General features: G+C 42.6%; 1 protein-coding gene and 1 long non-coding RNA gene across 2 annotated transcripts; one reads left to right on the top strand and one right to left on the bottom strand.

The window, feature by feature from the left end:
- The first annotated feature begins 3900 nt into the window (after window positions 1-3900).
- On the top strand, window positions 3901-62726 carry LOC149982775 (uncharacterized). The gene is made up of 2 exons (XR_016496515.1): window positions 3901-3983; window positions 61947-62726. It is a non-coding gene; the product is annotated as an uncharacterized LOC149982775 (long non-coding RNA).
- An 18758-nt stretch (window positions 62727-81484) lies between these two features.
- LOC110525314 (transmembrane protein 161B) lies at window positions 81485-117552 on the bottom strand. The gene is made up of 12 exons (XM_036979453.2): window positions 116487-117552; window positions 105349-105452; window positions 102444-102527; window positions 97616-97713; window positions 96886-97042; window positions 94835-94986; window positions 94444-94504; window positions 94172-94312; window positions 93797-93910; window positions 93288-93462; window positions 87602-87698; window positions 81485-87488 (listed from the first exon to the last, which is right to left on the bottom strand). The coding sequence occupies exons 1-12, from the start codon at window positions 116487-116489 to the stop codon at window positions 87226-87228; spliced, it is 1449 nt and encodes a 482-aa protein (XP_036835348.1). The 5' UTR covers window positions 116490-117552; the 3' UTR covers window positions 81485-87225.
- Between the last annotated feature and the right edge of the window lie 26627 nt (window positions 117553-144179).

Here is a 144179-nt window from a genome sequence, read left to right on the forward strand (position 1 = left end):
AGTTGTCCACATATTCTAAGTCAGAGCCATCCACAGTAGTGATGTTGGACAGGCGGGCAGGTGCAGGCAGCGATCGGTTGAAGAGCATGCATTTAGTTTTACCATCTTGGGAATGAAGTTTCCCATATAAAGCTATTTTTTTAGGAATAATTCAGACATAAGTAATTGTTCTACCCTAGCTGGCATGAGAGGAATATTGACTTTGCTCTTGATGTTTTCGACAGCAGGGGTAATATTCTTGCTTGTGGGTCAATATCACTAAAAGTGTTATTTTTTTGTCCTCAAGATAAATCATATATAAAATATATACACTTGATAACATTTCAAAAGGATCCTAATGTGTGTATGCCTTCATGACAATAGACGCATGATGACATAGACTTCAAACTACATTTTATACATTTTATTTCAGTGGAAGGAAGCAATGTCCCAAGTGCTGCTCAATCAACATCGACGAGAATAATTTGGAAAAAAATATTTACATTTAAAAAAGCATTTCCTAATTTTCAAATTTTCTTCATTAAATGTTATCTTATGTATAGACTTTTGTGTTAAATGCTGCACTTTTTATAAGAATACTGACTATATTCTGTACATCCTCAGTCATTGTCCACCCTGTTACATTGTGGTTACTGGCACTTATATATATTTTATATATTTTGACATTAAAATACAATAGTGGGGCAAAAAAGTATTTAGTCAGCCACCAATTGTGCAAGTTCTCCCACTTAAAAAGATGAGAGAGGCCTGTAATTTTCATCATAGGTACACTTCAACTATGACAGACAACTATGTATACAATTACACTAGATTTATACTAGAATATTTTTTTATTTTAGATATTTTTTGTTATTTTTATTAAAAAAATATTTTTTGTATGCATTTAGTATTGTCACGTTCTGACCTTAGTTCTTTTGTTATGTCTTTGTTTTAGTATGGTCAGGGTGCGAGTTGGGTGGGTTGTCTATGTTAGTTTTTCTATGATTTGCTATTTCTGTGTTTGGCCTGGTATGGTTCTCAATCAGAGGCAGCTGTCAATCGTTGTCCCTGATTGAGAACCATATTTAGGTAGCCTGTTTTCTATTGTGTTTCGTGGGTGATTGTTTTGTGTTTTCTGTTGTGTGTCTGCACCAGCCAGAACTGTTCAGCCGTTCTCTTTCCTAGTTTTGTTATTTCCGTGTTCATTGAATAAACATGGACATATACCACGCTGCACCTCGGTCCTCACCTTCTTCCACCAACAACGACCGTTACAGAATCACCCACCACCAAAGGACCAAGCAGCGTGGTAACAGGCAGCAGCAGCAGAAGCAGCACTGTAAGGAGGAATGGGCATGGGAGGACATTCTGGACGGCAAGGGTTGCTACACATGGGAGGAGATCCTGGCTGGAAGGGATAGCCTCCCATGGGAACAGGTAGAGGCAGCCAGGAGAGCGGAGGCAGTAGGTAAAGGGAGCCAGCGCTTTGAGGGAACACGACTGGCAAGGAAGCCCGAGAGGCAGCCCCAAAAATGTCTTGGGGGGGCACACGGGGAGTGTGGCTAAGTCAGGTAGGAGACCTGAGCCAACTCCCCGTGCTTACCGTGGAGAGAGAGGGACTGGGCAGGCACCGTGTTATGCCGTGAGGCGCACGGTGTCCCCAGTGCGCAGGCATAGCCCGGTGCGATACATAGCAGCGCCTCGTATCGGCCGGGCTAGAGTGGGCATCGAGCCAGGTGCCATGAAACCGGCTCAGCGCATCTGGTCTCCAGTGCGTCGGGGTACATGGCACCAGCCTTACGCATGGTGTCCCCGGTTCGCCAGCACAGCCCAGTGCGGGCTATTCCACCTCGCGGCACTGGCCTGGCTACGGGGAGCATTCAGCCAGGTAGGGTTGGGCAGGCTCAGTGCTCGAGAGTTCCAGTGCGCCTTCACGGTCCGGTCTATCCGGTGCCACCTCCGTCTGCCAGGAGCTGCCGGAGTCTGCCAGGAGCTGCCGGAGTCTCCCAGTCTGCCAGGAGCTGCCGGAGTCTCCCAGTCTGCCAGGAGCTGCCGGAGTCTGCCAGGAGAATGACGCACAGAATGACAGAAGCTGGAAGAAAGGACATCCCTCCCACTGAGCAACCACATTGGAAGATGTGTTCGAATCTCATCACGGACAATTTTCGCAACTTAGCCAATTAGCAACTTAGCAACTACTTAGCATGTTAGCTAACCCTTCCCCTGACCCGTAGCCCTAACACATAGCCTAGCTAATGTTAGCTGCCTAGGTAACATTAGCCACCTTGCTAACGCAAGTGTTAGCCACCTACAGTGGTGTAAAGTACTTAAGTAAAACTACTTTAAAGTACTACTTAAGTAGTTTTTGGGGGTATCTGTACTTTACTATTTATATTTCTTGTCAACTTTTACTTTTACTTCACAACATTCCTAAAGAAAATAATATACTTTTTACTCCATACATTTTCCCTGACACCCAAAAGTACTTGTTATGTTTAGCAGGACAAGAAAATGGTCAAATTCACACACTTATCAAGAGAACATCCCTGGTAATTCCTACTGCCTCTGATCTGGCGTACTCACTAAACACATGCTTCGTTTGTAAATTATGTCTGAGTGTTGCAGTGTGCCCCTGGCTCCCGTATACCTTTGATATTTTAGTGCATTTTTTCAATTACATTTACTTTTGATACTTAAGTATATTTAAAACCAAATACTTGTAGACTTTTACTCAAGTAGTATTTTACTGGGTGTTTTTTACTTGAGTCATTTTCTATTAAGGTATCTTTACTTTCACTCAAGTATGACAGTTGGGCACTTTTTCCACCACTGGCCACCTTGCCCCAGCTAACGTTAGCCACAAAATTTTTCAAATTCTAAACATATCATATGAATTGTAATTCGTAACATATCAAACAAATTGTAATTTGCAACATATCGTACAAAATGGATGATGGACGTCCACAAATGAATACATTCCATACCAAACTTAACATACAGTACCATACTAATTGATGTGTGCCTGATTTACTATGTTACATCTAGAGCAGTCCTCTTAAACCTTACCCTGTCTCTCTCTCTCTCACACACACACACACACACACACACACACACACACACACACACACACACACACACACACACACACACACACAGTATAATTTTACTGCAGTAATGTAGCTGTGTACCTGCAGTATAACTGCAGTTATTCTGCAATAACTGCGTCCAAAATACCACAGTCGACTACAGTTACTGCACTTTTACTGTAGTTTCAAAACGGCAATCTTTTTTTGTAAAGGACACACACAGAGAGAGAGAGAGAGAGAGAGCGAGAGAAGCCAAGAAGAATGGTAAAAATGTAAAGATTGGTAGGTGTGGATACATACAAAAACTATCTTCTTGGCTAAAGTAGAACTTAACATACCCAGAGGTAGGCTATTCAATTGGGCAAAAACTGAGCATCAGCTAAGAGGATTGGTTAGTTGTTGTTAGGCACTGTCTGTCAGCACATAGTAATTCGTTTTTATTATTCCAATAAATGTTCCATGTTACTTTATTTTCTTTTGAGTATGCCTAGTCTTGCTCTTTTGGAGAACAATTTTATTTGCTTATTTGTCAGATACTTCCCAACTGAAATTATAGGCTATAGACTAAACATAAAAGGGAAATCAATTAGCCTATAGTCAGTCAAAGCAATATATGCAAAATTGGTTCATTTGATTGTATCTGAGAAAGGTATGCATTGAAAGAGGAAAACCAGCAATTTAAATAAAATGTTTACTATAATAGAATGAAAGGTTAACCCAACCCCCACTCTACTCAGTCATTCCGTACACCATCATTTGCATAAACATTAGTAATTTATGAATAATAAATATACTTGCCTTCAGCGAGAGCCAATCATTTGCATATCACCATGGCACTACAGTTGTATATCCTGTGTGCGGTGTTATCATGAAGCCTTAAAGCCTGCATAAACCAAATCAAAGGAAATGCTTTAACAGGTAGGCCGATGTGAAACTCACTTTTCTATCTTTATCACTCTTGCACGCGCTCTCAATCGGCGGTAAATATTCAAACTTTAACGTTTGAGCGTTTTATTTACAGATATGGTTTTAGTATGGCGTGATATGTAGGGAGCTTGTATCTACTACACCCACTGCTCGTTTCCCCCCCTGTGTATTGCATAAACATGAAGTGCAATGCATTATTGATGAGCCCGTAGCAGCGTTTTATAGTCTATTGTGTGTTTGCGCGTATGTCCGTGCATGTGTGTGCGCCCGCGCAAGCGTGTGTCCGTGTTCACTTCTAGGTGGTTGTTCTGTTTTTGATAACATGCAGCTAGCTATGCGTTTAGGTTGCTTTTCCCCTATTCAAGCACGATTCAGCAGTGAGAAATTAGAGGAACATTTGAATTTAATTCTGAGACATTTTAGCAGACTAAACAACAATGATGAGGTTACTCTCTGTTTTGTGTCAAGTCACATAGCATACAGCTATACAATTTCCTATTGCTAACATTGTGATGTAGCCTAGTTTCCCTATTTGTATTATAATTGTGTGTAACTTATTTTTGTGCAACAAAATCATTAATACACACATTGACTGACAGGAGGGTGTGTGTGTGTGTGTGTGTGTGTGTGTGAGCTATCACAGGGATTAATTGACATATTTTTACTAGCATTATACCATAAAACTGTGTGTGTGTCTGTGTGTGAGAGAGACAGAGAGCTAGCGAGAGTCTTCTACATATTACTGTCTGTGTGACTAAAGGCAGTATCTATGTGTTCTGACAGACTGTGTGGTGGGAAATCACGCAGGGTTGCTTTGGCATCATCACATCAGCCAAATGATCTGAGCAATACCCTGATTGAGTTACTCTCATTTAGTCGGAAATGAACTGCGTTTGCTCTAGCCTGTGCTGCATGATGTAAACATATTTCTCCATATAAAAAGCTTGAGGCAGTGACAGTGCTGGTTCCACAGTCTTACATAGAGAATGAGATAGTATTTTAGCACAAATTTGAGTATCAACTGACGACATAGCAATGATAGTGGGGAATGGGTAGTGCCTTGTTGGCTGTACTTTAGTGTGATGCTGCTTTTTGTGATCTTGTCATCGTGATTTGATTGTAGTGTATATTGCTATCCGAATGATTGATTCACACATATTTTACTAGCATTATATATACCACAAAACTGAATACCAAAGCCTAAAGGATATCTATTTAAAGTGAATATATGTTTTATATGATTGAAATGAGCACGTCAACTACTAGCCTACTGTTTTTTATTCTTTATGCATGGAGAAGCTCTAAGTGTTCTCTAAACAAGCTGCATGTCCTCTGTAAGGTGGTTACCATGTTCAAAGGGTCGACTAGCTATCTATACTCGACCAATCAGCCTCATGTTGAGCCCTAGAGCCCTAGGACCATGCCCCAGGAATACCTGACATGATGACTCCTTGCTGTCCCCAGTCCACCTGACTGTGCTGCTGCTCCAGTTTCAACTGTTCTGCCTTATTATTATTCGACCATGCTGGTCATTTATGAACATTTGAACATCTTGGCCATGTTCTGTTATAATCTCCACCCGGCACAGCCAGAAGAGGACTGGCCACCCCACATAGCCTGGTTCCTCTCTAGGTTTCTTCCTAGGTTTTGGCCTTTCTAGGGAGTTTTTCCTAGCCACCGTGCTTCTACACCTGCATTGCTTGCTGTTTGGGGTTTTAGGCTGGGTTTCTGTACAGCACTGAGATATCAGCTGATGTACGAAGGGCTATATAAATAAATTTGATTTGATTTGTTGTGGACCCAGTCAGTATTAGGGTTATTATGAGGAACATTTTTACAGGAATGATGGTGGTGGTGATGATGATGATGGTGGTGGTAATGATGGTTATGGTGATGGTAACGGTGGTGAGGATGATGATGGTGGTGGTGGAGGTGGTGATGATGGTTGTGGTGAAGATGGTGGTGGTGATGATTGTGGTGGTGGCAGTGATGAATTCTGCATTTATTATGAGGATGAAGACCAGGATTTGAGCAGGTTGATGATGATGATAATGATGATGAGAGTGCAGACGGAAAGGATGAGTTCCTATCTTTGGGTTTGTTGTTGTAGTTTACATGGTTGTCCTTCATTTTCCTCAGAATTATTGGATGCCATTCAATTATTTGCAGTGGTCATTGAGGCAGAATATGATATACCATTTTGTTTGAGATTGGAATGAAATTATGCTTTGTGTATAGTAGGTATCAATTCCTAATCCTTAGACACACTCAGTTAATTCCTTATTTTCCTTATTTAAATTCCCTTCATGTGAATATTAATTATTGCTCCCCATGATACCCACCCCTTTTTAATTTCCACACCCACCATTGATGCAGTAGTCGCCATGGTGACCATGAGTGGCTGTGGTGATGTCAGAAGCTCCCCTAAGGACAGGCGTTGTGTCAGGTGACTATTGGCATACAGCACCCCCAAGAGCAGAACTGACCACCACTAGAGTGTTTGTATGGAATTACACTGGTACAGTGTCAACATTGTGAGTATGCCTGTGTGTGTCTGTGTGTGTGTTTGTGTGTGTATCTGTGTGTTTGTGCGTAATGCATATGTGTATCTCTGTGTCTGAGTGTGTATGTTTCTCCAGCCAGCCAGTTTGGCATTAAACACCCTCTCTCCCCTCCCCCTCAGACAGCCACCGCTCCCCCTCCACCCCTCTCCCTAATTGAGCTTTGTGTCTACCTCCTCTCCATTCAAATCCAGAGACATTTGCATACGCTCTGTGCCAGCTCCCCAGCTGTACAGTAACTAAATGAGGAACACAGGCCGACTTTGTGTGAGGTGCATAGTAAACAGGCAGGAGACCAGCCCTACTCCTCTCCCCTGGAAACACATGCATCCATCCATCCATTCATCCATACCTCCATCCAAAATAGCAGAATTAATAGCTGGCTTTTAATTTCTTCAAATTTATTGCGATACAGAACACGCACACAGGCTGTACACACACACACACACACACACACACACACACACACACACACACACACACACACACACACACACACACACACACACACACACACACAGAGAGTGAAGTCAGAGTCAGGAATTCTGGCTGCAGTAAGTGTTTATACAAGTAAATTGTTACTTTATTACCTAACTGGTCCTAAATTAAATTACAACCTCAATGCACCCCCTAACTATACATGAAATATGCATGCACATCCTTAAAGGGAATGTTAAGAACCCCAAGGCCAGTCTTTTATTTCCACATCCTAAGGGAATGTTAAGAACCCCAAGGCCAGTCTTTTATTTTCACATCCTAAAGGGAATGTTAAGAACCCCAAGGCCAGTCTTTTATTTCCACATCCTTAAAGGGAATGTTAAGAACCCCAAGGCCAGTCTTTTATTTTCACATCGTAAAGGGAATGTTAAGAACCCCAAGGCCAGTCTTTTATTTTCACATCCAAACGGGAATGCTAAGAACCCCAAGGCCAGTCTTTTATTTTCACATCCTAAAGGGAATGTTAAGAACCCCAAGGCCAGTCTTTTATTTTCACATCCTTAAAGGGAATGTTAAGAACCCCAAGGCCAGTCTTTTATTTCCACATCCTTAAAGGGAATGCTAAGAACCCCAAGGCCAGTCTTTTATTTTCACATCCTAAAGGGAATGTTAAGAACCCCAAGGCCAGTCTTTTATTTTCACATCCAAACGGGAATGCTAAGAACCCCAAGGCCAGTCTTTTATTTTCACATCCTAAAGGGAATGTTAAGAACCCCAAGGCCAGTCTTTTATTTTCACATCCTAAAGGGAATGTTAAGAACCTCAAGGCCAGCCTTTTATTTTCATATCCTAAAGGGAATATTAAGAACCCCAAGGCCAGTCTTTTATTTTCACATCCTAAAGGGAATGTTAAGAAGCCCTAAGCCAGCCTTTTCTTGTCAACCTATTGGCAGGATATTTCACACATTTCAACTCATTTCAGGATTCAATCAAAATACTGACTTGAGGGTTTGCTGAAATCACATGGGCCACAGTCTAATAGAAGTCTAATAGAGTCGTCCTTGGTTGACAATGGTTTGGTGTGCACTCAAGAATCCCCTATCAGATATACAAATGGAGAATTTATTGGATGGAATTTTTCAACACATTCACCCTGAAGACTAATTCGCTATGGCAATGTTTCTGCTTTTGTTCTTGAATGGAGCCATAAGTGTGTGAATGTTAGCTGTAGACCTACTAGAAATGTTTGCGTTAGAGACCGTGATTCAAGGTTGTGTGTGTGTGTGTGTGGTGTGTATGTGTGTGTGTGTGTGTGTGTGTGTGTGTGTGTGTGTGTGTGTGTGTGTGTGTGTGTGTGTGTGTGTGTGTGTGTGTGTGTGTGTGTGTGTGTGTGTGAACACAAGCTGAAGACCCATATTGTGTTCTGTCACTCAGACTGTCTCCATCCCGAGTGAAAAGCGGAGAAAGATGTAATCCAATCCTTCACAGTACACAGCCCCTGCAGTCCAATCCTTCACAGTACACAGCCCCTGCAGTCCAATCCTTCACAGTACACAGCCCCTACAGTCCAATCCTTCACAGTACACAGCCCCTGCAGTCCAATCCTGCACAGTACACAGCCCCTGCAGTCCAATCCTTCACAGTACATAGCCCCTACAGTCCAATCCTTCACAGTGCACAGCCCCTACAGTCCAATCCTTCACAGTACACAGCCCCTACAGTCCAATCCTTCACAGTACACAGCCCCTACAGTCCAATCCTTCACAGTACACAGCCCCTACAGTCCAATCCTTCACAGTACACAGCCCCTACAGTCCAATCCTTCACAGTACACAGCCCCTACAGTCCAATCCTTCACAGTACACAGCCCCTACAGTCCAATCCTTCACAGTAGACAGTCCCTACAGTCCAATCCTTCACAGTGCACAGCCCCTACAGTCCAATCCTTCACAGTACACAGCCCCTACAGTCTCCCAAATGACCCTTTATATCAAAGTGCCATGTCCGCACCTTTCCAAATAGCCAGCCCATTTCACAACATGGATGCATGTAGGCTGTTGCTTGATAGGATTGGGCGGTATCTGCAAGTTAGCAAACCAAATGCATAGCTGAGGCCCTGAGCTGGAGCAAACTTATAGTTTAAAGATATTTAGCTGGCACACATTAGTCGCGAATTTCAAGAGTAACTTAATCATCTCTCCTGTGCTGCTCAACAGTGGATCACCACCATGTTTGCACCATGTGGTCTTTGTAAACATACTCAAAATAATGTTTGTGAACAAATGTAAAGGTGGTATACCGCCCAAGCCTACTGCTTGAGTAATGTACGACCTGCTTGTGCAGTGTTCTTTGTGTGTGTGTGTGTGTGTGTGCGTGTGTGAGATATGGAGAGATGGAGAGGATCCATTGGGAAGAGCCACAAGGTTGACTGAATGAAGATAGAGTATAGGTAGGCTATGCAACCCATGTCATTTTCATTGTGGTTTTGTTTGGAGGTTTTCTTCACTATTTTGATTCAAAATAAATATAGGCATCTTGATTAGGATCCTCTTGTAGATGAGTAGCTAGTACTGGAATGGAGATTGAGTCGGGATATAGGCTACTTGGCGTGAAGACAATAGGAATAGCCAAACCGTGAAGGGCATATCCAAGTGCAGAGAAGTGCAGAGAAAATCTATTCAGAAATATATTATTTGAAAACCTCGGTATGCAAGTGTTCGAATAGAGCAGTTTCTGTGTTAAGAGATTGTTTGGTTGATTAATTACAGTACCTGATTAGCCTATTAATAACGCATAGCGATGATTGATCCCCCACCTATGCCAGGTAGAGTAGGCCTGCTGCAGGCTTATCCTGACATCCTTATCTGCATATCTACACGCATATTAATATAAAGCAAAACCTTTTGTTAGAGCTACATTTTGTTATCCTTATTTGAATTGTCATGAGAATCATTTGTATAGCCTTATTGCTATGACATATCAATACTTCCAATTCCCGGCAATTAACAAGCCATATGTGTTCCATGTGTCTGTAGCAGTGGAGGCTGGTGGGAGGAGCTATAGGAGGATGGCCTCATTGTAATGACTGGAATGTAATTAATGGAACGGAGTCAAACATGTGGTTTCCATGTGTTTGATCTGTTTGATAGCGTTCCATTAATTCCATTCCAGCCATTACAAAGAGCCCGTCCTTCTATGGCTCCTCCCACCAGCCTCCACTGGTCTGTAGTGTAAGGTACTTCTGTCTGATATTGTAATTGCTGTATTCCATGTGGTGAAGCTTAGATTTATTTTTGCAAAAAATAAAAGACTAGTGTTAGGCGTGTCCTAACACTATCAGTTTTAAATAGTTAGGCTAATCTAAGACATGACATACATGCATTTGTTTTCAATATTTAGGTTACAGTATTTTCTAATATTGCATATGGAGGGTATAGACTACCCTGAGTCTCTAGTCACATTTTTTATTCTAGGTTTAGAAGCTGGGTGTTGATTGGCTAAAGTGCTGCACTATAATCACATAATTGTTTTTCACTCACATCTGAAAATAACCTCTCCCTCACATGCGAAAATAACCTCTCCCTCACATCTGAAAATAACTTCTCCCTCACATCTGAAAGCATTAAATGGTCAGTGACGATTCCCCACTGAACACGTATGAAGGCTTCCAGGGACTTCAACAAAAAGAATCAGCCATCAAAGTCACCAGTACCCTGTTTCCCCTGACAAATGCTATGTTTATAGAACACTTGAATTGTTTTAAAAACACTAGAAGTTTGGCAATTTTATTTGATAAATGTTGCAAATGCAAGTCCTAAACTTTTAGTGAACACCTAAAAGATCGGAGTTTGACGTGACTGAGACAAGTTAAACAACAGCATATGATATCCTGGGACCAAGTTAAGCATATGGTCTATTAAACTGGCATATAATACACTGCATATTTTATTAGATCCGTTTTTAATTGAATGCTTCTATCTGAGGTCTGTTGCTCATGCAAGGATTTAGAATTATATTAATTTCCAAAAAGAGCACACTGAAGCATAATTGTCATCATTTTTGTTCCGATCATCTGGGAATGAGGGAATAAATTAATGAATTAATTATTTTAATAAAATAAGGTATGTGCATATGCCATATTATTGTAGGCTTTGCAAGTAGGCCTATCCCTTTCACTAACAACAAAGACAATTTGATTTAACCTATGACACTAATGGGTCCACCAATTCTATAATGTCCTCTTAAAGTCCAATTCAACAATGCTCTGCTTAATTGCTTGATTTGGTTCAAACAATTCCAAGGTATCACAGATTGATTTGACCATATTCAGTTGTTATTGGCCTACTACTACATTTAGAAAAATGTATGTTACACATTATTTCTGCATTTTGTAGGCTACATTGATACATGAAGTTAGGCAGTACTCATTCTCACACCACGTGCACGCTCAATAGCGAAGGCTTTGTGTTTCTGCGTATTGAGGAGAGTTTTTCCCTTAAATGGTATGCTATTTGATTCTGTAAGTAGTGCCCGCCCATTGGGGCATTGCCACACTTGTGATTGGTGAATTGTTTTAAGGCGGTCATACCAAAGACATTTAGCTATTTGATTTAGAATCTTACGACAGACACCATTACGGGATAAAAAATACAAAATAAATGATTTGATGAAATATTGAATTTGGCCTTACTGCTATTAGCCTATAGGAAGTTTGTTTTGAAGTGTGTACTATATCGGAGATATATATAAGAAATATCAGGTAATTATAATTAATTCCAATTAATTCATAATTTTTCCAAATATTGAACACATTATTTTCACACTAAACTATTTCCATATATACCTACATCTTTTTTTAAACTGGTACCAGCTGGTCTTGTGAAGCTTGAGCGAGCGTCCTAGATCAAAACAACCGGCATGTACGTTTTCGCGAGAGTCTCATCTTTCAATATAGTGGTCATACATAGTTTGTAGGCCAAACCGTTCGGACACAACATACTTTCTCGTGAGAACACCGAATTTCGGGAAGTCTCATGGTCTGACATTGGCGGATGCGGTGGATTGAGCAGCCAGAGATTGAGCCCTTACGGATACAGTATTTCTATTTTAAACAGACGATTTCAATGTGGATTTTTTTATTATGCTAATTTGATTTTCTCTGAGGTGGACATCGACACTAGGGGGTTAAAATATATATATATATACAGTACCAATCAAAAGTTTGGACACACCTACTCATTCAAGGGGTTTTCTTTATTTTTACTATTTTCTACATTTTAGAATAACAGTGAAGACATCAAAACTATGAATAACACATGGAATCATGTAGTAACCAAAGAAGTGTTAAACAAATCAAAATGTATGTTATATTTGAGATTCTTCCAAATAGCCACCCTCTCTATCTTGATGACAGCTTTGCACACTCTTGGCATTCTCTCAACCAGCTTCATGAGGTACACACCTGGAATGCATTTCAATTGACAGGTATGTCTTGTTAATTTGTGGAATTTCTTTCCTTCTTAATGTGTTTCAGCCAATCAGTTGTGTTGTGACAAGGGGTGGTATACAGAAGATTGCCCTATTTGGTAAAAGACCAAGTCCATATTATGGCAAGAACAGTGACAGTCAGCAGCAGCAACTCTGCCTCTGTGGGTGCATAGCATATTTTGCGAACATTACTTGGATTGTTTTGCCAGCTATTTGCTATGAGGAGGAACTGCCCCAATGAAATCGCAGGATTTCATAGTATAAATTATAACAGCACAAAGTAAAAGGATCATCCTTGGGTGCTCATTTGTGCGTCCATTCAGTCAGAACTTCTGGGTCTGCTCTAGTCTCCCTCCCAATGAGTGTCTTGCGCCAGACGCCACTTCCGCATGTCAGACTAGATCTGCTCTATTAGGTACAGATGGTGTGAAAGCAAAAACATAATTGTAATTAACTTGTAAATAAATAATCATAACAGTCATGGGAGCCTGGGACCTGATAAACCAGACACAGAACAAAAATATAAATGCAACATGCAACAATTTCAGATTTTACTGAGTTACAGTTCATAAGGAAATCAGTCAATTTAAATAAATTCATTAGGCCCTAATCTATGGATTTCACGACTGGGAATAGCGACATGCATCTGTTGGTCACAGATATGCAGTGTCACTTTAACTATACATTCATGTACATACTACCTCAATTGGGCCTACCAAACAGTGCTCCCGCACATTGGCTAACCGGGCTATCTGCATTGTGTCCCGCCACCCACCACCTGCCAAACCCTCTTTTACGCTACTGCTACTCTCTGTTCATCATATATGCATGGTCACTTTAACCATATCTACATGTAAATACTTCCTCAATCAGCCTGACTAACCGGTGTCTGTATGTAGCCTCGCTACTTTTATAGCCTCGCTACTGTATATAGCCTGTCCTTTTACTCTTGTTTTATTTCTTTACTTACCTATTGTTAACCTAACACCTTTTTTGCACTATTGGTTAGAGCCTGTAAGTAAGCAGTTCACTGTAAAGTCTACACCTGTTGTATTCGGCGCACTTGACAAATAAACTTTGATTTGATTTGGGATACCTTAAAAAAGGTATGGGCATGGATCAGAAAACTGTGACCACCATTTGCCCCATATAGTGCGACACATCTCCTTCGCATAGAGATGATCAGGCTGTTGATTGTGGCCTGTGGAAGGTTGTCCCACTCCTCTTCAATGGCCGTGCGAAGTTGCTGGATATTAGCGGGTACTGGAACACGCTGTCACACACGTTCATCCAGAGCATCCCACACATGCTCAATGGGTGACATGTCTGGTGAGTATGCAGGCCAAGCAAGACCTGGAAAATGTTCAGCTTCTAGGTATTGTTTACAGATCCTTGCAACATTGGGCCGTGCATTATCATGCTGACACATGAGGTGATGATGGCGGATGAATGGATCTCGTCACGGTATCACTGTGCATTCAAATTGCCATCGATAAAATGCAACTGTGTTCGTTTTCTGTAGCTCATGCCTGCCCTTGTCATAACCCTACAACCACCAAGGGGCACTCTGATCACAATGGTGACATCAGCAAACCGCTCGCCCACGCGATGCCATGAACATTGTCTGCCATCTGCCTGGCACAATTGAAATCGGGATTCATCCGTGAAGAGCACACTTCTCCAGCGTGCCATTGGCCATCAAGATGAGCATTTGCCAACTGAAGTCGGTTTTGAAGCCGAACTGCAGTCAGGTCAAGACCCTGGTGAGGACGATGAGCACGTAGATGAGCTTCCCTGAGACGGTTATAACTGTTTGTGGAACAATTCTTCCATTGTGCAAACTCACAGTTTGATTAGCTGTCCAGATGGCTGGTCTCAGATGATCCCGCAGGTGAGGAAGCCAGATGTGGAAGTCCTGGGTTGTCGTGGTTCACGTGGTCTGCGGTTGTGAGGCCGGACGGACATATTGCCAAATTCTCTAAAACAACGTTGAGAAATGGTAGAGAAATTAACATGACATTTTCTGGCAACAGCTCTAATGGACTTTCCTGGAGTCAGCATGCCAATTTTACGCTCCTTCAAGACGTGAGACATCTGTGGCATTGTGTTGTGTGACAAAACTGCACATGTTGGAGTGGCCTTTTATTGTCCCCAGCACAAGGTGCACATGTGTAATGATAATGCTGTTTAATCAGCTTCATGATATGCCACACCTGTCAGGTGGATGGATTATCTTGGCAAATGAGAAATGCTCACTAACTGGAATGTAAACAAATGTGTGTGTAAATGTGAGAGACATAAGCTTTTTGTGCTTATGGAACATTTCTGGAATCTTTTATTTCAGCTCATGAAACATGGGACCAACACTTTACATGTTGCGTTTATATTTTTGTTCAGTATACACCCAACAAGACTCGAAGGACAGAGGGTTACACTAGCTAAAAACTTCTCGGGGAACTGGTAGGACAAAAAAGCATGGCCAATTTTATCATGATCAAATTTACTAGCCAGCTACAGTAATTTTGAGAAACATTGAGAAATAGTTTGGTAGATTTTTTGGTCAAGTGAATCATTTATCCACATTTGATAAGAAACTAGGTATAGCTAGCTGGTAGCTTGCTAGCTAGTTAGCTCCCATGCCAATTTCAAGTCTTTCTAAACTAGTGTCTGACTCAGAAATATGAAGTTATTACAGAATGAAAGTTAACTGGCTTGTGCATCATGCTTTGTGACACTATGTTAGCTAGCTATATACAGTGCTGTGAGAAAGTATTTCCCCCCCTTCCTGATTTATTTTTATTTTTGCACATTTGTCACACTTAAATGTTTCAAATCATCAAACAAATTTTAAAATTACACAAAGATAACCCAAGTAAACACAAAATGCAGTTGTTAAGTGATCATTTTATTTATTAAGGGGAAAAAAGCTATCCGAACCTTCATGGCCCTATGTGACGAAGTAATTGCCCCCCTTGTTAAATGATGAATTTACTGTGGTTAATCACATTTTTTGGAAAGTTGAGTTCAATTTCACTAGCCACACCCAGGCCTGATTACTGCCAGATCTGTTGAATCAAGAAATCACTTAAATAGAACTTGTCTGACAAAGTGAAGTAGGCCAAAAGATCTCAAAAAGCAAGACATCATGCCGCGATCCAAAGAAATTCAGGAACAGATGAGAAACAAAGTAATTGACATCTATCAGTCTGGAAAGGGTTACGAAGCCATTTCTAAAGCTTTGGGACTCCAGCAAACCACGGTGAGAGCCAGTATCCACAAATGAGAAAATTTGGAACAGTGGTGAACCTTCCCAGGAGTGGCCGGCCTACCAACATTACCCCAAGAGCGCAGCAACGACTCATCCAAGAGGTCACAAAAGAACCCACAACAACATCTAAAGAACTGCAGGCCTCACTCGCCTCAGTTAAGGTCAGTGTTCATGACTCAACCTTAAGAAAGAGACTGGGTAAAAATGGCATCCATGGCAGAGTTCCAAGGCAAAAACCACTGCTGACCAAAAAGAACATAAAGGCTTGTCTCACTTTTGGCAAAAAAAACTTCTTCATGATCCCCAAGACTTTTGAGAAAATATTCTGTGGACTGACAAGACAAAAGTTGAACTTTTTGGAAGGTGTGCGCCCCGTTACATCTGGCGTAAAAGTAATACAGCATTTCAGAAAAAGAACATACCAACAGTCAAATATGGTGGTGGTAGTGGGATGGTCTGTGGCTTGTTTGCTGCTTCAGGACCTGGACGACTTGCTGTGATTGATGGAACCATGAATTCTGCTCTCTACCAAAAAATCCTGAAGGAGAATGTCCGGCCATCAGCTCGAAAACCCTCCAATGTGGCTTAATTAAAACAATTCTGCAAAGAATAGTGGGCCAAAATTCTTCCACAGCAATGTGAAAGACTCATTGCCAGTTATCGCAAATGCTTGATTGCAGTTGTTGCTGCTGAGGGTGGCACAACCAGTTATTGGTTTAGGGGGCAATTACTTTTTCACATAGGGCCATGAAGGTTTGGATAGCTTTTTCCCTTAATAAATAAAATGATCACTTAACAACTGCATTTTGTGTTTACTTGGGTTATCTTTGTGTAATATAACATTTTGTTTGATGATCTGAAACATTTAAGTGTGACAAATGTGCAAAAATAATAAGAAATCAGGAAGGGGGCAAATACTTTTTCACAGCACTGAATATAAATTAGATCATGTGTTTTCAAATCTTGCATCTACATACTTGTTGCGTCTCTCAGGTGCACTAGTTCATTCATGACGAATCTGTTCAAAACTGAAATAGGTGTATATATGGTGTTGTTCAAATGCACAGATCGCTTTATATATCTTCTCAAAGAAACTGCCGGTAGTTTGAAAACTTGGCATCATATTTCTGTCATGCTGCTTTGCTGACAACTCCAACCACCTCGTGCCACGGGTATTCAGCCAGTCAGTAATTCATTAAAAGTGTGTGTGTGTTTGTGTCAGTGGAGGATGCTGAGGGGAGGACAGCTCATAATAATGGCTGGAATGGAGCAAACGGAATGACATCAAACAGATGGAAACCATGTGTTTGATGTATTTGATACCATTCCACCACATTCCACTGCGGCCATTACCACAAGCCTGTCCTCCCCAATTAAGGTGCCACCAACCTCCTGTTGTTTGTGTGTGCATGTGTGATAATGCACCTTCACAAAGGCAAATGTCACCCAGCGTTAGTGATAACTACATTACATTTCATAACCACTAGATGGTGTCACAGTACTATTGTGTGGGTGCCTGATGCTTTGGACAATACTCTTTGTAAAGGAATGCAAGGACGCATTTGTCAACTTTTACTGGAACATTTCTCCAGTGTGGGGTGTATATGGTTATGGATAACATAGAAGTTAATAATGACCATGCCGAAATTAGGAAGCTTATAGCTTACATCAATCCATATGTCTGCTATGAATGTCATGAAAACCTACAAATATGTATGTTAAAGAATCACATTATGATAAGAATAGGTTTGACACTTTTGATCAGAAATATGTCTTTCTATTTGTCAATTCACCATTGATCTCGCTCTCACTCCCCCTAGACCCCCCCCCCCCCCCTCTCTCTCTCTCTCTCTCTCTCTTCCACACATTAGAGTAGCATATCATTAGCTCATAGTTATGTTATGGGCAGCCCTGTTGGTCTTGTCTCAGGTCCTCTGTGGGTCTGAATAGCCATGGGAAAGAGAGAGGGAAGCTTTTATAGATGTACAAACAGCCAGCACTGTGAGCCACTATGGAGATTACAAGGAGCCCTTCATTAAACCACAGTCCCGTCTAACGGACCCTTTTGCCTGTGTCCCTTTCTCTCCGAATAGGGCCCAGCAGGTGAATGTAAAGAAACGCCAGAGGACGGCCCTCCGGCCAGCCTTTCACATGTGGACAATACTCCGGCCCACCTCTTGTACCGCCACATGAAAAACCTGATTAATGCTCTTCCTGTTAGGTATTGATTGAGGGTGAAAACTAAAACCAACAAAAACCCTGTGCCAGAACCACCCAAACAAGAATTACCCCCACCCCCCGCTCAGGAAAATAGGAATTAAAGATCTTTCTTTTTGATATATATATCTTTTTATTTTTTCATTATTATGTAGATCATTTCTCACAATCCAATGTCACACACAATGTTTCTAAAGACAACGGGGTGTATATAGCCTGAAAAATTAAATAACAAATTCACAGGAAGACTTTAATTTGTCGGTAAATCCATTTAAAAAATGAAAAACTGAATCCGTCGGCTCAGTTAGTATTTTTGTAATCCTGTGTTTTTATGCAACACTCAAATGCACACGTTCATTGTTTGCTGGATACCAAGAGAAAGTGCAAGTTTAGGAAATAGCGATGAATAAGTGAAGCCAAGGGTAAAAGATTGCTGAGCTTTAATTTGATAAGATTTACCATAGGGGTTGTCATTTTTTGCCATATTTACAGGCAAAAATCTAAAAAGTGATTTCACATTTAATTTATACATTTTAATCAGCTTCTGTAATGAATGATTTCTGAAAGTGAGCAGCTCTCCAGTTGGGCTGATACTGTAAAATTAGCAACATTTGCAAATTGTCATTCATCTAACTCAACTGAAGAATGTTCAGGTTCTGGTGTGTTTTTCTCTCTTTGCCACTAAAGGGAATAGAGAAGGATCTGAATCTGAATACATACTGGAGATGATATTCAGTGGCTGCATCCTTTCAATTTAATTTCAGGGAAATGTGTGATTTTTGTATTTGCCTCCATTAGGATCAGAATTAGGATGATCTTAGACACCATATGGTGTTGCTTTGATGAAACTCACGTTATGAGGAGATGACTTTAGAGGATACTTGTCACTGTTATGTAAACAAGCATTTTTACACGTTAATACATTTATGCAGAAAATTTGCATTTAGCATATTTGTGAATATCTGAATCAATATCAAATAACATTTGACTTGTCACATGCAGCGAATACAATAGTAAAACAGTCAAATGCTTATGTAGAAGCTCTTAACCAACCAATAAACATTTGCTAAATAAACTAAAGGAAAAACAAATAGACAATAAAATAACAATAATGTGGCTATTAAGGATGTGTGTGTGTGTGTGTGTGTGTGTGTGTGTGTGTGTTTGTGTGTGTGTGTGTGTGTGTGTGTGTGTGTGTGTGTGTGTTTATTTATGTCTGTCTAGAGAGAGATTCCTCAAAAATCCATAAATATTACATTTCTTTGTTTGACGGAGGTTTGACAGATATTCATGTTTCCCCAACAAATACCAGTGTCAAATTGTTCCTTTTGTCAGTCATCTTCCAAACAGTGAATCCTGACAATTATCCCAGGGAAATTCCTGATCAAAACCACCTTATTCTGTCTGCTGATCACATCCATCACATTCTGTGCTATAGCAGACCTCTCCCTTTATTGCACACAATCTTTGTTTTTGAATTTTACGTTGCATCACTCATCAATCTAAATGCTAAAATAGCTTTTACAAAATGATTAAATCATACCAGTTATTTCATGCATTACTACAATGTGTATCTGGATTGATAATATGCAGAGTTAAAATGCTATTATGAAAACCTGGTAATTTGTGCTGTAGCCTACGAGTGAACATTTTCAACAATTAAATAGCTCCTTCCCTATTCCAACAACAGAAGCCGATGTGCATTGACCTAACATTGGCCTACATCTCAATTGCTGGATCAATATGAATAATGTGAATTATAATCAATACATGTAATGGGACTATGATTTGTCTGTGTGTGCTTTTGTAATAGTTTGATCACATTACTAATTATTAACCAACATCTTAATTATGCTGTTAGGAAATACATTGAAGTTAGTTTCATTTCACTAGACATTATTTGGATGGACATCTTATAAATAATTGGATATTAACTAGCTTTACCTTTGGCGTGATAATATTGTAAATAATAGACAATCCCACTAGAGGATGTTTCCTCCATTTAGTGGATTCATGTATTTTTCACAATGGCACTAGGCTGCAAAGGAATGCAACATACTGTATTGCAAAATAAAGTGAGGAAAGGAAATATGTACTATTGAAAGGGGTTAGGCATCCTCCTTCAGAGGAAATGTACGTGTTTGAAAATGAGGTGAAGGAGGGAGAGAGATGGGGGGAGAGTCAGAGAAAGAGGCCCCTCAGGCTAAATCTTGTATGGTAAAGTGGCTGTGGGATGTGGCTGAAGTGTATTTAACACAACCTACGCAGTTATCTGAGAAGAGTTAGGGTACCACACCTACACTCAGACCCTGCAGCTCGCTTAATTCAACACACACAAACACACACACACACACACACACACACACACACACACACACACACACACACACACACACACACAGACACACACGCTCAGAGACTTACACCTACACCAAGGCCTTGGAGCCTCCCGGACACTGTAACTATCTACCCTCTGCTCCTCTTCCTCCCACTCATGTTGTTGAGACTCACAGGCCACCTGACGCTGTCTCTCTGCATGCATGACTCACACCTGCAGCTTCAGTAGCCTCCAGTTATTTTAAAGACTATAATTGATTGTGGTATTTGCATTGATTCAGGTTGGAGCTACTTCTGTTAACTCAATGAACAGGATGTAAGACAATGTGTGTTAGCATTAAGGTTGCAAAATTCCGGGAACTTTGAATAAATTCCCAATTTTTTCAATAAATTCTGCTAATCCTTCAACCGGGATTTCGGGAAGACCAGGGAATTTATTGAATGTTCCCCGAATTCTACAACCCTAGTTACCATTATTTGTGGTGGTATGCTTGAATTAATCACCATTGATCACATACGTGCTTGTACACATTCACACATCTTTACACATAGGTGTTATACAAATATCCACCCACCCACAATGTATTTATAAAGAGGAGTAGAACAATACAGCATTAAGAGACAGATACACATCAAACTAGCTCTCACACTCATGTCAAAATTGGACGTTCATCCGTGCTTCTTAAACTTTCAATTTCAAAGTTCTTACAAATGTCAAATTTCTAAGTGTTTCAGGTTAATACGTTTAGGCAATAACTCAGAATTTTTAAGGTTAGGGTTAAGTTTAGGCATTAACTGTACCCTGTACCAAATCTTAAGGTTAGGGTTAAGTTTAGGCTTAAAAGAAAAATCTCTAAAACAACATTCTGTCACTGGATTCAAACATGCAACCTTTCGCACAAGAGACAGATATACATTCAACTAGCTCACACAGTCTCACATCAGAATTAGACGTTCATCCATGTTTCTCAAACTTCACATTTAGAAGTTCTTCCAAACATCAGATTTTGAAATGTTTAAGGCTAAGTTTAAGCATTAACCAGAGGCAGATTACACCCATCCACCATGACTGTTGCCCCTAGTGACCCGTTTCCACGTCATCTCCCACCGTCCTCAGACATGGAAGGATGTCGAATACTGACTTGTATCGTGGGTGACCTGGCTGACACCGTTGTGCCTGTGTCTTTATCACAGTAATTAGCAAAATATGAAACAAGAAAATCTAAATTAATCAGAAATACATTAATTTCCCTCACTAATTAAGTGTAAATAAAGCTCCAATGTGTACATCCTATATGCCCATGCTTTAACAATTATCAGCCAAATCAGCTCAGGTTTAGTGTTGTGAGTGACTTTTGCATTGGTCATGTCTCAAATGAATTTACAGAATGCTGAGGCAAGATATTCTTCTTCATTCTAAAGCCATTGTGGTGGATGTGAAGTGAATTTGTATACATATACATACTGTATGGAAGCCATGGCTGTATCAAAAGAATGTTGTATGAGTTGTAGGCTGAAGGTTTGACAGTTGTCATGCTTGTGGTGTGTCACGGTGAGTTAAACCAGTGCTTATTGCATAGCCTTAAAGCCTTATATGAGCCCCTTTATGCTTTGATTTGCTATTAGTCCCTGCTGAGGTGAAGGTGCCCTAAGGCAACAGTAGAGAGAGTATCAACATCAGAGAGAATAAGTATCTCTCCTTCATGTGCTCCCTGAATGTATCTCACTACGACATTTTTGTCCAATGGAAATGGACTGGTGCGGTAGCCAACAGGCTTTCGGTGAGATAACGGTGTGCGTGCGTGCGTGCGCTCACTCGTGCACTTGTGTATGTCCGTCCTTGTTGTCTTTGGGCACGTGTCTGGTCATGCACATATTTGGTCACCAGCTGAGGTGGACTTTGAGTAATGGGAGAGCCTGAGAGTAGACCTATCACAGAGTGACTTTGGGCAGGAGGCGAGGTGGTGAAGAGAGGATGATATGGTGGAGGTGGGGGAGTGTGTGTGTTTCCATCAGGCCCAACCCTGTATGGAGTGACTGGCAGCCAGGACATGGCCCCTGCCACCCCCTCCACCCCACTCCATGGGAGCACAAACAGGGATACACTGTCACACACTCCACCCCCAGTGACAGCCGAAGTGACACAGAGGGGGACGACAGGGTGTGGGGACCTCTGAACACACATGTCACAGTGAAGGAGTGTCAGGAGTGTCAGTGACTCCTCTCCTCATCACATACCCACATCCTATGGCCCAAAAACTGGGCGGTTATCCTGATCCGGGCTGACCCTGCCAGATACGGATCAGTGCCGCGGTCAGGAACGTCAGTGTTGGCATGTCGACACGTCCGGGCATGGTGCTGATGAAATGAGGCTCTGAATTAAAAGTGTGGTCGACGCTAAAGAGAGGTTAACCAGATTTGACTAGCTAACTCGATTTGACTGGGCTCTGATAGTTAGCAAGAGAGAGAGCGAGAGAGCTATGACGAGAGAGATGGATTCTTGCCAGGTTTAAGCCGTTGATGGCAGCAAATGCAGCCAAATTAACCAAAGGTTTAGCATTAAGCTAATCTGTTATGTTAACGTGTGTTAACACGTTATCATTATGATCATCCACTCCCATTAAGCTAAATGCACTACAGTGTGCAGAAGGTTTAGCATTGCAATCATTGTAAGCATATCCAAGGCCATTTTCAGCTATGTCTTATTAGGCATGCTGCTGACCATCAGTTCCAATGAGGAATAAAATATCTAGCCTACATTTGACATTTTAAAGATAATAACTTTTAAGATATGATTTGAATGCATCTGCCATGCCATGTTTATTTATTTTTTATTAATTCTTGAAATAGCTAGCATAACCCATATCGTGGCAAATTTTGTCATGAGAAATGTTTTTAACGATACTGAATTCCCAAAGTGTTTGGAATGGTTAGGTAGTGTCAAGAAAGACGGTGGTGATATGCAAAACACACAAGCAACTGATTGAGCCCAGGTGGTTGGCGGTGGATTGTGAGAGAAAAGACTTGACCATTAGGGGGCCATTTACGTCCATTAATATGAACTGCCACCAAGGCAATTTTCTTCCATGGCATTACTGTTTGTGTAGAAAACAGGGTTTCTTTGCTTTGTATGTAAAGTGTTGTTGCCTCTCTCCTGTCCTCAAAGAGCATTTATCAATGGTGCTCAAAGACACCAGCCTCTCTAAGGAGCCAATGCTCACTTTGCAATGACGAGACACATAAAGATAAGATAAAGAGAGAGCACCTGTTGAGAAAAAGGGGGTGGGGGAAGAGAAATTCCCCTCTCATTATAAATCAACCGCTCAGTGCTCGACTAACGAGCCCTTTTTCTTGGAAGTGAACAAACACCCGGAGGTAACCAACCATAAGACACAGGCACAGGATTCTAGACATTAGCAGAGATGGCCCCAAAATGGACGCTTTGAAAAAGGTGTGACTGGCCGTCAGTCTTGTGGGGCTGTGGTGGGTAGTGTATTAGAGGTCAGAGGTCACAGGTGGTCTCAGGAGATGGGTGAGATGGCTGATCATCTTAGGTATGATCTATCTGTGGTCTCCGACGTTAGTCCTGGCTCCTGAAGACCCACCCCTGCTGGGCCTGTAATCCTGTTTTAAGAACCAGGAGGATGGCATTCTCTGCTCTGCCTTGACCTCTGGGTCTGCACAGTGTGTGAGGGGATTAGCAGAGTAGGTCCCAAGAATCCCCACCGTCACAGTGTGTAGCTGACCCAGTGACTCTGTACCCTGTGAGACCGGGTGTAGCTCCACTATGGGTGGGCACCGAAGGCTGTATTAGCCCCTCTGTTCCCCCTTAATGAGGTGTGCTGACAGGCACCAGGTAAGGGAGGTCGCCAGGGTCAAGGACCCCCGTGGTGCCACACAAAAAGAGCCGGAGGATCACCTGCCACTCTCCAGATCAAATGAGGTCTTAGAGAGGAGGCTCCCCTCTCACCAAATCTCCCCATGAATACTCAGACAGGCCAGGCAGGGGCTACTGGGTGACCTCCCTCAGCTAAAGCTCCTGTCAGAGATGCTACACTGCTACACAGACCCACACTCCCTCCAGCACCAAGCACCTCCCAGCTCCCATCAAGCGCTTAATTCCTTACTCAGCTAGTCACTAAATACAATGGTGCATAATGGCCCTATAATCAACCCCATGGCCACTAGGCCTTTTCTCTACTTGCAGTCCCCATGTTGAGCAGGCCTGGTGAGCAGCAATGAGATGTTAATTAGCCCTCATATCCAGAGGGATAATCAGTGGGCACATTCAGGTGCACTTAGTCCTCTCAGCATAAAATCTCTAGGTACAACATGTTTTTAAGAAAAAGGTTGAAATACAGTACAAACTCTAGGTTTTGTATGAATAAATGAGACATTTAAAACACAAAACAAAGTCCTCAGACATGATGGATGTAGCTTTGTGTTCCTGTTCTTTTATTATTCGTCTCACGCTGTTGGCGGTAGGTAGGTGCACCCGATTCAGCTGCCCTGTGTGACTGGTAGGAGAAGTGTTCCCGTTTTGAACCGTTTCATGTGTCTGGAGGTACAAACTTTGCCTTCTCGACGGGGCAGGAGAGCAAATCAAGTGCACTATAAGCCTACCGCTGGCCAATCAGATGTCTTAGATTACCGTGTCTGCAGTAACATAGCAGGCGTACAAGAAAGCAGAGTTCATACTGTGAGATTTCAAAACTTTTATTAAAACCATGACTAGAGAGAATGTCAACGAAAACAGCAAAGAGCTGCTGATTTTATGACTGAGTTTAAGTTTTTACTCAGAACTGTCAACACTTTGTATTCCCCACTTTTATAAGCCATAAAATGTGCGTTCTTCCTATTTCCACTCAGCACAACAACAAGCACTGCAGCAGCAATGAATGAGGAGGAAAGTGTATCTATAGGCTTGTATTGTTGTTATTAGCGGCTTGTTTCGTTTTTAATATCAAGGAATATTTCACTTTCTCTGTTCATATGAGTAACAACATGAATTTGTGCATGAGGCAGAAATAATGCCATCAGCTGATGGTCAATGTCAGTGGAGGAAAGAGAGAGTGGAGGGATTCTGAGAGGCAGACCCTCAGTCTGCTGCTCTCTCCCTCCACTGAGACTGACCATCAGTTGCAGGCACCATCAGCCCAGTAAAATTAAAATAAAAAGCTAATTATTTAAATGTATGCTCACATCTGATCATATAGCCTACCTCAAATTTGGAAATATGTATATTTTTTTAAATGGTTTGAACAACAATGCATTGGCAAGGCAATTCAAGCAAAGCCAATATGCAGTGATAATGTGTTGGGCCACACTGTTACTGTTTTTAATAGGTTAATGTTGCATAGGCTTACGTTTTTTAAGTAACATTAAAAGTACATCTGAGCGGTAGCTCTCGACTTGCATTTTGGCTCAGAAAGTAATCTTGACTCAGAAAAGGTTGGTGACCACTGATGTAGATGGTTGGTCAGAACCAGGTTTCTCCTCCAAATAACCTCATCAAACAGGAGCATGTGACAGGGTAAGTAAGGGTTGGGACAAGCTGGGTACCTCACACAATGTCCCCTGTCAGTCAACCCTACTCCTGGGGGTGACGAGGGTTTATGGGGGGACGGGGGGCCCTTAGGGCTCTGGGATTGCCTTTAATCCGCCAGCTAATAAATGCCATATGCTCCTATGCCGTGTGGGAGAGGGGAGTGTGCCCCATGCTACTTACACCAGGCCAGTGCTTTCTCAGGTACCGCCCCCCCACGGCCAGACCCTTTGTACTGCAGGATCAGCCCTCTCCACACTGTGAATGGGCCCAATTGATTAAACCCCACCGTATAATTGTCAACTAATCCCACCAAATCATTTACCATCCGTTTGAAAAGCACAATGCACGCTTCTCCTTTTCTCTCTTTTCTCTCTCCTTCTCCACCCCTGATTCTCCTCCTCCTCCTCCTTTTTCACGGCGCCAGGTTTGTCCCCGCGCGCCTCAGCTCTCTATCCTCTCTGTGTGAGCAGAGGTAGAGGGAGGAGGAGGATGGGGTGAGGAAAAATCTAGAAAGCTGATCTGTCTCATGTCTGTGCTCTGCTGGAGAGCTGGCCGTAGATGAAAGCGGGCTGCGGGGGGACGTGTTCTAATCTGCCTGCTGAGAGAGCGGTGCGCTGCGCTAACCTGGCCTGGCCTGAGCCCCTACCTGCTTGGACACAGACAGGGCCTTGACATAGCACCAGCACCATGCAGCACCAACACAAGTCTGGGCTGACAACACTTAGGTAGGGGAGTGGCTACAAGACAGGGATTATTCCGTTTTTAATATTGCTTGCTTATATTACCACATCTAAATGATATTGTATTACATTCTGAAACAAACATATTGTTGGGGTGTCCTGTATTTATCAAAATAACCACTCAATAATTAGGACTTCCAACATATTCAGGTTTGATTAACACAGTAATTGTCCACGTTCACAGCTCACCCGATGGCCAAACTCCTCCCGAAAAAACCCTACACTTGTCTCTATCCCAATTCATCTCCCATTCTGAGTACACATGTTCAACACCCTTTCAGTGATCTAAGGGATCCCCAGACAGGGGGTCATGACCCTCTGACCTCAGCCATTTAAGCCTTGACCTCTGGATCCCCCCTGGCGCTCCTCTCCCTCATAGGTTGCTTACTGTAATGTATTTCGTTCTTCTCATTCTCCTCTTTCATATGGGATAGATGTTACCTGAAGTCCATTTTATAGTTGTGTGCTAGTTCAAGTTCAAGTTTTATGGTCACATGCACAAGTACAGTGAAATGCTTAACTTGCGTGAGAAATAAGAAATAAAAGAGGAAGCTGTATACAGGGTCAGTGTTCAGTACCACATTTGAATGTGGAGGGATACTGGAGTAATTTGAGGTAGATATGAACATGTAGGCGAGGGATTAGGATAGAGTGACTGGTAGCAGGATAAATAATTATATATTATGGCAGAAGCACAAGTGGTGAGTGTGTGTGTGTGTGTGTGTGTGTGTGTGTGTGTGTGTGTGTGTGTGTGTGTGTGTGTGTGTGTGTGTGTGTGTGTGTGTGTGTGTGTGTGTGATAGAGAGAGAGAGTGGCAGCAGCACAAGTGGTGGGTGGGTGTGTGCGAGGTTGTGTGTGTGTGTGTGTGTGTGTGTGTGTGTGTGTGTGTGTGTGTGTGTGATAGAGAGAGAGAGAGTGGCAGTTTTGGAGTGGTAGGTGGATATTATGTACCACATATTATGTACCACATATTATGTGGTAATATATAGCAAGATAAATAGATACTAATGGTAATGGCAATCAATAATCAATGAACAGCAGCATAGTGGTAATAGTACATCTAATCAATAATCATTTTAGCAGCAGCGTTGGTTTGAGGGGAAGAACTAGTTGTTAGCCATTTAACACTCTTATGGCAAGGGGATACAAGCTGTTTAGGAGTCTGTTGGTCTGAGCCTTGATGTACCAGTACCGTCTGCCGGATGGGAGCATGGAGAGTAGGCCATGTCTCGGGTGGAGTCTTTGGTCATTTTTCTGTCCTTTCTCAGACACTGCATGGGATGTACGTCTGAGATGACTGGCCCGTCCGCATCACCCTCTGCAGGGCCTTCTGGTCGATGGCGGTGCAGTTGCCATACCAGGCGGTGATACAACCAGTCAGGATGCTCTCCATGGAGCAGCTGTAAAAGTTCTTAAGGATCTGAGGGGCCATGCCAAATCGTTTGTGGGATCTTGTCTATGTGTAGTTGCCTGTCAGCACTCGTTTATATAGCTTCACGTTTCGTTTTGTTATGTTGTTAGTTTGTTCAGTGTTCATTCTTTAAATAAATAAGAATGTACGCATACCACGCTGCGCCTTGGTCTGATCCTTATAACGAACGTGACAGAAGATCCCACCACAAAAGGACCAAGCAGCGTGTTCAAGAGGAGCGGACATCCTGGGCTCGGTAGAAAGATGAGTGGACGACATCCTGAACACCTGGGAGGAGGTTATGGCAGGAGACAAGACCCTGCCATGGAAGCAGGTGGCGATAGCGCAGGAGGAACGGTGACGACACGAGGGGACACGGCTAGCACGGAAGCCCGAGAGGCAGCTCCAGGAAATGTTTTTCTGGGGGGGGGCACACGGGGAGATGGGCAGAGTCAGGGGTTAGACCTGAGCCAACTCCCTTTGCTTACCGTGGGGAGCGTGTGACTGGTCAGACACCGTGTTACGCAGTGATGCGCACGGTGTCTCCAGTTCGCATTCATAGCCCGGTGAGCTCTATTCCAGCTCCTCGCATTTGCCGGGCTAGAATGGGCATCCAGCCAGGACGGATGGCGCCGGCTCAGCGCTCCTGGTCTCCAGTACACCTCCTTGGACCAGGATATCCTGCGCCGGCTCTGCGCACTGTGTCTCCGGTGCGTCTGCACAGCCCAGTGCGTCCTGTGCCAGCGCCCCGCACTTGCCGGGCTCAAGTGAGCACCCAACCAGGACGTATTGTGCCAGCTCTACACTCCAGATCTCCAGTGCGCCTCCACAGTCCAGTACGTCCTGTGCCTCCTCCCCACACTCGCCCTGAGGTGCGTGTCATCAGCCCGGTACCACCAGTATCGGTCCCACGCATCAGGCCTCCATTGCACCTCCACAGTCCAGAGCTTCCGGCGACAGTTCCCAGTCCAGAGCTTCCGGCGACAGTTCCCAGTCCAGAGCTTCCGGCGATGTTTCACAGTCCAGAACCTCCAACGACGGGCCACAGTCCGGAACCTCCAACTGCGGTCCACAGTCCGGGGTCTCTGGCGACGGTCCCCAGTCCTTGGTCTCCGGCGACGGTCCCCAGTCCGGGGCCTCCGGCGATGATCCACGGTCCGGTTCTACAAAGGCGGAGGGATCAGCGTAAAGAGGGGGGGCTGCATCCAGAACCGGAGCCGCCACCGAGGGTAGATGCCCACCCGGACACTCCCCTATAGGTTCAGCTTTGCGGTCAGGAGTCCGCACCTTTGGTGGAGGTGGGGGGGGGGGTGGCTAGGGTGGGTACGCTAGTTTTTGTATGTCGACGGGTTTTTGTAGGTCTAGCTGATTTGTATGTCTATGGTAGCCTGATATGGTTCCCAATCAGAGGCAGCTGTTTATCGTTGTCTCTGATTGGGGATCATATTTAGGTAGCCATTTTCCCTTTGGTGTTTGTGGGATCTTGTCTATGTGTAGTTGCCTGTCAGCACTCGTTTATATAGCTTCACGGTTTGGTTTGTTATTTTGTTAGTTTGTTCAGTGTTCATTCTTTAAATAAATAAGAATGTACGCATACCACGCTGCGATCCTTATAACGAATGTGACAACTGCATCTCAGTGCAAGAGGCAGTCCCTGGTTTGAATCCAGGCTGTATCACATCTGGCTGTGATTGAGAGTCCCATAGGGTGGTGCAAAATTGACCCAGCCTCATCTGGGTTTGGCCAGGGTAGGCTGTCATTGTATATAAGAATTTGTTCTTAACTGGCTTGCCTAGTTAAATAAAGGTTACATTTAAATATAATAAAATACAGTCCTGGAACATTTTCCAGTCAGTGCTAGCAAAGCAGTCCTGCAGCATAGCCTTTGCTTTGTCCAATCATTTATCTGAACATCTACTTCTATAAACCGAACTCTGACATCACACATCTCATAATCTGACATTGGTCTTTAACCTGAACACTTAGGTTGGGTGACTGGATGAAGGGCATTGTTTGCAAGATGGATCTTCATGTGACATTCTTGTAAAGTCCCATAAATATAGATTTATGTCCATGGAGGTTCTAACTGGGTACATCATAGGGTGGTTTGGGGCATGTGATGATGATGATGATGGGGATGATGATCTCCACAATTGGGTTATTATATAGATATTTGATATAGATTATATATAGATTTTGTTCAACATGATGATGTGAGAGGGTGTTCCTCTTAATATAAAATATTCCCATATCCAATCCTGTACAATAGGGTTCCTAACACATAACATGGTCTGAAATGTAGTGTCTTCAGCCCCTATTTACACCTGGCATCTTTAACCTTAACCTTCTTTGAGATGAAAGTGTATTAACATTCCCAAATAATACACTGTATTGTTAATGACTGTCCATCCATACCCTCTTCATTCCCCTCTACACAATGTTTTTAATATTAATGTTATGGTGAAATCATACAACCAGCCATCAGCAATGCCTTGGGGGGATTTCTCCTCTTCCTTGTCCGGGCTGAATGGTTTAATGATGTCCACTAACTGACCATGGAGTCCATAGCCGTGACCCCCTGGGAACCAGGTCATGGTGGAAAGGTCACGACCTCTGACCCTCAGCCACCATAGTGTCCTGACCCAGACATGTGCTGATGTCCAGATGAGGTTACCAATGGAATGTTGTCTGGGGCCGTGAGCAAACAGGCAAGGCCATTGTGTATAAATGGGACAGCCAACCGTCACGCTGTCCAACACCATAATGGGCTGACCTCTGAACCTGGGTAGCTGACACGTGGCCTGCTTTATTGGGGTCTCAAGCCACGCTACTGGTGATAATACCACCATTAAGGGTCAATGGTTAAGATGCCTGTCTGTCAAATGCTCAACAAGAGGTGGGATACACCTCAGCGGGTAGCCTAGTGGTTAGAGCGTTGGGCCAGTAACCAAAAGGTTGCTAGATAAAATCCCAGAGCTAACGAGATAAAAATCTGTCGTTCTTCCCCTGAACAGGCAGTTAACCCACTGTTCCTAGGCTGTCATTGTAAATAAGAATGTGTTCTTACAGTTTTTTTAGATTGCTAAACGATAGTGGGCACAAGTGGAGTCACATGTGCAAAACTCTAACTACAGTCTGCACTACCAACAGTCACCTGAGCTAAACAGTTCACATCACCTGCAAAACTCATTCCAAGCAACACAACTCTTAACACATGGCTCAAAACACGCTCAGTGCAGCCAAACACTATGCACAACCCTCACTGAGATAACACACACTGTCACTCAGAACACACTGAGAGTAAAAACACTAGCATCAAACACCAATACAGAAAATACAAACTTTTCATCTTTACAGTTTGAACAATTTCAGTGACTTCATACAAAGTAATATTTTATTCAAAGAAAAGAGTGACATTCTTTCACATGATTTATAATTTTTTTTAGAACATAACAATTCTTTAAGGTAAATGAAAATTAGCAGTTTGGTTCAATAGTCTGTAGTAATTTACGGAATTACAGTAATGAGAAAAAAAAGGTAGAAACTAAAAGTACATACTGTAATTCGAACAAATAATTGAGGGGCTAATCCTGCCTCTCTCTAGCATCAGGCCACAGGTTTTCTTCAACATCACATCTAATGTTTTCTCTTGCCATGCACCTGGGGAAGAACCTTCTGGAGTGCCTTATCCATCCCTGGCAGTCCTCTGGACTCGTGTCCTCACATCCGGCACGCATGGCTTCCAAAAGAGACATTTGGTCATGTGGGTGGTGACCAAACACTTTCCACCTCCAGGCAGAGAAAAACTCCTCTATTGGGTTGAGGAAGGGTGAATATGCAGGCAGGTACAAAACCATAAATCTGTGATGTGCTGCAAACCAATCTGTGACAGCTGCAGAGTGGTGAAAAGCAACGTTATCGCAAACTATGACAAAAACTTGGGGGTTTCTTACTGGCTCCCCCTGTTCTGCTGGCACTAGCTGAGCATAGAGCTGTTCTAGGAAAGCTATAAGCCTTTCTGTGTTGTATGGGCCAATGAGTGGTGTGTTGAGAAGCAAACCATCATTGGCCATTGCAGCACACATGGTGATATTTCCCCCCCTTTGGCCTGGAACCTCCACAGTGGCCCTTTGACCTAAAACATTCCTTCCTCTGCGCCGTGTTTTGGCAAGGTTAAATCCAGCTTCATCGATAAATACAAATGAATGTGGTCTTTCCAGTGCTTCCACCTCCATTACTCTCTGAAAAACAGTAAGTGCACAGTTTTACTGTAGAAATGCTAGTGTTTTTTTTTACTGTAAATATTTTGTATAGCTGTGTACGTAACCTCAGACATCTTACCTGGACATATTGGTATCTTTGCTCTTTTACCCGTTCACTGTTTCTCTCGAACGGTACAGTGTATAACTGTTTCATTGTAACTTGGTGTTTCTTTAGGACTCGAGCAATAGTTGTTGTGCTGACAGAATTAACATTTTCAAATATATCATTATCAGCCAGCACTCTATCTTGAATCTCCCGCAGTTTTATTGCATTGTTGACAACAACCATGTCAACAATAGCATTTTCCTGCGCATCTGAAAATATTTTTCCTCTTCCCCCTGTTGGGGGCAGCCTTTGGGTCCTGTTGTAAAAATATATTTTACAGTCAAACTTACTGATATATATATCTGTGTAAATATTCTATAATTGCAATACAAAATAGATTCCTGTAATGTTTTCATTTACTGTAAGGATGTAACTCTCACCTGTTTGCATGATGGAAAATTCGCATTACAGATGCCACTGTGGATCTTTGCAGATTGGGTTGCACCCTCAACCCTGCCTCTCTCAATGAGAGACCATGGTTCACGACATGGTCTATAAGTGTAGCCCTTATTTCATCTGAAATAACAGCTCTTTGTCTTGTTTGTCTTCCTCCACGCATCCGCCCTCTCCCTGCCACCCTTCTCCCTCCATGAACCCATCTTCCTTGTTCCATTTCCAAAATGAGTATTTCTGAGCTCTACCTATATATACTGTAATATGTGTGTGTGTTCACTAACAAGTCTAAAACAAGACACCTGCTTAGCCTTTCAGCTGAAATTGCAATCAGCAGTGTTCGAAAGGCACAAGGCTGAAATCTATTCCGTTTTGAATGTGTGGTTCACAGTTTTGACAGCAGTGTGTTAGCATTTGAACAAAGTGCTGTAAATCCACAGTGTTGTGCAGGTTGTGGTTAAAGTCATGGGATAAGTGTGTAGAGTTTTGAAAACTGTGTTCAAGCAATGAAAAACGAACTAGAGTTTGGTCCACATGAACTGCTGCTGTGCAGACTGTAGTTAGAGTTTTGCACATGTGACTCCAGTTGTGTCCACTGTCGTTTAGCAATCGAAAAAAACTGTAACTGACTTGCCTAGTTAAATAAAATACAGTTAACCATAAACACAATTTTCTTCATCAAGTCTTTTCATAAATTTCAGTACACAAAAAATGTGTATTGAAAGATTACAACTAAAATCACCAACAGTACAAGTAATCAGTTAAACATTGCTAGATTTATTTTTAATTAAGTTAATATGAACAGTAGGACATATCTAGCCAAGCAGCACAGTAGGCTCCAACGACACGGCAGTAAAACTACTATGACATCATACAAATGACCCGATATGAAGCTCTCACTTGAGCTTACCCCATCAACAAGACACAAGGTCAGAGGTCAATGAGGGAAGTGACCACCGCGCTTTCCGCTGACTGGTCAACCGTCCCACACCACGGAGGCATGTCTATCGGTGTTACATCTTTCTCCTCCTCCTCCCCAACCCAACTGACTGTCTGGCCATCCCCATTTGACCTGCATCTCTATCTCCCATATGGAAAGGGCAGCGGTCTGAATTAGTGAGGACATCCCCAAAGGTTAAAGGTTAAATGACCAGGACTGTTTAGAAGGAAATTAGATTGTAAACACCACACTGCTTTTGAGCTGTTGTCCCTCTATTAAATAGTACTTTCTTCAATTTTGTAATTTGAATCCCTGCTGTTGACTAAAGCCTTGTTTTACCCAAATGAAGACTTCTCAGTTTTGATTACTTTTGACAGCAAATTAGTGTGTATAACTTTTATGTGTCAATAGGAAACATATTTGTCTCAGGGTTGCCAAGATCACTCTCTTATCGATAAATGGTCTGCAATTAGTGGAGTCTTCCACAGACTGGTATAAGGACATTCTGTGGTACATTCAGAACAGCTCTCTATCATGAGCTAGTAGGTGGTCCATACACAGCCTCACTCACCTCCTCAGCTCTACAGCTCCTCACAAGGGTTATGAATCTAATTAACACAGAGGCATGCTTTTGTTTGGCCAACCTCTGTTTACATAAAGGACCCACATGGGACCAGGCCTGGGGGTCAGGGGGTCGCACCGTCGCTGTCAGAGAGGCCTATGACATTTCTTTCCCACGTTCCCCAGCCCCCATTGTCCTGGGCGGGGAGCCCGCTGTAGCATTTGGCCCTGGGAGGTGGTGTGGCTTGAGAGGAGGGCCTGGGGGGTGCTGGCCCCTTTGCGGATCCCTGGGAAACAGGCGTAACCAGGCGCGGCCCAGCAGGGACAGCATGGGGTCATTTTACGGCTTGCTGCCTCTCTAAAGGGGTCTGGAGCATGGGATAGGCCCCAAGAGGAGAGCTGATGTTGAAGAGAGCACAAAGGGCTTTGTGTGTGTGTGTGTGTGTGTGTGTGTGTGTGTGTGTGTGTGTGTGTGTGCGTGCGTGCGTGCGTGCGTGCGTGCGTGTGTGTGCGTGCGTGTGGGTGCGTGTGTGTGTGGACGTGTGTTAGTGGAGTGGGGGGACTGAGTTTGTATGAGTAAGAGTATTTGTGTGTGGTCAGATGGTTATTTTATGTATGTGGGTGTTTGTGTGTCTACAGACATATGACTGAAAATAAATAAGTTGTGTGTAGGCGATAGAGAGAGAGAGAGAAACGGGGAGAAACCAGTGAAGAAACGTGGAATAACTGCCAAGGCCCTAGAGATGTATGCTGATGACACTGCTGTGGTGATGTCATTGCTATTGTGAGGAATGGATCCGGATTAGTCTGGCACATCTCCAAGTAACCAATGGAAAACTGAGGGTCATGTTCATAGGAAAATCCATTTTGAAGAGGAGTCATGGATTCAAGAATCTTGCCAATAGTATTACAACAAAAACCAAGTGAGGGTTTCACGATCTTTGTATTATTTTATATTTGGATAATAATGAATCACTTGTGACTTACTGCTGTTGATTAAAATACAACTTTCGGTAACACTTTACTTGACACCCAGCGTCATAGCACATTATGACACGGTCATAACCATGTCATAATATGTCATTACAGCTGACATAACCTGTTATAATATGGTCATAACACTATCATAACACATATATTTACACCTGTTGTGACATATATTGCATTATTCTATGGCTGGTTATGATACCTACATAAGAGTGTCAAAACCTACCACACAAGGCAAAACATTCCATTACACCATAGCCTACATGTCAACAGTATGTTTATGCTGTATATTTTTGTGTGAAATTGACCATATTAAATTATCATTGTAGTTATGCTTACATTGATGTCATACATGCACCTACCCCAGTGCTCTGTTGCTGATGACTGGGATGAACACAGGAGCAGGACTAGACACCCTCTTTTTGATTGATGACTGACATAAGGGCATGTACGTGACAGGCCTATCTGGCTTATATGATTATGGTGGTCATAATGCTTCTTGACAGAGTCATAAAGTGTATTTCCTTAGTCCGAGTAAAGGTGTATTTTCTACAAGTTATTTAAAATATGATGGAAAAAAAAACATGACTGTAAAGAATTCATTACAACAACAACAAAGGATTTAAGAAACAGACTTTCAAACATAAGGAAACTTCTTGGCAAGAAAAAAAACTCATTTGAATAAATGTGTAAAGTGTTACACGTCTTTCATTTTGGTGAAAGTAATACAGTGTGTGGTTGAGATTTGACAAGAGGAACATGACTGAGACACGTTGCCTTTTTCAAGCTTATACTGTTTAGTTGTTTTGTCTGACATTTTGATTACAAGCTGCCGGGCATAGCTCTATGACTCTGGTGAAACCACAAACTAAATGAGGACATTGTTAGATTATTCTCACAATGTTTTATGCTATTATTTTTGCTGTGGAGTTATATTTATGTAAATGTGTCGATTGCTACTATACAGAAGATCATGATCTTGAAATATTAACACCGTGAGTTGCTTCTTTGTTATATTCAACCCTGATAAGTAGATGGGTATTTGCATTATGCCGCGTGTAGTCCTGAAGGACGTCATTTGAAGCTAACACAGTGAGATATTGAATTATGAATAGACATCAACAAATGAATAAAGAAAACATTTTATCCTGCCATTATCACCTTTCATCTGTCTACATACCAGAAAAATATAACCGTTTTTTTTCCTTCTACCTCATGATATGGTCATCCTTTTTTAATTTACTCGCATCTTTAGGGTCTCTGACAGGTTTGCGGAGCCACGTAGAGCCGACACATAATACAGTATGTGACTGGGGCTTTGTTGATCTGAGAGCAGAGCGCACTCGCTAGCATTGAGAGATGACGGCAGAAAACCTTCCTGCCTGCCTTCCACATTCTCTCGCATTCCCATGGAGAGGAAAAAGGATTACAGTACTTGAGGGTGAGACACATTCCCATGTGTGTAAGGAGAGGTTCCTTGCCACTCCATCAGCCATTTCCCTTTAGAGCAGTAGTGCTTATTTCAACTGAAGAATGGAAGCCATTTTGTTTTTATGCATTAAAGATACTAGGATCTCACTACTCCCTCCAGTAAAAAGAGGTGTGAAAAGTATTTCACTGGAATATTACAAGTAAGCATCGCTCTGTATCCCAGGACGATCATGTTTTATCACTTTTTGCTGTCCTATTTCATTGGTAACATGTTGTAAAATGTATCCGGCTACTGTATTAGTGAATCATAGGAAGTTGGAGGGTTGTGGAAATTGTGAATCTTCATTTGAAGGACTGGACTATGATGTATCAGACTGAAGTTTGATGAAACTTTCGATGTAGGCTACAGTTTGTTTATCTCTGAGGCCATGCTGACTTCTGAGTGTCATTTTACAAACCCCTAAAATGTGTTTTACATTTCCAATGTATCAGGCAATAAAGAACTGACGATAGAATTTTCCCACTCATCCAAATCGCAGACCAAACATTCAATCTGCTGATCTATTGCAGCTATTTACTTGGCTCTCTATTCAGCTGAATTGTGTTCTTGCTAAAGTCTAAAGTAAAACGAGTCGACTTAACAGGTCACAACTTTTACAAAAGTCAAAACAAAACTTTGTTTCAATTTTAAGTTCAGAAGATTGCTCAAAACCATGGCTTCCTGTTCAAACTCCCCATCCCCCCCGGCCATTGCCCTTATCTCCCTTACGCGTGGGAGCGAGAGTATGAAAATAAAATGATGCTGACACCTTCTAGAATATAATTTCCACCTCCAGAAATCGGCCCAATAACATATTCTTAAAAATTATGTCCAAATCATTTTAAGATATTAGACCATGCATGGTCTATATGACCAGATATGCTATTAGCAATAAGCATTATCACCTATAGTCAAACTGATGAAGCATAGTGGCTATCAAATGTACATAGGCTGTGGCATGGGGTTATGATATTGGACACAACATCCTGATTGTTATTATTATTATTATTATTATTAGAAACATGTATATAAATCATTGTATATAAATGTATAAATGTATATAAAATGTACATATATACAAAGTATATTAAGAGCTCTGCTGCGTTTGTAAAAGCATGGCACAACTGAAGGAGTAGATAAACAAACGTGGTAGTAATGTAAAACTGGGATCGCCGTCCAAAACTGCTTTCAAAAGTATTTTCCCGTGGTTGCATTAAGAATAGCTGTGCATTGACTGCTTGTCAGAATATGTTTCCTCCTATGGCTCTCGCAAGAGAGGAATATTTATCTCGCATGGAACACACATGGTACGTCTGTCGTTCGAATGAGACCAAGGTACAGCGTGGTATGCATACCGGCCTGTGAATGCTCACTGGAGACACCGTGCGCATCACCGCATAACACGGTGCCTGACCAGTCACACGCTCCCCACGGTAAGCACGGGGAGTTGGCTCAGGTCTAAACCCTAACACCACCATTACTCCTCGTAATGTCGCCGTTCCGCTTTCACTGCCTCCATCTCCTCCTTCGGATGGCGATACTCCCCGGCCCTTGTCCAGGGTCCTGCTCCCTCCAAGATTTCCTCCCAGGTCCAGTCCTCCTGACCACGCTGCTTGGTCCGTTATTGGTGGGATCTTCTGTCACGTTCGTCATTAGAATGAGACCAAGGTGCAGCGTGGGAGGTGTACATTTTCCTTTCATTTTAAATGTTCCACCAAAAAACAAGAAACAACTCAACAAACGTAAAGCTAGTAGTGCAAACACATGCAACACAAAAAGACAAGATCCCAACACAGAAAGTGGGAAAAAGGGCTGCCTAAGTATGATCCCCAATCAGAGACAACGATAGACAGCTGCCTCTGATCGGGAACCATACTCGGCCAAAAACAAAGAAATAGACAACATAGAATGCCCACCCCAAATCACACCCTGACCTAACCAAATAGAGGAATAAAATGGCTCTCTAAGGTCAGGGCGTGACAACACAACAACAAGCCGACTAGGTAAATAGGTAAACTATTCTACTATGGGGTTGTCTGATTTTATTTTAATAATAACATTACTTGGCAAAAATAGTAGCACTGGGAAGTTCCATCCTGAGTGATACAATAGAGGTTTTGAATGACTTTACCAGCAGCTACATTTGGCTACACAGCTCTGTCTGAGTTGAGTGCTGCTGGCTGTGGTGCGCATTACTGACTATTAAATTCCCTTCATCTGAACATTGAGTGTCATCAACAGTCGTGCATGTCAGTTCAGTGCACACAGTGTAACAGAGAAATTAAATTACATTTATTTGGGAATATACTGTACTGTAATATACTGTACTGTATTTCATAGAACGGACATGTCATCTCCAAACCAGGGTCCTGTTGGTTCTAGACTTGGTGCATCGGTACCGCTTGCCTTGCGGTAGCAGAGAGAACATATGACTTGGCTGGAGTCTTTTAGGGGGCTGGAGTCTTTCTACAATTTTTAGGGCCTTCCTCTGACACCACCTGGTATAGAGGTCCTGGATGGCAGGGAGCTCGGCCCCAGTGATGAACTGGGTCGTACGCACTACCCTCTGGTAGAAATGAGGTAAAATGGATTTCAGTTTTCTTGCATTAAAGTCACCTCTGAGTGAGCATTTTCTTGTTTGCATATAGCCATATACAGCTCATTAAGTGCGTTCTTAGTGCCAAAATCCGTTTCTGGTGGTAAATAGACAGCACAAATCTATCAGCACAATCCTATCATTGTGTTTCCCCATTATAAGATGAAAAGATAAGACAGTTTCTAGCTTTAAGCCAAATTTGCTCTATATTGTTGTTATATTATCTCTTACAATAATTTTGCTTCACCTGCGATAATATCTGCAAATCTGTGTACGTGACCAATACATTATGATTTGATTTGATTAGTGTTTCCTCCTACACCCATCTAGCTGGCTGTGCTTCTCTGAGTAATCTCTCCTCCATAGACAGCCATTGCCAGTTCATCCTTTCCCCCATCCTCCCTCCTCTCCTCTCCCTTCCCTAAAGCCTGATCCTGAGCCTCCAAACCCGGGTGGAGATTTATATGTATGCTCCTTCTTTGATGACAGGTCAATATTCACACAGACAGCCAAGGTTCCCCTGCCATTACTGAAGCGCTTGATGTTTTCCCACCAGTTAAATTCTTAGGGGATTGTTTGGTGAAATGAATGGGGTCTGAGTGCTGAAGGACATCTCCAAGTTTGGCAAACAAAACTTATCGTGATTGGCTCAGCAACAGCTCGGTCCAATGAACATGTTGGGGGGGAATAGTCATCCTGGAGTTTTGCCTGTCAATTAAGGCAGTTGTGAAAGCCAGACAGGTGGAGAGTGTCAGGCTGTACTTACCGCCTCTCTGCCCACTTTGGATCTGCCGAGATAGCTGAGCTACCGCTCACCTCGAATAGGAGAGATCCTGTCAATATTCATATATTTAATAACCCTGAATGTGCTTCTTAGTGTACCTTTTGAAGACTGTGGGGTCTGCATCCCCCTTTGATGTACATTCATTGTCTGCCTCCATCTGAGATCTTCAGGTATGAAATTGGTGACATTTTCATTTTTCATTCATTCAATCCAATCGCAGCTGTATTTCTCTGGCCCAAGATGCTTTGTTGTAAGCTAGAAGGGGCCGTTGAAGTTGGATGTAGTTACCCAGTAGGATATATATCACACAGTAATGGAACACCAGTAGAATTGAGTAAGGATCTAACCCTAAACAGCATATACTTTTTACCCCCATCTTTGCACAGTATAACCATATATCTACAGTGTGTACACACACACACACACACACACACACACACACACACACCCATGTCACACGCAGACACACACACATGCACACACACAAGCACGCACACTCAAGCACACAGACACACGCACGCACGCTCAAGCACACAAACACACACACACGCGCGCGCACACACACACACACACACACACACACATGCACACCACACACGCGCACACACACACATTAATCTCCTTTGTGGAAAAAGTATTGGAAGTCCTAGGCTTTATTTACGAGGGCACATAAAGTTGTTCAGGTGGCTGTTTAATTTCCACTCTGAATATAGACGAATGACTGAGGGCATTAAAAGCCCCACAAAGGACGCAGTGGTGTGCCTGACTTCCTCCAAAGGTCACCACAAGGTTGTTCACTCAAACCCTTTTTTCATAACGTTATCATGCGAATTAAGAAGGAATGTCAACATAATTTGCAGATAAAACTACCTGTTCCGAGCTAATGTATCTATTGTGCTCTACTGCACCTAAAGTCTGTTTGAACCGTTTTCCAGCGCACTTGTCACCATTATTTTTTGATGCGCATAAAACCATGATGTTGCCAAAAATGCCATCTTATCAATCAATCAATCAAATGTATTTCTAAAGCTCTTTTTACATCGGCAGATGTCACAAAGTGCTTATTCAGAAACCCAGCCTAAAACCCCAAAGAGCAAGCAATGCAGATGTAGAAGCATGGTTTGCTAGGGAAAACTCCTTGGAAAGGCAGGAACTTAGGAAGACACCTAGAGAGGAACTAGGCTGTTCTGGCTGTGCCGGTGGAGATTATAAGAGTACATGGCCAATAAAGGTAGATAGTTCTTCAAGATGTTCAAACGTTCATAGATGACCAGCAGGGTCAAATAATAATCACAGTGGTTGTAGAGGGTGGAACAGGTCAGCACCTCAGGAGTAAATGTCAAAGAGAGAGTGGAAACAGCCGGTCCGGGATAAGGTAACAGGTCCGATAAACAGGTCAGGGTTCCGAAGTCACAGGCAGAACAGCAGAAACTGGATCAGCTAAAGACACTAAGCATCTAACGAAATCTAACATCGAACTGGTACTGTACAGGCTCCAACTGAAATGACCTGGTTCCACTACGGTACAATAACATTATAAAGTCTCTCTCCGGGTCTGTCTGAAGAAGGAAGAACATGGACAGAGAGAGGTAGAACTGAACGTTCCAACTCGCCAAGCACAGAGCTGTGATGTCGGTTCTCTAACAACTCACTGGAACTCTCCTTCCTAATATTCAGCTAATTTGGCTCTTCCGCTGTGTTCTCGGGTAGGTGCAATACATCCTCCCCCATCATTCATTTCCACCTTCCCTGTGCTCCCTCTCACCCTGGAGGATCTATACAGTGGGAGATAAGAGGAGATGGAGTCTCGTTGGCTTGATTTGAAGCCTTGCTTTGAAGCTGGATGTGGAATAGAAGCGGCACTGCTCTGACTGCTGGAATAGGGGCCCCTCATAAAAAGCACTTTACCTGTGCTCTCTCTGTGGATCATTGCAATCATTAAAAGAGATTCTGGGTTACTTTCAATCACAGCTACTCTGAGCCCCTCACTGTAAATGGCCAGAACTGTTGAAAGAGAGTGAGAGAAATGTTTCTGTCGTTTATTTGATATCTCTCTTTGAATAAGAGTGACGACACATCAGAAGGAGTAAAGCAAGGCATACACAATATTAAAGTTAAGTACAATTAAGACTTGAAATGTATTCACAGATTTGAAAAAAAACATGCCCTATACTGTAATCTTACAGTAAGGTCAATCAGTTTAGGTCCCTCTTTGAGTCGTAACTCCTACCCTACCATAACGATGTTATAACCGGTTATATTGCCCAGTGAGGGAATTTCATAGTTATTACAGGCCTACCTGAAAACTGCAGATGTTTTTGAGCCAGTCTCCTACAGCAGGGAAATAATCCTGCAGCAGCAGGAAATGTGAATCATTATGTGGATTATAATGAATTTACATTTTTGTAGGTGTTGATTTCTTTTTTTGTAAGGGAAAATAAAGTCTGAAATTTAAAAGTGGAAATTAAAAACTTTAGAAGCCTTTTTAAACCTCAAATATACGGCAATTTTTAAATTCCCTTTGTTGCAGTAAAGTTCTCCTGCAACAGGGTGATCAAATGAAGATTGTACATCTGTTGTGCACTGACTGTTGTGCACCTACTTTGTAGGTTCATTGTAAGGCAGACTGTACTGTGTCTGTTTCTGTTTCCTGCTGGGAGACCCCCTGAGTCTTACTGTATAACGCCAGGGACACTGCAGCTGGGCTGCTTTCACGTCCTCAGACATGCCGCGGGGAGCATGCAGAGTGTGTGTGTGTATACTGTGTGTGTATATGGTTGGATAGGAGGAGCTCACTAAGTTGTTTTTCTTAAACCATATAAACAACTACAGTACATACATATACAGTATATATATACAGTATATACCTTTAAATCATCAGGTAAAGTAGGCCTATATCATAATATATCTAAATCATTAGTACCTCTAGTAAAGCTTATTCTAACTATTATTACCCCACACAGCTTCAACATATCCTCCCGGAATCACCATCGGCAATATGCTTTCAAATTCAGTCCAAACCTGACAGAGGAAAGACTCAGTGAGTTCTGTGTGGGTTTTCCCTGCTAATTTGCGTGTGTGTGTATTTGTGTGTGTGTATGTGTGTGTGAGCAGCTGTGTGCCTCTGGTAGCAACTGCCTACGGCGAGAGCACGGGATGCTAATCCTGTATCTGCCTCCCGGTGTCTTGGCAGATGTGGGGGAACCTTTCAACCCTTGTAGTGTGCCGTGGGGCACAAACACTTGCCCGCCCGCACTGCTACCGTGGTCATGTTCTACAGTTCCTCCATACTATAACCTATTAGCTTTCATCTGTGTCAGTCTTACTATAGAGGGTGTCCATGAGGTAGCTTTCAATTGGCAGCAACGAGAGGTGGCGTAAGGGGAGAAAATAGCCTTTGACTACCATTAGGGTTGAGCATGCATACGTCTACAAATGTACATCAATGTCTAGGGTGAAGAGAATTCTTTCTCTGTTATCTGCTTCATGTATTTGTTCATCATGACAGGCACTTGGTTATAGAATGGATTAAGCAAAACAAAACAGACACTACATTTCCAAAAGTATGTGGACACCCCTTCAAATGAGTGGATTCGGCTATTTCAGCATAAAATCGATCACACCGCCATGCAATCTCCATAGACAAACATGATCGGTACTTGGTTACAGAATGGATTAAGTATATAGTTACATATACTGACATTGGAAATAGCCCAAATATTGAAAAGAAAAGTAGAGTTTATACGTACCGAAATCAATCTCCATGACTGCCAATCAAAATGAAGTCAATTAATGAATTTAATAACTGGCAATACTTGCGTACATCTATTCAGTGAGAGGATATACATCAAATCACATCGAAGCATGTCAGGACCATTTTCCAGGCTGTTACCTGTTAAAATGACTGATTCATCACAGGTAAAGTGAGATAGCTACCCCTCTCCAACAAACTGCTACACAATGTATGGGAAGACTGAAAATTCTAAATGGATTTGTCTAAATGGATAATGAAAAAAATACAAACACATGTCAGATAGAAAAGTAAAATCTACAACCAAGACTGTCCACCACCATAAACATTTCATTTCAATAGTCTGGTCCCATTCATCTGAGGTCGGTGTCTGGCAAAGACAAGGTCTTAATCCTTTGGTTTCATGACCACCAGCCCTGGGCCTCTGAAGTGTTTATTAAGGGGTCTGCTGAGGGGGAGTGGTGGGGTGACAGGTGGTCAATAAATACTCCTATCCACCTCAACAACAGAGGGGTGGCCATAGAGCAAACAGCCGGCCAGTCACTACCACAATCCATCTGTGAGTACAGGAGGTCTTTACACTGTATGGTCTGTAACAATTGACTGGTATACCATTTGGACTTGTCAATTATTCTGGCTACGCCTCTTTCCTTTGACTGCATCACAGCTGTGGCAATAATCCTATTAACACACCCCCTCTTCTGCTTTATTAGATGTAGGACATTCACCATGAAACCAGCGGGCCACCAAGACTCCCTCTCCTCAGTGGTTTCTGTAGCATCAGCTAATCACAGTTATTAGCTCATTTGGAGGGCTAGAATGAGGAACGTCTCTCTTGCTGTGGTGTTGTTTGACCTCCCTGGCCCTCCCACCTCTGACCACCCTCTCTCTGAGAATGTCCTCGTTAGGAGAGACCCAGTTCCCGCCTGCTGTATTCCAGCACAGTCGTCCGCATCATTAGAGACAGGTAGAGACAGAGGTAAAGGACTGCCATGGCTACAATGCCACTCCTCATGGCTAGGAGATGTGCTGGAGAGTTTCAGACCACCAGTCTTGAAGACAATTATGAACCGGAACAGGTCCTAACCTACCCACCCGCCCATAGACTGGAGGTTGTTCCTAAGCAAACCCCAATCAGCTCAGAGCTATGGTGCCACTATGGCACTGAGCTAGTATCAAGTATGTCTGGGCACAGTAATCTGTGGGGGCTGGGGGAAGGTTGAGTGGGTAAAGGCGATTCCACTTTCCTGCTTGTGAAAACAGGGCAGAGAGGTGTATGGCTGTGATGGTGTTTTGACCAGCTAGAGAGCGGGGTAGTACCATGGGTCCCAGACACAGCCCTCGTACATTGATCAATGAATCATTGATCTGCTGCTTCTCTGCTACAGGAAGGGTGAATAGAACAAGGAGGGATTATTATACTGTCAGACCAATAACTGTTTGTTCATAGTCTTCTGCTTTGCTCTTTGAGCGTAGCGATGATAGAAAGTTTAGCTGAAAATGTCACCCTTCCAATTCACACACAATTAAAGCCATTACAGACAATTGCTTAAAATTATAGTGGATTCAATTCACTCAGTCCATAACATTCACCACATATTACAATTTCTCACTATGCTTAGACCTTTCAATTTCAAGTAGAAATACTATGTGGCATGGGAAGCCTACCACATTTTCATCTCTCAAAAGCTTTATTGTCCAGGAGCTCCTCACAGAAACCCCATTAGAATGTCTCCTGCCCAAGGTAACTATGATGGCATGAAATTACTGTAGTCTCAGAAGACTCTCTCTCTCTTTCTCTGCGTCGAGTCCATCTCTCTCTTCCCCCTCTCTTTCTCTCCGCCGTTCTCCTTTACCCCCCATTCAAACAGAATGTGGAACTGAATTTGAAATGCAGTGCTACGTCTTTCAAGGGCACCAGCTAATGAGAAGTTTTGCTCTGAATGGGGAGACCCTGTTGGGAAGAGCCTAAAGATGGAATCTGGAACAGGTACACCTGTCCAAATCCCCAAGACAGATGCATCCTGAGAGAAAAAGAGAACGAGAGAGAATGAGAGAGAGAAAGAGTGTCAGCCAGCCAGCAAGCCAGCCGATCCTTGGCATGATAATCTTAAAGCAATTCCATTTAGCTTCGTAGAACCCCTCCCGCCCATCCCCTCCCTAGCAGAGACAGGTCTTAGACAGTTTAGTGCCCACAAAAAAGGGGGTTAAATACACTTGAAGTCGGAAGCATACATGTACTTAGGTTGGAGTCATTAAAACTCGTTTTTCCACCACTCCACAAATTTATTGTTAACAAACTATAGTTTTGGCAAGTCAGTTAGGACATCTACTTTGTGCATGACACAAGTAATTTTTCCAAGAATTGTTACAGACAGATTATTTCACTTATAATTCACTATATCACAATTTCAGTGGGTCAGAAGTTTACATACACTAAGTTGACTGTGCCTTTAAACGGCTTGGAAAATTCCAGAAAATGATGTCATGGCTTTAGAAGCTTCTGATAGGCTAATTGACATAATGTGAGTCATTTGGAGGTGTACCTGTGGATGTATTTCAAGGCCTACCTTCAAACTCAGTGCCTCTTTGCTTGACACCATGGGAAAATAAAAAAATAAAAAAATTGTAGACCTCCACAAGTCTGGTTCATCCTTGGGAGCAATTTCCAAACACCTGAAGGTAACACGTTCATCTGTACAAACAATAGTACGCAAGTATGAACACCATGGGACCACGCAGTCGTCATACCGCTCAGAAAAGAGACTCATTCTGTTTCCTAGAGATGAACGTACTTTGGTGCGAAAAGTGCAAATCAATCCCAGAACAACAGCAAAGGACCTTGTGAAGATGTTGGAGGAAACAGGTACAAAAGTATCTATATCCACAGTAAAGCGAGTCCTATATCGACATATCCTGAAAGGCCGCTCAGCAAGGAAGAAGCCACTGCTCCACAACCTCCATAAAAAAGCCAGACTACGGTTTGCAACTGCACATGGGGACAAAGATCGTACTTTTTGTCCTCTGGTCTGATGAAAGAAAAATAGAACTGTTTGGCCATAATGACCATCTTTGGAGGAAAAAGGGGGAGGCTTGCAAGCCGAGGAACACTATCCCAAACGTGAAGCACGGGGGTGGAAGCATCATGTTGTGAGGGTGCTTTGCTGCAGGAGGGACTGGTGCACTTCACAAAATAGATGGCATCATGAGGGACAAAAATTATGTGGATACATTGAAGCAACATCTCAAGACATGAGAAGTTAAAGCTTGGTCGCAAATGGGTCTTCCAAATGGACAATGACCCAAAGCAGACTTCCAAAGTTGTGGCAAAATGGCTTAAGGATGACTAAGTCAAGGTATTGGAGTGGCCGTCACAAAGCCCTGACCTCAATCCTTTAGAAGAATTTGTGGGCAGAACTGAAAAGTATGTTTGAGCAAGGAGGCCTACATACCTGACTCAGTTACACCAGCTCTGTCAGGAGGAATGGGCCAAAATTCACCCAACTTATTGTGGGAAGCTCGTGGAAGGCTACCCGAAACGTTTGACCCAAGTTAAACAATTTAAAGGCAATGCTTCCGAATACTAATTGAGTGTATGCAAACTTCTGACCCACTGGGACTGTAATGAAATAAATAAAAGTTGATATAAATCCTTCTCTCTACTATTACTCTGACATTTCACATTCTTAAAATGAAGTGGTGTTCCTAACTGGCCTTAAACAGGGAATTTTTACTAAGATTAAATGTCAGAAATTGTGAAAAACTGAGTTTAAATGTATTTGGCTAAAGTGTATGTAAACTTCCGACTTCAATTGTACATTGTCCCGGCTTCTAAGGAGTAGTGTGTGGAAGAGTCAGGCGCAGAGAGCAGAGGTAGTTCAATCGTGGTCGTTTATTCCAGGACAACAAGTAACGGTGACGCCAAACACTAAGGCGCATCACTTAACTAGCCCAAAAGTAGGACCAAACAGTCCGGAGGAAAGAGTCCACGAGAATCCACACACACATGAACAGAAAAACAAGTCCGCACAAAAGCAGGCGGGCATACCTGGTTTAAATAGCCCAAATCAAAACCCAAACAAGAAACAGGTGAGACTAATCAGACAAAACAAACTGAAACAGAAAAGGGGATCGGTGGCAGCTAGTAGGCCGGCGACGACGACCGCCGAGCGCCGCCCGAACAGGAAGAGGAACCACCTTCGGCGGGATTCGTGACATACTGTACATGTAAAAAAAAACATCCTGTAAATATATATTTATATATTTATATACAGTGCCTTGCGAAAGTATTCGGCCCCCTTGAACTTTGCGACCTTTTGCCACATTTCAGGCTTCAAACATAAAGATATAAAACTGTATTTTTTTTGTGAAGAATCAACAACAAGTGGGACACAATCATGAAGTGGAACGACATTTATTGGATATTTCAAACTTTTTTAACAAATGTATATAAATATATATAAATATAAACTCAGCAAAAAAAGACCTTCTCTGTCTTTCAAAGATAATTCATAAAAATCCAAATAACTTCACAGATCTTCATTGTAAAGGGTTTAAACACTGTTTCCCATGCTTGTTCAATGAACCATAAACAATTAATGAACATGCACCTGTGGAACGGTTGTTAAGACACCAACAGCTTACAGACGGTAGGCAATTAAGGTCACAGTTACTTAGGACACAAAAGAGGCCTTTCTACTAACTCTGAAAAACACTAAAAGAAAGATGCCCAGGGTCCCTGCTCATCTGCGTGAATGTGCATTAGGCATGCTGCAAGGAGGCATGAGGACTGCGGATGTGGCCAGGGCAATAAATTGCAATATCCGTACTGCGAGATGCTTAAGACAGCTCTACAGGGAGACAGGACGGACAGCTGATCGCCCTCGTAGTGGCAGACCACGTGTAACAACACCTGCACAGGATCGGTACCTCTGAACATCACACCTGCGGGCCAGGTACAGGATGGCAACAACAACTGCCCGAGTTACACCAGGAACGCACAATCCCTCCATCAGTGCTCAGACTGTCTGCAATAGGCTGAGAAAGGCTGGACTGAGGGCTTGTAGTAGGCCTGTTGTAAGGCCTACTACATCACTGGCAACAATGTTGCCTATGGGCACAAACCCACCGTTGCTGGACGAGACAGGACTGGCAAAAAGAGCTCTTCACTGACGAGTCACAGTTTTGTCTCACCAGGGGTGATGGTTGGATTCGCGTTTATCGTCAAAGGAATGAGCATTACACAGAGGCCTGTACTCTGGAGCGGGATCGATTTGGAGGTGGAGGGTCTATCATGATCTGGGGCTGTGTGTCACAGCATCATCGGACTGAGCTTGTTGTCATTGCAGGCAATCTCAACGCTGTGCATTACAGGGAAGACATCCTCCTCCCTCATGTGGTACCCTTCCTGCAGGCTCCTCCTGACATGACCCTCCAGCATGACAATGCCACCAGCCATACTGCTCATTCTGTGCATGATTTCCTGCAAGACAGGAATGTCAGTGTTCTGCCATGGCCAGAGTAGAGCCCGGATCTCAATCCCAGTGAGGGCTAGGGCAATTCCCCCCAGAAATGTCCGAGACCTTGCAGGTGCCTTGGTGGAAGAGTGGGGTAACATCTCACAGCAAGAACTGGCAAATCTGGTGCAGTCCATGAGGAGGAGATGAGGAGGAGATGCACTGCAGCTGATGGCCACACCAGATACTGACGGTTACTTTTGATTTTGACCGCCCCTTTGTTTTCTGAAAATAAATGCCGTTGACAGTGAGAGGACGTCTTAAAGGGGTCTTCAAATTCTAAATCAAATAGCTAAGTGATCCGTATTATGAACTTCTTAAAACAATTCAAACATTTCTTAAAACAATTCTTAGTAGACGTGTAATCACGCCGGCCCAGGACCTCCACATCCAGCTTCTTCACCTGTGGGATTGTCTGACACCCGGACAGCTGATGAAACTTTGGATTTGCACAACCAAAGAATTTCTGCACAAAATGTCAGAAACCGTCTCAGGGAAGCTCACCTGCTTGCTCATCATCCTCAACAGGGTCTTGGCCTGACTGCAGTTCAGCGTTGTGACTGACTGTGATTGACTTCAGTGGGCAAATATTCACCTTCGATGGCCACTGGCACGCTGGAGAAGTGTGCTCTTCATGGATGAATCCCGGTTCAAACTGTACTGGGCAGATGGCAGACAGTATGTAATGGGGTTACGGTATGGGCAGGCATAAGCTACAGACAACGAACACAATTTCATTTTATTGATGGCAATTTCAATGCACAGAGATACAGTGACAAGATACTGAGGCCCATTGTCGTTCCATTCATCTTCTGCCATCACCTCATGTTTCAGCATGATATTGTTGCAAGGATCTGTACACAATTCCTGAAAGCTGAAAATGTCCCAGTTCTTCCATGGACTGCATAATCACCAGACATGTCACCTATAGAGCTTGTTTGGGATGCTCTGGATTGATGTGTACAACAGCGTGTTCCAGTTCTCGCCAATATCCAGCAACTTGCACAGCCATTGAAGAGGATCGGACAACATTCCACAGGCCACAATCAATAGCCTGAGGCTAATAGTGGTCACACCAGATACTGACTGGTTTTCTGATCAATGCCCCTACCTTTAAAAAAACGTATCTCTGACCAACAGATGCATATCTATATTCCCAGTCATGTAAAATCTATAGATTAGGGCCTAATTTATTTATTTCAATTGACTGATTTCCTTATATGAACTGTAACTCAGTAAAATCTTTGAAATTGTTGGATGTTGCATTTATATTTTTGTTTGGTGTACATTAGGGCTTAAGCTGAAAATAAAAACCACAAGGGTCTAGTGGGGAATATAAAGTGACAATTAGATTGAGCAAGGGGTGGTGGGCTGGATTAGACTGGCGTGAGGTGAGAGGCATGGAGACTGGAGAGGACAGAGATGGGATGGGGGTGGAGCCCGTGGAAACAGGTACACTTGACAGTTGGCGGTCCGGTCAAGGGATCATCTGAGGGTCAGAGATGTTGAAAGGAGTCGAAAGGTTTGTGTCCGAGGGGTTCTCCTTTTAATCGGGCACTGAGGAGAGAGCACTGCAGCCTGTGGGCCTTCAGCCGCTGTTAACCACTGTCAGACTAATGGTAAGGGGCTCTGGGTTTGAATAAATGGAGCTAGCTTGTTACCAGAGTGCTAATTAATGTATGCGGCAGGGGTGTGAGGGGTTCTGCATTTTAATGAGGGATATGAGAGTGTGCATGTATGCGTGTATGCAGGTGGTGAAAGGGTTTTGAAGCATGGGGCTGAGGGGGATGAGAGGATTGGGTAGGGAATAGTGGCCCAAGTGCACAGGGTGATAAACCAATATTTCTGTCTGATGTGACAGTTGTTTGTGTAATTGTTAACAAGCCGAGACACAACTTGCCACCAAAAACAGAACTTTTGACCATCTCTCCTTTCTTTTATTCTCCTTTTTTTCTCCTCTCCAGGCTGTTATGTCTGGGTCTCTGAAAGATTCCCCCTGGAGCTCTGAGCTAGGCCTCACCCTAGACGACCTGGTCTGGCTGCTCCCTGTTCCCACTGACCTTTGGGCAGAGGACACATCTCTGGCTGCAAGCACAGCATAGGCCACAACATTGTCTGAGCCAGTCGTGTTAGGTTTGTGGAGTGGAGAGACAGCATTGTTGCATGTGTCATCAAGACTAGACGTGTGTCAAAGTAAAGAGATGGCCAATGGGGTACGGGACCTTCCAAACTGCCCAAGCTCTCTCCCACATACCTCTGTGTCGCCTGTAAATGCCCACTCCACAAATACTTGAGTGTTTTTATCAATAGAATTGACAGGTATTATTATTTCATATATATTTTTACAAAGCTTGATATTGATCTCATTATCATGGTTATCAAGTAAGTGTAAATAGTGTCCATAAACATTGTTCAAATATAGGTAGAATTTCTTGGGCTGAAATGGGCTAAATGCTTTGGTTCTTTGGTCTGTCATGGGACATTTTGTTTGAAATTTCAAATTGCTGACTTTGATCAATGGAAATTATTTTTAAAGGTTGAAGCTCTTCCACATCAAAATGATTATCTCTCAGAGACTTACCCAATGTACTGATGTTCTGTGCTAACAAATTCTGTTCCTCTTCTGCAGTCCATACCTGGAAACTGTTGCAATCTATTTAGAAAAACTGACTTATGCCTATTGTGTCACGAATTTAGACTGAACAACCATACTTACTATTAAAATATACCTGGTAGAGCTCTCTGCAGAATTAACTAAACACTACTTCTAGTTTTGACATCACCTACAGTAACAGTCAAAAGTTTGGACACACCTACTGTACTCTTTCAAGGGTTATTCTTTATTTTTACTATCTTCTACATTGAAATAACACATACGGAATCATGTAGTAATCAAAAAAGTGTTAAACATTTGAGATTCTTCAAAGTAGTCAACCTTTGCCTTGATGACAGCTTTGCAAACTATTGGTATTCTCTCAACCAGCTTCATGAGGTAGTCACCTGGAATGCATTTCAATTAACAGGTGTGTCACGACTTCTGCCGAAGTCGATGCCTCTCCTTGTTCGGGTGGTTCTCGGCGGTCGACGTCACCGGTCTTCTAGCCATCATTGATCCATTTTTCATTTTCCATTGGTTTTGTCTTGTCTTCCTACACACCTGGTTTCAATCCCATTCATTACCTGTTGTGCATTTAACCCTCTGTTTCCCATCATGTCTTTGTCAGAGATTGTTTTATGTTCAGTTTCATGTTGTTTGTATTTGGTGCGCGACGGGTCCTCGCACCCAATTTGTTTCTTTTGTATTTATGGTTTTGGAGTTATGTTTTTTTTCATTTTATTACTCCATTTTACCAAGTTTAATTCTACTGCGCCTGACTTCCCTGCCACATATACACACAATTGTGACAAGGTGTGCCTTATTAAAAGTTACATTTCTGGAATTTCTTTCCTTCTTAATACGTTTGATCCAATCAGTTGTGTTGTGACAAGGTATGGGTGGTATACACAAGATATCCCTATTTGGTAAAAGACCAAGTCCATATTATGTCAAGAACAGCTCAAATAAGAAAAGAGAAACGACAGTCGATCATTACTTTAAGACATGAAGGTCAATCAATCTGGAAAATTTCAAGAACTATGAACATTTATTCAAGTGCAGTCACAAAAACCATCAAGTGCTATGATAAAACTGGCCCTCATGAGGACCACAACAGGAAAGGAAGACCCAGAGTTACCTCTACTACAGAGGATAAGTTCATTAGAGTTACTAGCCTCAGATGTTGACACAACTCAACATCAACTTTTCAGAGGAGTGCATGAATCAGGCTTTCACAGTCAAATTGCTGCAAAGAAACCACTACTAAAGGACACGAATAATACGAAAGGACTTGCTTGGGCCAAGAAACACGAGCAATGGACATGAGACGTGGAAATCTGTCCTTTGGTCTGATGAGTCAAAATTTGAGATTTTTGGTTACAACTGACGCAGAGTAAGTGAACATATGATCTCTGCATGTGTGGTTCCCACTGTGAAGCATGGAGGAGGTGTGATAGTGTGGGGGTCCTTTGCTGGTGACACTGAATGTGATTTATTTAGAATTCCAGGCACACTTAACCAGCATGGATACCACAGCATTCTGCAGCGATACACCATCCCATCTGGTTTGCGCTTATCACCTAAAATGACCTCAAATACACAGAATGTGATTTATTTTGAATTCAAGGCACACTTAACCAGCATGGCTATTACACTTGGTTTGCGCTTAGTGGGACAATCATTTGATTTTCAACAGTACAATGGCGCAACGCACCTCCAGGCTGTGTAAGGGCTATTTGACCAAGAAGGAGAGTGATGGAGTGCTGCATCAGATGACCTGGGCTACACAATCACCTGACCTCAACCATATTGAGGTGGTTTGGGATGAGTTGGACGGCAGAGTGAAGGAAAAGCAGCCAACAAATGCTCAGCATATATTCTTCAAGAATGTTGGATAAGTATTCCAGGTGAAGTTGGTTGAGGGAATGCCTAAAGTCTGCAAAGCTGTCATCAAGGCTATATTTCTCATCATTACTCAATGCCTAGGTTTACCTCCAATGTACTCACATCCTACCATACCCCTGTCTGTACATTATGCCTTGAATCTATTCTCTCATGCCCAAAAACATGCTCCTTTTACTCTCTGCTCTGAACGCACTAAACAACCAGTCCTGATAGCCTTTAGCCGTACCCTCATCCTACTCCTCCTCTGTTCCTCTGGTGATGTAGAGGTTAATCTAGGCCCTGCAGTGCCTAGCTCCACTCCTACTCCCCAGGTGCTCTCATTTGTTGACTTCTTTAACCGTAAAAGCCTTGCTTTCATGCATGTTAACATCAGAAGCCTCCTCCCTAAGTTTGTTTTAGTCACTGCTTTAGCACACTCTGCCAAACCGGATGTCCTAGCCGTGTCTGAATCCTGGCTTAGGAAGTCCACCAAAAACCCTGAAATTTCCATCCCTAACTATAACATTTTCCGACAAGATAGAACTGCCAAACGGGGCGGTGTTGCAATCTACTGCAGAGATAGCCTGCAGAGTTCTGTCTTACTAACCAGGTCTGTACACAAACAATTTGAACTTCTACTTTTAAAAATCCATCTTTCCAGAAACAAGTCTCTCACTGTTACCGCTTGCTATAGACCACCCTCTGCCCCCAGCTGTGCCCTGGACACCATATGTGAATTGATTGCCCCCCATCTATCTTCAGAGGTCGTGCTGCTAGGTGACCTAAACTGTGACATGCTTAACACCCCGGCCGTCCTACAATCTAAGCTTGATGCCCTCAATCTCACACAAATTATCAATGAACCCACCAGGTACAATCCCAAATCCATAAACACGGGCACCCTCATAGATATCATCCTAACCAACTTGCCCTCCAAATACACCTCTGCTGTTTTCAACCAAGATCTCAGCGATCACTGCCACATTGCCTGCATCCGTAATGCGTCTGCGGTCAAATAACCTCAACTCATCACTGTCAAACGCTCCCTAAAACACTTCAGTGAGCAGGCCTTTCTTATCGACCTGGCCCGGGTATCCTGGAAGGACATTGACCTCATCCCGTCAGTAGAGGATGCCTGGTTATTCTTTAAAAGTGCCTTCCTTACCATCTTAAATAAGCATTCCCCATTCAAAAAATGTAGAACCAGGAACAGATATAGCCCTTGGTTCTATCCAGACCTGACTGCCCTTGACCAGCACAAAAACATCCTGTGGCGTTTTGCAATAGCATCGAACAGCCCCCGCGATATGCAACTTTTCAGGGAAGTTAGGAACAAATATACACAGGCAGTTAGGAAAGCTAAGGCTAGCATTTTTCAAACAGAAATTTGAATCCTGTAGCACAAACTCAATAAAGTTCTGGGACACTATAAAGTCCATGGAGAATAACAGCACCTCCTGTTAGCTGCCCACTACACTGAGGCTAGGAAACACTGTCACCACCGATAAATCCACTATAATTGAGAATTTCAATAAAACATTTCTACGGCTGGCAATGCTTTCCACCTGGCTACCCATACCCCGGTCAACAGCCCTGCGCTCCCCACAGCCACACGCCCAAACCTCCCCCACTTTTCCTTCACCCAAATCCAGATAGCTGATGTTCTGAAAGAGCTGCAAAATCTGGATCCCTACAAATCAGCCGGGCTAGAAAATCTGGACTCTCTCTTACTAAAATTATCTGCCGAAATTGTTGCAATATTACTAGCCTGTTCAACCTCTCTTTCGTATCGTCTGAGATTCCCATAGATTGGAAAGCTGCCGCGGTCATCCCCCTCTTCAAAGGGGGAGACACTCTAGAACCAAACTGCTACAGACCTATATCTATTCTACCCTGCCTTTGTAAGGTCTTCGAAAGCCAAGTTAACAAACAGATCTCCGACCATTTCGATCCCCACTGTACCTTCTCCGCTATGCAATCTGGTTTCAGAGCTGGTCATGGGTGCACCTCAGCCACGCTCAAGGTCCTAAACGATATCATAACTTACATATGTAAGAGACATTACAGTGCAGACGTATTCATCGACCTGGCTAAGGCTTTCAACTCTGTCAATCACCGCCTGTTCGCCTTGTGTCACCTGGTTCAAATTGGAGGGCCTGTTGTCCGGACAGTCTCTATGGGTGTGCCACAGGGTTCAATTCTCGGGCCGACTTTCTTCTCTGTATACAGTGCCTTGCGAAAGTATTCAGCCCCCTTGAACTTTGCGACCTTTTGCCACATTTCAGGCTTCAAACATAAAGATATAAAACTGTATTTTTTTGTGAAGAATTCTTTAACAAATCAAAAACTGAAAAATTGGGCGTGCAAAATTATTCAGCCCCCTTAAGTTAATACTTTGTAGTGCCACCTTTTGCTGCGATTACAGCTGTAAGTCGCTTGGGGTATGTCTCTATCAGTTTTACACATCGAGAGACTGACATTTTTTCCCATTCCTCCTTGCAAAACAGCTCAAGCTCAGTGAGGTTGGATGGAGAGCATTTGTGAACAGCAGTTTTCAGTTCTTTCCACAGATTCTCGATTGGATTCAGGTCTGGACTTTGACTTGGCCATTCTAACACCTGGATATGTTTATTTTTGAACCATTCCATTGTAGATTTTGCTTTATGTTTTGGATCATTGTCTTGTTGGAAGACAAATCTCCGTCCCAGTCTCAGGTCTTTTGCAGACTCCATCAGGGTTTCTTCCAGAATGGTCCTGTATTTGGCTCCATCCATCTTCCCATCAATTTTAACCATCTTCCCTGTCCCTGCTGAAGAAAAGCAGGCCCAAACCATGATGCTGCCACCACCATGTTTGACAGTGGGGATGGTGTGTTCAGCTGTGTTGCATTTACGCCAAACATAACATTTTGCATTGTTGCCAAAAAGTTAAATTTTGGTTTCATCTGACCAGAGCACCTTCTTCCACATGTTTGGTGTGTCTCCCAGGTGGCTTGTGGCAAACTTTAAACGACACTTTTTATGGATATCTTTAAGAAATGGCTTTCTTCTTGCCACTCTTCCATAAAGGCCAGATTTGTGCAATATACGACTGACTGATTGTTGTCCTATGGACAGAGTCTCCCACCTCAGCTGTAGATCTCTGCAGTTCATCCAGAGTGATCATGGGTCTCTTGGCTGCATCTCTGATCAGTCTTCTCCTTGTATGAGCTGAAAGTTTAGAGGGACGGCCAGGTCTTGGTAGATTTGCAGTGGTCTGATACTCCTTCCATTTCAATATTATCGCTTGCACAGTGCTCCTTTGGATGTTTAAAGCTTGGGAAATCTTTTTGTATCCAAATCCGGCTTTAAACTTCTTCACAACAGTATATCGGACCTGCCTGGTGTGTTCCTTGTTCTTCATGCTGCTCTCTGTGCTATTAACGGACCTCTGAGACTATCACAGTGCAGGTGCATTTATACGGAGACTTGATTACACACAGGTGGATTGTATTTATCATCATTAGTCATTTAGGTCAACATTGGATCATTCAGAGATCCTCACTGAACTTCTGGAGAGAGTTTGCTGCATTGAAAGTAAAGGGGCTGAATAATTTTGCACGCCCAATCTTTCAGTTTTTGATTTGTTAAAAAAGTTTGAAATATCCAATAAATGTCGTTCCACTTCATGACTGTGTCCCACTTGTTGTTGATTCTTCACAAAAAAATACAGTTTTATATCTTTATGTTTGAAGCCTGAAATGTGGCAAAAGGTCGCAAAGTTCAAGGGGGCCGAATACTTTCGCAAGGCACTGTACATCAATGATGTCGCTCTGGCTGCTGGTGATTCTTTGATCCACCTCTATGCAGATGACACCATTCTTTGGACACTGTGTTAACTAACCTTCAGATGAGCTTCAATGCCATACAACTCTCCTTACATGGCCTCCAACTGCTCTTAAATGCAAATAAAACTAAATGCATACTCTTCAACCGATCGATCACCTGCCCGCTTGTCCAGCATCACTACTCTGGAAGGTTCTGACTTAGAATATGTGGACTACAAATACCTACAAATAACTACAAATACCTAGGTGTCTGGTTAGACTGTAAACTCTCCTTCCAGACTCACATTAAACATCTCCAATTCAAAATTACATCTAGATTATGCTTCCTATTTCGCACAAAGCATCCTTCACTCATGCTGCCAAACATACCTTCGTAAAACTGACCATCCTACCGATCCTCGACTTCGGTGATGTCATCTACAAAATAGCCTCCAACACTCGACTCAACAAATTGGATGCAGTCTATCACAGTGCCATCCGTTTTGTCACCAAAGCCCCATACCTGTATACTACCCACCACTGCAACCTGTACGTTCTCGTTGGCTGGCCCTCACTTTATACTCGTCGCCAAACCCACTGGCTCCAGGTCAACTACAAGTCTCTGCTAGGTAAAGCCCCGCCTTATCTCAGCTCACTTGTCACCATAGCAGCACCCACCCATAGCACGCTCTCCAGCAGGTATATCTCACTGGTCACTCCCAAAGCCAATTCTTCCTTTGGCCGCCTCTCCTTCCAGTTCTCTGCTGCCAATGACTGTAACGAACTGCAAAAATCACTAAAGCTGGAGACTCTTACCTCCCTCACTAGCTTTAAGCATCAGCTGTCAGAGCAGCTCACAGATCACTGCACCTGTACATAGCTCATCTGCAAATAGCCCATCCAATCTACCTCATCCCCTTACTGTATTTATTTATTTATCTTGCTCCTTTGCACCCCAGTATCTCAACTTGCACATTCATCTTCTGCACATCCTACCATTCCAGTGTTTAATTGCTATATTGTAATTACTTTGCCACCATGGCCTATTTATTGCCTTACCTCTCTTATCTTCCCTCATTTGCACATGTTCTACATAGATTTTTCTACTGTATTATTGATTGTATGTTTGTTTATTTCATGTGTAACTCTGTGTTGTTGTATGTGTCGAACTGCTTTGCTTTACCTTGGCCAGGTCACAGTTGTAAATGAGAACTTGTTTTCAACTAGCCTACCTGGTTAAATAAAGGTGAAATAAAATCTAATAAAAACTGTCTCCCGAGTGGTGCAGCAGTCTATGGCTCTGCATCTCAGTGTTTGAGGCATCACTACAAACACCCTGGTTTGAATCCAGGCTGTATCACAACCGGCTGTGATTGGTGGTACTATAGGGCGGCGCACAATTGGCCGAGCGTCGTCCGGGTTTGGCCGGTGTAGGCCGTCATCGTAAAGTGCCATTATAAAATGTTAAGGGCTTTTCCTTCTTTCATGTCAAAACCACATGCCGTTGTGCCAAATGGTTTTGTGAACATAAACTCTGGTGAAGGATTAACATATTTAACCGGTGATGACATGCATTGTGGCCATAGTGATACAATGATACTAACCAGACAGGCGTATAGCAAATACAGGCATCTATACATGTATAAAATACAGTGAGTACTGTGCATTTGCTTTCAAAGCTCAAAACACTCAATTCACATAAAATTTGGTCATCATCAATGTTCAATAAGTATTGTAGTATTTGGGGGAAAATAAAACACACATCCTCAATATATATAAAATCATAATATGTGACGTTACATTATCATGACCTACTATAATTATTTACACTGTGACACAACAAAGGACAAATGCCAAAAAACATTTCACATGACATTTGCCTTGATGTTGCGTATTATAATGCATTTATTTTTTAAATCAATTGAATTGTGTATTTGTATTGTGTGTCAAAATATCCATAGTTTATTGGTGTGTAATTCTAATGACAAAGGTCAACAATAATAATCTATGATGCTATTTTGATATTTTCAAATCAATTAAAAGCCTACATGTATTATGATGCTCTGAGGGAAAGAACTCAAATGTTACCTCAGAACAGATTTTCTACACCTCTGTAATGAGTGTTTTATTGCGTAATTAATGGATGTGTGTGTGTGTGTGTGATTGTGTTTGTCTGCGCTCGCTTATGTGTTTGTGTGTGCGTGATTGTGTGTGTGTACGTGATTGCGTGTGTATGTGTGCAGAATTTTGTGTGTGTGTGTGTGTGTGTGTGTGTGTGTGTGTGTGTGTGTGTGTGTGTGTGTGTGTGTGTGTGTGTGTGTGTGTGTGTGTGTGTGTGTGTGTGTGTGTGTGTATGAATCCGAGAGAGTGAGAATGACAACTGTAATCAGGAGTAAACAAAAATCGCTACACAATTACAAAGCGTGTTCATTGTCCTTACTGTACAATTATACAAGCAACCAGAGACAAGCAGTATATATGCCATACACAAGTCAGAGCCATGTCTCCCCTGTTTTTTGAATATGCTTCACTTTAACAGGATGTTCATCCATTGATACCAGCTCTCAGAAATATCACACTAAATAGACATGTCCTTGCATGGACTTAACCTCTGAATTTGGTTTTTAAAAGATTTTCACAGAGCATACTAGATATAAAAGTATTACGTAGCTTTATCCCTTACAATTCTTAAACTCTCTCCGTTTTCATTGGCCTGAAGTGTCTGTGTTTGAATCAAAATGTCTGAATAGGTTTTGAGGTAAAATTGGAAGCAGGGTGAGTGTGGGAGGAGGTGAGAGTGGGAAACACAGTAAGAGGGAAGATTAGACTGTGGAGAAGGTAGAAGGTAGGCGTGAACCTGGAGAGCAGGTCAACCCCATAATATATCAATTTGGAGGGAGCATCATTAGAGCCATTTACCATGACTTTTCCCTACACCCTAGTAATCACACTGTAGGTTCCTCTCAAGTGCTTCGAAGAAAATGGTGGAAATCCTACAAAAGCACACTTACAATACAGTACTTTCAGAGAGAAAGCCTGGGCTGTTATTACATCACTATGGAATGCATAGGCGTCTCCATTATATCTGTAGGCTCTATGGGCTCTGTAGAGAAGAAGGGAAAGATGGAGATGTTCAGCCCTGAGCCACATTTTGTCCCTTTGTTTTATTTCTCTGAATAGAAGTGGTGGATGCTGTTTGAATGACATCACGGGCAATGAACGGCGATGTGAGGACCTGCTTTACATTTCTACTTTTTGCTCCGCCTTACTCGAGCCTGACACATTTGTAGAAGGTGGTGAATGGCATTTTTTTTAGGGTCAAGTGAGAAGGCACAGCGAGAGAGAGAAAGAGAGATAGAGGTAAAAGAGGATGGGTAGGTGCCTCATTGCTCTTGATATACGCAAGTAAAGGAAAGAGAGGTGAAGGCCTTGTTTGTAGTTCTCTGTGGCTCAAAGTCCTACACACACCTTTAAAGCCTCCTGCACGACTAATATGCTGTTGGTGTAGGTATGACATCATCTGCATTCAATCAGATAGGCCTGTCAATGACGCAAGTATAGAGAGATGGTAGAAGAAGACGAACTGTGGCCATGTTAGAATGGCAATGCTAAAACAAAGTAACAAAGAAGGCAGGGAATATGAACGGTATTATACAGTTGCAGACGTGTCACGGTTTTGATTCACGTTGTGATGAAAAGCCCTGAGATTGGAGGAAATCCTGGGCTTGGAAGAAAAAAAAGCCCTATCCTTGCTGATGCTATTTTAATTAAATAGTTGCTAGGTTACACAGAGCAAGACGGCAGGGGTGTGTGGTGGCAGAGGCACATGGCGAGGGGGGTGGTAGTGGTGGGGGATGGGGAGGGGTTTGTTTGAGGAGGGGACTTGTCCCCAAACAATGAACGCACATCCCTTTTTACAAACCCAATCTATGATAATAATTTCAAATTAGACGTATTGACATGTAATACAGTGCTCTCTTTCTCTCCCTCTTTCTCTCTTTCCCAATCTCCCTCGTTCCCATCTCTCTCTCCCCATCTCTCTCTCTCTCACCCTCTTTCCCATCTCTCTCGTTCCCATCTCTCTCTTTCTCTCTCTCTCTCTCTCTCTCTCTCTCTCTCACCCTCGTTCCCATCTCTCTCTCTCCCCATCTCTCTCTCTCTCTCTCACCCTCTTTCCCATCTCTCTCTTTCTCTCTCACCCTCTCTCCCTCTCTCTCTCTCACCCTCTTTCCCATCTCTCTCTCTCTCTCTCTCTCTCCCTCCATCTCTCTCTCTCTCTTTGATTTCTCTCACAGATCAGAGGGTGGGGAAGTCCCCTTTTATCTTGGTGACACCGCTTTTCACCTCCATTGGTGACTTACTGGGGGCCGGTGCTCCTGTTGCACCCTGGGATACCAGACGATGGAGGATGCCTCTAGCCCAGGTACCCTGGCAACCGTTCATGGAGCCTACAGCTCCACTCTCCAAACCTCCACCCCCTAACCCCTTCACTCCCCCAGCCCTCAACCCTCCATCCCTTCACCCAGCGTCCCCAGTCCAGGACTCTGGCCACACATAAACCCCAGACAGGCCTCTGATGGATGGGGCTGGAGAGAGAAGAGAAGCCCTTGATGTTGGAAATAAATCTGACAGGCCCTACTGGAAGGGGACTAATCTTTCCCAGACTAAGGATTTTTCCTTTTCTTATTTTTTTTTATATCCTTCTCTCTCTCTTTATTTCCACCCCCACTCTCTTCTCTTCATCCATGTCTACAGAGATAATGCTGTAATTTACAGCCAAGCATTATGGAAGATGAATGATAGTTGCTTTTAGACTTAATACACATTAGCCTTTAACAGATAATAGCCTACTGGTAAGAGGAAAACAAAGAAATACCTTCAAAAGGAATTCGTTATTTGGTCATATTCTTCCCCTAATGTTCTAGTTATATAATTCCTGTTCCTTCATAAGATTCAAAGTTGCTACTGATCAAAGTACACTGATCAATCTTCTTTTCAAAGGTACCTTGCTTTTATTTTTCATATTCATGGATAAAGTATGGTTGAGAATAGACAATAAAGCAATGCTTTTCCCATTTTTGTGACTGTTTGTGATTCTCCTGAGTGTATACATGTGTGAAACTGGCTGTAAAGACACACTGTGGATTTAATTTGAAACACACACACACACACACACACACACACACACACACACACACACACACACACACACACACACACACACACACACACACACACACACACACACACACACACACACACACACACACACACACACACAGGTCAACAGCAGATCCACAACAGTGGTTTTAGGGCCACTGACAGTCACTCAATTAGCTAACCATTTTTAGATTGGTAAGTTAGTCTAGCCAGTTATCTAAACTTGTAATAGTCATGGCCGAATAGGGACCGGGCACGCAAGGCACGTGCCCAGGGACCCTGACCTCCAAGGGGCCACCACTGATTTTGTTAGTCACTCTCACTCAGGTATCATTAACATGGTAAAATGTGTAGAATTGTAGGAAATTTGCTTTAAATCTGCTAAGATTTCTCTTCACCCCATGGCAAAATGGGTAGAACTGCAGAAAACTTGCTTTAAAACTGCAACAACAACAAAAACTATTCTCTACCCCATGGCAAAATGTGTGGAATTGGAAATTAACTTTAAAAGTACATTCTTATCTCCCCAGTCAAAAGGTGGGCCACTAAAAATGTTTGCTCGCCTGTTTAGGGCCCCCAAAATGCAAGAGTGGTTTGGTTCTGCATGCATCCGCCAGCTCCGCGCTATAGCAGAGGATCAGCCTTGCGGACAGCGGAGTGTGCAGTGCAGGAATGGCCAGTCTCCACAGTCTCCCCTGGGAACCTCCATTGACTCTTCTGAATGGCCCTAATGACCTGAGCTGCTCCCAGGCCGCCGGCCAACGCTCTAACAGGTGGCATGCAGGGGTGAAAGAGCAAGTCAATGTGTGTGTCAATATGTTACCTAACACAATCAAAGCAGTAAATGGACTCTAAAACACAACCTTATTCATTTTTGTCAAACAGACTAATTTCAAGTTGTATTTTCAATGACATTAATTACCTCTGCAGAAATTACATTCGTATGTGTTTATTTTGGTTTGTTAGGTCAAGTCAACCTTATTGAAAATTAATGGATAAAACCAAACAAATACAGTAATCAGAATAAGAGCTCCACCATGCTGTACACGGAGATGAGATTTGGACCCCACGTGTTTTTTTACACTATGGTGTAGAAATGAAAGCCTAGATTTAATCAGATCAGGCGGTAGCTGAAGATAGCCGACACCCGCATAGCTGATGTTTAGGTGGTGTCGGAGGTGGAAATGCATTGGAGTTGAGCAGCTGCTCTTGGGGTCATTGTCATGCAGCCACACCCGTCTCACTCGCGTTAGAAGTTCAGAACGAGAAAGTGTATCCTATATAGAAATAATGACGCTCAAATTTAAAATCCTTAAACAAAAGAATGATGATTTCGATCAGCCTAATGGAGGTGTAGATTACATATATCAGCCTAATGGAGGTGTAGATTACATCTATCAGCCTAATGGAGGTGTGGATTACATCTATCAGCCTAATGGAAGTGTAGATTACATCTATCAGCCTAATGGAGGTGTAGATTACATCTATCAGCCTAATGGAGGTGTAGATTACATCTATCAGCCTAATGGAAGTGTAGATTACATCTATCAGCCTAATGGAGGTGTAGATTAAATCTATCAGCCTAATGGAGGTGTAGATTACATCTATCAGCCTAATGGAGGTGTAGATTACATCTATCAGCTTAATGGAGGTGTAGATTACATCTATCAGCCTAATGGAGGTGTAGAATGCATCTATCAGCCTGATGGAGGTGTAGATTACAGCTATCAGCCTAATGGAGGTGTAGATTACATCTATCAGCCTAATGGAAGTGTAGATTACATCTATCAGCCTAATGGAGGTGTAGATTAAATCTATCAGCCTAATGGAGGTGTAGATTACATCTATCAGCCTAATGGAGGTGTAGATTAAATCTATCAGCCTAATGGAGGTGTAGATTACATCTATCAGCCTAATGGAGGTGTAGATTACATCTATCAGCCTAATGGAGGTGTAGATTACATCTATCAGCCTAATGGACGTGTAGATTACATCTATCAGCCTAATGGAGGTGTAGATTACATCTATCAGCCTAATGGAGGTGTAGATTACATCCCAGTGTTCCAACTTGTAAACAAGGCTGCATTGGATTTCTCTTTTTGCGAATCCGTGCAACCAATGGCAATACTCGTTTTAGGTATAATGCCAGGAGCCGTTTGTGCATTTGACAGCTCTAACACAGTTCCCCCTCCGACACTGTCAAAACAACCGCTATGTGGATGTCGGCTAAAGCGGATCTGATTGAATAGAGCTATAAATATGGACACATACTGTAAGAATTCTGTGTGTTCAGCATATTTGCCCAGATTAATAACGAAACATGAAAGAGTTGATGTGTGTATACTATCCTCTGTATGATGACATTCTATTGATCTCACTCTAATCAGAATTGAAATGACATTTCCTGAATGTATAGTAGAGTGTTAAATTGCCGTCATGAGGAACATAGGTTGATCTTCAGGAACGGTGTGAAAGGACTGGGCATGTAGCACTCCAGGAATGTATTGTTAATTGTCAGCCTTGATGAAATACAGTGCTGCAAACTAACTCTTATTAGAATTAAGGCATGCAGGAAACATACCCTGTAGCACAATAATGCAGGCATCGGTCAGCTCTGTGTGTGTGTATGTGTATGTGTATGTGTATGTGTGTGTGTGTGTGTGTGTGTGTGTGTGTGTGTGTGTGTGTGTGTGTGTGTGTGTGTGTGTGTGTGTGTGTGTGTGTGTGTGTGTGTGTGTGTGTGTGTGTGTGTGTGTGTGTGTGTGTGTGTGTGTGTGGAGGAGGGAATGCACAGAGTTTTGGATGTTCAAGTATTGGTGTTACACACTATATCAATCGATGACAGTCTAAATCCTATCCTACCAAAATGCAATCCACAGACCGATATTTAATTGAATTAGGACAGATTACTCATTGGGTAGACTTTTTTCCCCCCACTCTCTTCGATGCAATGTAATGATAGCACACAATAGGCTTATGGATGAGGACAACACCACTATTTCCGTGATCACAATAACAATCTGTCAATCATCCTGCTGTTCCATGTGGCACACTAATATCTCATGACAAATACACCCTCATTGCCCATCCTTAAATAGCTGGATTTCAGGGTTTTCCAAACATTCTTGTTATTATCATGATTGGATCTTGAAAGAAATAGAAGTGCCCTACCATTGCCAAGGAGAAACCTTGATCTTATTCTTAGGTTGAAAAAAATATGTACTTGCATTCTTCACCTGGTTCCATTGGATATAAACACTTTAATAAGATGCTTTCTCATTGGACATTCTGAAGGTTGAGGATTCTGGTGCTGATTTTCAGGCTTACAGTGCAGTTCTTCCCAAAGACCACTAGGGGGAAGTCAACCCTGTTTATTCACCTCAGTGAGCCGATCCCTAGAAGTGATCAAATCTAAATGTATATAAAAATAAAAAAAACATCTATTTAAAATGATCAGTTGATTGGCATTTACTTTGATGGTGTTTTCCGACATGTTGTAACAATTCAAATACATTTCCCGATTTGTTCCTTTTCAGTGTAGAAGTCTCATGAAAGCCCTATTTTTGTCCTTCTGTACTTCAATTATTTTTAGAATATGTCCTACAGAAGGGTCAACTACCAAATCTAACAGCTATTGTGTTTTCATTTTAAAATCACATTTACTGTAGTTCTGTTTTATAAACTACTATGAATGATCATTATATTACTTGACTGATTACACACACACACACACGGGCGCACACACACACACACACACACACACACACACACACACACACACACACACACACACACACACACACACACACACACACACACACACACACAGAAAGTTCAGACTATCAGAAAGCTTCTAATTAAAGGCCACGCTAGAATGCACCGTAGAGACCCCAGAGGAGCCATGCTCATCTCAGTGTGAATGAATGTAAGAGTACTGGTGATTATTACGAGGAGGGCAGCAAGACATTTCATGTGGCTATGAGGAGCAAGCACACCCCAATTTGTCCATGAATAGATGTCATGACTTGTATAGATTATCATGACTTGTTGTAAGTACTGATGTTGCCATAGCTGCTGACTGTAGTATTCATATTTCCATATTTAATCATGCAACATTTTTTAGGAATCTTTTCTGAAGCACTGTAAATATTCTGGCCAAAATATTTAGTCTATATTTAGTAAAATGTGATTGACTGAAATATTAAAGGTTGTACATATACAATGTGGGTCCCTTTGCTGTACAGAACTTAGGTAAGATGAGATGGTGCGGTGGGGGTCTTGACTGGAGATGTTCATAAACCAAGTAAAAACTTCTGACATGTTCTGACAGTGATGATGAAGGAACGGCAAATGGTGGCATAGCAAGAACGTTAGAATGCTGTGAACTGTGAGGTTGTGCGTTCAGATCCCAGGTGCAGACATGTTGAATACTATAACTGAACATGCCCAATGTCATCAGGTATGTTAGTGTGTCAAAAGGTTGAAAACATAGTATGATATAGTATGTATATACTGTACTCTATATCATATACTGCATCTTATGTAATACATGTATCACTAGCCACTTTAAACTATGCCACTTTCTTTACATACTCATCTCATATGCATATACTGTACTCGATACCATCTACTGCATCTTGCCTATGCCGTTCTGTACCATCACTCATTCACATATCTTTATGTACATATTCTTTATCCCTTTACACTTGTGTGTATAAGGTAGTAGTTGTGGAATTGTTAGGTTAGATTACTCGTTGGTTATTACTGCATTGTCGGAACTAGAAGCACAAGCATTTCGCTACACTCGCATTAACATCTGCTAACCATGTGTATGTGACAAATAAAATTTGATTTGATTTGAAAAACACTGTGTGTGCGTATAACTAGTTCCGTATACTTGTTTTGCTGTCAAATTGAGCAAACACATCATTTTACGTTGATTTAATTTCTGCCAACGTTTTCTCGTGTTGGAGCTAAGTTGGAGCTAACTTCAGGTAGCACTTTGATCGAAAAGTTGAGTAACACAAAAAAAAGGCTGTGGAACCAGTTACGTAATTATATTTATTTGAAAAAACTATATATATATATTTTTTTTTTTACAGTTTACCCTTGTTCAACTGATAAAGATTTTGAAAATAGATTTAATGTTTGAGGAAAAAAGCTATTACTGGACTACAGCTATTGGAATGGTGCATACGATTTGCTGTTTTTTTCTCTCAAAAGTACACCAGTCAAAAGTTTTAGAGCGTCTACTCATTCAATGTTTTTTCTTTATTTTTAATATTTTCTACATTGTAGAATAATAGTGAAGACATCAACACTATGAAATAACACATGTAGTAAGCAAAAAAGTGTAATAACAAATCAAAATATATTTATATTTGAGATTATTCAAATAGTCACCCTTTGCCTTGATGACAGCTTTGCACACTCTTGGCATTCTCTCAACCAGCTTCACCTGGTATATATTTCAATTAACAGGTATGCCTTCTTAAAAGTTAATATGTGGAATTTCTTTCCTTCTTAATGTGTTTGAGCCAATCAGTTGTGCTGTGACAAGGTAGGGGTGGTATACAGAAGATGGCCCTATTTGGTAAAAGACCAAGACCATATTGTAGCAAGAACAGCTCAAATAAGCAAAGAGAAACGAGAGTCCATCATTACTTTAAGACATGAAGCTCATTCAATACGGAAAAATTCAATAAATGTTTGCATTTCTTTAAGTGCAGTCGCAAAAACCATCAAGTGCTATGATGAAACTGGCTCTCATGAGGACCGCCACAGGAAAAGAAGACCCAGAGTTACCTCTGCTGCAGAGGGTAAGTTCATTAGAGTTAACTGCAACTCAGATTGCAGCCCAAATAAATGCTTCACAGAGTTCAAGTAACAGACACATCTCAACATCAACTTTTCATGGGAGACTGCGTGAATCAGGCCTTCATGGTCGAATTGCTGAAAAGATACCACTACTAAAAGGCACCAATAATAATGACAGACTTGCTTGGGCCAAGAAACACGAGCAATGGACATTAGACCGGTGGAAATCTGTCCTCTGGTCTGATGAGTCCAAATTTGAGATTTTTGGTTCCAACCGCTGTGAGATGCAGAGTAGGTGAACGGATTATCTCCGCATGTATGTTCCCACTGTGAAGCATGGAGAAGATGTGATGGTGTGGGGGTGCTTTTCTGGTGACACTGAATGTGATTTATTTAGAATTCAAGGCACACTTAACCAGCATGGATACCACAGCATTCTGCAGCGATACACCATCCCGTCTGGTTTGCGCTTATGACCTAAAATGACCTCAAATAGCCCTTACACAGCCTGGAGGTGTATTTGACCAAGGAGAGTGATGGAGTACTGCATCAGATGACCTGGCCTCCACAATCACCTGACCTCAATCCAATTGAGATGGTTTGGGATGAGTTGGACCAGAGAGTGACGGGAAGGCAGCCAGCAAGTGCTCCACATACGTGGGAACTCCTTCAAGACTGTTGGAAAAGCATTCCTCATGAAGCTGGTTGAGAGAATGCCAAGAGTGTGCAAAGCTGTCATCAAGACAAAGGGTGGCTACTTTGAAGAATCTAAAATATAAAACGTATAAAAAGTAACCACTTTTTTGGTTACTAGATGATTCCACATGTGTTATTTCATAGTTTTGATGTCTTCACTATTATTGTACAATGTGGAAAATAGTCAAAATAAAGATAAACCCTTGAATGAGTAGGTGTGTCAAAACTTTTGACTGGTACTGTATATATTTGGCATTAATGATTGTAGAGGATGTCTTCATTAATCACAGCTTTCATTACACATTGGATATATATTATGGAAATTATAGATTTTCTGTATATTTTGTTGGGCAATGTCACATTTTTCTGCCTAATGTGAAAACTGAGTATTCTACTGTAATTTACAGTACTGTAGCATATTACTTTTAGCACTTCTAAAGGAACAAGCATCTTGCATTGTTTACTATTGGCTTGACTGGTAGTTAAAATGACTAAATTGAAAACATGTACAGTGGGGAGAACAAGTATTTGATACACTGCCGATTTTGCATGTTTTCCTACTTACAAAGCATGTAGAGGTCTGTAATTTTTATCATAGGTACACTTCAACTGAGACGGAATCTAAAACAAAAATCCAGAAAATCACATTGTATGATTTTTAAGTAATTAATTTGCGTTTTATTGCATGACATAAGTATTTGATCACCTACCAACCAGTAAGAATTCTGGCTCTCACAGACCTGTTAGTTTTTCTTTAAGGTTCCCTCCTGTTCTCCACTCATTACCTGTATTAACTGCACCTGTTTGAACTCATTACCTGTATAAAAGACACCTGTCCACACACTCAATCAAACAGACTTCAACCTCTCCACAATGGCCAAGACCAGAGAGCTCTGTAAGGACATCAGGGATAAAATTGTAGACCTGCACAAGGCTGGGATGGGCTACAGGACATTAGGCAAGCAGCTTGGTGAGAAGGCAACAACTGTTGGCGCAATTATTAGAAAATGGAAGAAGTTCAAGATGACGGTCAATCACTCTCGGGGTGGGTCTCCATGCAAGATCTCACCTCGTGGGGCGTCAATGATCATGGGGAAGGTGAGGGATCAGCCCAGAACTACACGGCAGGACCTGGTCAATGACCTGAAGAGAGTTGGGACCACAGTCTCAAAGAAAACCATTAGTAACACACTACGACGTCATGGATTAAAATCCTGCAGCGCACGCAAGGTCCCCCTGCTCAAGCCAGCGCAGGAGTGGCTCCGTAAGAAGCATCGCAAGGTCCTGGAGTGGCCTAGCCAGTCTCCAGACCTGAACCCAATAGAAAATCTTTGGAGAGAGCTATAAAAGTCCGTATTGCCCAGTGACAGCCCCGAAACCTGAAGGATCTGGAGAAGGTTTGTATGGAGGAGTGGGCCAAAATCCCTGCTGCAGTGTGTGCAAACTTGGTCAAGAACTACAGGAAACGTATGATCTTGCATGTACAGTTACATGACCTACAGTATGGTTAAAGCAAGTTAATGTTTCCGTCATTTTCAGATCACTAAACATTATTGATTTAGAAGTCGCCAAGAAAACAGAAGCTGCCTCCGCTATTCCAGCACCATTTCAACTTCAACATCATCAAATCACCTCTGCTTAGTCTAATACAGTCAAAACTAAAAGATACCAAAAATAATTTAGTCCAATCAACATAAGCTAAATATGATGTGGCTGTCCATGGTTCTGATGTCTCTGTGTGTGCGCATTTGTGCAAGAAAAACGTGTTGGTTCACACTACTTGTAGAGAAATGCCAGTGCCATCCTCCTCTCTTTCATGTTGACGAAACGGTCCAAGACTCTGTCAAACACAACACACTTTAAGTTTTTGTTGTCCTAGGCTACCTGGCTAAAATGCTTGCTCGCTATCCTAACTTCCATTCATGGGCCACGTTAGCTAGTTAACATTAGACTTTTACATATAGCTAGCTACATATTGAACTTCCATCCTCTCAGGCCAGGGGTACAACAATGGATGAATTAATGGTTGGATTAGAATTGCCGTTACAATCATTGGCCAGTACAGAGAATTAAGTAAAACCACAAGTCCATCCATGGCTGATTTAGGAAAGGGACACTTTTAGCTAGCTGGCTAGCTAGCCACCTGAAGACAACAACAATTCCAAGATGCAACACTTCAAGTTTTTCTGTCAATGACGTATGCTCCCAATGGGATTTGATAGGAGTGACTCCAAATCCAAGCTGGCTTCCCTTGACACTGTTTTTTGGTGCACCAGGACCATTCACAGTTGAGCTCGCAAAGTATAGCTCAACACGGATTGGCTAATACATTTTTTTTGTCAAGGAAGACCAAATATTGCTGGCTTCCCTTGCCTTCAATGCTACGGGCGTCAACAATGTCATACTCATTTGGACCAGACAGCATCAGATAGATGGCCTACACTTAGAGAGACAAAGGGGCGCTGTTTCAATCGCTCGGATGCTTTCTCCCGTGAGATACATTTATCCTCTTGTGAATTTAAGGAAAATGATGAAACTCAGAGAGACGAAAGAAAAAATGTGTTTTTCAAATGTTTTATTGGTCCATTTTTGGGGGAAGCCTGGCTTCTCTTGGCATCCATGAATACACGGCACCGCATACTTGAGAAAATAATACCAAAGCAGGCCACGTTTTTCCTTTTTTCAAATCTGAAGTAGAATTGCAAAAATGATCTACATGTATAAAAACAGGTCAGAGGTGTCCAGGAGAACCGAAGTGTCCTCTTTTGAGCCATTCATTCTACAAGGTCAGGTCATTCAGGGAGTAGCTCCTCTTTATTGCTACTTCTCCCAGTTCCAATAACACAATGGTTGAATTCCTATTCTCCCTCAGAGACCTAGTGATTAAAGGGACACCTCTCCAGAAGATTCCATCATTCTTAATGTGAGATGGGGGTCTGGAGGGGTACGCCAACCCCCCAAAGGGGTGCTCTGTGGCCCTCTGTGGTGAACAGACTGATCTGAATGGGCCCCCTTCAAGGGAAAGAAAAGAGCCTCACCAGAGGTTGGTTTTGGGATCTGTCTCATTGATCCAGCTGCCTTTGAAATGAATGTATTGGCCCAGTTTCCCCTGTTCATATGGAGTATGGACAATGACTCAGCCTTTATTATAGCGCTGTACTATTCAAGGAATGCCTCATAATGCCTGAGTTTGAGTATGACTCCCCTGTCGTACAACTCATCACCTCACTCCAACATACAAGGACATCAGAGGACAGGCAAAGCAAATCAATAGAGAATGGGTAAATTGATTTCAGTTGGTACAAGGACTTCCATTTAGTCTAAAGTGTCACTCGAGGCTAAATAAAAAGATATGACGACAAAACAATATTGAACGCTATCTCGAGACTCTGGTTTACAATGAAGCCGAAAATGTGTCCTCAAAAGTGACTAGATGGAGGCCTTGGAAAGCCAAAATGAACACAAGTAATTTACAGGGAGGGGCTTATCAGAGCATTTTCATTATCAGTCTAGTTGACAGGCTGATGCTAAGCCACACCCTGTTAGGAGCACAACCAGGACAGAGCCAAATGTGAGGAAGACATCAGGAATGAAAAGGCCAGTTACTAAAGTTAATTTCTTTATTTGTTTCTGTTTAACTTTGGAACTGTAAAATGCTGTTGCCTGTAGCCAGTTTACACATGCTACTGTAACTCCTGAAATAAATAAAAGCAGTGGTGTAGTGTCATCATGTAAACAAACAGCAATGCTATGTATTACATTCAAGCAGCACTTTTCACTGAGGTCTTAAAACACTCATAATTGCATGGGGTTAATTCATCCCATCCACTGACAATATGTAGCATCCACCTGGGTGATGCACGGCAGCCATTTTGGATTGTAAATAACATGGTGGGCTTTTCAACACATGGGTTGTGTTCCCCTGCTCAGACGTTACATTCATCAACCAATGATTGCGTGCCACATCATCAACTGTGCCGTCGGGGACCAGATTGCTATAACACGATGTGGTTAGCTGATACGTAAAATACCTAGCCAGGTGTTGAAAGATCTGGCATGCATCAGTATGACTGACTGACTGACTGTCATCAGATTCATGCTTACCATATCAGAGAGTGAGTCTAACTTTCCTCCACATTAAACCAAATAAGTTAAACATAGGTCATAATAAGACGTGACAAAGAAAATTACAAAACAAATGCCACTTTATTTAAATTCAAGACTCAAATTCAGACAATTTGAGTCTTGAATTTAAATTTTAATTCAGACAATGTATAAAATCAGTCGGTTTTTCCACTCAGTAAAAATAAGTAATTACTTGCATGTTATAGTCTACAGACAACTGTTAAATCATTGGGAATAATTTCACTATACACACACACAGTGTGCCAAACAGTATAAACTCACTGTTGTCAAAACCACATTCAAACAGGAAAGAATGGTTCTCCTGTTATGATTTTGAGAAGAGAGCATAGAGAGGTGTCGACACAGAGAGAAGGTCAATATAAGGACACATGGTTGTGTTCCCCTGCTCAGGTGTTGTTGATGCATGCCAATCTTACAATTCCTGGATTGGCATTTAACGTATCAGCTAACCACGTTATAGAAATCTGGTGCTAGACTCCACAGTCGATGACATGGCACTTCAAGGAAAAATCTACTTAAAAACTGTCTTCTGTATTTTTTTCCTTAGTCCACTGTTGATACAGTCCCAAAGTGTTTTGCATGTCAGCAGTAAAGTTTTTAAGATATTGGACTTTCAAGAAGCAAAGTTGTCACTTGAAACTTCACGATGAAGTGACACTTGGCTTCTTAAAAGTCCAATATCTTGAAAAGTTTACTGCTGACATGCAAAACACTTTGGGACTGTATCAACAGTAGACTAAGTAAAAAAAGACCAAATGATAGTTTTTGAGTGGAGTTTTCCTTTAACCCAAGCAACATCTGAGCAGGGTAACTCAGCCCTTTACACAGGGAGTCTTTGGCAAGGCATCATTTCTGTCCATTTGTTTTGTACTGAACACACGTATCAGACAATACTGAAACACTAGGAAATAATTCAAATTGAAGCTAATGTTTTTCACTGGTAACATATGGATTAATATGAGTCTGGACACTATTGTCACATGGCCTAACTCTTTCTAATCATCATCCAACAGCTGCCTGAAGGTATGATCAATTTAGTTATAAAGTCAAATACTACAACAGATGCCATAATGGATTGGATTTATATAGAGGCTTTCTACCGAGGTACTGAAAGCACTTTACATAGTAAGTGGGAAACTCACCTCATCCACAACCAATGATGACTCACTATATTAACACTTGTCCATTGGAAAATTGCTGCATTATTGAGTCAGAAACTGGCAACATTTTCAGAGTTTTCAAGAAGAGGTACATACATGTATACCATGCCTCTAGTGGCACTCTTCATTCCGTCCTACAGTGGGTCATTCCTGCAGTGGGTCATTCCTGCAGCGGGTCATTCCTACAGTGGGTCATCCCTGCAGTGGGTCCTTCCTGCAGTGTCCACGACTCTGGCGCATAGAACTCAAGTGATCAGAGGTCTAAAGGTCCTCGATAATATTTCAGAACAAACCGGTTAAAAAATAAAAATGTTTTAGATAATATAGTCTTGAATGTAACCTCTCATGCAGTTTAAGTGTAATGGTTACTCAATCCTGCCACTGCTGGCCTAGCCTGGCCACTGGGATAGGAACCCTCTGAGACCTTGTGCTGTGCTTCAACTTGGCCAATTAGCAACCAGTAAGTCAGTAAATGGAAATTCTTGAGATTGAAAACAAATGTAAAAAAAATATATATATATATATATTTTAATTTAAAGACAAACTAAACCAGAAATAATAAACACATGGAAATGTAGGAATACTGTTGAACCCAAATAAAGAAAAAAACGCAAATGGTGACAGACGAGACAAACAATGCCTTTTTGGCCAACGCATTGTAAACGTATCTCAGCTTCTCCTCGATTGACATGTCAGGGAACAAATTAAAGATACAATTTGCAATTGATTTGTCTTGAACACATTTCTGAACTGAAACATTGTACAGTCCAATAACACATTGTTTGGTGTTAAGATTAGAAATTATTAGATACAGGCCCTCAAATACTGTATATACTGAACATAAATATATACACAACATGCAACAATTTCAGTGAGTTTACAGAGTTACAGTTCATATGAGGAAATCAGTCAATTGAAATAAATGAATTAGGCCCAGCTATTGGTGGGCATAGGGCCACCCACTGGGGAGACAGCTTTTCCCCACAAAAGGGCTTTATTACAGACAGGAATACTCCTCAGTTTCATCAGCTGTCTGGGTGGCTGGCCTCAGACGATCCCACAGGTGAAAATGCCGGATGTGGAGGTCCTGGGCTGGTGTGGTTAAAAGTGGTCTGCGGTTGTGAGGCCGGTTGGACGTACTAAATTCTCTAAAACGTCATTGGAGGCGGTTTATGGTAGAGAAATTGACATTCAATTCTCTGGCAACAGCTCTGGTGGACATTCTTGCAGTCTACATGCCAATTGCATGCTCCCTCAAAACTTGAGACATCTGTGGAATTGTGTTTTGTGAAAAAAACGCACATTTTAGAGTGGCATTTTATTATCCCCAGCACAAGGTGCACCTGTGTAATGATCATGCTGTTTAATCAGCTTATTGTTATGGCAGACCTGTCTGGTGGATGGATTATCTTGGCAAAGGAGAAATGCTCACTAACATGGATGTAAACAAATGTGTGCATATGGAACATTTCTGGGATTTTCTTTATTTCAGCTCATGAAACATGGAATCAACACTTCACATGTTGCATTCATATTTTTGTTCAGTATACAATAAATGGGAAAAAATTATTTAACTTAAAACGTGGTGTTCGTAGAGGTTCAATAAATCTTCTGTTGAACTAGTCACGAGGCATAGGGCTGGTAATAAGAGCCATGTGCAGCCGTTAACCGTTGAAGGTAACAATTTAAATCACGGACGCCAAACACTTTCATCATAAGAACAAGCTGAAATTAGGCAGGATTGATACATTCAGTGTGCACACTCCCCACCTTTCAAGAGAGGAACAAGTTAAGGTAAGAGTGACAGAAAGCCTTCACAGGAAACAAAACAATGATTTTGTCATCCGATATAATGCTGTGTGAACATGTTAAAGGTTGACTCAGTGAAATGACGTTGCCACGAGCAGCACAGGAGATATTGAGACGAGCGAGATGCAAGACTTCACTCTCACACAGTATCTGTGCATGTGCACGGGTTCGCTTCACGCTGTTCACAGCTTGGTAGCCAGGGCACCAAAACAGCGGAGAAGTTGAGCTTCAACGCTCTTAGTTGTTGTGGAAATTGACCAACTATGCGGTTTACTTTCTGCATCTACGCCACATCGCTGAATCTACATATCAATACGGAGTTAGTGTTACGATAACCATTGACCAAAACAAAGCACTCTCTGAACTCTGATGGGTATACTGCAAAGATCAGGGGGGTCCCGAGTGGTGCAGCAGTCTAAGGCACTGCATCTCAGTGCTAGAGACACACTACAGACACCCTGGTTCGAATCCAGGCTGTATCATAACCAGCCGTAATTGGGCGTCGCATTGGCCCAGCGTCGTTTGGCCGTAGTAGGCAGTCATTGTAAATAAGAATTTGTTCTTAACTGACTTGCCTAATTAAAGGTTAAATAAAAAATAAGATCAAATAGTTAGCTAGTTGCCTAAATATTCTGAAATACGTTTTTAGAAAGATATGCTTGAAATGGGCATATGACCAAAAATACATATCTACGTATAGCATTCTTAATGATCCAGAAAATGGATTGTTATTTCTGGTTGTTTATCAGTTAGCAGGCTAACTCATTGATCCTGCTTTGTAGTATACCCCTCTGGACTTCAAGTAGACATAGGCCTACAATCAGAGTAGTGTCCAGACACAACTGTCTTTTATTCCTGAACGGGCTGGACAATCTTCCCTGTGTTCAAGCACATGACTGTGTGTGTGTGCGCATGCATGTCAGTAAGCCTGTGAATGTCTTGCTGCACATAAAAGATATGCACAAGCGTATGAGTACACACTTGTGCTCTATTTATTCCTCATTAGGACTCTGAAGACAGAAGGCCGCAGAGTTGCTGTATGTTCAAAACTAGCAGATGTAACGGATGTGAAACGGCTAGCAGTGTGCGCTAAATAGCGTTTCAATCGGTGACGTCACTTGCTCTGAGACCTTGAAGTAGTAGTTCCCCTTGCTCTGCAAGGCCCGCGCTTTTGTGGAGCGATGGGTAACGACGCTTCGTAGGTGTCAGTTGTTGATGTGTGCAGAAGGTCCCTGGTTCGCGCCCGGGTATGGGCGAGGGGACTGTTACACAGTATACACATTATACTGTTACACAGACATCAAATCCAAAGCCCACTGGAAAAAAAAAAATCTGAAAATCATAAAAAAAATCATTTCTCTACTGGCTCTACAATGGGTGGAGGAGGGGAGAAGAGAGTTGAGGAGGGTGGAGTGGAGAATGGCCGAGGAGAGTGGGGAGTCGAGGGGAGATTGGAGGAGGGGTGCAAGATGGCCGAGGAGGGTCGAGGACGGGAGGGGAGGGTGGAGGAAAAGAGTCTGTGGCTTATAAGTGGCAGTCTTCTCCTCTTGATCAAAATGCCCTTTTAGTTTTTAACCGCTAGGCTAAACTGTCATGTTGGCATAATGTATGCCAACATGACAGCAGGGATCTTACTCACATTCACATAGATACACATAGTTAACACAGAACTAAAGTCTTGTGTAATTGGTAAAATGCTCATTTAAGTTCTGGTTCCACACGTTGAGAGAAGATATCGAAAAAGGATCAGACCCGGAACAAAGACCTCCACCTTCTCTCTCTCTGCAGGTTACGGCATGTCTATGGGTCAAATGTCCCCTCTCCTTCCGAAACACCTGCGAAATCGTGATTTGTCCAAAGTACCGAAACTAATACCGCTCGTTATCTCACGCATCCCATTGCATCATTACAGATCTACAATACAATTTCTGTTTACTTTAGTCTGCACACACGAGTATTCATCTACAGGGCTCACCTGTAAGAGACATTGGTGTGATTTCCCTGTCAAACTAAAAGATTAAATAAAACATCTACAGATGCTATTCCCTTGAACATGCCCTGTGTGCTGCCCTACCTGACTGCTGTCACAGCTTTTCAGAAGGGGCACAAGTTTCTCTCAGCTCTTCCAGTATGGCTCAGTTTGTACCAGGGTCAGGTAATATACACCACAAACCATAAGAACACATTGCACAGTTTCAAGTGATGGGATCTCAGCAAGGAATGTCCCAGTGAGGTTCCCCTCCTCCTCCTCCAGCAGGAATTGCATTGCTTCCAGCTGTCCCTTCTCAAACCGTGACTTGCGAGCAGTGGTTTAGCTCTCATGTCCCATTACACCATCCACAGGTCCCAAGCCCCCACCACAGTATGCAGAGACAAGGTCGTTTCTGCTGCTCTGTTTAAGACTGTACGCACATTGAGTGTACAAAATATTATGAACACCTGCTCTTTCCATGACAGACTGACCAAGAAAATCCAGGTGAAAGCTACTGAATGATCCCTTATTGATGACACTTGTTCAATCCACTTCAAATTCCGTGTAGATGAAGGAGGGACAACAGGTTAAAGGATGTGTAAGCTTTCAGACATGGATGGTGTGTGTGTGCCATTCAGAGGGTGAATGGGCAAGACAAATATTTAAGTGCCTTTGAAAGGGGTATGGTAGTAGGTGCCAGGCGCACTGGTTTGAGTGTCAAGAACTGCAACACTGCTGGGTTTTTCATGCGCAACAGTTTTCCGTCTGTATCAAGAATGGTCCACCCCCCCCAAAGGACATCCAGCCAACGTGATATAACTTTGGGAAGCACTGGATTCAACATGGGCCAGCATCCCTGTGGAACACCTTCGACACCATGCCCTGACGAAGTGAGGCAAATCAATATTAGGAAGGTGTAGGGTTGTGGCGGTCATGAAATTTTGTCAGCCGGTGAAAATAACTGCCGGTCTCACTGTAATTGACCGTCAATTAACATAAACACGTTAAGCATCTCCTGGCTTCCACGCAGCCTACAAGCCACTGATGTAGAACTTTGGAACATCTACATTTTAAAAAGTCGAATAAATCAATGTAATATAGCCTACGCCATCACGATAAATCCATTACAGGTCTAAAGAAACATGATATGAAGAATAGGTAGCCTATTTCAGAAGAGCAGAATCTGGCTATGCCATATGGCTCTGGGCGCAGACAAAATTTGCTTAGAATTCCGTGGTATTATTTTACACTATGAAGAATATATTTTTGAACATACAGTGGGGGAAAAAAGTATTTAGTCAGCCACCAATTGTGCAAGTTTTCCCACTTAAAATGATGAGAGGCCTGTAATTTTCATCATAGGTACACTACAACTATGACAGACAAAATGAGAAAACAAAATCCAGAAAATCACATTGTAGGATTTTTAATGAATCTTTTTGCAAATTATGGTGGAAAATAAGTATTTGATCAATACTTTGTTATATACCCTTTGTTGGCATTGACAGAGGTCAAACGTTTTTGGTCCCAGCTCTCTGCAGGTCATTCACCGTGTGGTTCTGGGATTTTTGCTCACCGTTCTTGTGATCATTTTGACCCCACGGGGTGAGATCTTGCGTGGAGCCCCAGATCGAGGGAGATTATCAGTGGTCTTGTATGTCTTCCATTTCCTAATAATTTCTCCCACAGTTGATTTCTTCAAACCAAGCTGCTTACCTATTGCAGATTCAGTCTTCCCAGCCTGGTGCAAGTCTACAATTTTGTTTCTGGTGTCCTTTGACAGCTCTTTGGTCTTGGCCATAGTGGAGTTTGGAGTGTGACTGTTTGAGGTTGTGGACAGGTGTCTTTTATACTGATAACAAGTTCAAACAGGTGCCATTAATACAGGTAATGAGTGGAGGACAGAGGAGCCTCTTAAAGAAGAAGCTACAGGTCTGTGAGAGCCAGAAATCTTGCTTGTTTGTAGGTGACCGAATACTTATTTTCCACCATAATTTGCAAATTCATTAAAAATCCTACAATGTGATTTTCTGGATTCCCTCCCCCTCATTTTGTCTGTCATAGTTGAAGTGTACCTATGATGAAAATTACAGGCCTCTCTCATCTTTATAAGTGGGAGAACTTGCACAATTGGTGGCTGACTAAATACTTTTTTGCCCCACTGTAGCTGAATAAAACACAAAGGTCAAATGATTTCTGTGGGAGAGCGCACACATGGCTATTCTGTGTTAGGTTAACAAAGAAACAAGTTCTCCTATATGCTTCATTTAGAGTTATTTCTGCAACCTTAGTTGTGATAAACGTTGGGCTATATGTTTCGATTTTTAATACATTCTAAGCCTGCATGATGCGACTGAGGATTTGAAAAAAATTGCATGAAAGGCATGACCTCTGCTTTGGTTCTTGTGCAGGCTGCACACACTTCATCAGTAACGCCCCCTAAAAAAACATGCCTTTTGCAGCCAAAGTGGACATTATGCCCTTGGGCTGAACATAATCATTATAATTCCCTTCTCCCGGCTGCCAATCGCCTTGCTCCAAAGCACCCCTCACTCACATGGCTCTCTCAGATATCTCAATTATTTTTAACCAATGCCCATCATGTGATCGTGTCCTTCTTACAGGCATCTCAGCTAAGTAGGCTACAAGTGAAGACAGACACACGCAACTGTGCTCGTCCCTCTTATCGAATTCCGAGGCGCATATTGAAGATGTTAGAAGAACTGTCCACATTTACATTTCATCAGCCAACAAGATGAGTAGGCTGAACGAAGGGCAAAAACACTAGCCTATGTCAATCTGCTATCCACCGTACCACAAAAGTTGACCTATTCTATTGGTCAACTTGCCCTTCTGTGCAATAAATAAATATTCTAAACATAGTCTGAGACAGTTGTGAGATGCGATAGATCCCAAATGAATACAACCACTCACATCAAAATACATTTTAAAAGCAATGAGGCTGATGCAACAGATCAGCACGTTTAACTTAAAATGTTGATAAATTAGGCTATTTCTTTACATTATAAGCTGAGCAATGTGCACACGGCAGTAGGGAAAACACAAATTTTAAATGGTAGGTTTATTTGAACAGTGAGAGACAGAATAACAACAAAATCCAGAAAAACGCATGTCAAAAATGTTATAAATTGATTTGCATTTTAATGAGGGAAATAAGTATTTGACCCCCTCTCAATCAGAAAGATTTCTGGCTTCCAGGTGTCTTTTATACAGGTAACGAGCTGAGATTAGGAGCACACTCTTAAAGGGAGTGCTCATAATCTCAGTTTGTTACCTGTATAAAAGACACAGAAGCAATCCATCAATCAGATTCCAAAAGAGACCAAAGAGACCAAGAGCTCTCCATGGATGTCAGGGACAAGATTGTAGACCTACACAAGGCTGGAATGGGCTATAAGACCATCGCCAAGCAGCTTGGTGAGAAGGTGACAACAGTTGGTGCGATTATTCGCAAATGGAAGAAACACAAAAGAACTGTCAATCTCCCTCAGCCTGGGGCTCCATGCAATATCTCACCTCGTGGAGTTGCAATGATCATGAGAACGGTGAGGAATCAGCCCAGAACTACACGGGAGGATCTTGTCAATGATCTCAAGGCAGCTGGGACCATAGTCACCAAGAAAACAATTAGTAACACACTGCGCCGTGAAGGACTGCAAGACCCCCGCAAGGTCTCTCTGCTCAAGAAAGCACATATACATACCCGTCTGAAGTTTGCAAATGAACATCTGAATGATTCAGAGGACAACTGGGTGAAAGTGTTGTGGTCAGATGAGACTAAAATGGAGCTCTTTGGCATCAACTCAACTCGCCGTGTTTGGAGGAGGAGGAATGCTGCCTATGGCCCCAAGAACACCATCCCCACCGTCAAACATGGAGGTGGAAACATTATGCTTTGGGGGTGTTTTTCTGTTAAGGGGACAGGACAACTTCACCGCATCAAAGGGAAAGGGCCATGTACCGTCAAACCTTGGGTGAGAACCTCCTTCCCTCAGCCAGGGCATTGAAAATGGGTTGTGGATGGATATTCCAGCATGAATATGACCCAAAACACACGGCCAAGGCAACAAAGGAGTGGCTCAAGAAGAAGCACAATAAGGTCCTGGAGTGGCCTACCCAGTCTCCAGACCTTAATCCCATAGAAAATCTGTGGGGGGAGCTGAAGGTTCGAGTTGTCAAACATCAGCCTCGAAACCTTAATGACTTGGAGAAGATCTGCAAAGAGGAGTGGGACAAAATCCCTTCTGAGATGTGTGCAAACCTGGTGGCCAACTACAAGAAACGTCTGACCTCTGTGATTGCCAACAAGGGTTTTGCCACCAATTACTAAGTCATGTTTTGCAGAGGGGTCAAATACTTCCCTCATTAAAATGCAAATCAATTTAGAACATTTTTGACATGCGTTTTTCTGGATTTTGTTGTTGTTATTCTGTCTCTCACTGTTCAAATAAACCAACCATTAAAATTATAGACGGATCATTTCTTTGTCAGTGGGCAAACGTACAAAATCAGCAGGGGATCAAATACTTTTTTCCCTCACTGTACATAGCTGATGACCCCTGGACTGTTTCAATAACACGGTACCTCATTTTGTTTACCTGTCGGCCCCAGCCTCAAACTCAGGTCCTGTATGTACCTAACTGACCCGCTCTGTCAATTCATCGCCATTTACCCATTGTTGTCTTAGCTCTCCTGATAAACACCTGTGTTTGCTTTATGCCTCTCTCTAATGTCAATATGCCTTGTCTACTGCTGGCTTGGCTAGTTTTTATTGTTTTATATCACTGTAGAGCCCTCAGTCCCGCTCAAAATGCCTTAGATAGCTCTTTTGTTCCACCCCAAACACATGCGGCGACCTCACCTGGCTTAACTGGTGCCTCCGGAGACGAAACCTCTCATCACTCAACGCCTAGGTTTACCTCCACTGTACTCACATCCTACTATAGTCTATACATTATACCCTGAATCTATTCTACCATGCCCAGAAATCTGCTCCTTCTATTCTCTGTCCCCAAAGCACTAGACAACCAGTTCTTATAGCCTTTAGCAATGCCCTTATCCTACTCCTCCTCTGTTCTTCTGGTGATGTTGAGGTTAACCCAGGCCATGTAGCCCTCAGTTCCATTCCTATTCCCCAGGCGCTATCATTTGTTGACTTCTGTAACCGTAAAAGGCATGGTTTCATGCATGTTAACATCAGAAGCCTCCTCCCTAAGTGTGTTTTATTCATTGCTTTAGCACAGTCCTTCAACCCTGATGTCCTAGCCGTGTCTGAATCCTGGCTTAGGAAAGCAACCAAAAAATCTGAAATTTCCATCCCCAACTACAACATTTTCCACCAAGATAGAACTGCCAAAGGGGGTGGAGTTGCAATCTACTGCGGAGATAGCATGCAGAGGTCTGTCATGCTATCCAGGTCTGTGCCCAAACAGTTCGAGCTTCTACTTTTAAAAATCCACCTTTCCAGAAATAAGTCTCTCACTGTTGTTATTGACCCCCTCAGCCCCCAGCTGTGCCCTGGACACCATATGTGAATTAACTGCCTCCCATTTATCTTCAGAGTTTGTACTGTTAGGTGACCTAAACTGGGATATGCTTAACACCCCAGCTGTCCTACAATCTAAGCTAGATGCCCTCGATCTCACACAAATTATCAAGGAACCTATCAGGTACAACCCTAAATCCGTAAACACGGGCACCTTCATAGATATCATCCTGATTAACCTGCCCTCTAAATATGCCTCTGCTGTCTTCAACTAGGATCTCAGCGATCACTGCCTGCATCCATAATGGGTCCGCGGTCAAACGACCACTCCTCATCACTGTCAAACGCTTCCTAAAACACTTCAGCGAGCAGTCCTTTCTAATCGACCTGGCCCGGGTATCCTGGAAGGATATTGACCTCATTCTGTCAGTAGAGGATGCCTGGCTATTCTTTAAAAGTGCCTTCCTCACCATCTTAAATAAGCATGCCCTATTAAAAAAAAAATGTAGAACTAAGAACAGATAAAGCCCCTGCTTCACTCCAGACTTGACTGCCCTTGAGCAGCACAAAAACATCCTGTGGCGTACTGCATTAGCATCGAATAGCCCCCGCGATATGCAACTTTTCAGGGAAGTCAGGAACCAATATACACATGCAGTTAGGAAAGCAAAGGCTAGCTTTTTCAAACAAAAATGTGCACTTACCCCAAAAAGTTAATGGAGATAAATAGCACCTCCTCCCAGCTGCCCACTGCACTGAGTCTCGGAAACACTGTCACCACCGATAAATCTACAATAACCAATAATTTCAATAAGCATTTTTCTACAGCTGGCCATGCTTTCCACCTGGCTACCCCTACCTGGGTCAACAGCTCTGCACCCCCCACAGCAACTTGCCCAAGCCTCGCCATTTCTCCTTCACCCAAATCCAGATAGATGATGTTCTGAAAGAGCTGCAAAATCTAACACCTACAAATCAGCTGGGCTAGACAATCTAGACAGTCTCTTTCTAAAATTATCCACCACAAATAGTTGCAACCCCTATTACTAGCCTGTTCAACCTCTCTTTCATATCGTCTGAGATCCCTAAAGATTGGAAAACTGCCGCGTTCATCCCCCTCTTCAAAGGGGGAGACACTCTAGACCCAAACTGTTAAGGGCCTATTTTTATTCTACCCTGCCTTTCTAAAGTCTTCGAAAGCCAGATCACCAACCATTTTGAATCCCACCGTACCTTCTCCACTCTGCAATCTGGTTTCCGAGCTGGTCATGGGTGCACCTCAGCCCCGCTCAAGGTCCTAAACGATATCATAACCGCCATCAATAAAAGACAGTACTGTGCAGCCGTCTTCATCAACCTGGCCAAGGCTTTCGACTCTGTCAATCACCACATTCTTATCGGGAGAATCCACAGCCTTGGTCTCTCAAATGACTGCTTCACCAACTACTTCTCAGATATACATTACTGTTTCAAATCGGAGGGCCTGTTGTCCGGACCTCTGGCAGTCTCTATGGGGCTGCCACAAGGTTCAATTCTCGGGCCGACTCTTTTCTCTGTATACATCAATGATGTCGCTATTGCTGCCGGTGATTCTCTGATCCACCTCTACGCAGACGACACCATTCTGGATACTTCTGGCCCTTCTTTGGACCCTGTGTTAACAAACATCCAGACGAGCTTCAATGCCATGCAACACTCCTTCTGTGGCCTCCAACTGCTCTTAAATGCAAGTAAAACTAAATGCATGCTCTTCAACCGATTGCTGCCCGCACCCGCCCACCTGTCTAGCATCACGACACTGGACAGTTCTGACTTAGAATATGTGGACAACTACAAATACCTAGGTGTCTGGTTATACTGTAAACTCACCCTCCAGACTCACATTAAGCATCTCCAATCCAAAATTACATCTAGAATCGGCATCCTATTTCACAACAAAGCATCCTTCCCTCATACTATCCTACCGATCCTTGACTTCGGCGATGTCATTTACAAAATAGCCCCCGATACTACTCAGCAAACTGGATGTAGTCTATCACAGTGCCATCCGTCTTGTCACCAAAGCCCCATATACTACCCACCACTGCAACTTGTATGCTCTCATTGGCTGGCCCTTGCTTCATATTTGTCGCCAAACCCACTGGTTCCAGGTCATCTATAAAGTCTTGCTAGGTAAAGCCTCACCTTATCTCAGCTCACCGGTCATCACAGCAGCACCCACCCGTAGCACATGCTCCACCAGGTATATTTCACTGGTCATCCCCAAAGACAACTCCTCCTTTGGCCACCTTTCCTTCCAGGTCTCTGCTGCCAATGACTGGAATTAATTGCAAAAATAACTGAAGCTGGAGTCTTATATCTCCCTCACTAACTTTAAGCATCAGCTGTCAGAGCAGCTTACTGATCATTGCATCTGTACAGAGCCCATCTCTAAATAGCCCACCGAACTACCTCATCCCCATATGGTTATTTATTTTTTTGCACCGCAGTCTCTCTACTTGCCCATTTCATCTTCTGCACATCTATCACTCCAGTGTTAATGCTAAATTGTAATTACTTCACCACTACGGTCTATTTATTGCCTTACCTCCCTAATCTTACTACATTTGCACACACTGTATATTGATTTTTCTGTTGTGCTATTGACTGTATGTTTGTTTAACCCATGTGTAACTCTGTTGTTTGTGTCGCACTGCTTTGCTCCATCTTGGCCTGCTCGCATTTGTAAATGAGAAGTTGTTCTCAACTGGCCTACCTGGTTAAATAAAGGTGAAATAAAACATACAAATAGAGGCCATCAAAACTCTTTTCTCACGCAATTGCATAGCCTATAGAAATGTTGCACATGAGCTCATGGGCTCACATGGAGTGTTTGATTTTCGATTTCTTTGCATTGATGTCAGAGTGACAATAGTGTGCTGAGTACCAGGCAGTAAGCAGGTTTGGTCGTCTACTAATGACCATTAGCAGCAGAGATTGGAGAAGCCAAGTTACCGTGACTAAATGGTCACATGGAATTTGACTGCTGTCATGAACGCCAGTATGGCGGTAATACGGTCACCATAACAGCCCCTAGGGAGGTGTTCTTAATGTTTTGTACACTCAGTGTATATTATCACTACCCTCATTTACATTAGTCTCATGGTAAGGATTTGTGAATCCTGCTCTCAAAAATAAGGTTGTAAAAAAACAAGGTTTAGAGTCATCCATGGAGGAAGCATTAGGGCACCTAATGACAACTCAGTCACTTCTGAACTGGCGTGGAACAGAGCCTTGTGGGACACCACACTGACCCCGGGGCAATGCTGCTATGCCGCCATAAGATACTGATGATAGAAGAGGCCGAATATTGATGTGGAGAAGAGGCAGGCAGCGATCCACCAGGTGAAGAAGGAGAGGAGGCCGCGGAAAAGCAGGGGTGTGAACACTGTCCGCAGGCCCCCGAGAGCCACTGACAGGTGGGCCTCCACCTCCGGCCCTGGAGCTGCAGTTGGTGCTGCCACCATGACAGGGTCAGAGTCCAGCGGACAGGGGAAGTCTTCCTCAGGGTACACACCCCAGGAGTGTCCACCTATAACACAGAGAGTAGGGGGGTACGTTAGCAGAGTGGTGGGCTAAAGACTGCTGTTAAAACGTTTAATATACTGTACAGACAATAATTTCTGATGATGGTACCAAACTCACCTAAGGTTTTTAGCAGCAAGGTTGTATGCAGCAACATCACCAAGGGTGCCACATACTGCAGTGCGATTACACATAGGTAGTAGAAAATACGGGCCACCTGGAAAGCACAAGAAAAGAGTAAAGACAGTCTTCAAACCCAGCGATTTTTGTGCCAATGAAATCTTTGGGCGGTCCTCCTTACCTCTCTAGGGTAGGTGAGACGCTAACGTCCCACCAGGCCAACATCCGGTGAAACTGCAGAGAGCCAACATTCTAAATACACCATTTGTTATATTAAACACTTGTAAATACATGTATCTTACATAATTTAAAATATGAAGGTCTTATTCATCCAGCCGCTGTGTCAGATTTCAAAAAGGTTTACTGCAAAAGCAAACATGCTATTTTCTGAGGACGGCGCCCCGCACACACAAGTATTACTAGCATTTTCCAACCAAGCATTAGCGTCACGAAAGTCAGAAATAACAATAAAATAAATTGCTTACCATTGAAGATCTTCCTCTGGTGGCAATGCCAAGTGTCCTAACTACACAGTGAATGTTCGTTTTGTTTGATAAAATCAATTTTATAGCCTAACATGAAACATTTGTAAACCGCTTGCGTCGTAATTTCCGTCTCATTCAACTTTAGACGAAGCGTTCATACTTGATGGTTCTTTTCCCGGGACGTATTGACTGAAAGAAACCGATTTGAAGACACCAATCAATGACCTCATTGCGCACCAATGGTAGGACCGGTCTATCGTTGATTGACTGTATTTTGGCCCAATGACCACTGATCATCTTGAAATCTAGCTTGGAAGTAAGCCAATGAGCTGAGGTAAACGGCAATATGTAATGGTTTACGTTCGAAGACCAGCCTTTGTCGTAAACTATGACATAAAAGAGGTTCATTCGCCATTGCAAATCCTACTTGACCGAGCCACGAGTGTTACGCATAGCAGTAAATATTCAATAGCATTTTCAACAAGTTTAAATATTTAAATTATGGCGAATAAATCAGGAACAGCTAAAACAAAGTCTAGGTATACAGATTTAACCCAAATTATAGAGGAAAAAGATAGATACAGCGAGACCGAGTTGCTTCAGGAAGATGAATCTTTCGGCAAAGCTAGTTTTGACTCCCAGGCGGAAGACATGTTTCTGCAATCCATGCTGGATTGGTAAATTCTAATGTTAATGTCATTGTTTGAAATTAATAATATCAAATAATATTAATTTTAGATTTTTTTTGTTTATTTTCTTATTTTATTTGCAATATATAAAAATATCATACACATTGCCTATACTGTGTGTGTGATATTATTTTGTATGTTTTTCATAAACATGGAATGGAACAGCTCTTCACCATAGTGATTATGTTCCCTGTACTCTATATATATCTGTTTATTTTACGTGTTGATACAGGGCTCATACATGTATTGTTACTGATTTTTTAAATCTTTCACAGTGGCAGTGATTCTGATTATGAGCCGCCAATGTCTAGGTGTCCATCTCCCTCTGAAGCTGGTTCAAGCTGGTTCATGAAGCTGGACCCCCGCTGTCTCCGGCTCCACACTTACACGGCCATCTAGAGATGTGAAGTCAGTGACAACGAAGAGGAGGTGGGGAAGAGAGAAACCTGCAGACAGAGGGCCAGAGGGTCGTTGGCACTCTGTGTTAGAAGATGATGTGGAACCAAATCCACCAGTTTTTAGACCCAAAAGGCAGCCAGGACCTCAACTAGACATTACTGCAAAGTACAGCCCCCTTCAACTTTTTCAACTGTTTTCACCTCGTCAGTTGTTGATTCCCTGGTGTCGAACACCAATAAGTACAGGGCTAAGAAGCAGGCAGGAAAGAAAATGCGATGGATCCGTGAAGATGGCCTACTCTTTGTGAAGTGGATGGATACCAGAGAGGTGGTCATGTGCTCCAGTAACCACAAGTCCTTCAGTGGAGATCAATGGACATTGCTATGGTGAATTCCTTTATCCTCCAGAAGGAAATGGCCACGAGCTGTCCCCCATCTCACAACTAGCCTTCAGGGAGCTGCTCATCCAGGATCTTGCTAGCAACAGCAAGTCCACTGCAGCACCTTCTGTCCCTTCTGCTCCAACCAGTGGTGTTCACCTGCCCAGATTCATCTCTGCAGGCATGAATGTGCCTCAAGGCAAAAAGGGCACAGTAGGGAGACGTCGTTGTGCCCTTTGTCACAGGAAATGCCCCATCACCAGCACCACCTGTTCAGTAAGCCTCTGCTTTACAGCAGAAAGAGACTGCTATGGGCCATGGCACCAGCAGCACAATATTGTGCAGAGGACTGAGGGTCTTCACAATATTGTAAATAGAAAATGTGTAAATAGTTACCCTTGTTATTTGTTTGTTAGGGGGGTGTTAGAATAGCATATTTATGTATTTTGTATATAGTTCTTTCCTTCAGAATGTATCACTGTACCAAGTTGGCCACTTGGGTACATTTGTGTGTGACACCTGGGTGACTTCATGCTCAATTTTATGTAGCTCGCTCATTTTTGAAGTTCTGTCCAAAACTTTGCTCAGCTATTGTTGCCATCTTATGTTATTCATTCAAATCCTCCCCAGCATCCTATTTGTATGTTTGTCTGTTCTTGGTCATTTGAAAGATGATGCAGCAACAATAAAAAACAGAAAACGTATGTTTATTTCCTTGTATTTTCTTCTACCAGATCTATTGGTGTTATATTCTCCTACATTCAATTCACATTTCCACAAAATTCAGAGTGTTTCCTTTCAAATGATACCAAGAATATGCATATCCTTGCCTCTGGGCCTGAGCTACAGGCAGTTAGATTAGGGTATGTCTTTAGGTGGAAATTGAGAAGGGGGGGGGGGGGGGGGGGGTACCCCAAAGAAGTTAAGTATTTTGTTTCCTAAAATACAAGGCCAAATCTACACTGGAGTTACTTGCAAGAAGGCAGTGAATGTTCCTGAGTGGCGGAGTCACAGGTTTGACTTGATCTACATGAAAATCTATGGCAAGACCTGAAAATGGTTATCAAGCAATGATCAACCACCAATTCGACAAAGCTTGAAGAATTTTGAAAAGAACGAGCAAATGATGCACAATCCAGGTGTGGAAAGCTCTGCCAAAGGTGCTTCTACAAAGAATTGACTTAGGGGTGTGAATACTTACGTAAAATAAATATTTCTGTAATTAATTTTATACAGTTGAAGTCGGAAGTTTAAAACTCGTTTTTCAACCATTCCACAAATTTCTTCTTAAACTATAGTTTTGGCAAGTCAGTTAGAACATCTACTTTGTGCATGACAAGCCATTTTCCCAACAATTGTTTACAGATAGATTGTTTAACTTATATTTCACTGTATCACAATTCGAGTGGGTCAGAAGTTTACATACACTAAGTTGACTGTGCCTTTAAACAGCTTGGAAAATTCCAGAAAATTATATCATGGCTTTAGAAGCTTCTGATAGGCTAATTGACATAATGTGAGTCAATTGGAGGTGTACCTGTATTTCAAGGCCTACCTTCAAACTCAGTGCCTCTTTGCTTGACATCATGGGAAAATCAAAAGAAATCAGCCAAGACCTCAGAAAAATAATTGTAGACCTCCACAAGTCTGGTTCATCCTTGGGAGCAATTTCCAAACGCCTGAAGGTACCACATTCATCTGTACAAACAATAGTACGCAAGTATCAACACCATGGGACCACGCAGCCATCATACCGCTCAGGAAGGAGACGGGTTCTGTCTCCTAGAGATGAACGTACTTTGGTTCAAAAAGTGCAAATCAATTCCAGAACAACAGCAAAGGACCTTGTGAAGATGCTGGAGGAAACAGGTGCAAAAGTATCTATATCCACAGTAAAACGAGTCCTATAAATCAACAAAACCTAAAAGGCCACTCAGCAAGGAAGAAGCCACTGCTCCACAACCGCCATAAAAAAGCCAGACTACGGTTTGCAACTGCACATGGGGACAAAGATCGTACTTTTTGGAGAAATGTCCTCTGGTCCGATGAAACAAAAATAGAACTGTTTGGCCATAATGACCATCGTTATGTTTGGAGGAAAAAGGGGAGGCTTGCAAGCCAAAGAACACCATCCCAACCGTGAAGCACGGGGTTGGCAGCATCATGTTGTGGGGATGCTTTGCTGCAGGAGAGACTGGTGCACTTTATAAAATAGATGGCATCATGAGGACCCCTAGCATACTTCCCACGTTGTGGTTAAAATTGCTTAAGGACAACAAAGTCAAGGTATTGGAGTGGCCATCACAAAGCCCTGACCTCAATCCTATAGAAAATGTGTGGGCAGAACTGAAAAAGCGTGTGCGAGCAAGGAGGCCAACAAACGTGACTCAGTTACACCAGCTCTGTCAGGAGGAATGGGCCAAAATTTACCCAACTTATTGTGGGAAGCTTGTGGAAGGCTACCCGAAACGTTTGTCCCAAATTAAACTATTTAAAGGCAATGCTACCAAATACTAATTGAGTGTATGCAAACTTCTTACCCACTGGGAATGTAAAATAAATAAAAGCTGAAATAAATAATTCTCTCTACTATTATTCGGACATTTCACATTCTTAAAATAAAGTGGTGATCCTAACTGACCTAAAACAGGGAATTTTTACTTGGATTAAATGTCAGGAATTGTGAAAAACTGAGTTTAAATGTAGTTGGCTAAGGTGTATGAAAACCTCCGACTTCAACTGTACATTACCGTTCAAATGTTTGGGGTCAATTAGAAATGTCCTTGTTTATGAAAGCACATTTTTTGTCCATTAAAATAACATCAAATTGATCAGAAAAAAAACTGCCGTTTCCAGCTTACAATAGTCATTTACAACATTAACAATGTATTTCAGATCAATTTGATATTATTTTAATGGACAAAAAAAAAAGTGCTTTTCTTTCAAAAACAAGGACATTTCTAAGTGACCCCAAACCTTTGAATGGTACTGCATATAAAATCGCAGGAAATTGGCTTAAAAATTCTTTTTTTTTTTACAGAAATTCAACTGCGCCCATTACCACACCACTTAAGCCCCTTTTAGATCCAGAAAAACAATGGGGTTTTAGAGTTCTCATACTCTGCCCATCTGTCAAGGTCAAATTATTGTCAGATTCAAGGCGCTAGGCTTGGGACGATAAACCGAAAATTACAGACAGACATTGCCTCCCTTGTTACCGAAGCATTTTTCTTACATCTGTAATTTTGCTACATAACATTCCTGTAGATTGTTCTAAAACCATTATTTGGTCAACATTAATAGCCTATGCACAAAGATGTCGGCATTTCTCTGAAGAGCCAAAAATAAATCTGATCATTCTGGATCCTATTTTGACAAGTTGCACATTGAAATATCAAATCATACATTTCCTGGATATGTTAGATGAAATAGTCTATGAGTCAAAAAGTAAACTACCATCTCAGTTGTCTTACTTGGCACTGGGAAAAAATTGTCTAGATCCCTGCCGCTAATGTAAAGTAACTGTCCATAAAATGTTGTGTGTTATTGGGCCAAATAGTTACATTTACCATGATATAACTTTTTGTCCATATTGCCCAAATGTAACAATTTCCCGCTAAAAACTTTAGTATAATGTATCGCTGATTTATTGTTTCCGAAGAACATTGGCCAATTTATTGCGATATGGATTTTTTTTTTCTCCATATTGCTCAGATCTGCAACGTGTCACTCACCATCTTCTGCAGGTCGACGGTGCTGATGCGTCCCGCCTCCTTCTTCATCTGCTCCACGCCCTTCTGGGCCAGGCTGAGGTAGGCCTGGAGGTGGTGCCTCATCAGAGCCAGGCGCAGCACACACAGCAGCAGGATGGTCCATAAACGCAACGTATCGTACATCTCCTCAGTCATCCTGGTGGGGAGAAGAGAGACAGAGAGAGTCAATGTGTGAGAGAGAAAGAAAGAGTGTGTGAGTCAGTGTGAGGAAAAATGATTGGCCAACCCAAGTCAATAGCGGGAGAGAAGGTGAGGGTAGGAAAGAAGAGAAGTGGGATGACAGGGAGAGGAGGAAAGAGAGGAGATGGGAAGCTGCTTTACATGATGCAACTTATTACAAATATTTCAAACATTGGAAAGGCATGGCTCTTTGACCTTGGGTGTGCCGTGTCATCACCATACATACATGTGGTTGAAAAGCACTGGGAAAACATGAAATGACAAACGAAACAACCCAGAGGTGAACTTACAAAGGCACACTCTCCTTCCCCAGGGTAGGGTTCAGGATGTAGTCCTTGGTTATGGGCTTGACCCACAACAATACCATAATAAGAGGGGCCAGGAAGTTGATATGAAGCAAGGTCCTGGGAGACAGGAATAACATAAATAGGTCACACATTTTTGTCAGCAAAAGCCTTGCCCTATCCAAGAGTCCTTGAGAAAAGTGAATGAGTCCTCATAGGATGTCTCCCCACTCCAATATGTGTTAACTGCACAGATCTGAAAACAACATAACACTCACACAACTACCGCAGCAAACTCATAGAGGAATGGGAAAACAGCAGCTGTTGAACTGTGGTCTGGTTGAGGAAGGAAGGAAGACTGAAAGGAAGAGAGGAACTCACTGTGTGACTTTAGCTGTGGTCAGGTTGAGGGCGTCCAGGTGCATTTGGGCCAATCGTAGGCCGGGGAAGGTGAGAAATGCACCAATCAGAGAGCAGAGCAGGGCCAGGATCAGCTTAAAGGTGAGTTTAGATATGGGACCCCTACAGAAAAGAACAGAGACACAGTCATACTGGGTTAAAGTCTACTTTACATTCATGTGTCAAAACACACAGTCCAGGAGTAATTTAGATTCATGACAACATGCATACTGATAGAATAAGCTCTTACTTACTGGGACTCCAACCCCTGGTTCTCTAAAAAATGTGTGGCACTGTCTGAGAAATTTGCAAAACCTAGGAGTAAATGAAAACATCTCTATATTTTAATTTGTCCTACAAATAGCAGAAAAACAACAATTACAGTATATTAGAAAAATTGATTCAACTATGGTCCTGGGGAACCACAGGGTTTGCATGCTATTCTATCCCATCACTAACACATCTAGCTTGGGGAGTTGAATTGTCTGTGTTAGCACGGGGGTGGAACAACAGCCAGACCAGCCTGTGAGTCCTAAGGGTTATTTTCATATGGAAGCAAAGTTTTGCACTAATGAATAGGTTCCAGGCGCAGGACTGAAGAAGTGCTATCTAGCCGTAATGACAGATGGTTCATGGCCCACTCACCTGTCTCCAGGCCGAACTCCAGGTAGTTCTCGGTGACGATGAGGATGGCCATGGCTTTGACGAAGAAGAAGAAAGCGAAGGTGATGCAGAGCGAGCGCTCACCGCCCTCCTCCAGCTTGAAGTAGAAGGCCGTCAGGGAGAACAGAGTCTTACTGTGGGGCACGGGAGTTAAGGAACACACAACTCATGAAATATAGCCTACAAATCATACTGCTGAGCGCCAAGGCTGTGCAGAGATCAAAAATCTAAATCAAACTTTGTCACGTGCTGAATACAACATGTGTAAACCTTACTGTGATATGCTCACTTACAAGCCCTTAACCAACAGTGCAGTTCAAGAAATAGTTAAGAAAATCTTTACCAAATAAAAGCAAGTAAACAATTCTAAAAAGTAACACAATAAAACAACAACGAGGCTATATACAGGGGGTACTGGAACCGAGTCAGTGTGCGGGGATACAGGTTAGTCGAGGTAATTTGTATATGTAGGTAGGGGTGAAGTGACTATGCATCCTACACATGTATCTGGTGTAATATACCAGATGTATCAGAAGCACTACTGCATTGTGACCCGCAACACACAAACAGTCTAGCATCTGTCTCCCTCCTCAACCGTAGCTGTCATACATTACCCTGGGGTTCAATGGGCCAGGCTTCCTCAGACCTAGAATGGTATTTTTTTGCTGTGTCTGGCTGTAGTGATTCTAGTAGGCTAAGTGAAGACCGTGTCTCTAGAGCTGGCCTGGCTCTCCACGGAGAGGGAGCTCAGCCTTTATTTCACAAACCAATGTCTCAGTGCATTCTGAATGGGGGAATCCAATGGACTTTTTCTGTGCGGTCACAAACGAGATACTAAAGGCTGCTTTTTAAAAAGTTACTTGACAACTTCGAGCTAGCCTCTCAAAAGAGCAATGCAGCCCCATTGACAGAGCTGTCAGTGAGGCTGCTGCTAACGTACCCCTAAACACTATCTATGAAGCAGCCACAGAAAGTAAGGTGCAAATATTGCAGCAGCATTTCTGTAAGAGTAGCTTTTGCCCATTCCAGTTATACCATCACTGATTGTCTTGATAAGTCTAGGCTAACCAACGTCTACTTGATGTGTATTAGTTTGGGTATTCAACGTCATCAACATTTATAGAAACTCAGAGCTCAGGAACAATCATGAGTTCTAATACTGAGCCACTGCAACCTGTGTTTTTCCTAACTTGCACAAAAACATTTTTATCTGCTAAATACATTCAAACTTAGCCATTTTAAGATTCCATTCCATGGCTTAGATGCGTCAAGTCGAGGTTAACACAGCAGGTGCCTGGCTGCAGCCTCTGGCTCTTTACCACCCCGAGAGGGTTGCTGGAGATGGGAATCTGAAATCAAGTGTGGCATTAACACACAGACCATCGCATCCCCATCATCATCTTCATCATCCATCCAGCCGTGCTCCCCCCTCCTCCTCCTCCCACCACCTCAAAGTCTCTTCTTTTCCCAGGCAAATCAGTCTGGTGGGCTGTGAAAATTGGGCACCCAATCTTCCTCAGCAGGTAGGCAGGAAATGACATGCCTTCCGACCGCATTCAGCCAGTTCCCGGCAGGGAGTGTGGGAAAGATTGACTGTGGCAAAGAATAACGCGTATGATATAGTGACGTGTCGGTGGAAGAAAGTAACAGGTAGGGGGAGACAGGTGGTGGCAGGCAGTGGTTGGAGCCATGTCTGTCAGTTTATGGCCACTAACTGCCTGCTCTCCTGATGATCTCCTGATGCTCCCTGACTACTGAAATGGAGCCTGGAAACAATCAAGGCTCTCGCTCAGGTTTTTTTCTGTTAACCAGCAACAGAAGGGATGATTCTCAGTGTGTGTGTGTGGGATACTACTGAAACTCTTTTACTAGGTCTTTAACCCAACATTTTGGGACTTGGCTTGACGGTGCTACTAGGTGAGATCAAATTGAACCTTCAACATCCTCTCGACAAATGTCAAATTGATTTGATATAAAAAAGAGTGATTGAAAGAGAGAAGGATGTATTGAACGATGTATTGACTGAAGGATACATGACAAAGGCAAGGACCAGCAGGCACCACACCACGCTGATGTTCATCTCTCCTGAGGGCTGGGCCACAGTGTAGTACAGCTCTGTGATCAGATACACCACTGTGGCTGCCACCGTGAAGTCCACCAGCCACTGGAACTCTGGGAAGTAGTGCAACGCTGCAGAGACCAGGAGAGGCGGGAAGAGGAGGAGCAGCGGGAAGAGGAGGAGCAGCGGGAAGAGGGGCAGCGGGAAGAGGAGGAGCAGCGGGAAGAGGAGGAGCAGCGGGAAGAGGAGGAGCAGCGGGAAGAGGAGGGGCAGCGGGGAGAGGAGGGGCAGCGGGGAGAGGAGGGGCAACGGGAGGAGGAGGGGCAGCGGGAAAAGGAGGGGCAGCGGGAAGAGGGGGAGCAGCGGGAAGAGGGGCAGCGGGAAGAGGAGGGGCAGCGGGGAGAGGAGGGGCAGCGGGGAGAGGAGGGGCAGCGGGGAGAGGAGGGGCAACGGGAAGAGGAGGGGCAACGGGAAGAGGAGGGGCAGCGGGAAGAGGAGGGGCAGCAGGGAGAGGAGGAGCAGCGGGAAGAGGATTAGTTTGTTAATTTATGACAGTAGTTCTGGATGGGGATGTTGATATTTCGGGGAAAATGTAGATGTGCACAAATACTGAATTATGAAGATTTGTTGAGGTTCAAGGGACAAAACAAAGGTCATAAAGATAAGATGATAATTGAATAGTGTTTGTAGATATGGCCTCATACCTAACGTATCCACTTCTGTGATGCACTTGGTCTCCAGCTGCAGGTCTATGTCCTTGGGAATGGTCAGAGGCTTGTAATCTATGTGGCCATTGTTCCTCCTGGGACAAAAGACAGTGCCAAATCATTACCAGACAGACAGACAGACATGTCCCATGTTGCAGGCAGGTGTACTCATGTTTTTCACGGTCATTGTTCCACCTCTAATCAAGTGCACAGCAAAGACTGCTTAATACAAATATACTGCTATCATGTCCAATTACTGGCTGCCCTAAAGAACAATACATTAAACACTGGACTAAATCAAACTTGATTTGTGTACAAGGTAGTGATGGGGTTTGAAATAATTCCACTATTCAAATAGTATAATTTTGCCAGATATCAGGATATTCGAAATACATGTATTTAACCTGAGCACTGCTGCATGTTATCATCTAGCGACTTCCAGCGACAAATGGATCAACCAACAGATAACGGTACTTTCCTTGAAAAATAGTTGGGCAACACTGAGCAGATGGAGGGAGAGAGATGCCAAGGCAACTCGGCTACAGCCAAGACTAGATAACTTGTAACAGCCACGTTATTTATCATCCCATAATGTTAACAGTGCTTGTCTTGACTGGAGTAGCCTAGTAGTAGAGAAGATAGCTATAGTAGTTAGCTAAGCTATAGCTTGCTAGGCTAATTGAGGCCACATGCTGTGCTTTCTGCCCAACCCCATTCAAATAAAAAAACAGCCTACCTGTTGGTTGCTCGTTGTAGCCTACTCCTCAATTCACACACTTTTAATTACGTCATTTATTCCATCTGGCATTGCATTAGTGAACTCTCACTCCACTTGCAATACATTGAGCCTCTTTACATCTTTGCACATGCATGTCATAAAAAAAAAAATACATTGACAGTTTTGTTTTATTAATTAATCATTTGAAATGTCATGGTATATTCTTGTATGTAACAATGTCACATGGATATTTTAATTTAGAAAAAGCCTTTTCAACATTATAATAGGCCTATATACATTTTAACTCTCATAAACGAATACTCACAAATATTTAAATACTAATGTCCGTTCAGATATTTAAATAACTGCACATCCCAAGTACAAGGTCATTTGGGCATCTGCTAGCATCAAACTGGCTAGCGTCATCAAAGTGGCTAGTCTTCCTTAACTTAGTCTCTATTGTCAACCTAACCAAGGGATACTGAGCACTGATGCTTTCTCTTTTGTAGTGCGGATTAGGGCCCATTTAATTCATAAATCCAATATTTTGTCATAGGGCTAAAGGGGGCGAAGTGCAGGACAGGCTGCAAGAGCAGCACGCGGCAGAGATTGGGCCAGCTGTTCCTGGGACCAACTGACCTTTCTAGTCGGCCTTCGGGACACAGGGCAGTGTTTGCTCAGCTCTGTGTGTGCTGGATTCAGAAGACAATACCTCGGCAAGACACTGGGGCCAAACATGCCCTGGACACATTTAAATTCTGTGGCACCTGGAGAAAAGGGCTTCACAACAAAAGGAATGGACATGTGTGGCACAAGCAGTCAAAAGGACAGTGATCCGTCTTTTGAAGCATAAGCAAATGTGTGGCGTTGAGCTACGACCTGCCTCGTGGAAGCTTAAGGAATGGTCTAGGACTAACTCATGGCTCCCAGCGTGAATCTAGATAGCATCAACTTCATACACTTCAATTCTCAAATGTTCCAGAACATTTCACATTGCCACACCTTGCTTTCTGTGAGGCTAAAGGCAGTAACACAGAATGTAGATATGGAATATGATCATTTATCACTGACGGCCATACAGATTAGAAATAAAGACATTACATGGCAGGCCTACTTTCAGAACTCGCCATAGCATCGCCATGACCCCTGATGTGTGTGGTTACAGCTTGTTTTGTTGGAGTCTGAAAAAACTGCTGTTCATATACTACTGAGTTGATTGGTGAATTCAGGAAGCAGAGGAGGCAACATGCCCCAATCCACATTTGTAGTAGAGAGTCACAAGTTCCTCTGTGTCCATGCTAGTAGATAACCATAGACTTCCTGTCAACACTAGTTAGCATTGGCTCGCAAAAATACCTCTAAAAATGTGTATTTTTCCATATATATATATATATATATATATATATATATATATATATATATATATATATATATATATCATATGTGTTTAAATCAAATCAACTATATGCACTGAGCTTGTCTGATGCTTTAAGCGAACTGTTGGATTAAATAATTAAGACAAATGACTAGGAGTCCGACGCATTTGATTTCATTGTGCTGGGCCTGGCTCAGATTTGCTGCGCTGTGTTAAAAAAGGGGACTGAGTGACTAGCACCAGTTGTCTCTCTCCTCCATCCTGCAGCGACCACCACAGAACATCAACAGTGTACATCGCGCTGTCCGTGTTGCTGAACCGGCAACATACAGTACCAGTCAAAAGTTTGGACACACCTACTCATTCAAGGGTTTTTCTTTATTTTTCTTTATTTTTTACATTGTAGAATAATAGTGAAGACATCAAAACAATGGAAGAACACATATGGAATCAGGTAGTAAGCAGAATATATATTTTATATCTGAGATTCTTCAAAGTAGCCACCCTTTGCCTTGACAGCTTTGCACACTCTTGGCATTCTCTCAACCAGCTTCATGAGGTAGTCACCTCGAATGCATTTCTATTTCAAGTGTGCCTTGTTAATTTGTGTAATTTCTTTCCATCTTAATCTGTTTGAGCCATACAGTTGTGCTGTGACAAGGTAGGGGTGGTAAACAGAAGAAATCCCTATTTGGTAAAAGACCATATCCATAATATGGCAAAAACAGCTCAAATAAGCAAAGAGAAATGACAGTCCATCCTTAATTTAAGGTTAGTCAATCCGGAACATTTCAAGAACTTTGTTTCTTCAAGTGCAGTCGCAAAAACCATCAAGCACTATGACTGACTCTCATGAGGACCGCCACAGGAAAGGAAGACCCAGAGTTACCTCTGCAGCAGAGGATAAGTTCATTAGAGCTACTAGCCTAAGAAATTGCAGTCCAAATAAATGCTTCACAGAGTTCAAGTAACAGACACAGCTCAACATCAACTGTTCAGAGACTGTGTGAATCAGGCTTTAAAATGGTTGAATTGCTGCACAGAAACCACTACTGAAGGACACCAATAAGAAGAAGAGACTTGCTTGGGCCAAGAAACACGAGCAATTGACATTAGACTGGTGGAAATCTGTCCTTTGGTCTTATGAGATGCAGAGTAGGTGAACGGATGATCTCCACATGTGTGGTTCCCACCGTGAAGGATGGAGGAGGAGGTGTGATGATATGGGGGTGCATTGCTGGTGACACTGATTTATTTAGAATTTAAATACCTTAACCAACATGGCTACCACAGCATTCTGCAATGACAAGCCATCCCATCTGGTTTGCGCTTAGTGGGACTATCATTTGTTTTTCAACAGGACAATGACCCAAGACACCTCCAGGTTGAAGGAGGAGAGTGATGGAGTGCTGCATCAGATGACCTGGCCCCCACTATCACCCGACCTCAACCCAATTGAGATAGTTTGGGATGAGTTGGACCTCAGAGTGAAGGAAAAGCAGCCAACAAGTGCTCAGCATATGTGGGAACTCCTTCAAGACTGTTGAAAAAGCATTCCAGGTTAAGTTGGTTGAGAGAATTCCAAGAGTGTGCAAAGCTGGCTACTTTGAAGAATCTCAAATATATTTTCAGTTTTTTAACAATTTATTTGCTTAGGTTGCCGCTTCAGCAACACTGACAGTGAGACACACTGTTGATGCTCTGTGGTGGTCGCAGGAGGAGGGAGGAGAGAGACAACGGGTGCTAGTCACACAGTCACTCAGTTTGTTTTTTTAAACAGTGAAAATAAAGAAAAACCCTGGAATGAGTAGGTGTGTCCAAACCTTTGACTGGTACTGAATATGGTTGAATAATAAAGCTAGGCACATTTAACAGTTAGGCTATTGATTATAGACCTAATTAATTTGGGGTTTCCTCTCTCCCTACTTTTCTTAGACAATTAAGGCAAGGGCTGTTTTCTCGTCTGCTAACTTCGCTGCTACCTCCACTGCATTGTTCTCAACACCAATATGCTGGTTAACTTTGCTATTATGTACATAGAAACATGATCTAGGAAGGCGACAATTCAACAGCGCACTGATGTGTTTCAGAACCACAGACAGCGACCACTATGCAACGCGGGAGAAAGCGCATCTGTTATAAAATATTAAATATTTTTCTTCTTACAGAATATAACCATATACAATTTCAGTAGCAACTGTCTTAGACTGATGGAATGTGCCATCCCCACAACCTCCACAATGGATTAGTGCACTCAGACGAATCAGACAGGTGTTTCCTACTGCTCGACTAAAGAAATCTCGGTCGACCATCAGCTTATTGACCAAACAATCGACCAGTCGACTAAATGGGGTCAAACCTAACAGAGACATAAAAATGGTATCTACGACTTCATCGGACTCTGGGGAAGTAGATAAAATCCTGCCAAAATCCTGAAGTATCCCTTTAACTCACTACCACAAGATAGTCAGAGCCCATTCTAATAAGCAAAGGCTAGCTTTGCTCACGGGCAAAAAAAAACAACAAAAATACTTCAGACCTTAAACAAGCCTCCTAAACACATCTGCTTCATCTCTCCGTTGTCACACCTGTGTTCTCCACCCTTCTCAAATGTCTGCCACTCCTCCTTAAATTCCTGCCTGATCCAAAAGGCACCACTCGCTCCCCTTTGTGCCACTGCCGTCCCCACCCCTACCCTCCCCACCCCTACCCTCCTCAGTCTGCCTTCTTACCGGTCCTTCTTGCTCTTTGTTTTTTGTTGTTTTCCAGCAAGGCTCCTCAACTCATCTTCCGTAGGGTGCTGGTACCACCGAAGACTGGGGAAGGAGAGAGGCGACAGAGGAAGGAAGGAGACAAGTGAGTAATCTAGGTAGCTTTAGAACTACACCTGTGGTCCTCAGTCCTGGTTCAGGAAGGATACAGGGTAGGCAGGCTTTTACTCTGAAGCCTAGCAAGGAAACACCTCAATCTATTAACCAATTAATAGCAGAGAGTGCTACATTTAGATTTTTTATCCCAGCCCCCATCCCTGCAGGAGGCATTTTGCCTCTTGTTAGGCCGTCATTGTAAATAAGAATCTGTTCTTAATTGACTTAATACCCTAGTTAAATAAAGGTAAAATAAAATAATCAGCAATGACAGTAGTAATGTGGATTGGAGGTTTTAGTGCTGTGCAATAACAATATAGGTGATTCTACATAGGCTGTGACCCTCCAGGACCCAGTATTGGTGACATAATCCAACATCATACTTAAAAAAAGGAAAATGCCTTCAAAAAGTAGGCGTTTATGATTTATAGGACAATAGTTTGTCGTTCCAGGCCTACATGATTAGGACCATCACTTAGCAAATGAGCTGGATTTGAGATCCTTTACCTAACAAAACACACACACATAGGACAAAGAAAACCCTCAAATCATCTTAACATATTCAAATCAACTAATACACTCCTGACAGCAAAGAGGCTAGTTTTTGTGTTCCTTGAGGACCGGACTTAAAAATAAAAGAGCCAATTTAAGCGCAGCCTTTTGAAGACTAAGATTTCACACAAATCTCTAACTTTGTTTAGAAACCCACTTGTCACAAGCTCGGAGAGGCATAAGGGAAGGAGGGTTGGAGGGTTCAGATTTAATTTTGTGTACTTACTGTGGATCCGTCTCCCCGTATGTACGTCCGTCCATCCATTTGTCTGTCCGTTCATTCATACGTTAGTCACACACGATATATCAAACACCACTGTCCTGATTTTCAGAAAACTTGGTGAATTTTTTTATTTAACCTTTATTTATCTAGGTAAGTCAGTTAATTAAGACCAAATTCTTATTTACAATGACGGCCTACCCTAGCCAAACCCTAACAATGCTGGGCCAATTGTGCGCCACCCTATGGGAGTCCCAATCACGGCTAGTTGGGTTACAGCCTGGAATCGAACCAGAGTCTGTAGTGACGCCTCTAGCACTGTGATGCAGTGCCTTAGACCGCTGCACCACTCAGGAGCCCTAATGATGCATCTTGCCATAGAAATCAGGCATTTATAAAATTACACTGATTGGCCCAAGGCACGAGCTATAGTGATTAACTGAAATTTGCGAGTCACACCAGAGAGGAAGAGGCGAAGATAGAGAGGGATAACTGGGCCCAAAATATGTCTTATCCAGCATGGAGCGTTTTTCCACACACACAGATCAATGAAAGTGGCGAATTTGGCTAACAAAACATTGAATGGATTATTTCCTACGTGTGGCTTATTTGATCAAAGAGAAGTTCCGTAGTACTTAGGTTGTTACGAGTGTACTGATAAGTAAGACATCACATCCCGGGAACTTTGGGAACTTTTTGAAAAAATAAGTTAAATCGGAGATGCCTGTTGTTCACACACGTATCTGCCCCTCGTTGGCTAGAATGGTCCTACCTGATCTTGCCTCCTCCCAGTCTCTTTTGCTAACATTCCAGTCCTTGTCACTGCCGAAAACGTTTAATATGCACTGGATTTATGGTGGAGTTGCTCATTGGTTGTTGGAAATAACATATTTTCCATGACAACATGTGGAGACTTGAAAATTGAATTGGAATTTATAACAAAAGTCAAAAAAGCTAAATGTATTAAAACTAGTCTTAAAACTAAGACATTTTGTGGTTGGAATTGCAGGATGTATTTACTTAAAAAATGTAGACTTGAGCTAGCAACTTTTGACAGATTGGTATTATCTGGACAAACAAAAAAATGGTTGCTTAGCAACCATATACAACTGTGTTCTGTGGAGAAAGTGATGAGTTCCAATATTTGCATAATTGTTGTGATTGAAAGGATAGCTGTGAGGGTGATCGAATCAGGATCAAAGCCTCTGTTCTCCCAGAGCACAGTAATGATAGAATGTTAATATTTGAAGATGGCAGAAAGGCCAGTCTCTTTGGCACATCACATGGCGTAAAGGGAGAGGATGAGCTAAAGCGACTTGTACCAAGGCTAACTGCCTTCCATTTTTGGAGACATTTATTTTCATTGTTAGAGTGGCCTCTTGAGTATCTGGTCAAAATAATGGATAATCTGTGGTTACACACGATAACTGAAATGTTTTAGTCACACAGGATACCTCAATTGGCCCAAGGGGGTGCTGCATCATTTGTGGGGCACAACATGTTTACTGCTGCCTTGTTTATTAGGGGAAACTTAATTGCGGATCTCTCTGGAGCGACAATATGGGCCTCCAGCTTGCGTCAAAGTATTTTTTTTTTATGCTTCAAAAGCCCCCTGAAAAAGCACTGATTAATTATTAAGTGTTCTGAGGAGCTGTTTACTCAAAAACACATCTGGCGCTAATTATAGGAAACGAGACGGGCGCTATATTTGAATTCCCAGTCCTCTTGGGTCGTCCCAATAGCTGATGATGCCCTTTGGTCTATGCAATACGACTAATTATGTTGTTTTTTTAATGCTTTTTGTGTTTTCAAATTTGCTTTCAGCAGACAACTTGTAAACAGAGAGACTGTTTACAAGTTGAGCAAACACTCTGTTCCACATTGTTAAGCATCCTTTGAAATGAATGAGTCTGAAGGGTAAACCCGTGAGGAGATTAAATCATGGCTCTTAAAGACACCATCAGAAACAAAAACAACAGGTACAGACTTCTACATTACCCTCCACTGCAGAGCAGCCATCTTGCGAAGGAATAATGAGGTATGATCTTCTGAATGACACTGGCCATTACCATGGTAACCACCAGCTGCACACCAATCACACCCTAAGGGAGGGAAAACAAATCAAGTTATATTCTAATATGTACAAAACATTAGGAGCACCTGCTCTTTCCATGACAGACTGACCAGGTGAATCCAGATGAAAGCCATGATCCATTATTGATGGCACCTGTTAAATCCACTTCAAATCAGTGTAGATGAAGGATACAGGTTAAAGAAGGACTTTTAAGCCTTGAGACAACTGGGACATGGATTGTGTATGTGTGCAATTAAGAGGGTGAATGGGCAAGACAAAATATTTAAGTGCCTTTGAAAGGGGTATGGTAGAAGGTGCCAGGCACACCAGTTTGAGTGTGTCAAGAACTCCAACACCGCTGGGTTTTTCATGCTCAACAGTTTCCCATGTGTATCAAGAATGGTCCACCACCCAAAGGACATCCAGCCAATATGACAACTGTGGGAAGCATTGGAGTCAACATGGGCCAGAATCCCTGTGGAATGCCTTCAACACCTTGTAGAGTCCATGCCCCAACGATATGAGGCTGTTCTGAGGGCAAAAGGGGTGCAGCTCAATATTAGCAAGGAGTTCCTAATGTTTTGTAGCACACATATACACTCTTCCAAATGGAAACGAGTCATTAAATCATGGTGTTTCATCCTCTTTGTAAAAAGTTAAATGTATGTAACACAGAAATCCATCACTCAAATTGAGAATAACTTTGTAGAATTGAGAGCGGCAAAATACAGTATTATTGGAATTTATTCCACCAAAAGCAGTCGTCTCTAACAGCATAGGAACATAAGGGGATGGATGGATGGTGTAGTCAAACTATTGGGCCATAAGACGTGGACAATCCTTATGCGACGTGCTTAGCTAGACACTGATAATACACCAACCCAGACCACACCTCAACACTCCAACCAGAGAGTATCCGGCATGCAGCTCCGAAAGACTGTGTGGGGGGATTCTGAATGGTCCACCTCTTTTCAGTCATGAACGGAACGTGTCTGGGAATGCAGCGGGTGGCAAGGTTGGGGCGTTCAAATTGGAGGTTGACCGATTAATTGGAATGGCCGATTAATTAGGGCCGATTTCAAGTTTTCATAACAATCGGTAATTGGCATTTTTGGACACCGATTATGGCCGATTAAAATTGCACTCCACAAGGAGACTACGTGGCAGGCTGACTACCTGTTACGCGGGTGCAGCAAGAAGCCAATATAAGTTGCTAGCTAGCATTAAACTTACCTTATAAAAAACAATCAAACTTAACATAATCACTAGTTAACTACACATGGTTGATGATATTACTAGTTTATCTAGCTTGTCCTGCGTTGCATATAATCGATGCGGTGCCTGTTAATTTCTCATCGAATCACAGCCTACTTCGCCAAACGGGTGATGATTTAACAAGCGCATTCGCAAAAAAAGCCCTGTCGTTGCACCAATGTACCTAACCATAAACATCAATGCCTTTCTTAAAATTAATACACAAGTATATATTTTTAAACCTGCATATTTCGTTAATATTGCCTGCTAACATGAATTTCTTTTTAACTAGGGAAATTGTGTCACTTCTCTTGCGTTCTTTGCGGTTCCGTATTTCACTGAAAGAATAAACGTTTTGTTTTCAAAATTATAATTTCCGGATTTGACCATATTAATGACCTAAGGCTCGTATTTCTGTGTGTTATTATGTTATAATTAAGTCTATGATTTGATATTCGATAGAAAAGTCTGACTGAGCGGTGGTAGGGAGCAGCAGGCTCATAGGCATTCATTCAAACAGCATTTTCGCGCGTTTGCCAGCAGCTCTTCGCTGTGCTTCAAGCATTGAGCTGTTAATGACTTCAAGCCTTTCAACTCCCGAGATTAGGCTGGTGTAACTGATGTGAAATGGCTATCTAGTTAGCGGGGTGCGCGCTAAGTGTTTTAAATCGGTGACGTCACTCGCTCTGAGACCTTGAAGTAGTTGTTCCCCTTGTTGTTCCCCCTCTGCAAGGGCCGTGGCTTGTGGAGAGATGAGTAACAATGCTTAGAGCGTAGCTGTTGTCGATGTGTTCCTGGTTCGAGGCGAGGAGAGGGACGGAAGTTATACTGTTACACTGGCTATACTAAAGTGCCTATAAGAACATCCAATAGTCAAAGGTATATGAAATACAAATGGTATAGAGAGAAATAGTCCTATAATTCCTATAATAACTACAACCTAAAACTTCTTACCTGGAAATATTTTAGACTCGTGTTAAAAGGAACCACCAGCTTTCATTGTTCTCATGTTCTAAGGAAGGAACTCAAACGTTAGCTTTTTTACGTCGCACATATTGCACTTTTACTTTCTTCTCCAACACTTTGTTTTTGCATTATATAAACCAAATTGATCATGTTTCATTATGTATTTGAGGCTAAATTGATTTTATTTATGTATTATATTAAGTTAAAATAAAAGTGTTCATTCAGTATTGTTGTAATTGTCATTATTACAATTAAATTAAAATAGAATGTTTTTTATTTAAATCGGCAGATTAATCGGTATAGGCTTTTTTTTGGTCCTCTAATAATCGGTATTGGCATTGAAAAATCATAATTGGTCGACCTCTAGTTCAAATTATCCATCTCAAATTACACACCAGCCTCCATAAAGAAGTCTCTCAGAAGCAATGCAAACGAAGGGGACCTAACAACAGCGCTGGCAAGACGTCACAGAAGACAGGATTGTTTCAAAACCAAGAGAAACACACGGATAGGCTAAATCGATGGCTCCATGTTTACATGAAAATACCTTACGGAATGAGAGGGCTGAGAGGTGCTGTCAGTCATCAAGTCCTTAACAATATCCCTGCTCTTAACAGTCACTGACATTCACAGCCATTTAGACCATGAGTATGAGATCCAACCTGTGGCCTTCTCTTCTGATGAGCGCATAATTCACTTGGCTTAGTATGCATGTTCTCTTCCAGTATTGGCACAGCATGGACGATTTGGGCGTAATTATAGCCTAGCCAAATCTATACAGGATGGAAGTGGTGGGCTTAAGTAGGCCTACATGGAATACCCTCTTTGCAGTGTACCATTAACAAACAGGGTGGTACTACTGGTCCCAGAGTTCCCACAATTTGGAGATAGTGGTGTGGCTGTTCATATTAAAAACAAAATTGCCTTTTATTCTTCTGTAACATGCAATATGTCTGATTAAAACAGTGTTCACTGCAAAGCAAAGAATGGGAATACGTCTTTTGTTGACCTTTTGATTAGATTATATCAATTTGGGAAGGGTAGGCCGACTTCTACAGTGACCTTCAATTGAGTTGACACAGGGACAGGGAAAGAGTGCTAGCTAGGTTACTTGTTCATCTGAATGTCAATTCACCTTCCTCATCCTCATGACCACAACATGACAGTAAAGGTAAGATTTTTTCCCTAAAAACCCAGGTATTGTAGTTCATAATGTTGCGCTTTCTGCTATGTATTGTGGAGGAGAGTTGTTGAACATTTCAAAAGGCTTTGGTAATTGTGCTCTGAGAGTATTCACTTAATCTATTTCCAGGACAGAGAAGAGCTTGAACTGGGCTGAGTGGGAGCTGCCCTCCTGTAGGGGTGGAAGGGCCAAAAGACCAGTATGTGGCAGAACGGAGTGCTCGGGTTGGGGTGAAGGGTTTGAGCATAGCCTGAAGGTGGGGTGGGGGGTGGCAGTTCCTCTTGCTGCTCTGTAGGCAAGCAACATGGTCTTGAAGTGGATGCAAGCTTCAACTGGAAGTCAGTGGAGTGGGCAGAGGAGCGGGGTGACATGGGTAGGTTGAAAACCAGGCAGGCTGCAGTGTTCTGGATAAGTTGCAGAGGTTTGATGGCACAAGTGGGGAGCCCAGCCAACAGTGAGATGCAGTAGTCCAGATGGGAGATTTCAAATTCCTGGATTAGGACCTACACCGCTTTCTGTGTGAGGTAGGGTCGTACTCTACGGATGTTGCAGAGCATGAAACTGCACAAGCGAGTCACTGCTTTGAGGTTTGCAGAGAACAACAGTGTGTTGTCCTGGGTCATGCCAAGGTTCTTTGCACTCTGGGAGGGCAACACTGTGGAGTTGTCAACTGTGATGAAGAGGTCTTTGAGCAGGCAGGCCTTCCCCGGGAGGAAGAGCAGCTCTATCTTGTCGAGGTTGAGTTTGAGGTGGTGGGCCGACATCCAAGCTGAGATACAGTGGCAAGAAAAAGTATGTGAACCCTTTGGAATTAGCTGGATTTCTGCATAAATTGGTCTTCACATTTGATCTGATCATCTAAGTCACAGTAATTGACAAACATAGTTTAAGCACACACATAATTGTATTTTTCTTATCTATATTGAATTCATAATTTTAAATTTTCACAGTGTAGAATGGACAAAGCATGTGAACCCCTAGACCTTTCCAAAATATAATTGGAGTCAGCTAACCTGGGGTCCAATCAATGAGACAAGATTGGAGATGTTGGTTAGAGCTGCCTTGCCGTATAAAAGACACTCACAAAATATGAGTTTGCTATTCACAAGAAGCATTGCCTGATGTGAACCATGCCTCGAACAAATGAGATCTCAGAAGACCTACGATTAAGAATTGTTGACTTGCATAAAGCTGGAAAGAGTTACAAATGTATCTCTAAAAGCCTTGATGTTCATTAGTCCACAGTAAGACAAATTGTCTAGAAATGGAGAAAGTTCAGCACTGTCGCTACTCTCCCTAGGAGTGGCTGTCCTGCAAAGATGACTGCAAGAGCACAGCGCAGAATGCTCAATGAGGTTAAGAAGAAACCTAGAGTGTCAGATAAAGACATACAGAAATCTCTGGAACATGCCAACATCTCGATTGACGAGTCTACGATACGTAAAACACTAAACAAGAATGGTGTTCATGGGAGGACACCACGGAAGAAGCCACTGCTGTCCAAAAAAAACATTGCTGCACGTCTGAAGTTTGCAAAAGTGCACCTGGATCAGCGCTACTGGCAAAATATTCGGTGGACAGATGAAACTACAGTTGATTTGTTTGGAAAGAACACAAAACACTATGTGCAGAGAAAAAAAAGGCACAGCACACCAACATCAAAACCTCATCCCAACTATAAAGTATGGTGGAGGGAGCATCATGGTTTGGGGCTGCTTTGCTGCCTCAGGGCCTGGACAGCTTGCTATCAGACGGAAAAATGAATTCCCATGTTTATCAAGACATTTTGCAGGAGAATGATAGGCTAGCTGTCTGCCAATTGAAGCTCAACAGAAATTGGGTGATGCAACAGGACAACGACCCAAAACACAGAAGTAAATCAACAACAAAATGGCTTCAACAGAAGAGTCCTGACCTCAACCCAATTGAGATGCTGTGGCATGACCTCAAGAGAGCAGTTCACACCAGACATCCCAAGAATATTGCTGAACTGAAACAGTTTTGTAAAGACGAATGGTCCAAAATTCCTCCTGACCGTTGTGCAAGTCTGATCCGCAACTACAGAACATGCTTGGTTGAGGTTATTGCTGCCAAAGGAGGGTCAAACTGTTATTAAATCCAAGGGTTCACATACTTTTCCCAACCTGAACTGTGAATATTTACACGGTGTGTTCAATACAGACATGAAAAAGTATACTTGTTTGTGTGTTATTAGTTTAAGCAGACTGTGTTTGTCTATTTCTGTGACCTAGATGAAGATTAATCCAATTTTATGACCAATTTATGCAGAAATCCAGGTATTTCCAAAGAGTTCACATGTTTTTTCTTGCCACTGTATCTGCCAGGCACGCAGAGATGCGTGTCACCACCTGATGCGTTTTATACCGTTCCATTAATGCCCTTCTAACCATTCCAGTGAGCCCATCCTCCAGTAGCACCTTCCACCAGCCTCCTCTGATTTATACATTGTACAATACAGAAGAGCACACTCCCCCCAAAGTCAGAAAATGCATCCATTTATACCATAGTTCAATGTAGCAGTCTTCTTTTTACAACAATAACTATTTGCTTTCCAAACTATTGCGATATGCCTGGCTTGGCCTCTCTACTTTTCACAGACAGTCACAACTCAACAAAAATCTACCCATATTGAGCGTGCTGCTTTCCTTCCGACTGTAGGTAATACGATTAAAAAAATAAAAAAAAATAAAAAAAAATAAAAAAATTGTTTTCAAACAGGTTAAACATCCTCTGTGGCCAAATCATGCTTCAGTATTTTTAATTATTACTGTATAGACAGGAGTAGGCTATATAATTTTGGTACCTAACCTCAATTCAATTGCAGGCTACGGATTCGGATTCTAAATAAAACATTATTCCACTCATAGGCTATATGTAAAACCCAGATTAAATGATGAATAGTCTAATGGGTGAGATTATCATCAAGTGCTTGTCAAATTATAGTGAATGAGACTGATAGTGTGCAGGCTGCGCAAGAAATAGAGCATGGTACTATTTTCAAATCATCATGCAGCCTTAGAATGTTTTAAAAATCAAAAACATATAGCCTAAGGTTTGTATCACAAGTAAAGTTGCATAAATAACTCTAAATGAATCATCTAGGAGGACATGTTTCTTTGTTAACCGCTCAACACAGAATAGCAGCATGTGTTCACTCCCTCAAATCTTTTGGAGAAACAATCCTTTATATTTTATTCAGCTATGTTCAATTGTATTCTTTATACTATAAAATAATGCCACCGAATTCTAAACAAATCTTGTCTGCTTAATGAACTAGTGCAGCCCACAGCCATATGGCATAGCCAGATCAGGGCCTAACAAGGACATGTCAGAATATGCTATTCTGTTTTTCTGAAATAGGCTACCTATTCTTCATATCATGCTTCTTTAGGCCTGTCTAAAATAGATAATGGAATTATTGTGAAGGTTTAGGCTATATTACATGGATTTATTAGACTTTTTAAATGTTCCAACGGTCTCCATCAGTGGATTGTAGGCTATGCATGGAAGTCAGGAGATGCTAAACGTGTTTATGTTCATTAAAAGGTCAATTACAGTGACAGCCACAGCCCTACTTCTTCCCTTATGATATACAACTGCAGTAACAAAGAAGTGAGAGCATTTTATTAGCACGTTTGAGGCACTTGCACAAAATGCCCTCAGTGCAATACAAAAATGAGTGTCTGACTCGCAGCACCCATGATGCTCAGCTAAGAACAATCAGCAGTCAACAGTGGAGAGCTGACAGTGATAGCCAGCTTTAGCACAGGGGGTTCAATTTCAACCCTTACAGATCAATATTCCCTTAACAGGTTGGCTAGAAGTGTGCTGCTACTTTATCCCTCACTGTAGGGTAGTCCAACTTTTACCCTAGTAAGTGGGCTTAGTGATATCAGCACATGTGTGTTGGTGAATATAGGCCTTTGAATAGCACACTTCAGAGTTTTTTGTTGGGCATATTACATAGGCAATAATCAAATGTATTTATAATGCCCTTCTTACATCAGCTGATGTCACAAAGCACTGTACAGAAACCCATAACATATTGCATAGCAGCTATAACTCTCCCATATGATTATAATTATCACCTCCAAAAGCAGAGCCAGACACCAAATGCCACCAAGATCCATCCTCTCTCTCCGTTCACCTAGCTATCTGGCTGTGATTACACACGGGAGACAGCCAACTGAAGGCCTGCCACCTTGCCCCTGAAAACAACAAGAGCCCAGACAGGGAAGCCCTGGGTGCCCCCTGCTCCCTAGTTAAGCTGGCAGTTGTGGGAAGCTTCAAGGTTCTCCTCACAGAAAATGTTTCTCACTACTAGCAATATGGACTCAAAGAGACAACATACAATCTCATCAAAAGTGGTCAAAGAATTCTGTGTAGGCCTACAGTGCATTCGGAAAGTATTCTGACCCCTTCTTTATCCAAACTCTGTTACTTTACAGAGTTTTATTCTAAAATGTATTTTTTTCCCCCTCATCAATCCACACACACAATACCCCATAATGACAAAGCAAAAAACAGATGTTAAGACATTTTTTGCAAATGTATAAAAAATATAAAAACTGAAATATCACATTTACATACAGTACTAGTCAAAAGTTTGGACACCTACTCATTCAAGGATTTTAATTTTTTGTATTTTTTTTTTTACATTGTAGAACAACAGTGAAGACAACAAAAACAATAGAAGAACACATATGGAATCAGGTAGTAACCAGAAAAAAAGTGTTAAACAAATCAAAAAATATCTTATATCTGAGATTCTTCAAAGTAGCCACCCTTTGTCTTGATGACAGCTATGCACTCTTGGCATTCTCTCAACCAGCTTCATGAGGTAGTCATGATGCATTTGATCCAATCAGTTGTGTTGTGACAAGGTGGGGTGGTATACAGAAGATAGCCTTATTTGGTAAAAGACCAAGTAAGCAAAGAGAAATGACAGTCCATCATTACTTTAAGACATGAAGGTCAATCAATCTGGAAAATGTCAAGAACTTTGAAAGTGGAGTTGCAATAACCACCAAGCACTATGATGAAACTGGCTCTCATGATGACTGCAACAGGAAAGGAAGACCCAGAGTTACTTCTACTGTAGAGGATAAGTTCATTAGAGTTACCAGCCTAAGAAATTCCAGCCCAAATAAATGTAAAAGAGACATCTCAACATCAACTGCTCAGAGGAGACTGTGTGAATCAGGCCTTTGTGGTCGAATTGCTGCAAAGAAACCACTACTAAAGGACACCAATATCACGAGCAATGGACATTAGATCGGTGGAAATCTGTCCTTTGGTCGGATGAGTCCAAATGTTTGGTTCTAACTGCTGTGTCTTTGTGAGATGCAGAGTAGGTGAACGGATGATCTCTGCATGTGTGGTTCCCACCGTGAAGCATGGAGGACAAGGGTGATGTGGGGGTGCTTTGCTGGTGACACTGTCTGTGATTTATTTAGAATTCAAAGCACACTTAACCAGCATGGCTACCACAGCATTCTGAAACGACACGCCATCCCATCTGGTTTGCACTTAGCGGGACTATCATTTGTTTTACAACAGGACAATGACCCAACACACCTCCAGGCTGTGTAAGGGCTATTTGACCAAGAAGGAGAGTGATGGAGTGCTGCAGCAGATGACCGACCTGGCCTCCACAATCAGCCAATCTCAACCCAATTGAGATGGTTTGGATGAGTTGGAACGCAGAGGGAAGGAAAAGCAGCCAACAAGTGTGGGAACTCCTTCAAGACTGTTGGAAAGGCATTCCAGGTGAAGCTGGTTGAGAGGATGCAAAGAGTATGCAAAGCTGTCATCAAGGCAAAGGGTGGCTACTTTGAAGAATCTCAAATATGAAAAAATATTTTGATTTGTATATTTCCCGAAGGCACTGTATGCCACTTTTGAACAACACAATCATGGTGTGCTACACGTACATTGATTGATTATTATTAGGCTATTATCCATATTATTTACTACTGTGCAGCCATAGTGCATCCCGTTAAAACGGCTTACTACAGCAAACTTGAGAGCAGCGAGCTCACAAAAGGCAAATCAGTGACTGAGTCAGTCCCACTGACCATCACAGATTACAATTTAGCCTAATAGTTTATCTAAATGTCCAATGTGAAAAGCCTAGGCATCATAAGACAAATTGCATTAGAAATGGTCTCCATGACAATCTCTGTTATAAACCTCTTATAACTGGCATATAAACCACCAAATATAGTGAGTGAGTTCATCCTTAGTGACACTGAACAGGTTTCCTATCTCTCACACCTGTGCTTCCATTACACAAAAACATGAGTGCTTTCCTCCAAGTCCATTTTTAAATTGCTATGAATTACTTGCCTGGCTAACGACGCCACGCCCACGGACGTTAGTTTCTTCTCTGCAATGAGTCTGGATCGGAGTTCATCCCCGACAATTTCTAGAACGCAAACACATTCTAACCATTCTGATTGGTCCAGAAATCGATGGGTTGGGCCAGAACACATATGGGTGAAGCAGCATTTTGAAAATATGTCATTGGCTTTGATATTCTGATTGGTTAGAAATTATCCAATCGCTTATGACTTTGTGTTGTACAACAATGCTCATTTTGACATTATCACAAACGACTTCAATGATCACAGTCTCAGAGTGATGTATGTAGCAAATCGTAGAGCAGCAGAAGAATTCCGCTTGAGTCGTCAGGCAAGTTAATTACAGACATTTCGGTAAAAGATGAGGCCGCTTTGGTGTAGCCTACTAAATTAGGAATCTAATCTCTTTCAGCAAACCTAGGCCTATAGTCTAGGAGACCTTATGATAACACCCAATTCACCTAAACATTAAATGGACATCAAGAGTCCATTTACATTTAAACCAGAGAGGGTAGGCCCATCTTCCGCTTCAAAATGTTTTAAATTGTACTGTTTTGGTCTTTGGTAGTGCATTTGACTTTTATAACATGCCAAGGGATGCTATGGCATCTGCTCCTACTTTTATGTTGCATCTTTCGAACATCCAGTGCCAAAAGTTCTTCTTAACCGGTTGCCCTGGCGATTTTGCAAACAATACCAGTACCCTAACATTATAAAATACACTGTCCCGCATTCGTGTATGGCTCATCAAAAAGCAATTTTACAGTGTATACATTTTGCTCTGAATAGGTAGAAAATAACCCTAAAGCATACCACCTCACGGAGGGCAATCTGAGGTCAAAACGAGTCGTCTGGATGTGAGAAATACACCTTTCCCTACTTGAACGTTCTCAGGGAGCGACATAAACAACGTGAAGCTAGCAAACCAGCAAGTATCTATTTGCTGCGCATCACGAGCGCCAAATTAGCGATCTAAGCAGTTGTCACATTGATTAGTGATATTAGATAATTTTCTTTACTACCTGTCGGTAGCTACCCACAGTAGCTAACGTTAGCTAGTTAACGTTAGCTACTAACTAGCAAGGGAGATGCCAAGCTAACGTTCGCTAACACAGAGGGACTGCACATTTAGCTAATATTACAACTGGTTGTGAAACACTATTAGCATGTTCTACCTATATCAAGATGCGAACCATTGCTGAAGTGCAGCTGTATTAGTTCTGATATCAAGCTAACGGCTAATAGCTAGCTACTGCAGCCATAGCAGGATACTCACCATGTTGATGCAGTGGTGCTGAAAAGGACTCAACGCCGACACCTGTCACATTAAGCTCCCCGAGTCGAAAATCGAGCGTCGCGGAGCACATAAGCCTTTTCTAAAGTTAGTAATGTTTAAGAGTAAAGAATTTGTAAATCAAACTGCTTCCCGGTTGCTGCAATTATGTTTAAATGATCCATTCATTCAACCTCGGTTCCCGAGTGTTTTGAACGGTCGTCACTAGGTGACACAGCCACAAAGTCATAAACCCCGACTATTTCTACAATTTATCTTCTTAAAATGTGATCTTAACCCTTACCTTGACCAGACTGCTAATCTCAAGCCTAACCCTAAAATTAAAACTAAAAAGCAAATGGTTGTTTTCATAAACTTTTACGATAAAGCCAATTTAGATTTTGTGGCTGGGGTAACTAGTGGAAACCGTTTTCAACTGGAGTAGAGGTCATGCTAATAGGCGTCACTGGATATGCCAGTTTACAGTATGACGGATGTGAGCGTTATTTTCCTTTTTACCAAACACTTGCGCACTGTATTTAAAACCGTATTCAAGAACAGTGAGATATTGAATACGTTCTACTGTATTATATTGATTTTATTACGGCATTATGGACCCTAAAACGGAAAACTTAAAGGTACACGTGACTTTTATTTTAGAGCTAGGAGATGGTGTTGCCAATTTAGCAACTTTGTCGCTAGATTTAGCGATTTTTCAGACGCCTCCAGCGAATTGTATTGGTTAAAGTCTATAGCGACAAATGCAGCAAATGTATAAGGCTGCCCCAGCGACTTTTGCTTGATTTAGCGACTTCCCTGTTTGTGTATGTGCCTGCTCTGCTGTGCTGCTCGCAGCTCCGCCGGCTGCTGCTGAATGTGTGTGTGCATTCGTCACTTGCGCGCATTTCCCCCGCCTCTCGGTCTTCTATGGAATCAATATCATGCCAAATGTATTCACAAATGTAAATCACCAATTCTGAAAAGATTTGACATTGGTCTCTAGATCCTCAAAAGGTTCTACATCTGCACCATCGAGAGCACCCTGACCAGTTGCATCACTGCCTGGTATGGCAACTTCCCGGCATCTGACGGTAAGGCGCTACAGAGTCTAGTGCGAACGGCCCAGTACATCACTGGGGCCATGCTTCCTGCCATCCAGGACCTCCGAGGAAAGCCCATACAATTGTCAGAGACTCCAGTCAACCAATTTATAGACTGTTTTCTTTGTTACCACACGGCAAGAGGTACCGGAGAGCCAAGTCTAGGACCAAGAGGCTCCTCAACAGCTTCTACCCCCAAGCCATAAGACCCACCAGACAATTTACATTGACCACCCCTCCCCTCGCTTTTGTACACTGTTGCTAGTCGCTGTTTATTATCTATGCATAGTCACTTCACCCCCACCTACATGTACAAATGATTCAACTAACCTGTACCCCCACACACTGACTCGGTACTATATAACCTCATTATTGGTATTCTTATTGTGTTACTTTTTTATTATAGTCTACTTGGTAAATATTTTCTTAACTCTTCTTGAACTGCACTCTTGGTTATGTGTTTGTAAGTATGCATTTCAAGGAAAAGTCTACACTTGTTGTATTCAGAGCATGTGACAAATAAAGTTCGATTTGAATCCACAAATGTAAAACACTTTCCACAAATGTAAATCACCAATCCACAAATGTAAATCGTTATCCGCAAATGCAATTCACTATCCACAAACAAACACCTTTTGATTTGCATTTTCAAATTGATATATTGCATTATATATTTTTTATAACTGCAGATATGCGGGTCATTTCCAAGGGCCTTAAGTAAAATGACTGCCATACATATTTGCACGTAGGAGAGATATGGCAAACCTGCAACTCCATATTTGGAAGCGCTTAGGTCACCTGACTTTTGACAGGGATTTGAGGACAAGAAAAAGACAAGAAGTTATCACGCATAGAAAGCGATTTGTATTCATAGAAAAAAGGTTTGTATCCATAGAAAGCGATTTATATAAATCGCTGGCAGCCTCTCGTTTGGTCATGTCATGATGCCTGCCTTTCAAGGCTGCAGAAATTATAGTATGGTAACCATAATATGTTAACCATATGTGTAACCAACGTAAATAATCGAAACCCTAGCCCTAGATTACTCCATATTTCTCCACACGATGAGCATTAAGATAAATATTCCTGAGGGCTCTAACCGTTTTCCCAGGAGAGGCATGCAAAAGGTAGAAGGAAGATGTAGGGGATATGGGATCAGACTCTGTAACAGTATTTCTTCCACCCTTCTCCTCGCTCCAACCTTGGCTTGAATCAGGGATTCTCTGCACACATTGACAACAGTCACCCTCGAAGCATTGTTACCCATCGCTCCACAAAAGCCACGGCTCTTGCAGTGCAAGGGAAACAACTACTTCAAGGGCTTAGAGCGAGTGATGTCACCGATTTAAACGCTATTAGCGGTCACCGCTAACTAGCTAGCCATTTCACACCGGTTACACTCAACCCATTTGACCACATCCTTTTCGGCAGTGATCCAGGTAAACAACAGCATCAATGGGATCAACTTTTTTTCTACGACTACAAATTGCTTTCTATGCGTGAGAACTTTTTTGACTTTATGGCAGTCATTTTACTTAAGGCCCTTGGAAATGACCTGCATATCTGCAAGAATATATTAGTTTATATCGATTTACAACTACAACTCAAAAGGTGGTTGTTTGTGGATAGTGAATTGTATTTGTGGAAAGTGATTTACATGTGTGGATTGGTGATTTACATTTGTGGAAAGTGATTTACAATTGTGTATACATTTGGCATGATACTGATCCCACATTCTCCCTACAGCTGCAGCAGCAAATGAAGTGCATTAGTTAAATCGGTTCCTTGTTGTTAAATGACACCACAGCTTCCCAAGGCATAAATATGAATAATAATACTCTGTTTTGTCTTTTCTGTTTAATTTTTCAAACATTTTTGTTCTCCTTCAAACATGCTATTTAGTTTTGCTTTGGGGAATTTATCTTTCATCATGGAGTTAAGATGGGAAACTGGGATGCTAGCAAAGCCAGGAGAAGATTAGTTTTGGGACATGGATATGGGAAGTTGGATTTCAGAGAGGGAAGGATGAAAAAGAGGAGGAAGGGGAAGAAGAGAGTGAGGAAAGCAGAGGTTGAGTTTGAATCTGGTGGGGATGACGATAGAGGGGGAGCTGGTGTGTCGAAGAAGAATGAGTACAAACATAGAGAGCCGTGTGCCAGACCCGAGTTCTGGAGGTGAAATGGAATTGAATGAGGGACATTTAAGTGAGGTGGAAGGTGTGGTGAGGAGCTTGGAGCCCGAGCCTTGCATCGATAGACATGGTTATGATAAAGATTTATTTATTTATTTATTTTACCTTTATTTAACCAGGTAGGCAAGTTGAGAACAAGTTCTCATTTACAATTGCGACCTGGCCAAGATAAAGCAAAGCAGTTCGACAGATACAACGACACAGAGTTACACATGGAGTAAAACAAACATACAGTCAATAATACAGTATAAACAAGTCTATATACAATGTGAGCAAATGAGGTGAGAAGGGAGGTAAAGGCAAAAAAGGCCATGGTGGCAAGGTAAATACAATATAGCAAGTAAAACACTGGAATGGTAGTTTTGCAATGGAAGAATGTGCAAAGTAGAAATAAAAATAATGGGGTGCAAAGGAGCAAAATAAATAAATTAAATACAGTTGGGAAAGAGGTAGTTGTTTGGGCTAAATTATAGGTGGGCTATGTACAGGTGCAGTAATCTGTGAGCTGCTCTGACAGTTGGTGCTTAAAGCTAGTGAGGGAGATAAGTGTTTCCAGTTTCAGAGATTTTTGTAGTTCGTTCCAGTCATTGGCAGCAGATAACTGGAAAGAGAGGCGGCCAAAGAAAGAATTGGTTTTGGGGGTGACTAGAGAGATATACCTGCTGGAGCGTGTGCTACAGGTGGGAGATGCTATGGTGACCAGCGAGCTGAGATAAGGGGGGACTTTACCTAGCAGGGTCTTGGAGATGACATGGAGCCAGTGGGTTTGGCGACGAGTATGAAGCGAGGGCCAGCCAACGAGAGCGTACAGGTCGCAATGGTGGGTAGTATATGGGGCTTTGGTGACAAAACGAATTGCACTGTGATAGACTGCATCCAATTTGTTGAGTAGTGTATTGGAGGCTATTTTGTAAATGACATCGCCAAAGTCGAGGATTGGTAGGATGGTCAGTTTTACAAGGGTATGTTTGGCAGCATGAGTGAAGGATGCTTTGTTGCGAAATAGGAAGCCAATTCTAGATTTAACTTTGGATTGGAGATGTTTGATATGGGTCTGGAAGGAGAGTTTACAGTCTAACCAGACACCTAAGTATTTGTAGTTGTCCACGTATTCTAAGTCAGAGCCGTCCAGAGTAGTGATGTTGGACAGGCGGGTAGGTGCAGGTAGCGATCGGTTGAAGAGCATGCATTTAGTTTTACTTGTATTTAAGAGCAATTGGAGGCCACGGAAGGAGAGTTGTATGGCATTGAAGCTTGCCTGGAGGGTTGTTAACACAGTGTCCAAAGAATGGCCGGAAGTATACAGAATGGTGTCGTCTGCGTAGAGGTGGATCAGAGACTCACCAGCAGCAAGAGCGACCTCATTGATGTATACAGAGAAGAGAGTCGGTCCAAGAATTGAACCCTGTGGCACCCCCATAGAGACTGCCAGAGGTCCGGACAACAGACCCTCCGATTTGACACACTGAACTCTTATCAGAGAAGTAGTTGGTAAACCAGGCGAGGCAATCATTTGAGAAACCAAGGCTGTTGAGTCTGCCGATGAGGATGTGGTGATTGACAGAGTCGAAAGCCTTGGCCAGATCAATGAATACGGCTGCACAGTAATGTTTCTTATCGATGGCGGTTAAGATATCGTTTAGGACCTTGAGCGTGGCTGAGGTGCACCCATGACCAGCTCTGAAACCAGATTGCATAGCAGAGAAGGTATGGTGAGATTCGAAATGGTCGGTAATCTGTTTGTTGACTTGGCTTTCGAAGACCTTAGTAAGGCATGGTAGGATAGATATAGGTCTGTAGCAGTTTGGGTCAAGAGTGTCCCCCCCTTTGAAGAGGGGGATGACCGCAGCTGCTTTCCAATCTTTGGGAATCTCAGACGACACGAAAGAGAGGTTGAACAGGCTAGTAATAGGGGTGGCAACAATTTCGGCAGATAATTTTAGAAAGAAAGGGTCCAGATTGTCTAGCCCGGCTGATTTGTAGGGGTCCAGATTTTGCAGCTCTTTCAGAACATCAGCTGAATGGATTTGGGAGAAGGAGAAATGGGGAAGGCTTGGGCGAGTTGCTGTTGGGGGTGCAGTGCTGTTGACAGGGGTAGGAGTAGCCAGGTGGAAAGCATGGCCAGCCGTAGAAAAATGCTTATTGAAATTCTCAATTATGGTGGATTTATCAGTGGTGACAGTGTTTCCTATCTTCAGTGCAGTGGGCAGCTGGGAGGAGGTGTTCTTATTCTCCATGGACTTTACAGTGTCCCAGAACTTTTTTGAGTTAGTGTTGCAAGAAGCAAATTTCTGCTTGAAAAAGCTAGCCTTGGCTTTTCTAACTGCCTGTGTATAATGGTTTCTAGCTTCCCTGAACAGCTGCATATCACGGGGGCTGTTCGATGCTAATGCAGAACGCCATAGGATGTTTTTGTGTTGGTTAAGGGCAGTCAGGTCTGGGGAGAACCAAGGGCTATATCTGTTCCTGGTTCTAAATTTCTTGAATGGGGCATGTTTATTTAAGATGGTTAGGAAGGCATTTAAAAAAAATATCCAGGCATCCTCTACTGACGGGATGAGGTCAATATCCTTCCAGGATGCCCCGGCCAGGTCGATTAGAAAGGCCTGCTCGCTGAAGTGTTTCAGGGAGCGTTTTACAGTGATGAGAGGAGGTCGTTTGACCGCTGACCCATTACGGATGCAGGCAATGAGGCAGTGATCGCTGAGATCTTGGTTGAAGACAGCAGAGGTGTATTTAGAGGGGAAGTTGGTTAGGATGATATCTATGAGGGTGCCCGTGTTAAAGGCTTTGGGAAGGTACCTGGTAGGTTCATTGATAATTTGTGTGAGATTGAGGGCATCAAGTTTAGATTGTAGGATGGCTGGGGTGTTAAGCATGTTCCAGTTTAGGTCGCCTAGCAGCACGAGCTCTGAAGATAGATGGGGGGCAATCAGTTCACATATGGTGTCCAGAGCACAACTGGGGGCAGAGGGTGGTCTATAGCAGGCGGCAACGGTGAGAGACTTGTTTTTAGAGAGGTGGATTTTTAAAAGTAGAAGTTCAAATTGTTTGGGTACAGACCTGGATAGTAGGACAGAACTCTGCAGGCTATCTTTGCAGTAGATTGCAACACCGCCCCCTTTGGCAGTTCTATCTTGTCTGAAAATGTTGTAGTTTGGAATGAAAATGTCTGAATTTTTGGTGGTCTTCCTAAGCCAGGATTCAGACACAGCTAGAACATCCGGGTTGGCAGAGTGTGCTAAAGCAGTGAATAGAACAAACTTAGGGAGGAGGCTTCTAATGTTAACATGCATGAAACCAAGGCTTTTACGGTTACAGAAGTCGTCAAAAGAGAGCGCCTGGGGAATAGGAGTGGAGCTAGGCACTGCAGGGCCTGGATTCACCTCTACATCGCCAGAGGAATATAGGAGGAGTAGAATAAGGGTGCGACTAAAAGCAATAAGAATTGGTCGTCTAGAACGTCTGGAACAGAGAGTAAAAGGAGGTTTCTGGGGGCGATAAAATAGCATCAAGGTATAATGTACAGACAAAGGTAAGGTAGGATGTGAATACAGTGGAGATAAACCTAGGTATTGAGTGATGAAGAGAGAGATATTGTCTCTAGAAACATAATTGAAACCAGGAGATGTCATTGCATGTGTGGGTGGTGGAACTAATAGGTTGGATAAGGTATAGTGAGCAGGACTAGAGGCTCTACAGTGAAATAAGCCAATAAACACTAACCAGAACAGCAATGGACAAGACATATTGACATTAAGGAGAGGCATGCTTAGTCGAGTGATCAAAAGGGTCCAGTGAGTGGAGAGGTTGGTTGAGGGTCACGGCGATTTAGACAGCTAGCCAGGCCATCGGTAGCAAGCTAGCATAGGATGGAGGTCTGTTGTTAGCCACCTCTTGCGTTCGGTCAGTAGATTAGTGAGGTTCCGTGTGGTAGAGGGGATTAATCCAAATCACACAACAACAACAAAAATAAGAACAATATATATAGTTATAGAGGCCTGAGAAGAAAACATAATAATAATAAAAATAAATAAATTGATGAGTTTTGTCCAGTGGTAATGAGATTTTTGGAGAAAGTGGATCCAGACCTTTTGGCTGATTCATATCAGGTGGCATCAGGTTGGGTGGAAAAGATGTTGGGCGCTGTTGAGTCAGTGAAGGTAACCCGAAGTGGACTTGTGATGTTAGTTTGTGTTTCCTCTGTCCAGAGGGAGTGGGCACTCTGTGACGCAACTTGATCTGTATCTTGCTTTTAGGAACAGTGCACCATTGAAGGGAGTGATTTCTTGGGTAGCGTTAAGTGTGGAGGTGGAGGAATTGAAGATTAAGATTCCTGGTGTTTGTGACGCTTGTGGGGAGCGTGGTGAAACAGAAGTGACACAGTCTGTTCTTTGGAGCATTGAATCAGTCTTTACCCAACAAAGTCATGTTAAGATATTTGAGTTATGCTGTTAAAGCTTTCGTGCTGAAACCACTGCAGTGTTACAGGTGCCACATTTATGGTCATGTCACAGCAGTCTGTAGGAGGGAGATTTCAGAATGTGGGAAATGTACAGAGGGACAGAGGAATGTATAGTTTCGGGGGAAAAAGTTGTGTGTGTCAACTGTTGGGGTGCCCATGTTGCTGGGGATCGGAGGTGTCCGGTGCAGGAGAGGGAGGTTGAGGTGACAAGAAGCAGTGAAGAAAGTAGAGAAGGATGGATGAAAGGGGAGGGATTCTAATATGATCCCTGTGAGTAGTAGATCTATGCCAGCACAGAGGGATAGGCCAACTAGTGATATATGCTTCAGTAAGGTTGGCTTGTTAGCGTTCATAGCAATGGTTATCAAATGTACCATAGAGATGGAATGTTAGTCACATAAAAATAGATGTTGTGGTCAATGTGGTGGCAGCTGCAGCAAAGTACTTTTTGTCTCTTTTTGTATCACAAAATGTAATTGATTTATACTATAGGTGCTTTTCTTTTCTTTTAATTTCACCTTTATTTAACCAGGTAGGCCAGTTGAGAACAAGTTCTCATTTACAACTGCAACCTGGCCAAGATAAAGCAAAGCAGTGCGACAAAAACAACACAGAGTTACACATAAACAAGCGTACAGTCAATAACACAAAATAAAATAAAAATAGAAAAATCTATGTACAGTGTGTGCAAATGTAGAAGAGTAGGGAGGTTGGCAATAAATAGGCCCTTGAGGCGAAAATAATTATAATTTAGCATTAATACTGGAGTGGTAGATGTGCAGATGATGTTTAAGTAGAAACACTGGGGTGCAAAGGAGCAAGAGGGTAAGTAATAATATGGGGATAAGGTAGTCGGTGTGCTATTTACAGATTGGCTGTGTACAGGTACAGTGATTGGTAAACTGCTCAGACAGCTGATGCTTAAAGTTAGAGAGGGAGATAAGACTCCAGCTTCAGAGATTTTTGAAATTCGTTCCATTCATTGGCAGAACTGGAGAACTGGAAGGTAAGGTGGCCAAAGGAGGTGTTGGCTTTGGGGATGACCAGTGCAATAACCTGCTGGAGCGCGTGCTACGGGTGGGTGTTTGTCAAGAAAATGTTCTATCCCAATGATAATAACTAACAATCAACAAACTTTGACTAATTCCCGAGATTGAACCATGGGTTTAAGAATAATTAGGCAAAGACTCAGCTTATGCACAAGGTTAGTACAATTTTTTCAGAGAACGTTCCAAAATCAAAAATGCAAACAGTCTTTATAACACACAAACAAGTTCAAATCTTAATCTATGCCTTGCTCAGACAGTCAGTGTTGTTCCACTACACAGATAAATTGTTTCTTTAATCTGCAACATGTTTCATAATTTTCTGCAAGTTTAACAGTCTCTCCCCTCCACGGGTGGAGACAGAATGTCCTGTAAGGAACACAGTAGTACAACTCGTCTGTCGATAGCTTCTCTTATCATTTGTTTCCCACTTGCACCCTGCTTACATACTAAAAAGGAACAAAAGGTCCTTATTCTAATTCTGACTAAAACTACACACATCATCAGATTATAGTTTTATGATTCTAATCAATTTCATACAATTATATGATTTCAGAGTGGAATTATTGAATCATTATCTTTAAACATAAATTATTTTATCAATCCACCCTTAATGACTAAATAATACACACTGATATGTGAAACACTATATGGAAACATAAATGTTATACAAGAATAAACCAAACCAATACCTGTATTTACATTCGATACTCTTCAATGACTGTTCTAGGCCTATATCCAATTATAACTCTTCCTGTTAGGATTTTCACCATAATTTTCATGAAAGGAACAGTCTGTCTAAACATTGAAGATAGTCTCATCTAACATTGGCTCCTCGTGGTTAAAAGAAACGGAGCCATCTCCTAGGCCTGGAGGCCTGTATTCGTCATCCCACTGGTCTGAGCTCGGAATCGGTCCGTATCTCACCATCTGTTGCGTCATCAACCTCTCTAGAGTTCTGGTGATCAAACCTCTCACACATGGGACCAAACAGCATCCACACAAAACCAACACACTCATACAGGTGAAAGCAGCCCACAATACAGTACTTACAATATTTTTCCATTTCCCAAACATGCTATCGAACCACCCTGTCAGGGAAGTATCCACCCCAGAGTTCTCTGCTAACTCATGAGCTAATGTGGTCAAACCTGCCAGGGCCTTGGTCACTGATCCGTCTGGAGCTGTGTTATTTAAAAAATAAACGTACAGCAATGAACCCCAATCATTCTACATACCCCGCCCTTTTCTGCCAATAACATATCGAGAGTCAGTCTATTTTACCGGGTCATGAGGGAGGTGGCAGATAATTGGTCAGAGAACCCCTTTACTGCATCCCCAGTATCATTCACAAATCTCTGTTGATTATAATAGATGTCATTAATCCAATCCACATTTTTATTTATTGTCAACCACCAAAATAATGTAGTGGTAAAGCCTTCACATATTTGATTCATAGCTTTGTATTCATCTGGAATTTCCCTGAGGATGCCAATAGCATCCATCTAGACAAAGCTACTCTCATCCTGGTCAAAACTCCTCCTGTGCCTCCTATAACTGGCCTCTGATGACTAACTTGAACTGGTTGGACCAATAACCCGTGGTGTAATTTTCTAACCACCCTTTTTGGTAGTTTATTTCGTATGCATCTTTGTTACTACGATGCTATTCTTAAACAATGTTTTTAGCAACCACATTGTCCACTCCACATTGTGTTTACCTTTCACCACTTTTTGTGTTGTGTTGAGTTGTGCATAGCTAAGGTGAGTCTTTCCATTGTCCCTTGGTTGTGAAGGATATACGTAGATGCTAATTGGTCTATAAACAGTTGGACAGGTTGAATGCCCCTCCCTCTGTTTATATGATACTGTATCAAATCAAATTGTATTTGTCACATGTGCTGAATACAACAGGTGTAGACCTTACAATGAAATAAATGCTTACTTACAAGCCATTAACCAACAATCCAGTTTTAAGAAAAATACCTAAAAAATAAGAAATAAAGTAACAAATAATTAAAGAGCAGCAGTAAAGTAACAATAGCAGTTGCTATATACAAGGGGTACCGGTACAGAGTCAATGTGCGGGGGCACCGGTCAGTCGAGGTAATTGAGGTAATATATACATGTGGGTAGAGTTGTTAAAGTGACTTATGCATAGATAATAACAGAGTGTAGCAGCAGCATAAAAGAGGAGGGGGGGACAATGAAAGTAGTCTGGGTATCCATTTGATTAGATGTTCAGTAGTCTTATGGCTTGGAGTAGAAGCTGTTTAGAAGCCTCTTGGACTTAGACTTGGCACTCTGGTACCGCTTGAGAGAACAGTCTATGACATTTTTTTTAGTGCCTTCCTCTGACACTGCGTGGTATAGAGGTCCTGGATGGCAGGAAGCTTGGCCCCAGTGATGTACTGGGTTGTACGCACTACCCTCTGTAGTGCCTTGCGGTCGGAGGCCGAGTAGGTTTCATACCAGGAAGTGTTGCAGCTGTAGAACCTTTTGAGGATCTGAGGACCTAAGCCAAATCTTTTCAGTCTCCTGAGGGGGAATAGGTTTTGTCGTGCCCTCTCACAACTGTCTTAGTGTGTTTGGACCATGTTAGTTTGTTGGTGATGTGGACACCAAGGAACTTGAAGCTTTCAACATGCTCCACTAGCACCGTCGATGAGAATGGGGGCATGTTCGGTCCTATTTTTCCTGTAGTCCACAATCATCTCCTTAGTCTTGATCACGTTGAGGGAGAGGTTGTTGTCCTGGCACCACACTGCCAGTTCTCTGAACTCCTCCCTATATGCTGTCTCATTGTTGTTGGTGATCAGGCCTGTTGTATCATCGGCTAACTTAATGATGGCGTTGGAATTGTGCCTGGCCGTGCAGTCATGAGTGAAATGGGAGTACAGGAGTGGACTGAGCACACACCCCTGAGGGGCCCCCGTGTTAAGGATCAGCGTGGCGGATGTGTTGTTACCTTCCCGTACCACCTGGGGGCGGCCCGTCAGGAAGGCTAGGATCCAGTTGCAGAGGGAGGTGTTTAGTCTGCAGGAGTTTATGTGTCTGGGGGCTAGGGCAGTCTGTTATATCTGGAGTATTTCTCCTGTCTTATCCGGTGTCCTGTGTGAATTTAAGTATGCTCTCTCTAATTCTCTCTCTCTCGGAGGACCTGAGCCCTAGGACCATGACTCAGGACTATCTGGCATGATGACTCCTTGCCGTCCCCAGTCCACCTGGCCGTGCTGCTGCTCCAGTTTCAACTGTTCTGCCTGCGGCTATGGAACCCTGACCTGTTCACCGGACGTGCTACCTGTCCCAGACCTGCAGTTTTCAACTCTCTAGAGACAGCAGGAGCAATAGAGATACTCTCAATGATTGGCTATGAAAAGCCAACTGACATTTACTCCTGAGGTGCTGACTTGTTGCACCCTCGACAACTACTGTGATGATTATTATTTGACCATGCTGGTCATTTATGAACATTTGAACATCTTGGCCATGTTCTGTTATAATCTCCATCAGGCACAGCCAGAAGAGGACTGGCCACCCCTCATAGCCTGGTTCCTCTCTAGGTTTCTTCCTAGGTTTTGGACTTTCTAGGAAGTTTTTCCTAGCCACTGTGATTCTACGCCTGCATTTCTTGCTGTTTGGGGTTTTAGGCTGGGTTTCTGTACAGCACTTTGATATATCAGCTGATGTAAGAAGGGCTATATAAATCAATTTGATTTAATTTTTGTTTTGATTTGATTAGTCCCAGGGTCCTTAGCTTAGTATTGAGCTTTGAGGGAACTATGGTGTTTAACGCTGAGCTGTAGTCAATGAATAGCATTCTCGCACAGGTGTTCCTTTTGTCCGGTTGTGAAAGGGCAGTGTGAAGTTCAATAGAGATTGCATCATCTGTGGATCTGTTGTGGTGGTATGCCAATTGGAGTGGGTCTAGGGTTTCTGGGATAATGGTGTTGATGTGTGCCATGACCAGCCTTTCAAAGACCTTCATGGCTACAGATGTGAGTGCTACGGGTCGGTAGTCATTTAGGCAGGTTACCTTAGTTTTCTTGGGCACATGGACTATGGTGGTTTGCTTGAAACATGTTGGTATTACGGACTCAGACTGGTAGAAGTGCTATATTAATCTTAATGGTTGTACAGTCGTCTCAAATAAAACTGAAGGACCTCGGCGTTACTCTGGGCCCTGATCTCTCTTTTGAAGAACATATCAAGACCATTTCAAGGACAGCTTTTTTCCATCTATGTAACATTGCAAAAATCAGAAACTTTCTGTCCAAAAATGATGCAGAAAAATTAATCCATGCTTTTGTCACTTCTAGGTTAGACTACTGCAATGCTCTACTTTCCGGCTACCCGGATAAAGCACTAAATAAACTTCAGTTAGTGCTAAATACGGCTGCTAGAATCCTGACTAGAAACCAAAAATTTGATCATATTACTCCAGTGCTAGCCTCCCTACACTGGCTTCCTGTCAAGGCAAGGGCTGATTTCAAGGTTTTACTGCTAACCTACAAAGCATTACATTACCTATCTCTCTGATTTGGTCCTGAGGTACATACCTACACGTACGCTACTGTCACAAGACGCAGGCCCCCTAATTGTCCCTAGAATTTCTAAGCAAACAGCTGGAGGCAGGGCCTTCTCCTATAGAGCTCCATTTTTATGGAATGGTCTGCCTACCCATGTAAGAGACGCAAACTCGGTCTCAACCTTTACGTCTTTACTGAAGACTCATCTCTTCAGTGGGTCATATGATTGAGTGTAGTCTGGCCCAGGAGTGGGAAGGTGAACGGAAAGGCTCTGGAGCAACGAACCGCCCTTGCTGTCTCTGCCTGGCCGGTTCCCCTCTTTCCACTGGGATTCTCTGCCTCTAACCCTATTACAGGGGCTGAGTCACTGGCTTACTTGGGCTCTTTCATACCGTCCCTAGGAGGGGTGCGTCACTTGAGTGGGTTGAGTCACTGATGTGATCTTCCTGTCTGGGTTGGTGCCCCCCCCTTGGGTTGTGCCTTGGTGGAGATATTTTTGGGCTATACTCGGCCTTGTCTCAGGATGGTAAGTTGGTGGTTGAAGATGTATCTCTAGTGGTGTGGGGGCTGTGCTTTGGCAAAGTGGGTGGGGTTATATCCTTCCTGTTTGACCCTGTCCGGGGGTGTCCTCGGATGGGCCACAGTGTCTCCTGATCCCTCCTGTCTCAGCCTCCAGTATTTATGCTGCAGTAGTTTATGTGTCGGGGGGCTAGGGTCAGTTTGTTATATCTGGAGTACTTCTCCTGTCCTATGTTCCAACATAGTGGAAAGCTTTCCCAGAAGAGTGGAGGCTGTTATAGCAGCAAAGGGGGGACCAACTCCATATTAATGCCCATGATTTTAGTATGAGATGTTCGACAAACAGGTGTCCACATACTTTTGGTCATGTAGTGTACATCAGAGATTGTCCTAGTACATTTGACTTAGAAATGGCCTTCATCAACAGTGTAAATAGGACAACAATAGGCTATGGTCAATTAGCATATGTATGCTACACAGTGTTCAAGATAACAACAATAAGAAGTATTCCAATCTTACCATGGGAGTCCAAAGTGCTGCTGGTTTTCTGTTTTACCTGATTATGTAACGGGTGTCGTCGTTTGAAGAAGAGGAATCGGACCAAAGCGCAGCGTGGTAAGTGTTCATGCTTTTTATTTAAACTGAACACTATAACAAAATAACAAAGAGAATAAACTAAACCAAAACAGTCCTGTCAGGTGCAGAAAACACTAAACAGAAAATAACTACCCACAAAGTATAGGTGGGAAAAATCTACCTAAGTATGGTTCCCAATCAGAGACAACGATAGTCAGCTGTCCCTGATTGAGAACCATACCCGGCCAAAACAAAGAAATACAAAACATAGAAAAAGGAACATAGACCTCAACCTATAGGGGAGGGTCAGTGTGAGCATTTCTCCACAGTGGCGGCTTTGGTGAGGGACGTAGACACCGCTCTACCTCTGGCTTGGCCCACTTAGGTGGCGCCTCTAGAGCGGGGACCCTCATAGCGGGCCCCCGGACTGGGGACCCTCGTTGCGGGCTCCGGACTGGAGGGCGTCGCTGGAGGCTCCGGACTGGAGGGCGACACTGGAGGCTCCGGACTGGAGGGCGACACTGGAGGTTCCGGACTGGAGGGTGTCGCTGGAAGCTCCGTACTGGAGGGCACCTCTGGAGGCTCTGGTCTGGAGGGAGTCGCTGGAGAGTCCGGACTGGACAGTGTTGCTGGAGGGTCCGGACTGGAGGGCGACTCTGGAGGGAGGAGACGCAGAGACCGCCTAGTGCGTGGGGCTGCCACAGGGCCCACCAGGCTGGGGAGACCTACAGGAGGCCTGGTGCGTAGAGAGGGCACCGGATAAACCGTGCTGTGGGGGAGCACTGGCGCTCTGGTGCGCAGCCTTGGCACCACTCCTCCAGGCTGAATGCCCACTTTAGCCCGCCCCCTCCAGAGTGCAGGCAAAGGTTGAACCGGGCTGTGGGGGAGCACTGGAGATCTGGTGCTTACCACTTGCACCTCTCCATTTGGCTCAATGCCCACTTTTGCCCGGCACGGGCGGAGCGCAGGCATAGGACGAACTGAACAGTCCCAGCGCACCGGAGACACAGTACGCAGAGCCAGCGCAGGATACCCTGGACCGAAATGGCACACCGGAGACCAAGCGTGCTGAGCTGCCACAATCCGCCCTGGCTGGATGCCCACTCTCGCATGGCACTTGTGGGGGGCTGGCATATAGCGCTCCGGGCTATGAGCTACACTGGAGACACCGTGCGCTTTACCGCATAACACGGTGCCTGACCAGTACCACGCTCCCTCCGGTAAGCACGGGGAGTTGGCTCAGGTCTATAGCCTGACTCTACCGTGTGCCTCCCAAAAAGTTTTTGGGGGGGCTTCCTCTCGTGCCTGCTGCGCTGCCTTGCCTCATATCTCCACCTCTCAGCTTTAGCTGCCTCCAGTTCTTCTTTCGGGCGGTGATATTCCCCAGCCTGTCTCCAGGGTCCCTTACCGTCCAATATCTCCTCCCATGTCCAGGAGTCCTGAAACCTCTGCTCCTCCATACCACGCTGCTTGGTCAGTTTGTGGTGGGTAGTTCTGTAACGTGTGTCGTCGTCTGAAGAAGAGGAATCGGACCAAAGCGCAGCGTGGTAAGTGTTCATGCTTTTTATTTAAACTGAACACTATAACAAAATAACAAAGAGAATAAATGAAACCGAAACAGTCCTGTCAGGTGCAGAAAACACTAAACAGAAAATAACTACCCAAAAAGCATAGGTGGGAAAAAGCTACCTAAGTATGGTTCCCAATCAGAGACAACGATAGACAGCTGTCCCTGATTGAGATCTATACCCGGCCAAAACAAAGAAATACAAAACATAGAAAAAGGAACACAGAATGCCCAACCAAATCACACCCTGACCAAACCAACATAGAGACATAAAAAGCCCACCCGGTGTCCCAGGTCTAAATCCGTTCGCAACACAAATACAATACTGCATGCTTCCACCAGTCCAGAAGATTTATTTCAGATATGTAGTAGGGGAAGACAGGATACAACCTAGTACAAGACGGTACTTAGTCTGATTAATCAGGCTGGAATACACAATGAATTGGTATATACAGCCTGAAACTAACACATTCATAATCATGTAAATGTTCTGTACAAACCAGAATGTTGAATACAATTACATTTGAACTTACTCTAACGGTTGTCCGTGGTGTTGGTCTTTCAGATGGTTGAAATTTGAGACAAAATAACCACGCAAAGGTATTGCCTGACTTTTTAGAGCACCTGTACTGAAGTTGTTTCTACCCCTGGCACATGTGCAAAACCCTGTAAACACCTGCTCACCTCAGTTATTATGCATGCATTGTGTGCATACCCATGCCAACACATGACCGAAGGCACGTGCACAAGACGAAGTACATACACACAATTGCGCATGTGCCAGGGGATAGAAATATCAACCGGTAAAAAGTAATTTTATTCAACATTCTGGCTTGTAAAGAACATTTACACAATTTTGCATTCATTCATTTCAGGCTGTATATACCAACTAATTGTGTATTGCAGCCTGATTAATCAGAAAAGGCGGTACGGTAAGTTAGCCTAAACAATCTGGCATCCTGTCGCTAAAATATGGATTGATACACTGTGGCCTACAGTCATTGCGTATTGAGTTATCGACAAGTCTACACTTGTTTCTAAACTTCGCAATCTAAAAGCAATCTAAATATCTGTAGTGATTAATTGTAGGCCGCCTCTGCAGTCACAAAAATGACTTGTGTCATGCTTACCATTGATGTGACATGGTGGGGGATGGGGAGGAAGCATTGTGTGTGAGAATGTGCATCTGCATGGGTGTGTGCAGCCAGCTTGAGGGCACGCGCACGCCTGTGTATGTATTTGCACATGCGCATGTGTCCATTCGCCAGTCCAGAGCCCTCCTCTCTCATTGCAGGGATCCCTACCCACATGATGCATCACTCCAGCCCCCAGTGGCATACAGATGTAAGTGCTCATACACAAACACACACACAGGAGGAGTGCGTTTCTCTTCTCTCAATCTGAAACATCGCTCACCTCCCCGTGTTGGCTTCAGGCCTGAAGTGAGCTCACAGAGAAAGTAATTCATTGTGGAAATATTGTGATATGCATTCACCACAAGTGCTGTGTACATATTTCATTTATACGGTAGGGCATGGTTATTCAAAATGTAATACTTTTCTGACAGTACAGATGTAGGATCATAATTTGATCGCTAGTTTGTTACTGATGATCTTCTTGCACTGCAGGAAATGCGGATGAACTCAAAACTCAAAAAAATTATAACACATGGTTATAATAACAGTATTGCACTTTTCATGTAGCCTACTTTTGGCCAGCTAATAGCCTAACCGCTAATCAAGCAACATTATGGAATAAATTTTAAAATCCTGTTGCAGGATTCTTTTTCTGTGACGATATAGGTCAAATTAAGATCCTACGTCTGTATATACTGTGACATGGTGACTCCATAGATTTCAAAAACATTTTACATTCGTAATAAAAAGCCATGCTCTGTATTGTAAGTGCCCATACATGCTCTATCATTGTTATAAACATGGATCATATTCTCTCTGGAGCAGAGGAGTTCTGTTCTGGAACGCAGCCCAAATCTCAACTGTAGTTTTATTTTTGTCTGAAGCATATTAGTCAGCATCCAGTGTGTGCTGTTGAGTTTCACCCATGATTCTAATCCATGCGTCATCTCCTCAGTGTCTCCTGCTCTGTTGAGGTCCCCCTCATGAGCCCTGCCAGATAAATAAAGATAATAGAAATATTACAGTAGAACCTCTGCATATTCAATCCAACACACACATTGCACAATGTCACACTTCATTTTTAATGGCAGGGCTTTTTTCGTTAATCAAATAACAGTTTAAAATGCACTCTATTGATCTCAGCAATATACTAGCTTGGAGTTGAAGAAAATCGAACAAAAAAACCCTGTCAACTGCTCACCGACGGCACTGAAAACGGTTTGTCTGGTGTAGCGCCTCCTTCCCCATTCAATCTAATCTACAAGAATGCAAATGACATGCAAATGCAACTACTACTGAATAATTTATGCATTGTGTTGCTTAACGCAAACCAAGAGCTTTTGACTTAAACAGAATAATATAGTAGTGCTGCATACATTGGATTTGCCATAGCAGTGCAGCATACACACACACACACACACACGGTTCTGCTTGACAATATGGCAGAAGCTGCACATGCAGAAATGTACTCTACTTGTATTTTGGTAAGATAGTAAATACATCCTTCTAAATCTTATTATTGTGTGACATGCTGGGTTGTTTCTGTGCTGTGATCAACCAGACCTCCACCTCTACCATGCCTGAATGTTAGTAGGACAACTGTAGTCTATACCAGTGAGCTCATATACAGGCCCTTCGTCTCTTTACTTTACTTGCTGAACATTTAACTGTATTTCAAATCCATTGTCGCTGCTTGGAGATGGATGGAATGTTGCTGGGTTGTTGTTTTGACTGTTATGTGCCAAATGATTTCTCACAAATGTTTTGGGAAATTTGCTGAAGCTATAGGTTAGACATCATTAGCTAATTGTAGCAATTGAAACATGTGGATTATTTTGATATTATGAGCTGCTATTATTACTGTTGTTGTTTTGTTTTTATCTATTTGTTAATTTTCTTACTTTTTAACCTCTTTGTTGGGAAAGGGCTTGTACTGTAAGTAAGCATTTCACAGTAAAGTCTACACTTGTTGTATTCGGCACATGTGACAAATAACATTTTATTTTATTTTGATTTGCTGCTATTTTAATATGTGAATATTACCCCTGTTGACTTTAGATCATACAACACAGCAACATGGACCTTCAATGCCCTTCCTTGGACCATATGAGATTCTCAATTGGATACATCTGTCCACTCCTCGACTCCTCTGTCCTCCATTTCCTCCATGAGGAAACTGATAAATGGTCGCCACAAGTTAGTAGGAGAACGGAGGAGTTTGCTACTCTCCTCGATAGCCTCCTCCGATGGAGGATGCACAAGTGTATCCTAGCGCAGAAGAGATTTGAAATCAGCTGGATTGTTGCTGGATTTTTTTTTAGGTTTTTGGGGTGTTGATTCTGTAAGACTCCTTTTAATATGACTGAATTCTTTCAACGGGTGCTTTTAGGGGCCATCCGAAAGGGCCTGAAAAGGGGGAGGGCTAGGCCTGAGTGGGCTCTATGAGGGGTCCATTGGGTCAGAGCGACCCCATGCTGGGATACACCCACACCTTTCACTCCCCTCACCTCCCCTCTCGCCTGCAGAACCACCTTCTAAAGTATCTGTCTAATGGAAGGGGAGGTGCCAGTGTGCTTGGAGCGAGGTCAGCCACCCTGTGTCCTGCTTTGACTGTTGGCATACCCACTCCAAAATGTGCAGGGTAAAACAACAATGGCTCGCTTTTTACCAAGCAGCATTTTCTAAAGATAAATAGTTGTGAAATTAGCAGCCCAGACTCTAGAGTGCAGCCAACAGTCATTTTATGCAATTTTGAAGACATAATTCTACAATAATATAAATACTGCTTAATATAGGTACGCCCTAATTGTACTAATTGTAATGACAATAATTGGTGTGCTTGTGATTGACAGAGGAAGAGATGGAGGGGGTTGGGAGGGAGACAGACTTCATTATAATCAGCTAATTATGCCAGTGGAATTAGAAGTGTCCTTATTTTCTCAGGCGGCAGTCAGAGTGTGGGGACGTTGAAGTGATTCTTAAACCATGGATAGAGCAGACTCTCTCTGGGCTGACTATGGGGAGCGGGTGTAGCTGGTTGTAAAACAACAGGATTTGGAAGTGAAAGCCTGTCCCCTCAGCGACCTGGGAGCGCTGGGTCGCAGGGTTCCCCAGGTTCTGGGCACTCATTTGCATTGATGAGGATTTTCTTTATGCTTTAGCTCGGCACACCCACAACCAGCGAGACAGGCATCCCTCTCACCAAATCCTCTAGCCTCACTGGTTGGAATTTAAGCTGCGTTTATACAGGTAGCCCAATTCTGATCTTTTAACCCAAAATATCAGAATTGGGCTGCCTGTGTAAATGCAGCCTTACACAACCACCCAAATGCCATCTAATTCCATATTCATTTCTACAATTTCATTTTTTTTTAAATCCAATGTAATAGAATAACCTCTGTGCTGTTTTGTAAATAGAAACAACATTTATGTACAGTGTCCATATGTCTTACATGTACGAATAGGCCTATTCAAATATAGTAAACCATGAATTGTGTTATTAATGGATTTATGATAATACCTGCCAACTTAATTCACTTCACTTGGCACTGATTGTATAAGGAGGAGTAAGTGCATGAGATGTGTGTCTGGTGTATGTCTGGTGTATGTCTGGTGTGTGTCTGGTGTGTGTCTGGTGTGTGTGTGTGTGTGTGTGTGTGTGTGTGTGTGTGTGTGTGTGTGTGTGTGTGTGTACATTTGTCAAGTGTCTTGCCAGTCAAATGAATTAGTTAAATTTAAATTATAGATTACATTTATGGGCTGCTTTAAAGTAGATTATTCATTTTAGAAAGGCTATTTTATCAAGATAAATGTTTCATAATGTCAATGTGAAAAGACGCACAGTTTTGCGTTAGGCTTAAATAATTAGGGGCATTTCGTCTTCCACAACAGTCAATATTTCCATTGCTCTCAATGAAAACAAATAATAAGCAATATGATATGTTTTTTTTATTTTTTATATTTAGGCCTATAAAAAACACCCACATATGTGTGTATATATATATATATATATATATAGAGAGAGACCTATTTATTTTATAGGCTAATTATGGAATAGACTAAATGTTTCACCTATTTTAATAAATGTGATGCTCTTTTTCATTTGATAGTCTATAGCAGCCTAATACGAAAGGTATTTCAAACGGCAGTTTATTGAGACCCGAATCGATTGTAACAATATGTTTCTGTCTTAAAGACATTGACCTTGGGGTTAAGGGTGTTTGACCATCATTTGACATTTGACCTCGAATATGTTACCTTATCAACCCCTGCTTGTTAACTGCTATTGATCACCTCTCCCCGGAGACATAACGGTACGGAAATATAAAGAAAATAAATCAATATGATAGGCCTAAATGTTACTCTTGACTCGTGTCGCTTTCAAATAATATCCGACAACGATTTCCTCAATACTTGAATATTCACTGGATATTTACGTTTTTAAAGGTAAGAAATATCTAGCATATTGTTTCTATTCCACAACTCTCCCCTCTCTTCCCGTCCCATAGTAAGCATTTTTTTCTTCAGTCAACAGCAGGCCAAATCAACCTGGAACAATAATTCAATATTTATTTACAGTATTTTTAATTCATTATGTATGTAAATTCTTGTGCTTTGTTGCTCATGCGATTTGGGAAATGTGATCATTTAAAAACGAGTTTTGAGGTATAGGATGTCAATCATCTGTAGATATATTACAGGATATATTACAGGGCCATGCAGTAAATCTTAGAGTGTATAAACTAATGAAAAATTAGACTTCAAATCCTCATCAATAGTGACACATGTTTTTGGACACGATGGAACAAATGACTATACTCTACACTTTAACATCAAATGTCAAATTCACGAAAAGGTGTCATTAAGCTGATAATGTATGCACAGTATCATAAACTTCATTAAGCTGATAATGTATGCACAGTATCATAAACTTCATTAAGCTGATAATGTATGCACAGTATCATAAACTTCATTAAGCTGATAATGTATGCACAGTATCATAAACTTCATTAAGCTGATAATGTATGCACAGTATCATAAACTTCATTAAGCTGATAATGTATGCACAGTATCATAAACTTCATTAAGCTGATAATGTATGCACAGTATCATAAACTTCATTAAGCTGATAATGTATGCACAGTATCATAAACTTCATTAAGCTGATAATGTATGCACAGTATCATAAACTTCATTAAGCTGATAATGTATGCACAGTATCATAAACTTCATTAAGCTGATAATGTATGCACAGTATCATAAACTTCATTAAGCTGATAATGTATGCACAGTATCATAAACTTCATTAAGCTGATAATGTCTGCACAGTATCATAAACTTCATTAAGCTGATAATGTATGCACAGTATCATAAACTTCATTAAGCTGATAATGTATGCACAGTATCATAAACTTCATTAAGCTGATAATGTATGCACAGTATCATAAACTTCATTAAGCTGATAATGTATGCACAGTATCATAAACTTCATTAAGCTGATAATGTATGCACAGTATCATAAACTTCATTAAGCTGATAATGTATGCACAGTATCATAAACTTCATTAAGCTGATAATGTATGCACAGTATCATAAACTTCATTAAGCTGATAATGTCTGCACAGTATCATAAACTTCATTAAGCTGATAATGTATGCACAGTATCATAAACTTCATTAAGCTGATAATGTATGCACAGTATCATAAACTTCATTAAGCTGATAATGTATGCACAGTATCATAAACTTCATTAAGCTGATAATGTCTGCACAGTATCATAAACTTCATTAAGCTGATAATGTATGCACAGTATCATAAACTTCATTAAGCTGATAATGTCTGCACAGTATCATAAACTTCATTAAGCTGATAATGTATGCACAGTATCATAAACTTCATTAAGCTGATAATGTATGCACAGTATCATAAACTTCATTAAGCTGATAATGTATGCACAGTATCATAAACTTCATTAAGCTGATAATGTCTGCACAGTATCATAAACTTCATTAAGCTGATAATGTATGCACAGTATCATAAACTTCATTAAGCTGATAATGTATGCACAGTATCATAAACTTCATTAAGCTGATAATGTATGCACAGTATCATAAACTTCATTAAGCTGATAATGTATGCACAGTATCATAAACTTCATTAAGCTGATAATGTATGCACAGTATCATAAACTTCATTAAGCTGATAATGTATGCACAGTATCATAAACTTCATTAAGCTGATAATGTATGCACAGTATCATAAACTTCATTAAGCTGATAATGTATGCACAGTATCATAAACTTCATTAAGCTGATAATGTATGCACAGTATCATAAACTTCATTAAGCTGATAATGTATGCACAGTATCATAAACTTCATTAAGCTGATAATGTATGCACAGTATCATAAACTTCATTAAGCTGATAATGTATGCACAGTATCATAAACTTCATTAAGCTGATAATGTATGCACAGTATCATAAACTTCATTAAGCTGATAATGTATGCACAGTATCATAAACTTCATTAAGCTGATAATGTATGCACAGTATCATAAACTTCATTAAGCTGATAATGTCTGCACAGCATCAGAATCTTTGACAATAAATGAGGATGATGCTGACTGAAGAACGCACAATAACAGGCTTATATTGCAGGCTATATATTGATGCACCGAGGCACAGTTTTAGAAGAAGAGGAACAGTAAAGCGGGATAAAAGTGTAGTATGTAATAACATAGTAACATTGATTTATTATTATGCCAGATTTCTTCAGTTGTAAGATGATAAGATAGTGATCATTTGATGCATCTGCTCATCAATTTGGCAAATGAACACACACACACACACACACACATGACCGCACACATCCATAAAAAATAAAATGTTCACGTTTGTACAGGGGAGAGGAGGGGGAAAGGCACACAGTGGAATGATGACTCCAGAAAGTTCTCAGGGAAGTGCTTGTGTCTGGCCGTGAAGCAGGCGACTGATTTGGGATTGGGCGTTAGCATAACAAAGGGCCAGACCCTGTGAACTTGGGGCACCTTTCGACCCTGGTGCTGTTGGGATGAATAGCCCCCAGGCCTCCCCATAGAGCGCCCCCACGGCTCGCCTGTTCCTGGCTAAATTGTTAATCAGGGTAATTTAATATAGTTTTCAATATGCCTCATCTCTCATCGGGAAAGCATTCACAGGTCCCTCGCACTCCTGCCGCAACCCCCCCCCCCCCCCCCCCCCCCCACCCCCCTATTCACCCGAGCAAGACGGGCAGCTGCAGGACTTCTAGCCCCCTGAATTGAAATGTTAAAACATCAACAACACAGAGGCCTGAGAGCCTGTATGTATGTGTGCGTGTGCCTGTGTGTGTGTGTGTGTGTGTGTGTGTGTGTGTGTGGTGAGGAGGGGTGATGGGAGGAGTGCTTGTATGAACTGGTCCTCTGTCTGTCCTCCAAACTTGAACGTGAACAGCCATTCATCCATGTCTAAACAAACACATACAGCCTTAACTTGCCCGAGGACAAATGGCAGTGGCAATAGTAGCTGAAATCATTTGTGAAAATGTTTGCTTATGAAATTAACTTTTTGATATTAGATTGTGTGCCGTACAAAATCAAAGTCAGCAATTTGGTGGAGAATGTCGCTTTAGTAAATACAATACCAATTGTCACACAAATATTTTAACTGAGTAATTATTGTCACTTTATCGTTGTGGAACATAAACATAAGAAATAAAATGCTTTTATCAATGGGACCATTATCATATAGTATTTCTTCAATCTATAGTTCAAGTAAAGTTCTGCCTTCTGCATTAGTCTCGGTTTTACTGTGCCAAATCAGGTAAGCTGCACGTGATGATACCAATGCATAAACTGCCAATTAATAGTCCTTAATCTGAATGACTGTTCATCGCCTTCCCAGTGTGTTCAGAGTCTGTGCTCGGGAGGAAATCACTTCAACACTGCTGTGCCAGAACCTCCATGATAGGTTGGGGCTGAACCCTTCTCCTCTTCATCTGCAGCAGATGAGGCATCACCATGGCTGTCTGCACTGACATGACACATACTGTAATCCCAGGCCGTAGTTCAGCCTGGCCCAGAGTGATGTCATCTCTCTGCGCAATAACTCTGTGTGTCGTCCGGGTGATGTCACCGCTGGGCTGATGCGTTTTGTGACTATGGTGAGTCACTGGACTGCTGGCTACTGCGTTTGACTGACTGCGAGGAGGGGAGAGACCCAGGGCCCGCTCTTGACTCTGGCTTCTATAAATACTACTGTAATCATGGATGACTCAAGCCCTCCCTTGACTCTGTTTGTGTGGAGGAAGGGAAATGGATGGCGTAAGACTGTGACACGACACAGGCTCTTTTCTGACTAGATAGGTTTATGTGTGTGCGTGTGTGTGTCATGTTCAATTATAATTTACATTAGCTTTAGACATTACTTTTAGAGTGGTGTGTCCACTCTTTCTGCACCTGGCTGTCACAGTCAGGTATCCAAGTCTCCATGACTTCCACCTTCCCTCTATACCACAGCCTTCTGACAAGAACACATACTCCTCTCTACAATAAGTCTGAATATGTTGGCCAGGTGCATTTTGTAAATGTTTCTGCCGTTGCTGTAGTCTTCCTTTGGTTCCCAGCAGATGTAGAAAAGAGACATGTTTGGTGTGGCTATGGGTGCATTAGCTAGATGTAGACGAGTAATGCATGACTGTGGGTGGAAAGAGGACCTTTGTAGGGGGTGTTCTATAATGTGACTGTTCAGAAAAGACGGGTCAGTCAGTTAGAGGAGGGGTTGATGGAAGGCGTGACAACATGGAGTCGTGTATCTATATGCAGGAGATTAGTCCAACATTTAGAGCTCTAACCAATATGTTCATGTTTATAAGCTAAACTGTGCACAACTCTCTTGTGCTTCCAGAGTGGTCTTTTGAAGATGAGTAAACAGATACAGTGCATTCTGAAAATATTCAGATGTATTTTGTTACGTTACAGCCTTATTCTAAAATAGATTTTTTTAAATCCTCATCAATCTACACACAATACCCCATAACTGTCACGCCCTGACCTTAGGGATCCTGTTTATGTCTCTATTTTGGTTTGGTCAGGGTGTGAGTTGGGGTGGGTATTCTATTCTCTATTATTTGTATTTCTATGTTTTGGCCGGGTAGGGTTCTGAATCAGGGACAGCTATCTATTGTTGTCTCTGATTGAGAACCATACTTAGGTAGCCCTTTTCCCACCTGTCTTTGTGGGAAGTTGACTTTTGTTTATGGCACATAGCCTGTAGCTTCACGGTTTGCTTCACGGTCATTTTTTATAATAAAAGAAAATGTACACTGACCACGCTGCACCTTGGTCCACTTCCTTCAACAGCCGTGCCAGAACTTCCCACCACAAACGGACCAAGCAGCGTGGTAAGGAGGAATGGATGTGGGAGGACATTTTGAATGGCAAGGGATCCTGGACGTGGGAGGAGATCCTGGCCGGGAAGGATTGCCTGCCCTGAGAGCAGGTAGAAGCAGAAAGGAAGACGTTATGAGGGAACATGGCTAGCAAGGAAGCCCGAGAGGCAGCCCCCCCAAAAATTGGGAGGGGACACACGGGGAGTGTGGCAGAGTCAGGATTCAGACCTGAGCCAAGTCCCCGTGCTTACCGTGGCGAGCATGTGACTAGTCAGGCACCGTGCTATGGGGTAATGCGCACGGTGTCTCCAGTGAGCATTCACAGGCTGGTGTGCTCTGTGCCAGCGTCCCGCATTTGCCGGGTGGAAGCGGGCATCCAGCCAGAACGGGTTGTGCCAGCTCTGCGCTTGAGACCGCCTGTGCGCCTTCACGACCCAGTGTATCCGGTGCCTCTGCCAAGAACTAGGCCTCATGTATGTCTCCCCATCCTGGTGAGTCCTGTGCCTACGCCTAGAACTAAGCCTCTTGTATATCTCCCCAGCCTGCTGAGTGGTGTGCCTGCTCCCAGAGCCAGGCCTCCTGTGTGTCTCTCCACTCCAGTGATGATCCATGGCACGAAGCCTCCAGTGATGATCCATGGCACGAAGCCGCCAGTGATGATCCATGGCAACAAGCCTCCAGTGATGATCCATGGCACGAAGCCTCCAGCGACTGCCTCTAGTCCGGAGCCTCCAGCGAAGTCCTTCAGTCCGGAGCCTCCAGAGATGGTCTCCAGTCCGGGGCCTCTAGCGACGGTCTCCAGGCCGGAGCCTCCAGAGATGGTCTCCAGTCCGGAACCTCCAGAGACGGTCTCCAGTCCGGGGCCCGCAACGAGGGTGCCCAGTCTGGGGCCCGCAGCGAGGGTGCCCAGTCCGGGGCCCGCAGCGAGGGTGCCCAGTCCGGGGCCCGCAGCGAGGGTGCCCAGTCCGGGGCCCGCAGCGAGGGTGCCCAGTCCGGGGCCCGCTGCGAGGGTGCCCAGTCTGGGGCCCGCAGCGAGGGTGCCCAGTCCGGGGCCCGCAGCGAGGGTGCCCAGTCCGGGGCCCGCGACGAGGGACCGCAGTCCGGGGTCGGCGACGAGTGTTCCCGCACCAGAGGTGCCACCAAAGTGGGGTGAGCCAGTGGT

The sequence above is a fragment of the Oncorhynchus mykiss genome, chromosome 6, assembly GCF_057628025.1.
Source record: "Oncorhynchus mykiss isolate SJ-2025 chromosome 6, ASM5762802v1, whole genome shotgun sequence".
Lineage (NCBI taxonomy): Eukaryota > Metazoa > Chordata > Actinopteri > Salmoniformes > Salmonidae > Oncorhynchus > Oncorhynchus mykiss.

Bases quoted from the DNA above. Each gene is read 5' to 3' on its own strand.
- LOC110525314 (XM_036979453.2), bottom strand. The intron at 94,987-96,885 runs GTATCCTTCAGT...CGTGCCCCACAG, and splicing joins CTGGTCCTTGCCTTTGTCAT to TAAGACTCTGTTCTCCCTGA. The intron at 87,699-93,287 runs GTGAGTGACACG...TGTGCTTTCCAG, and splicing joins CCGTCGACCTGCAGAAGATG to GTGGCCCGTATTTTCTACTA.